The sequence below is a fragment of the Acomys minous genome (assembly GCF_964271855.1).
Source record: "Acomys minous genome assembly, chromosome: 14".
Classification (NCBI taxonomy): domain Eukaryota; kingdom Metazoa; phylum Chordata; class Mammalia; order Rodentia; family Muridae; genus Acomys; species Acomys minous.
In genome coordinates, this window is record NC_140496.1 from 49,595,407 (window position 1) to 49,739,008 (window position 143,602).

The following is a 143,602-nucleotide window of genomic DNA, read 5'->3' on the forward strand; positions in this document are numbered from 1 at the left end:
ATGAGGAACTGGACATTCATTTAGTAACAAAGATACATTAATTTTTAAAATGTACGTGGGGGACTGGAGAGATGGCTCAGTGGTTAAGAGCACTATCTGATCTTCCAGAGGTCCTAAGTTCAATTCCTGGCAACTACATGGTAGCTCACAACCACCTGTAATGTGATCTAATGCCCTCTTCTGGCATGAAAGTGTATATGCAAAAGCAGCACATATACATATATATATATATATAAAAATAAATAAAATCTTTTTTTTTAACGTGCCTAGACTGGGCAGTGTTGGCACATGTCTTCAATCCCTGCCCTCTAATCCTAGCATATGGGAGGCAGAAGCAGGCAGATCTCTTTGAGTTCAAGGTCAGCCTGCCCTCCAATGATAGTTCCAGAACAGCCAAGGCTACCTAGGAGAAACTGTCTCGAAAAAATATATATAAACTTCTCACATATATATGTGTGTATATGTGTGTATGTATGTATGTATGTGTATATGTAATGTATGTAATGTGTATGTATGTAAGTGTATATATATGTAATGTATGTATGTGTATATATATGTATATGTGTGTGTGTATATGAATGCATGTATGTATGCCTGAGACACTCAGGATGGTGAACTATGAAAAGACCAAATCTATAAATCGTGGACATTGAGTAGTTTTCATGGCCAGGCAAGGTGGCATGCACGCCTTTAATCTCAGCTCTCAGGAGGCAGAGGCAGGAGGATCTCTGTGAGTTAAAGGCAAGCCTGGTCTATAAACCGAGTCCAAGATAGCCAGGTCTGTCTCAAAAAACAGTTTCATGTCAAAGGCACAGGAAAATATTTTTCATAAAATTACAGCAAGAAACTACACCACATCTAAGGAAAGATGTTCATACAAGTACTAAAGGCATTAGAATACCAAACTTCCTATGTTATGGTCAAAACACTAAATATAAGCCGGGCGTGGTGGCACACGCCTTTAATTCCAGCATTCAGGAAGCAGAGGCAAGTGAATCACTGTGAGTTCAAGGCCAGCCTGGTCTACAAAGTGAGTCCAGGACAGCCAAGGCTACACAGAGAAACCCTGTCTTGAAAAAAAAAAAAAAAACACTAAATATACCCAAGGGAAATATATCTACAGCTGAAAAAAAAGAAGAAGAAGAAGAAGAAAAGAAAAGAAAAAATTCACATTATAAGGCTGGCTCATTAAATTAGCATATTTCTTAACAAAAGATTAAAAGAGAAAAGTTAGGAATAAAGTTTTCAGTGTCTGAAAGACAATACTCTCCATCTCAGACTACTATTCCCAGTGTGCTAATATGAAGGAAGATGTCCCCACAGGCTCGTGGGAACGGCATGATTTGAAAGGATGAGGATGTATGTGGCCTTGTGGAGGCAGGTGCCATCTGACAGGACGAAGTGTGTCGCTGGGGGTGGGCTCTGAGGTCTCAGAAGCCCAAGTCAGGCCCAGTGGCTCACTCTCTTCCTGCTGCCTTTGGATAAAAATATAGGACTCTCAACTCCTTCTCCAGCACCATGCCTGCCTGTGTGCCACTGTGCTTCCTGCCATGTCAATAATAGACTAAGCCTCTGAACTATAAGCCAGCCCCAATTAAACGGTTTTCTTTATAAGAGTTGCCATGGTCATGGCATCTCCAGCAATAGAAACCCTAAGTAAGACACCCAGCAAACTGCTGCTGCTGAAGAGGGGCAGGGGAGAGACCCAACTTCCCCAAGACTGCTAAGCCATGTTAACGGAAGACACTGGGAAGAATTTTTTTGTATTGAGGAAAACAAAGACCCCCCAAGAGGCTATGGGAAAACTGTATGCTGCAGCTGTAGTCAAACAAATAAGATTAGGAAAACACCAGCCAGTTCAAAGTGATAGGACCAGTGTGTCTTCTCAATAATTCTGAATAGTAAGGCTCCCAATTCCCCCATCAACACACAGGTGAGCAGTCTGTCTCCAAGAAATGTGCCTCCACTATAAACAGATGGTACCATGGGGTGAAAGGAAAGAAAAGGCATTCCAAACAAGCAGGACTGGAAGCAAGCCAAGTGCCATTGTTCTGATGCCTGATAGAACCAGACAGTCAAAAGGCGTAAGGCATAAGGCATTAAACTGTAGACTTCTATGCACCCAGCTGACATGTGCACCCACTCCACAAACAAACATTGCAAAGGGTAAAGTCAAGAATTAGGTGATACAAAGAAGGCAGAGCGGATAAAACACTTGCCATGCAGGGAGCAGGACTGAAGCACGGAAGCCGAGTACTGACATCAAGCCAGTCAGATGTGCTGCTTGCCTGTAATCCCAGCACTCTGGAGGCAGAGTCAGGATCCCCAACACACATTGGCTAGACAGATTAGACGTAACTGGTGCTCTCTGGATTCAACAAAAGAACAAACCTCAGTAAGTGAAGAGTGAGGGATTGAAAAAGACCAGTATCAATTTCAGGGTCCAGCATGCATGTGTATGTATGTGAGCGCACGCTAGCACATACATACCCCTGACACACAAACCACATGGAAATAAACATTTTAAGTCAAATAAATAAAAAGTCACAAATTAACCCCAACACATAGTGGGTGACTTCACTATCCATTCTCACCAACAGACAGGCCATCTTGGCAAATATAAACACTTGCGCTAAATGACATCAAACATCAATAGACCTCCCAGAAACCTACAAGAACAGTCCATCAAAACACTTCAGAATAGACATTCTCAGAAACCTGTAGAACTGACTCTAAAACAGGCCATAATAGGTCATATAATAGCACAGAAAACCTTGACAAACATAGGGAAATTTAAATAACTTATTTTATTTTGATCACAATGCTAAAAGCTGAAAATCAACAGCAAGGGCAGACTACAGAGCATCCATACTTGTGGGAATTCAGCAACATACCACTAATAACACACAGTCAGTGAAGAAATCAAGAAGACAACAAAAGATTGGTAAAATCAAAGCAAACGAAGACAGAACATACTAATACCAATGAGACATAACAAAAGCCATTTCTTTTTGGGGGGCGGTTGGTTTTTCAAGACAGGGTTTCTCTGTGTAGCCCTGGTGGGCCTGGAATTCACTCTGTAGACTAAGACGGCTTCGGGCTCATAGAGATCTGCCTGCCTCTGTCTCCCGAGTGTTGGGATTAAAGGTATGTGCCACCACTGCCCAGCTAACAAAAGCATTTGTAAGAGTAAAGTTGTTGCTAAACATGCCCGTATTAAAAACAACAGAGGATCTCAAATAAATAACAGTACACCCTAAGTCTTGAAGGAATAAGAACAAACCAAACCCAAAAGTAGTGGTTGGAAAGAAGTAACTTAATGAAATAGGACGACTCAGTGACGCTGAGATGGCTCTCTGCGAGGATGAACAAGAGATGGGGCGCAGCATGCCCACAGCACTGAGCTTGGTCCCTAGCAGCGCATAAAGCAGGTATGGTGGAACACACCTGTACCCTCAGCATTTAGGAAATAGATAGGAGATGCAGAAAGGAAAGGTCACCTTCAGATACACAGCTAATTTGAGACTAGCCTGGGGTATATAGGTCCCTGTCCAAAGAAAAGAAAAAATGAAGGAAGGAGGGAACAAAGAAAGAAAGAAAGGAAAGGAGAGAGAGGAGAAAAGAGAGGAAAGAGGAGAGGAGAGAAGGGAGAGGAAAGCAGGACAGAAAGAGAGCGGAGACAGAGAGGAACAGGATCAAAACACTCAGCAAAAATCAAAAGCAGGGGAAGCAGTTCGAGATGCAGACACAGACGAGGAGTCCCTGAGGAGCCCTCGGGCTGCTCAGAAAGTAACACCAGCAATTAAAGATGGGATCCCATGGAGTCACAGAGCTTTGCAACAGAGCACTCAAATCAAAACTTAGAGAAATTCTGCGTTAGCATTTTTAAGTGTTTGTTTGCCACCAGCGTTTAATCTTCTTGCCCAAGTAGAGAAGGGAAAAATGCCTATGGCGGACATTTCTTCCGAAGCCCTTTGCTCTTTAATATCTAACAGAAGCAAGGCCTGGCTCACAGCCACTGCTGTCAGTCTGCACTGGAAGCCTAGATGTTGCCCCACTGTAAGATAAGATCTCTAAGCCTTAACTGACACGGCAAGAAGGCAGACATCTTTTAAATCCCTATGAAGTCCAACAAAATGGCTTCTTAATCTGAAGAAACCAAAGACGTATCCTTTTCCAGAGGGCAAAGCCTACACTTTAGAATAACGATCCACTTTAAGCCCTTTACCGAGTGCTTTATTAAGGCCACCCTTAGACATGCTGGACCATTCGAGGAGCTTGTACATCCATTTCATGACTGGAGTCTCACTGCTTCACTGTGATACTGACGTTGCTTTTGTGATGCTCAACACTGAGAACAAGTTCCTCCCCCGCTTGCACTTGGATGGGATTATCCAGAACCACCGCAGCTTGCTTCCAGTGGGAGGCTTCGCCTGAGGTGTCCAGCCTGACATCATCATCAAGGCACAAATGAAACCAAAACGGAACAGCAGTTACTCGTCCAGACCTACAAGCACGGACCTGCAGAAAGTGAATTTTGAACATTTCATCGAGGAAAGTAAGTCTTCTCTTTTGAATCAATTTGAACACAGGAACTAGAAATACATTTAACCATGCATTCAAATTTAGTAACTAGTTGTAGACTCTAATGTTTATCTAACCTATTTTTGTATGTTGTCTAGAAATTCAGATTTAAATCCTCAAAGGAAATGACAGACCGTGTAAGTATAGTGCCCGTCATTTCAGCTCCATGTTTTGCATGGGAAGAGTGACCCCCCTGTAGCTGTCCTTACTTTTACTTCTCTCCTGGAAGTGTTCAAATATGGAGTCATCAGGTCTAATCTAAGGAGCTCCACTGGCTGGCTTAAAGGGGTACATGGCAACGAAGATAAATCCAAACACACACGAATAGGCACCTGAAAAAAGAGGGAACATTCGCTTTTATTGTTTTCACAGTGAGGGTTCCCTCTGTACTCGACTTATAATTAGCTCCTTATGACAAAACTTTTTATCGTTTACTTTATGCATCAACCTAAGGCATGAAGCTTCATGGCCAGGTTTTCAGGAGGAATGAATGAGCTAACTTTGCTGTGGTCGTGACCAGGTTTTCAGGAGGAATGAACTAGCTCGTGCACTGGGTTCTTACCTACAGGCCTTTCTCTTGGATGAAAACACATCAACTTTTAAGTGGCCGAACAATTCCAAAACCATTTGTACCTAGAATGTGTGAGCTAGCAAGCAGACAGTCTAACAGTAAGTACTACTGTGCTTCATCAGAGGCACCAAACTCAGCCGGACACGGTGGCACACACTCTCATTTAAAATAAAACGACAGGGCTGCTTAGAAGATGCTCTCCTTCTGGGTTCAATCTTCATGGTGAGACTGGACACAGACAGGGCCAGCTTTCCTAGGTATTCACTCCCTCTTCCTCACTGTGCCATCTGCTCCTGTTTACGCTGGTAACTGAGAACCCTCCATTGCCACTTCTCAATGCCTGGGACAGGAATCCTCTTACAGACAGATCTACAGATCTACTCACACCTTACAGACTGTTCCCACTTTTGTTTCTCAGCCAAACCTCCTGGCCTGGCCTGTCACCATCAATCTAGAGCTCATAGCCTTTCAAGTTCTCTGAACTCAGGTCTCAAGCCATTTTCTGCACACCCCTACCGTTCCGTCTGCCTGTGGTTTTAAATGCTGTCTACATGATACTGACTGCCCAATTCACATGCTCAGCCTAGAGCTTCGAGCCTTATCCAGCTGCTCAACAACCCCTCCTGACACCTACACAGCACAGCTGAGCACACCAACAAATGATAAGTGTCCTTCCTGGTCCTCTCTTACATTCTACATCCAATCTATAAAACTCCGCCTTATAAACCTGACTGTAGAGCGGGGATGCTGGAGTTGAAGGTCTTGCCCCTTTCTGCCACGGCACAGCTGGTTGACTAAGAAGTCTATAGTCCCTGTGGAGGCCCTGAGCCTGAAGACGAGCAAGGAGAGGTGCTGGACAGGGACTCTTTGGACTCAGAAGATGAGAAGATGGCTGGTGAAGGGCCTTCTCCCGTTTAATCTTGCACTCGAAAGCAGAGACGATGGACATTCGGCTTTTTCTTTCTTTTTTTTTTTTTTTCCAGAGCTGAGGACCGAACCCAGGGCCTTGCGCACCACTGAGCTAAATCCCCAACCCCATACGGCTTTTTCAAGGAGCTGACAATAACTGATGTGCCCATGGGCTCCCACCATTTTTGTTGTTGTTGCTGTTCCTTGGTGACCTGAATCAGTCTACCAACCCCCCTCGTAGTCAGAGACTACAGGTTCCTACTCATAGCAGGCCAATCGGTGCTGCCCACTGCCATCTCTGTTAAGAGCATTAATTTCCGCAAACTTCGCTGTTGGGCTCACACAGTTTTAAGTGGTCTTCTCATTGGCTATAAAAGTGTTTTGCATGGATGTGTATTCTCTCTTGGGACCTCCCTGCCTGGCTGTCTATGTCAATGGCCAGAGTTAACCTAATGTCCGGGTTGGCTGCCAACCTGCTGAAGGCTGACCACGCTGGCCATGCTCCTACTCCCTGTCCATAGAGAGACCCTGCTCCCATCATGCACCCTTGGTTTATACTGGGATACCTGTTTCACACAGAGATGGCAACAACGTACATGGAGACAGCAATTCTGGTTCAAGCCTCCTGTGAGGGAGATATTCCTGACCCAATCAAAGGTGGCATGCTGCATACATGGGGCAGTAGGCCTGTCGTTTAAGGAAGCATGACTCACTCTCCCTGGAGGGAGTGTAGCATAGGGAAGGATTTCAGGCTGCCTGTTTACTTGACTTGCAGCACCCATGGGGGCTCAGGCTTCCTTCTAGCCATGCCTGCACTGGGGTTAACTGGTACTGGGAAAGGCACCGTAGTCTGACTGCCTGGACCTGCAGCCATAGCTCCATGAAGTTCTGCATGTGCATACTCTGGCACACATGTACACACAAGTTACACAAGTATAAACATGGAGATCAGAGGTAGATAGTGGGTGTCTTCTTCAATTGCTCTTAGAGGTAGAAATTTTCTGCCATGGTGGACTGTGTTCCTCAAACTTTAAGATTCCTTTTTCAGGTATTTTGTTGTAGCAACTAGTAACTAATACATACACCTAACTTGGGAATGTCTCTAATTCTAGACCTGGGAAGATGGAAACAGGGGGATCAGGAGGTCAAGGTTCTCCCTGGCTACATACTGAAGCCCTCTGGGCTACATCAGACCCTATCTCCAAACAAACAGTTTGTGTAGTAGGTGTTCAATAAACACTTGTTAAATGATTTTTAATGAACTATATTCTTTTAACAACTTCTGCTTTTGTTTCATTGGTTCACACACTTATCAAGTAGTTTACCATTGTAAGAGAGGAGACAATACCTAAGGCAAAGAATAAAAAGACTATAAAATATAAAACTGCCAAGAAAGGTTACGGGGTCTCTTTAGATAAGCAGCCATCAACTAAAGTGAGAGCACGGCATTAAGGGTCATCTGTAGGGTGTTACATAGAAACACAGAGGGTGGGGCTTAGCCAGGACAGGATCACCCAAGAACAACGGGGGACGGAGGGTAATCCTTCAATTATATGAAAACAGACAGACTATAAGGCTCTACGCTGTTAAGGACAGAGTGGCCATGAAACAGGCAGTACAGTGAAAGGGCAGCATGGCCCGGGGAGACTCTGCTCACACTGAAGAACTGCCGGAGCCAGGACCAAGTGGGAATGAAAGAGCAAGACAGGCAGGGGATGGAGAGACACCCAGCAGCCAAGAGTGCTCGCTGCTCTGCCAGAGGCCTGGGCTCAGTTCCCAGCACCCATGCAGGGTCACAACCACCTGCCACTCTAGCTCCACACCTGATATCCTCTTCTAGACTCTGTGAGCAACGCACACACAAAACACACATGCATAAACCAAACTAAGTCATTCTCTTAAAAGTTACACTAGAAGCCGGGCAGTGGTGGCGCACGCCTTTAATCCCAGCACTCAGGAGGCAGAGGCAGGCGGATCGCTGTGAGTTCGAGGCCAGCCTGGTCTACAAAGCGAGTCTAGGACAGCCAAGGATACACAGAGACACCCTGTCTCGAAAAACAAAACAAAACAAAAAAAATTACACTGGAAAGATAGCTGGTGGCCTTTTGGAAACATGAACAGACACAGCTTAAGCATCTCAATCTTGTGATAAATATGCTCTCTTTATTAAGTCTTCACAAGAGAGATATTCAGCTAACTAAAACCCTGGTTAGCCAACCGCCTCCAAAAGCAGTTAATCAATTTATTCCTCAGTTGGCTCTGTCACAGAACTCCTACCAGCATCCTAAGAGCTTACTAATTATACCTTCAGGCATCATTTCAACTGCTACTCAGTATCCCGCTTTTCAGAATTCTGCTTTGGCTTGTATGGTCGTATCCGCTCCACCCCATCTTCAGCCACACGTGGCTTCCCTGGCACTCTGTCTAAACACACGTTAAACTCACGCACGGGTGTGCTCGTCGTTCCTAGCACCTGGGACATTTCCACTCTCTCTCTAAATCCTAACTCCTTGTTTCTTAACCTGAAACCCGCCTCCCTGTCTTGAGCTCCACATGTCCCTGCTGCCTACAGACAGACGGCCTAGACCTGGGCTTCAGCTGCCCAGGCCAATCCTTAGTCACCTGAGGTCTCACTACAGAACCGCAAGCTTAGGACACAGGCTTCTGGGGGCTTCTTTGTTACACAAGTACAGCCCTTTCTCAAAGTCTAAGAGCTCCGGTTTTATTTTCAATCTGGAACAGGGATTCAGAGGAAAGTCTATAAACTTTAGTCTGCATTCGTGACAAAGTCCTTGGTTATTCTAACCCTCAGGTTGATTTTCATCTGTGATGTGGTCCTTTACTCCAGGAGACCGGCTGCCTTTCTAACCCAGCTAAAACCAATCACTAAGTAAAACCTCAAGGACGGAGGGAGACAGCGACATCTTGGCTGACCAGCTCTCTGACACTTACCTGAAACTGGTTAATAAAAGGTGCTATGTTTAACCCAAGAGTGTGTTCTGTTCCTTGGACAGCACTCTCTTCTACCAGTGTCTGGGACTCCAGCAGCATCCCAAACATCAGCACGTACTGGGGGAAGATCTTGCCTCCAGACTGCAGTAAACACCTGAAGAAGGGCAAATGTCTTTAAAAGCCTTTTAATTCCCTGTTTTATAGCTATAAATAAGCAAGCATCATGAATTAGTGAAGTGTAAATGATATGTAGTCATTATTGGCTAATAGCTCAAATTTTAAATCACAAGAAATAGTTGCCTAAGAAGTCAAATTTGGACTGTTAACTCAGGAGCCAGACTAAGGTAAATTTTTAGTTATAGGCTGCAATCATTAACAGTGAACCCTCCCTACATGAAGATCCAAATATTCCAAAATCCAGTACTTTTTGAACAGTTATACAATACATGGAAAATTCTATATATGACTTCATGAATAGGTTTCCATAAAAATATGAATGCACTAAAAATCCTGTACAGCTACTTTAAGACTGTGTAAGATGCATATGAAATAGTAATAAACCTCATGTGTAGACAAGCTTCCTCCACCAGTGATCATCATGTGTAAGGAGCTGCAACACTGATGGTCCTAAGCAGTTCAGGCAAGGTGAAAGTTGGACGGCTAACAGGATAGACTTACACCATCACCACTATGAATGGTTTAGTATATGAGGGTGCAAAGCATTTGGTCAGTTCTCTGAACTATTCTGTAACTTCTCTGGAAGTCTGAAATGATTCACTATGAAGGATTAAACCTTCCAAATGCAAATATATACGCAAACTGAAATATTCTAGGAAGCAAAGCAAGACAAAGGTTAACAAAACCCTTTCTCGTGCAACTGCACATTCATCTTCATTCTCCCCTGAGTCCCACAAAATGGTATTAACAACTCTGCATATGGTTATTAGAAAGTATCTTAAGTAGGCTGTACCTAGAAAGAGAATTATGAGCAGAAATTAAGTGCCTGGTGGGACGCTGGCATTCCATGCATGTGGGTACCAGGTGTTCCTGTACCAAGAATTCGGAGGCTTAAGTTAAGGGCACTAAAACTACCATGGGTATTGTTTTTCATACCTGAGCCATAAAAGGAAGCAGAAATTGTTATATAACGTTTATTCTCCTAGTTATAATTGTTGTCTCAGGCTTACTGCCTCTGTCTGCTAACCACGGCCTAGAGCTGGAAGCGTCTCACCTCCACACAATCCTATCTAGGTCTAGAATGTTTTCATCCTCTGAGACTTAGTGCTGAATAAGCTCACCCTTTCTAGTTCTTTCTGAACTCTGGCTGGCTGGCTCAACTCAGCTGTTCTGGCTCAAACTCCTCTCACAGCTGACTGATTCAACCTAGCTTCTCTGTTTCTCACTGAATTGCTCTGCTTGGCCTCAAACTAACTCTAGCAATCTTTTTCTAATCTTCTGGCTTCTTCTCATTCTCTGGCTCATTCTGTCTTCACCTGTGTCTTCAACCTCTCTCTGTAAAACTCCCCCGGTAAAAACCACCACTGAATTCCACAAACTGAACTGCCACAAACTCCACTGCACTGCTTCTCAATTGACTGACGCAACCGAACAACCTGAACAGCACTGACTAGAACTCAGATCTGCATGCCTCTCTCTCTTGAGTTCTGGGATTAAAGGTGCGTTCCACCATGCCTGGACCTAAGTTTTTCTCTAGCCAAAACTTGCTCTATACCAGGCTGGCCTTGAACTCAGAGATCTGCTTGCCTCTGTCTCCAGGGATTAAAGGCGTGTCTTTATTCCAGCCAGATCACACAGACCTACAAAGTCTTTGGATGTGATCTCTTGCCAGAGCAGTCATGTTTACAATTTAAATCGCTCTACAAGAAACAGAAGAGTAAGGTTTCTAAGACCAAGTGAAACCATTCCTTATCTGTCACATTTTCAAACATCAAACCTTGTTCTTACTGAGTTTTTTGGAATATCTTTTAATTAAACTTCCAGAGCAGGGACTACAGAAAGGTGGGCAATGTACCATCTCGAGCATCTCTCACAGTAAATTTTATACCCAAGTTAAAGACATAAGGATCTACTTTTTAAAAACTGCAGACTAGCCATCTGACCAGTCTGTACATATCTGAAAGATTATATGCGTGTTTAAATTTTTCCTATGTAACTTCCCTAAACAGATTGTTAAGACTTAGGGGCCGTGAAGACAAGTGAGTGGATAAAGTCCTTGCAGTCCAAATGGAGGTGCAGAGCTTAGTGTGCAGCACACAGGTACAGCAGCAGCCTGCCTGCAGAGCTGGCACTCACGGAGGGGCAGGGGCGCAGCGCTCAAGCCAAGCTCAAGAGCTAGATTAACCAGATGAGCACACTTTGTGTTTATCTACAGAGCCTTCACAGCAGAGGAAGGTGCAAATGAGGAAGACACTCAGCACGTGCTATTAGAAACAGAATAGCAAGGACGAGTGATGGAAGCACCCATTCCCAGGTGGAACCACGTACACAGGGCTGACTCCAGGCTTAATCGTTGAGTAGAGAGGACGTAGCCTGGTTCAGGGTCATGACTTACCCTTACACTGTGTACACTGACACCCTTACAGAGTGTAGTCTGGCACTCTACATCTAGGAGGCATCTGGGACCTGCTGGCCCTATGCTCATCCTACACTCTTCTGGACAACTTGTTTGAGTTCGAGGGAGAGTCTGTAGTCACCCTCAGTTACTCACCTCTTAAAGAGGCATGGCTCTCAACAAAGCCCTTCCTATTAGCTTGTGAGCTATTATGAAATTGCCCTTGTTAATTTACTTGTTAAATTTCTGCCAATTTGCCTTTTTTTTTTTTTTAATTTTCCAAATTTGGAAGGTCAAAAAAAGTTCTAAGAATGGTAACAATGCACTCTGGGCTGGAGAGATGGCTCAGAGGTTAAGAGCACTGGCTCTTCTTCCAAAGATCCTGAGTTCAATTCCCAGCAACCACATGGTGGCTCACAACCATCTATAATGAGATCTGGTGCCCTCTTCTGGCCTGCAGGCACACAAGCAGGCAGAATACTGTATAATACATAAATTAATTAATTAAAAAAAAAAAACAAACAGTGCACTCTAACTTGGGTTTTGACTGTTATGAAACGGGCCATTTAGCAGGCACTGACATCATACTAGGTTTCTCTTTGTAGTGTGTGGATAGCAGAGCAGCTCACCACCGCCGAACTTGACTTTTACCTTAAGAAGCGCTTTCCCTTATTTATTAAAACTTCTCACACCAAACTGGAAAGAGGATTTCTCCCAAACACAGCCAACTAATTAGTTCTCCAAATCAGCAGAGTACCTTATGATTCCAGTCACTTCTAACACGATGTACCCATGTCACACAGTTAAAGACTTCAGTGCCGTGTGAGTGGCCCACTTCAGATGCCGCCACTAAAGCCCAGGTGTCTGGAACAGTGCAACCGTCACTAATACACATGCGGTATTCGCACAACTCCCTCTCTGAGGGAAGTTTCTGATAATCTGCTAAGGTGGCTCACAGAACTAAGGAAAACACATTACCTCTATGTACTGGCTCACTACAAAGGCCAGCACGCAGAAATGGGATGCTGGAGACAGAGCTCAGCTGTTAGGAACATTTGCTGCTCTTGCAGAGGACCCGAATTCAATTCCCAGCACCCACATGGTGGTTCACAACCATCTGTAACTCCAGCTCCAGGGGACCCCATGTCCTCTTCTGATCTCTCCAAGCATTAGGCATGCATGTGGTCCACATACAAACCCAAGACATTTAAAATACATAAATCGGGGGCTAGAGAGATGGCTCAGCGGTTAAGAGCACTGACTGCTCTTCCAAAGGACATGAGTTCAATTCCCAGCAACCACATGGTGGCTCACAACCATCTATAATGTGATCTGGTGCGAATTGTATACATAATAAATAAATAAACCTTTAAAATAAATAAATAAATAAATAAATAAATAAATAAAATAAAATACATAAATCTAAAAAAAATTTTTAAAGACAAACTCACTCACTCAGAAACGGCCAAACAGAAGACACATAGGGCGATCATGACTTATACTAACATTGTGTTTGATCTGTATCTTGGCTTTCTGCTGTTTTGTTGGTTTTAGCACAAAACTCTTAAAAGAGGAGGCTTCTCAGAGTCAAGGAAATGCTAAGAATATCTTCTGTATATCAAGGCCATTCCAGGGGCTAGGGACTACCAGAGGCTCAGGTTTGTTCTCCAGAAAGAAGAAGTGACTAGGGGGTTGGGCCTTTGTCCTCTTCCCCTGCCTGGTCTCAACGCCAGGTTAAATTATCACTAACACCCAGTGCTGCCCATACAGAATGAAGCCATGCCACTCCAAAGGGACAGAGTTGAGGGCTCCTGTGCAGCTCAGCGTGTCCGGGCAGACACCGACACTCTGCACACTCCCACGCAGCACTCCTTCGGCTCCTCGTCGGCACCCTCTATAGGTTCATCTACGCCAGGCACTTTCCTAGGTCCTGTGAGCTGCTATACAAACCCAACCAAATCTGAAGGGGTTTTACAAACTGAAGGGAACCTTCAACTTGTACTGGTGGTTTAGAAGTAGAGACGACACCCTACACTGTGCACCTGACTTTTGACGTCCGTGACGCCCTCTAGGTTCGGCCTGTACCTTGCAGAACCACACTGAATTTAAGAACTGGCTGCTGTGTGGGGTAAATCCCTGTAGAGCTGTCACCAGGAATACTGTGGCAAACGGTGGATCAGAGGAAGAAACAGCTCTTTCTGAGAGGACACTCAGAGCTCCTTGCAGTCTTGAGGCACGTTACTCTCCCACGGTTTGACGTGCTCGCCCGCTCTGGAAAGCTTGTGAACTTCTCATTCACAGCTTTTGTGAAGATTCATTTACTTATTGGTGATTAACTGAGTTTTAGTAGAGGAAAGGTCTAAGTTGTCAACCAGGCTATCCTGGCAACCTCCAGCCTCTACCCCAAACCTGCCTAGATGCCATCATCAGAATAAACTCTGCTGTCAGGTACGGTTAGATAGTAAGATATCAGCTCACCCCTATTGTGCACAAAAATTAAAAACAAAACAGCAACAACAACAAACCCTGGTGAAGTTTATGTTTTTTGTTTTACCTGGATATTGCCGCTTTTTCCATTATTTCCTGCTGAATGAGTCCAGACGGCTCAATGACATCTAATATAATTATGCTCCACAATTTGTCTGATTTGGGCCTTTGCAACACAGCAGCTTCATCCTCTATGTGTCTCAGCCAAAACTCAAGTGTGTCCTTAGGGAAGTGATTGGCTTCAGATATGAGGTCCAAAGTGAGACAATGCTGGTCTTTCTCCACAGAACTGTAGGGCTTAACCTGACCGAGTGTTCCAGCAAGGATGGGCAAAAGAGAGAAGCCTTCAGACACGTCCAACACGTAGAAGGGGTCAGAGGTGCTCGGCACACTGTCACTCTGTCCACTCCCAGAGTTCATCTCAATATCCTGACAGTGAGTATCCACGGGCTGGCACGGCTGCTCTGGAGCCAGTGAAGACAACACCTTCCTCATCGCCGTCTTGAAGCCCTCGTGATATGGGATGTTGTTAAGCAAAGCAATCTCTGTGGGCTCTAACACACAGGCCTGCTCCAGAGCGTCTGGTCTACTGGTCTGAAGGTTAGCCACAGGGCGCTGCAGAGCTCCGCCTCATTTCCTAGAGAGAACAGGTCTTTACTCTTGGTAAAACTCTTCATAACTTCCATTTCATGCTCCAGACGCAAGATGCTGATACTCTGGATTCTTAGGTAACAATCTTGACAAGATGCTTCCATTGTCACACTGTCCCCAGGCTTTATCCAGTAGTCTTTATTAGTAGAAAAGGACTGAGAGAAAAAGAAAAAAATATATATGTATATATAACTGATTGTCTTAGTCAAAAGCAAGCTGGGGAGGAAAGGGTTTATTTGGTTTACACTTTCACATCATAGTCCATCATTAAAGGAAGTGAGGGCAGGAACCTGAAGCAGGAGCTATGGACGGGTGCTGCTTACTGGCTGGCTCCTCCTGGCTTCCTCAAGCAACCTTGGAGACTGGGTTTCCTTGTGTAGGCCTGGCTATCCTGAACTAGCTCTGTAGACCCGCCTGTCTCTGCCTCCCAACCGTGCACCACCACCAGCCAGCTTAACTACTTTCTTGCAGAACCCAGAACCACCAGCCCAAGGGATGGCACCACCCACAGTAGGCTGGGCCCTCCCCCATCAATTACTAATTATGAAAATGCTCTACGGGCTGGCCCACAGCCCCATCTTATGGAGGCAGTTTCTAATTAAGAAGTTTCCTTTCAGATGACTTTAGCTTCTGTCAAGCTGACACAAAACTAGCCGGCACAACTGATCCCTAGTCAATTTAAGCTGAGTCCCGGTCCACTCCACAGCTGCTGCTGGTCTTGGCAGTTATTCCCACGGTACTGGCATCTCCAGAACGCTGAGGTCTCTTGCTGCAACTGGGCTGCACTGCTGATTCTCCTTCCTCTACCCCGCAAGTGTTGGAATTACAGACATACCACAAAACTTCATGTTGACTTTGTTTTTATTACAATCAGTAGATATGCTGCCAAACTAAGGAAGATGTGGGGATAAAAAGAGCCTTTGTCTAGATGCAAAGGCAGATGAAATTCAGGGAGCAAGCCTCATTGTAGCTTAAACAGACACTCTTTTCTCTGAAGGTAATTTCCAAAAGAACAAAAGCACAACACAATAGTATCTAATATTCCTTAAGCATATGGAAACCTGCTTGTTTAGGGACATCACAGGTTCAGGGAAGCGTATGCCCTGCAGCAAGGACTATACTGTGCTCCTCTCCAGAGTCCCTGTGTGTAATTGTCATATTCCTATTGGTTCTAGGACCAGATAAAAATACAATCTATACCTAAGTGTGGTGGTACATGGCTGTACTACCAAACAGTGGGAAGCTGAGGCAGGCAGATCGCTTGAGGCCACAAAGTTTGCTTCATAACCCTAACTGAGCTCAGTCCCTAGAAACCAAGTAAAGAAAATAAGGGATAGTTGTCCCCCGACCACACGCATGCCACGGGATGTACGTTCCTCCAAGAAACATCTCACACATCACACAAGACAGGCACACACAAAGGAAATAGATGTCTGTGTAGTCCCTGATCTGATCTGCCGAGGCCTGTACGCTGACCTGAAGCTCTGGCCCTGTTGTGACTGACTCTGCTGGCCTTGCTGTAAGGTCTCAGAGCTCTTACTGGGCCATGCCTGAGAACAGGCTGATGCAGTGTACCCTTACAGTCTTGTAGGAATGAGAAGATACACAGGGAAAAAAGCTTCGCTCTCAGCAAGCCACGTTTGAAAATCTTTGTTCATCATTTTTGTTTTCTTATACTGATTTAATGTCTCTGAAGCGTTCTCAGGGAGACCATTTTAAATGCACACAGTGGCAGCAAGCAAGCGCATCTACCCACTGCGCCATCTCTCCAGCCCTGCTACACACGTTCTTATGACCTGGGCTCTACAGCGTCATCAGGGTCCCTATGGCTAAGTACTCATGCATTTAATACTTTTCTAACCCCTTTTTAAAAAAAGCAGCAGTGCTCACTTCAGAAGGAGTTGTACTAAAATTAGAACAATAGGGCTGGAGAGATGGCTCAGCGGTTATGAGCACTGACTGTTCTTCCAGAGGTCCTGAGTTCAATTCCCAGCAACCACATGGTGGCTCACAACCATCTGTAATGTGATCTGATGTGCACAGTATACATAATAAATAAACAAAAAATACTTTAAAAAAATAAAATAAAATAAAATTAGAACAATAGTGAGAGGATTAGCATTGCTTCTGAGCAAGTGAAGTGTTTCATTTTTACATTGTTTAAAAAGATTTATTTATTTATTTAATGTATATGAGTGTCTATGTGTATGCATGTTTACTCGATGCCAGAAGAGGGCATCAGATGCCAGTATAGAGGGTTGAGCCACCATGTGGTTGCTGAGAATTGAATTCAAGATCTTTGGAAGAGCAGCCAGTGCTCTTAACCACTGAGGTATCTCTCTAGCCCATCATTTTTACTTTTTTTTAAAAGCAGCATTTCTTTTGTCTACTGATAACTAATAATTGAAACTATCAAATGAGTAATGAGAGTTGTAACTGAGAAGCATGGAGTAATTTAATTCACTATGTAACCTTGGTTGGCCCCCAAACTGCTTTCAGAGTGCTGGGATTAAAGGTATGTGACACTGTAGGCAGTTTTTGTTTCTAATAAATACTTTAATGTACACTTGTGACAATTCATACACACAAACACCACATCTTTATCATATGTGTACTCTCAATCTCACCCCCAGGAACTTTTAAGTCCTCTCTCTCACTTTCCAGAGGAATGATTTTATCTCTCTTATTATTTTTTGAGACTGGGTCTCAATATGTAGGCCTGGTCTGTCTAGCTTTTGCTATATAAACCAGGCTGTCTTTGAATTCCCAGAGATTAGCCTACCTCCTGATGCCTTGACAGTGCTGTGCTTAGCTGCACGCAACACCACAGCTGGCTTTAATCTCTCTTCCAAACTATACGTTCGCTATTTAAATTTACTTTTGAACAAAGAAAATTGTAATTCTGAAATATTTAAGTAATACCTCTTTTGCTAAAAACTTCATCTCCAAAGTAATTGCTTTTTCTTTTTGGCCACTAACATTTACTTGATAAAAGCAACTAACTTTGATTTGGTGTTGAAGTTTGATTTAAATGTTTTAGAGATTTATTTATTTATGCATTTTTAAATGTACCGATGTTTTGTCGGCATACGTTTGCACTTTAGGAGATGCCATTGGACCCCTGGGGCTATGGGTATAGCGGTGCTGAGCTGCAGTGTGTGCAGAGAATTGAGCCTGGTCCTCTGGAAGAGCAGATGTTTCCTGAGGAGACAACGCTCACCTGCAAGGGCCTGCACTGGGTAAACAGCCTGCTCCCAGCACGTCTCCTCAGCGGGGCCTGTGCACAGACTATGCTCGTCATCAAGCTGGAGAACAAACCAAACCACAATGGCATCCAGCACGCCTTCCTTAACAGCGGGGACAGCAAGAGGCTGCGGCTTTCTAGTTGCAAGACTTTTCAACTCCTGAAAAGAAATGTAAAAAGGATGAGAAAACCGAGGTTAGGAAACTAGTAAGGAGCCAAAACAATTTAAATAATAAAAAAGAATGAGAAGGCTTTATACACTGACTGTGCAGCCCGCTCGGTGTCACACAGCTCCTCTCTGCAGCTCACAGTCCTTTCCTGCACAGCTGGGGAATCACAGAATACCATGTGTACTAAACAGACAGGAGACACATCCACACGCTACTGATAAGAAAAAACCACCAGTGACACAGTGGTAGATGACAAATGCATGCAGCAAAGCAACATCGTTGTTTTATTCTGGAAACTACACATGTGTACATGCATGCTTACAGAAAGAAAAGCAAGCCCGGAATGACACACTTAAAACAAGAGATGCAGGGGAAGGAGGCAACGTTTTAAAAGGTGACACTGGGGCGTCTTCTGTCTGTTCTGTAACTCCTTAAAAGTGTTAAACAGGTAGACATTATTTTTTTAAACTAAAAGCTTTTATACGGTGTATGTGGATTAAGGAAAATTTCAAATGAAAACTATTAAAATAAAAACCAGCTGTGATAAAGTACTTAACAGCCGCACTCCCATTACTCCTGGAACACTTTGTCTACCCGGCATCCACAAAAAAGTGAACTTAAAACAGCTACAGACCACGCCAAGAGAAGGCCAGTGAAAGGCGAAGCATCTGACGCTAAGAGCGCACGCATCACCTTCCTTCTGCCATCACAGGGAGTGCTCACAACAGCACACAGGACAGCATTCACTCCCAACAAACCCAGGGAGCTTTCCCCTGATATGGAAAAAGAATACTTTCAAAGAAATTCTAACTTGCTGCTTATCATTCTTCATAAGTAGAGCCTCATGTACATTAAAAAAGAAAGCCAGGCATGGTGGTGCACACCTTTAACCCCAGCACTCGGGAGGCAGAGGCAGGTGGATTTTGGAGTTGGAGGCCAGCCTGGTCTACAGAGCGAGTTCAAAGATACACAGAGAAACTCTTACCGGTGAGTATTGGGGGGTGGGGGGAGAGACGGGATGGGGTGGTTAAAATTAAACTTCTTGTTTTTACCTGAAGACTGTTGAAATCAACTTTTATAATCTGGAAGCAGTCTGTCAAAGGCAGATATCCTCCAGGAATCCGACTCATCTTTTCAGTGGTGTATGGTTCAACTGTTTCTTCAGTATCTACCAAAGAATAGGCTGGGCTCTGAAATTTCACATTTGTTGGCAAATGGATACCAGCAATGTCCTTAGCACCCACCCTAGTAAGAGTTCAAAGAAAAGGTAAGGTATAACACAGATTTTGTAAATTATCAAATATCATCTAATACTCAAGAAAATATAAACATAAAGATGAAATAAAATCCCATGGCCATAGATTTCTTAATTATATCCATAATCACATGAAGAAAAAAATTAAAATAAGTCTATATTCAAATTAACAAGTTTGAGCCAGGTGCAGTGGCACATGACTGTTATCCCAGCACTCAGGGAGGCAGAGGCAGGCAGATCTCTGAGTTCAGGGCCAGCCTGGTCTCTAAAGCAAATACAGTACAGCCAAGGCTACCCAAAGAAACCCTGTCTCAAAAAAAAAAAAAAAAAAATTAACAACTCTGTGGTTAAGCATGCTTGCTGTTGTTGCAGAGGCCTTGAGTTCAGTTGTTCCAACACATGTCAGCCATCTCACAACCACATACAACTCCAGCTACAGGGGATGCAACACCCTCCTAGGGACTCCACAGATACCACATACACATGGCACACATTTACACAAACACACATGCAGAAATAAACATTTGAAAAGTACACAAAGAGGGCTGGAGAGATGGCTCAGAGGTTAAGAGCACTCACTGCCTGCTCTTCCAAAGGTCCTGAGTTCAATTCCCAGCAACCACATGGTGGCTCCCAGCCATCTATAGTAAGATCTGGTGCCCTCTTCTGGCATGCAGGCAGAACATGGTATACTTAATAAATAAATAAATCTTTTTAAAAAAAAAGATATACAAGGAAAATATTTAGAACATGTAGTCAACAAATGATTCATATTCAAAATGTACTTTTGGATTCCAGCAAGTTAACAGAAGACAAACAAGACAGAGAAGACACCTAGCTGCTTCGCCACAGGGATAGCCAAGTAAAATATGAATGTGAGCGATCATAAAGCAGTGAGGTGAAAACAGGACAGTCAACAGCAAGGGTTGGAGAGAATCCTGTCCCACACGACTGTATTTATTGGTATTCTTTAACCAATTAAAATACCACAGAGACATTTATATACGTAGAGCTGAGAGCCAACCAGTGCGGTCTCATTCACCAACTAGGCACCTGAGGCCCATGTGTCTGGCGGGTAGCCTGAGCCTACCCTGCGCCTACCAGCATCTAAACACTTTTACTATCACCCGGTCACATGAAACAAAAAGATAAATGAACAATTCACAGCAAAGACAAGAAGTAGGTATTTACCGGTGGTTAGTTCATTTTATTTTTTTCTTTTATTCATCAATACTTGCAACACTATTTTTATGTTGTCTCTATACAGGAAGGAGAGTTCTCTGAATGATTTAAAATTGCATCTGCCCAATCACTGCATTAATGAAGTTAACAAGAAAAACAATACTAAGTTGGGCGTGGTGGCGCACGCCTTTAATCCCAGCACTCCAGAGGTAGAGACAGGCAGATCACTGTGAGTTTGAGGCCAGCCTGGTCTACAAAGCAAGTCCAGGAGAGCCAAGGTTAACACAGAGAAACCCTGTCTCAAAAAACAAAAAGAAAAACAAACAACAACAACAACAAAAAACAATACTAAAATTTATCTTCACATTGGAAATCCTTTTTTTTTTTTTAATTTATTTATTATGTACAGAGTGTTCTGGACACCAGAAGAGGGGCATCACATCTCATTACAGGTGGTCATGAGCCACCATGTGGTTACTGGGAATTGCACTCAGGACCTTTGGAAGAGCAGCCAGTGCTCTTAATCTCCGAGCCCTCTCTCCAGCCCCACATTGGAAATCCTTACTTGAACTTCAATTAAAATCAATCTGAACTTAAATTTTTTCTGCACAACTTCTCACACAAGTTGTATGAAAATAAAGCTGGCTTTGGGGCCGGGCGTGGTGGCGCACGCCTTTAATCCCAGCACTCGGGAGGCAGAGGCAGGCGGATCGCTGTGAGTTCGAGGCCAGCCTGGTCTACAAAGTGAGTCCAGGACAGCCAAGGCTACACAGAGAGACTCTGTCTCGAAAAACCAAAAAAAAGAAAATAAAGCTGGCTTTGATCCTAGAGTTCTACTTAAAATAAATAAGACTAAGCATTACAAGCATGCACTAAGCTGTGAAATAGTGTTCTTATTTTGGGGGTCTCGGGGTGGGAGGGATTTTCGAGACAGAGTTTTTCTGTGTAGCCCTGGCTGTCCTGGAACCTGCTCTGTAAACCATGCCTCAAACGCAAGAGATCTGGCTGCCTCTGCCCCGCCTCCCCACCCAGTGTGTCACCACCGCCTGGCTTAGTGTCTCTCTAACCACTTACTTACCTGTGATGTCTTCGTATCTCTGCACACTCTACTGCCATCCCAAATATAACAGCACTTGCTGGTATAACTTTCCCATACTTTCCACAATTTCCATTTTCTCCTTTGGTCTGAAAATATAATAAAGTCACATCACTACATGTACAAATAAGTATGTGCATAAGTGTGTTTATATACAGGCTAAAAAGTTTTTCCTTTAAAAAGTATTTTCACTGGTATGTGTGCGTCTGTGTGTGTGTGTGTGTGTGTGTGTGTGTGTGTGTGTCTAGGACAACCAAGGCTACACAGAGAAACCCTGTCATGAAAAACAAAAAACACGAACCAACCAAATAAATATAAATGTAATTTAATGTTTAGAATACAAGCACAAAAAGAAAAGAAAGGAGTATAAAGCTAGTTCAATTTAAAATATGATTTAATAAAAAACAAAAAGCAAAACAAAAAGGAAAGTACTGAAGAGATGGATCAGAGGTTAAGAGGACTGGCTACTCTTGCAAAGGACCCAGGTTCGACTCCCAGCACCCACAAGCAGCTCATAACCCTCTCTAACTCCAGTCCCACAGGGTGAGATGCCTTCTTCCGACTTCCACAAGCCCTGCACACATGTGAGTCTCACACACACATCCCCAACAGGCAACCACACACATGCATGCAGGCAAAACTCTCAAATACATAAAACAAAAGTAAAGATAATTAAATGTTTTTTGTTGTTGTTGTTATTTTGTTTTGTTTTGTTTTTTTAGTTTTATTTTATGTGCATTGGTATGTAGGTATCAGATCCCCTGGAGCTGGAGTTAGAGACAGCTGTGAGCTGCCATGTGTGTGCTAGGGATTGAACTCAGGTCCTTTGGAAGAGCAGACAGTGCTCTTAACCACTGAGCCATCTCTCCAGCCCCCAAAATAATTAAATCTTTAAAAACAGAAAGAAAATAAAACCAGGCATGAAATGTAGCTCCGCAGTAGTGCACTGGCCATGTGTAAGGCACCAAGGTCATCTCTAGAACTGGAAAAAAGTCAACTTGAAAAATAAACGACTCTTCTATGTCCCATACATATCATCTTCTGTAATCACTGGATTTTACCACAGTGCATTAACACATACAGTAAATTAACTACAATATACACACGGCTACAGGAGAGCTCAGTGTGCTGTCTAGGAGCCTGAGTTCAGTGAGTACCTGAAAACTCCACTGAACTAACATTACTACCCTTTTCCTAGAGATTTGCCAAAATTCCACGCATTGACTGCTGGGAGATTCAAAGCACATCCCTCTTCCACAACTATAGTCAAGAATTTAGTCAGCACTTCCACACATAAGCTCATCCAGAGTCCCTCCTTCCTGTAGTGGTGCATGCAGTGCTGCCAAGTGCTTTCCCTTGTGAACTGGACTGGTGTGTGCAGTGCACATCGTGTTACACTGCTGTCAAGTGCTTTCTCTTATCTTTCGCACCTTGCACACACTCTCGGGACTCAGTGAGCCCCTTGGAATAATGACTACATGCTCGAGTTTAAGTGCTTGCAGGCTGCTTACCTTTGGCTGAAGAAGTAAATTCTCCCACGCATGAATTAAACTCTCCACAATTCCTTCTCCAAATACACCTGCATCGACAGTTTCTGTTACAACTAGGGACACTCTATAGAATGATGTTTTAAGGATACATGTAAGTAAACTGACATACTGTTTATACAAACTGTCAAAGCTCAGACAAAAGGGCAAATATGTTATAGAAAACCTCTACCTAAAATGTTCTAATACATTTCAGTATCTTTCCCGCCTCTCTTGATCATGAACTCTTTTTCCTTGCTCTGGGCAGAGAAGGGTTACTTTCCCAGGCTCTGTTCACTGCCTAAGTCCTTAAGGGTAAGTCGTGCCCACATTAAACACTGAGCATCTAACTCTCACTCTATAAAATGTTTCTCTCCCAGCCTGGAATGGTGGTTTCTATCTCTAGACCCAGAACCTGGGACCTGAAAGCACACTGACCAGGCAGAAGTTAAAAGTCATCTTTGACTACATAGTGGGTTTGAAGCATGAACCCCTGCATTAAAAAGCAAAAACCAGGGACTGGAGAGATGGCTCAGTAGTTAGAGCACTGGCTGCTCTTCCAAAGGACCCGGGCTCATATCCCAGCACCCACATACCAGCTCACAACTGTCTGTAACTCCAGCTCTAGGGGATCTGACACCCTCACATATATGCACATATGCAAGCAGGCAGAGCACCAATGTACATAACATTTTTTAATTTTTAAAAGTTTCTTCTTTAAAAAAAAAAAAAAAAAAAAAAAGCAGAACCCAACCAGGGAAGGAATACAGCCACAGATTCTCCACCATCAATGATCCTTATTTCTTTTTGTTGTTTTGTTCACTGTTTTCCAGACAGGGCCTCTCTGGTAATCCTGGATCTAGCCACCACCCGGCATGAACTTCCTTTTCAGGTGTCTTTAAGAACAAATTGTTTGTTTTGTGTATGAATATGTGTGTGCACTATTTGTGTGCGTACAGGCGTGCCACAGTGCACATGTGGGTGTCAGACACTACTCTCCCTCTACCTTGTGGTTGCAGGGACTGAACTCAGGTCATCAGGCTTGGCAAATGTCTTTACCCACTGGCCACGCTGCCAGGCCAGTTTTAAATCTGACCAGAACCTTCCCTCTCAAAAGTTCTCTTAGTACCTTCTGTGACACTGCACGTACCCGCGTCTCTCTTACCACTTGTCAGGTCTTTGCAAACACCTCCTCCAGAGCACTGCTTTCATTCATTCATCCTGCCTAGACAACTCAAAGACACTCCCTTTGCTCCTTCTCTGAATTCTTTTCACTTTCACTGTCAGCACCGTTCACTTTGTAGTCTAAAGATAGACCAAAATTTCATAAATATTCCTTATGCCCCTCTCCAGACTTGTAAGTATCTGAAGGGTAGGATGACTTGCGTGTCCTCCATAGTGCCCTGACCCAATTATATCTATGCACAGAAAACATTCAGCATTTATGGCCACACGCCCTTAGAATATTTCAAATTGTCTAGTCTCACAACTTAGTCCAGAAATCTGCTTATGGTCAAAGTGAATGAATAATAGTCTAAGTAGAAACACTTATTTCAGCTTGCTTCAAGAGCAGTCTATGAGAAAATTACAAATTAAAGTAACCTCTGAGCCGGGCGTGGTGGTGCACGCCTTTAATCCCAGCACTCGGGAGGCAGAGGCAGATGGACTGCTGTGAGTTCGAGGCCAGCCTGGTCTACAAAGCGAGTCCAGGACAGCCAAGGCTACACAGAAAGACCCTGTCTTGAAAAACCAAAAAAATAAAAAGTAACCTCTAATTCGTGCTACTCCAAATCATATGCTGAAGCCCTAACCCTAACAGCACTGTATTTGGAGACAGAGCTCTTAGGAGGCCGTTAGTTCAATAAGGTCACCAACATGAAGTCCTAATCCAACAGAGGCAAAGTCACATGAGGACAAAAAGAGCAGGTAGCCAACTGCAGCCAGGAGAATGCCTGCCTGAAAATGATGTGCCTGTAGTTTAAATTCTGTGACCTTTAATATTTTGTTATTATAACATGTAAACTAAGGCAACTTTGTTTTTTTATAAAATGAGTACACACCTGCATAAGGATCTGATAAACCTCCTCACCAACAAAGACCACTGAAGGGTAAATACCATGCACTCATTATTAAAACTGGAAGATCTAAAAATCAGAGTTCAAATAATAACAGAACACCAAAAAAGTTCTTCACGTATGAACTACACTTAAGTGAGACAGAAGACAGACGGCATCGGCAGCTATACAAGTATTACATTAGGAAAGGGAAAGTGGGGTTGGAGAGATGGCTCAGAGGTTAAGAGCATTGTCTGCTCTTCCAAAGGTCCTGAGTTCAATTCCCAGCAACCACATGGTGGCCCACAGCCATCTATAATGAGATCTGGTGCCTACTTCTGGTGTGCAGGCATACATTTGGGCAGAATACTGTATACATAATAAATAAATCTTTAATTTTAAAAAGGGGAAAGTGCTTGAAAAGATAGGCAGACACTTTCTAAATGCCTTCTTGTTCTGAGAACCCACTGCTCTCCTGCCCACAGTGAGACTGCAGATACAAACATGGCTTCTATAAAGGTGCTTTCATTGTTTTCAGGACACAGGACAAAGCACTCTGTCAACTGGCACTTCCAAATGTTCATTTTAATCAAGGACACCAATGAAAACATGATGTCTGCTGAGGGTGAATGGCTCACATTGTAAGCACAGTTATTTAACACTGTTGACCTACAGGAAGTCAGTCTACTTTTATGGACAAGACGTCTGAGTTTAGCCAGGTGTGTTGGCGCATACCTTTAGTCCCACCCAGTACTTGGGAGGCAGAGGCAAGAGGATCTCTGAGTTCCTGGCCAGCCTGGTCTACAGAATGAGCTCTGGAACAGCCAGGGCTACACAGAGAACCCTATCTCACAGTGACATGCTAAAGAACGGTTTGTTACTATCAATTTTTCTTGAGTTCTTTATTACTGTTTAAAAAGCACATGTGACTATAAAGACCTGCATTTTTCTTAAGCTAGGTGATAGCCACATCTCCACAAAACAAGGATATTGTTAGTGCTGTTGTTAACACAAGAAGCTGGAAAGGTATATTAATGGTTTTGGTGAATTATAAACATACCTTTCAGGAATGTGTTTTGGAATTTCTATATCGAGTGACTTCATGTGTAGGAGCTTTATCCCAGTCTCCATCTTGTTTGCAGCCACTACATCACACGCAAGTTCATACATGGTCTTGGATAATTCACAGGCATATACTGAGTGTGCACCAGCTTTTTTAGCAAACATGCTGTAAAAGAAGAAAAATCCATTATATCTTTTTCCAATTTTAATAAAATTATGATGCTTCAAACATTTTTCCATTCTTTAATATAACCATCATTTGTTCTGCATTAAAAAAGCTTGAGGCTAGCGAGTTGGCTCAATGGGTAAGCATTTGCTATGCAAGTCTGACGCTCACAGTCCAATCCCTGCAGCCCACAGTGGGAGGAGAAAACTGATTCCTGAAAACTAGTTAACTTCTGACTTCGCATACTGTGGTGAGCAAGCAGGCTTGCAGGTGATATATGTACACGCACACACAGAGTAATAATAATAATCTAATTAAAAGGTAAGATAAGGCCAAGTATGGTGGTTATGTGCCTTTAATCCCACCACTTGGGAGGCAGAAGCATATCTTGGGAGAATATCTCTGTGATACCCAGGCCAGCCTAGTCTATACAGCAAGCTCCAAGGACTACACTGAGAAACTCTGTCTCAAAATAATAATAATAACAATAGCAATAAATAAAAAGAATGAACTAATATACTTGTTTAAAAACAAATCATTTGCCAGGCGTGGTGGTGCACGCCTTTAATGTCAGCACTATAGGAGGCAGAGGCAGGCAGATCTCTGTGAGTTCAAGGCCAGCCTGGTCTACATAGTGAGTCCAGGACAGCCAAGGCTACACAGAGAAACCCTGTCTCGAAAAACCAAAACCAAAACAAAACAAATCACTTGCCAAGCATGGTGGAGCACACCTTTAATCCCAGCACTGGGGAGGCAGAGGCAGGTGGATCGCTGTGAGTTCGTTCAAAGGCAGCCTGATCTACAAAGTGAGTCCAGGACAGCCAAGGTTATATGGAGAAACCTTGTCTTGAAAAAAACAAAACAAAATCTAAAATTTATTATGCAGAATTTCAGTAATCCCAAGTTGCTCTTAGTTTTCTTGAATTTTTTTTTTTTTTTGGTTTGAACTTTTGATTAGTAAAATCATAGAAAAAAAGTATAAAATTAACAGTTCTATCAATAACACTAACAATATCATGAGAAACAACTACTATTTTTACAAACCAATGTTAGAATTTGTTTGTTTGTTTGTTTTTCCAGACAGGGTCTCTCTGTGTAGCCTTGGCTGGCCTCAAACTCACAGCGATCCACCTGCCTCTGCCTCCCGAGTGCTGGGATTAAAGGCGTGCGCCACCATGCCCAGCTCAATGTCAGAATTTTGGTATCTAACAAACCTGTTTAATTCATGTAAATATAATAAAAGTAATAATTACAACAAACCTCAGTATTCCAGTTCCTGTGCCAATATCCAAAACACTTGTGGACCCCGAGCCCACCGCCTTCTGGATCGCTGCATTGTAAATCCTATTCCTCCTGGTGTCGTTAAGCATGACGAAGTGCCAACGTTCCACCAACCAGTTTGCAACGCGATAAAAGTTCTCCTTGGCGTCACTGAAATCAGGGTTTAGCTTCACCGCTCTATGAAAATACCCAGCTGCCTCATCTCGAAAGCCCATTCTAGATGAGGAAGAGACAGAGTACGTTCACCTCCGTGTGACCAACGGCGGCGGCGCCCCTGTTGGTGCACTAACCCAGCCTGAGCATCCTCACCGCTGCCCCCGAGCCCACAGCACTCCACCTCCTCTGCAGGTCATGAGCACGGCACTCTCCTGACTTCTTTTCTGAGTTTCTGCCTGTGCATCTCAGATGTCTTAGGGCACCCCTAGGTGGAGTGGAGGCGTCCAAGGCATTGACTTGTACTGAGCTGAATATGAGCAGATTAAAAAAATAAGACAAAGAAGAAATACTACAAGTCATCTGAGCGCTGCTTCTCAGAAGTGATGAAGAACTCCCTGTCACGGTTTAAGAGTTAATCGTAGGCTGACTGCACTGCCCACGACCAGAGTGCATCTCACACACCACCAGACTCAGCAGCTTCCAAACTGGTCTGGACTTTGCTCAGCCTACTTACCCACTCCCTGACCAGAGACATAGATTTCTACAAATATCAAGTTCCATACACAGCTGTTGTCATAAACCAGCAATTTACGGGCCACACAGTCAATACAGCAGAACAAATGGAATTCTTCTCCCTCTCACTTTAGGCACCATCCATTCTAAAGAAACTTAATCAGACGATTCATTCTGAACGTGGTTACGACAAATGAACCATCTAACAAAAGGGCAGTGCGATGTTAAATTGTAAGTGCTCGTGTTTTAGTTTAAAATGAAAACATTAAGGTCAGTATATGTTATTTCTTTGTTACCCTGAAGGCAGAGATATCTTGTTTATACGCTGGAACTGCCCAGGACACATGATAGTAGAAAATACATGGTGTTAATGTAAACAAGCCTCACCATGCTAAACCAAAGTGTGTAAGGAGGACGATGGCTGCTCAGTTCCTTTACCTTGTCACAACTCTACACTGTACACACTCCTTCCCCAGAGCCATGGCCCTGCCCGGTCCTGAGTCAAGTAAGGGCCCTTGGGAGTAGGAGACAAACTACTAGGTTGATTATCAACAGCCAATAGACTCCAGATACATTTAAGAGAAATTCTGTGGTCACTTACACTTTGTGGTTCATTACTAATAACATTAATGATTTGAGAGAAAACAACAACGCATGAGAACAGCTAGAAGGAATATATAAAATGAGATTCATTTATTAAATTCCTTAAAGTTGAAAGTACAACTTGCCAATCTGGCAGAACAATGCTCTTTCCCCATTACTTTAAAACTTTCTAACTCAAAAGCAATGCTGGCCTTTGGCTGTGGTTCCTGTAATTCCTTGGCAATGCTTATGGCTTGTGATGGTGTGCATAAGAGCTCACGTGGCAAGCCTGACTGGGATCCCTTGAGACGCCTGCTGACACGTGGGTACTCACACTGGGAAGGGTTTTGCCTGCCTTAACTGACGATGAGTGCTTCCACGCGCCTCAGTGTTTGTATAAGCAATGTGATTGCGCTGGACAGGACTTTTATTCTAGAGTCTAGAATTTGGGTATGCATCATATGGAGGTGGTACCTGAGTATACCGCCTCCAATAAAAACACTGTGTACTAGGCCTCAGAGGAGCTTTCCAGATTATAAACATATGACGCAGAGTAAAGGTGGAAATGTGCACTGTGACATCAGAGAGGACCTTGAGGACTGCTCTTGGATTCTCTCCAACGTTGCCAGTGTTCTCTTTCCTTTTGCTGGTTTTGCGTTCCAATCAAACTAAGACAATCCGTTAATGACTTACTACCAACCTCACCCATTTTTGTCTGCTGTGCAAAAAACTTACACGGCCTTCTAACAGTTTCCTACAGTTGCTAAGAAGACACTGCAGGAGGGAAATTTTGCCTTCTAGTGCCACTATAGTCATGGTTTCTCGAGAATCACACGCCCTGTGTTCACGGAAGGCAACAGTGTTCCAGCGCATGGCACCAGAGCATGCAGTGATGGGCAGCTACTCTAGAACTCTAGCCTAGTGGAGAGCTCCTTAACAGTATGCTCCAAAGTTTATACTTCCCCATTAAGCTTTCTCTGGCACCCCAAAAGGAAAAATTCTAGCATTTTCCAAAGAAGAGATTCACCAGCTTTCTGGCATCCTATGAACCACAGCTATGCCTTTTCAAACAAGGACTGGATCTGAGCCCAGTAAGGAAAACTCTCCCTTGAATACGTCCTCAGCACTAGGGGTGTGACTCATATAATATACTATAAAATTGCCATGGACCAGCAAGACGGCTCAGCAGGCAAGGGTTCTTGTCACTAAGCCTGAAAACCTCAGTTCAATCCCCAAGACCTAGCTCATGGAAGGAGAAAACCAACTCTCTCTGACATCCACAGGCACATCTTGGCACATGAACCCGCAACACAGGTATCCATACACACGTACCCACATGTGCACATAAAAAATAAACCTGATTTTTAAATTGCCAGATTACATACCATATTCACATATCATTCCCATATTCTTTTTGAGTCTCACTCACGTTGCTTATATTACATTTCCCTATTCAAAGGACTGTACACACAGGCAGAGTCGGGCAGAGATGTAATCTCCAGCTGAAATATCACCTAAGCCCACAGGTTAAAGACCAGACTGAGCTGGTGGTAAGCCTCCATCTCAAAACCAAACAAAGTAAGTTACTGTATAACTTACACTCGCTTTGGACTGGTAAAAAAAAAAAAAAAAAAAAACCAAGCCTCATTGTAGTGAGGTCACTACAAACCTGAAGAGATGCTATCCCATGCTATTGCAAATCACTTCATCATCAGGAAACAGCTCCAAGGCCTGCTCATAGCAGCCAAGTAAGTCTTGTACTCTACTGAGTGCATCAAGCTCTTCAGCCCACTTGAAAAGTGTATACTGAAAAGTTTCCTTCACAAACAAGAAAAAAAAAATTACAAATTAGTAAACAAGAAAGAATTCATAACTCTAGCTGAAGATTCCAACAAATGGAACTATAAATGGAACGATGACCTTAAATTGCTAATTTTTAGTAAGTACAGTTTGCCAAATGTGGTGGTTTGAGTAAGGACAGCCCCACGGGCTCACACGTGTGAGTGATGGTGATACAGCTGTCTCTAAGTCACTGCTGTTCCTGTAAGTAACCCCAATAAAACTCACTGGTTCACCAAGTTGGACTTTGGTGGGATCCATATTTTGGTCTGTCATGGGGTCGCTATCTAGAGTGAGTATGTATGTGTTGCGTCCCCCAAGTTTGGTAAAAAAAAAAAACATATCCTAACTGCACTATCTTTAAATCAACACCTCCTGACAATCCATACTGTTACGGCTTAACCTGACCGTTACAGTCACTTGGTACAATGCACCAACTTCCTCCTCACTGCCAACCTAGCCCGTCTCATTTCCCTCTAACGGTTTGCCACGACACTGAACTATGGAAAGAAGGCAGGCTCACACATTCCAGCTTCAAGTCAACGAACTTTACACACAAGAGTCAACACCTGGAACTGAATTATAACAGTTTATTAGAAAGATAAGGATAACGAAGGAGATTCTTTTCTTACATGGTAGATAGTCTAGATACCTAGGTCTTACACGAACAGCTCAACAGTTCTTCCATAGGTTAGTAGAATGGGGAGCTAGGAACACTGGTCAGTAGCTGAGCACTTTCCTGGGATGCCTAAGGCCCTCAGTTTCGACTCCGGTAACAAGAAAAATGAGTAAATAATACAACAGCTAAGGGGCTGAGGAGATGGCTCAGCAGGTAAGAGCAGTGCTTGCTGCCCTTGCAGAGGACCCAGGTTCAGTTCCCAGCACTCAGCTGCTTACAACTGCCTATAATTCTAGTCCCAGGAAATCGAGCCGGGCGGTAGTGGCGCACGCCTTTAATCCCAGCACTCGGGAGGCAGAGGCAGGTGGATCACTGTGAGTTCGAGGCCAGCCTGGTCTACAAAGTGAGTCCAGGACAGCCAAGGCTACACAGAGAAACCCTGTCTCAAAAAAAAAAAAAAAAAAAAAAAAAAAGGAAGAAATCGAATGCCCTCTTTTGGTCTTAGATACACGCACACATGTGGAATGTGTGTATATATACATACACACACACGTACACACATATATTATACACACACATATACATACACACATACATATACATGCAAATATGCTTACATATTAAATTTATTGATTTATTTTTAGTTTTTCAAAACAAAGTTTCTCTGTGTAGCCTCGCTATCCTGGAACTCACTCTGTAGACCAGGTTGGCCTCAAACTCAGAGGCCTGCCTCTGCCTCCCGAGTGCTGGGATTGAAGGCATGTGCCACTACTGCCTGGCTATGTACTAAATTTAAAATTTTTTAAATGCAAGTTTAGTGACTCAGTGTGACTGAAGTGTGGGTGTAGGTAGCAAAGAGAATATCAAGAAAGCAAACAGAAGCTTGAGGCTTTTGCAAAGAAATATGAATTTGGTTTCCTATAAAAGGAAACCAGAAGCCAGGCGTGGTGACGCACACTTTTAATCCCAGCACTCGGGAGGCAGAGGCAGGTGGATCGCTTCGAGTTCGAGGCCAGCCTGGTCTACAAAGTGAGTCTAGGACAGCCAAGGCTACACAGAGAAACCCTGTCTGGAGAAAAACAAACAAACAAACCAGTTACTAAGTCCTACTGAATGCTGGTTATTACGTTTGTTTGTTTGTTTGTTTGTTTGTTTAAAAATAAGACAAGGGCTCACACAACCCAGGCTAACCTCAAACTCATTGTGTAGCTGAACTTCTGAGCCCCCCTGCCTCTACCTCGCACATGCTGGGATTACAGCTTATCCTTGCCACACTAGGTTTAGCCCTTGTGCACAATTCTACCAACTGAGCTACATCTCTGGCCATACACCTAAGTTTTACGTAATTATTTTTTCTGTGTTGGGACTGGAACCCAGAGCCTCACATCCAGGGCCATTCTAAGGCAGGCTGTTGTCCAGGTCTATCCTCCAAGCCAAACAACTGCCACTTTGGGGGGGGGGGGCGGAGATAACTGTGCCACCTGCAAAAGATCACACCAGATGGACCTGTTGACCTTTTCAATCCCTCCCAGAACGGCAGGCTGGGTCACATGACACTCTCCTGCTGTTCCATACCACCTGTTTTTGTTTTTTAAAGATTTACTTACTTGTTTATTTATTTATTTATTACGTATACATTGCTCTGCCTGCTTGTACCCCTGAAGGCAAGAAGAGGGGACCAGATCACATTCTAGATGGTTGTGAGCCACCATGTGGTTGCTGGGAATTGAACTCAAGACCTCTGGAAGAGCAGTCAGTGCTCTTAACCACTGAGCCATCCCTCCAGCCCCCTCCATACCACCTGTTCTGAGCAATACTATCCTAACTGCACGGCTTAGGGTACAGTCTAGAGCAGTGGTTCTCAACCTTCCTAATGCTGTGACTCTTTAATACAGTTCTTCATGCTGTGGGGACCCCAACCACAAATTATATCCATCGCTACTTCATAATGATAATTTTACTACTGTTTCAATTGTAATGAAATACCTGATATGCAACCCTGTGACCAGGTCCTGACATTTCTACGAGTTACAAAAGCCTAATGCTACTGACATCTAGTGGGCAGAGGACAGACCAAGGAAGACAGTATACCTTCTGCACACGATAACGCAAAACCTCCAGCGCAGGGCTAATTTAAATTAGATACTGAAGGAGAGAAAGAATTACCCTGCCTCGTTCGCACTTAAGGGGCCTTTGAAATCTTAAGTGAGGCAGAAATTTTGAAAGAGGTGTGTGACAACTCTTGACTTTTGTTACTAAAACATCGCTGTATTGAGAGGGGCTGCAGAGAGCCTCAGTCTATCTCTGTCTCTCTCTGTCTCTGTCTCTCTGTTTCTCTCTCTCTCTCTCTCTCTCTCTCTCTCTCTCTCTCTCTCTCTCTCTCTCTCTCACACACACACACACACACACACACACACACACACACACACACACACCCCACCCTGTTGTCGCTGTCAAGATCGCAGGGTTTGGCAGCCACCGGGAAGGAAGGCCTCACCTTCACGTCGTCTTTGAGCTCTGGTGCCAGGCTGAGCACTAGGAGGTAGTGGGCATAAGCAGTGCCGAAGTCCTGGGCGCCCAAACAGTGCTCAGCGCTCTGCAAGGATCGCGCCACCAGCCGGTCCCGGCCGGCCGCACCTGCGCCACCACCCCCTGCTCCCCGGCGGGACCTGGGCCTCGAGTTCGGCATGGCTGAGTCTCCGCTCGGAAGCCCACGAGGAAGACGCCCTTGTCCGGAAAAGAGTCTCCAAGCCCAGGACCCAAGGAAGCAAGAGAACACACAGAGGTTGGAGGAGATCACCTCCACAGAGTGGGGAGCTCCGCCTTCTCAGCAGCGGACGGAGCTGCGCGCGCACCGGCGGCGGCGCGCTGTGATGACGTCACCCGGCGAGCCGCGCGCGCTCTCGGGGAAAGCGCCGGCACTGCTAACGCCGAGGAGTACATGGGATGTAAGCCCCTTCTGCTCCGCTGTCACGTTGCTTTGACCGGCCAGGTTTCCCACCTTGTACAGTGTGCCGCTGCGAGTCTCAAGACTCTGCTCGCGTCAGGCGTGCGCGATGCTCCAGGCCTCTGGATCTCAGCGCACCACTCGTACTTGTGCAAAACGAAGTAAAAAACTCATTAAATTTGGCCATGGTGTAGTCTCTTAGCGTCAAGTATTCTCACAAGACCCAATGAGGCGGAACTTTGGATCACGCTCCATAAACGCGATCTCTCTGAGAACTACTTCAAGGTTGCACAAGTCACTGGGATGGGTACAGCGGAATCCGAATTTCCTAATCCCTGTTACATTAGTCAAGTGTTTCTCCTGCTCTTTAGTTTTGCTTGTGTGCTTTCCAAGCTATTCATATCCTCCTTATTTGGTGCTTTCTGAACTAAGCAATGTAGAATTTAACTATACAGCATTTCTCTAATAAGATGGAAAAACACAGAGAAAGCCTCTACACCTAATGGGACTGAGTAGAACATAAAGACCAGTAGACTTGGGGTAAGGGTTTTATTGTTCCAGCCCATGCTTTTCCTCTTTATCTAGCAATTCTCCCATAAGACATTGAGACAGACCCAAATGAAAGCATCAGACAAACTCCATTTTTAAAACGAAACTCCATTTTGTGTTAAACTTAGCCAAGGGCTGAACCCAGATTCCAGAAAAACCACAAAGTAGTCTAGACAGAAAAAAGTTCCCTAGCAACACAATCAGCTCACCTTGGGAAAGTCCAAATATACTCTCTGCTGGTCAAACTGACCAGCAAGTGGTCTGGCACATAGCAACAACCAATTAGGAGAAGCCAGGCCAAAGTTCCTAATGCCCCTGTGACTACTTCAACCAATCTTTTCTATAGGCCAACTTGCTCCTACAACTATTACCCAACCATGAAATGCCAAGGCTCTAACTCTTTCTGCCCAAGTGCCATCCAATCATATACTGTAAAACCCATTTCTGTGTCTAAAACCTATAAAAACCCCTCTCAACTGAGAGTTGAGGCTGCTTCCCTGCATCTGCTGTGTCAGTGCATTGGTGGGTGGCCCGGGGATTCGAACCTGCATTAAAGACTTCTTTGCCACTACATTTGGACTCAGCTCTTGGGTGGTCTGTTCGGGGAGTCTCAAATTTTGGGCATAACACCAATAATGTTCTCTTCCTGTCATAAGTCATGAGGTTGTTCTAACTATGCAATGAGATAGTTATAAAAACATTTTTACTTATACCTAGTTAATGCAATTCATTGTTACCATTATCTAGAATCATTTTGAAATTATCTGAAATTTTCAAAAAGTTATTACACCTGTAAACATTCAACCAAATATTTATGAAATTATTTGCATGATGGAAAAGCCAGAGGTGACAGACTGAAGCTGAGGAGGAGGGGGGGGCATCTCAGTCCTGCTTCCCAGGGACATCTGGGGCCATGCTGCCAGTGTTAATTTTCAACTTAACAATCCAGAATCACCTGGGAGACTGACTGGCCTTTGGTCATGTCTGCGGGTGGTTATCTCCAGCTGCGGTGGGTAACGCCGTTCTCCAGCTGAGCCCCTGGACTGTGTAACTGGAGAAAGGAAATGAGCCACAGTGTGTGTTCATCAGTCCCTGCCTCCTGACCGGGACAATGGAAGGACCAGCTACTGCATGCTGCTGCCGCCCGGCTTCCCTGCAGTCTTTCTCCCTTACATTGCTTTTGGCAGAGTCTTTGTTTTGTTTTGTTTTGTTTTGTTTTTTTAAGATTTATTTATTTTATTTATTGCATATGAGTGCTTTTTATCTGCCAAAGAGGGTATCAGATTACATTATAGATGGTTGTGAGCCACCATGTGGTTGCTGGAAACTGAACTCAGGACCTCTGGAAGAGCAGGCGGCGCTCTTGACCACTGAGCCATCTCTCCAGCCCCTTGGCAGAGTCTTTTATCACAGCAATGGGAAAAGAAACTGAGACAGCGAGCGGTGTTTGTTTGAACATTTGGTCCCTAGCCAGTGGTGCTGTTTGGGAAGATGGCGAAGCTTCCGGAGAGCAACTGGGCCACTGAGGTCCGGCCTTGGGGTTTCACAGGCTAGCCCCACTTGCCCTTCTTCTTGGCAATTCATGGAGATCACACCTGCCTCCCTGGCTATAAAAGATCGTGTTCCCTAAAACCGTATGCAGAAACGAACCCCTGCTCCCATAAGGTGCTTATGGTCAGGTGTTTCCATGACAACAAGACAAGTAAGTGATACAGGGAAGATCCGTCATTCTATTAGCACATGAGTCTCTGCTTACCTGAATTGCTTGACTTTGCAAACTATCTTGTCTTGTGGGCATGCTCTCCCCTTCCATGGGCAAGGTTTCTTAACATTTGTTTTTGTATCTGCTGGGTTCCAATGGCATGATCCAAGTACCTAAAACAACTACAGTACATGAATGGTACTCAGAGAGGACACGTTTCCATGACAGAAACAGGGAAAGAACAATTTAATTTTCTGCAGGAAATGTTCCACTGCCACTTTTTCTCAGCCGTAGAATTTATTCCATATGTCCCACAAAGTACACTGGTTACTTTTTTTTATTTTTTATCATCATCAATGTTGGCTAAGAGTGGGAGGAGCAGGACTGGAAAGAGACAGCTCAGTGGCTTAGAGAGTGTACTCCTCTTTCAGTGGACAAGGTCAGTTTCCAAAATCCATATCGGATGGTTTACAAACTCCTCTGAGTCTGGCTCTAGGGATGTGCTGGTTTAACTAGGAATGGCTCCATTGACTCATGTGTTTGATGCTTGGCACTACTAGGAGGTGTGGCCTTGTTGGAGGAAGTGTGTCACTGTGGGCTTTGAGGTCTCTTAAGCTGAAGCTTTGCTCAGTGTGGCAGTGTCCGAGAATCCAGATGCAGAACTCTCAGCCCCTCCTCCAGCACCATGTCTGCCTGCTGCTGCCACGCTTCCCACCATGAGGATAATCAACTAAACTGTATGCCAGCCCCAATTAAATGTTTTCCTTGTAAGAGTTTCCATGGGCATGGTGTCTCTACACAGCAATAAAACCCTAAAGAAGACAGAAGATCTGGGGCTCTGTCTCCATGAACAGACATCCACATAGCTAAAAGTAACAAAACTAAATCTTTTAAAAGAGAAACATGGAGCTGGGCAGTGGTGGTGCACGTCTTTAATCCCAGCACTCAGGAGGCAGAGGCAAGTGGATCTCTGAGTTTCAGGTCAGCCTGGTCTACAAAGCAAGTCTTGGACAGCCAAGGCTACACAGAGAAACCCTATCTCAAAAACAAAACAAACAAAAATCCAAAACAAAACAGAGAGAGAGACAGAGACAGAGAGAGAGACAGAGACAGAGACAGAGTCAGAGACAGAGACACAGAGACAGAGACAGAGACAGAGACGGAGACGGAGAAGAGAGTAGGCAGACAGTACAGAAGGACAGAAAAAAATTAAAGAAGCCAGGTTTGGTTCTTTTGGGGGGCACTGGTTTTTCGAGACAGGGTTTCTCTGTGTAGCCTTGGCTTTCCTGGACTCACTTTGTAGACCAGGCTGGCCTCAAACTCACAGCAATCTGTCTGCCTCTGCCTCAAACTCACAGAGATCTGCCTGCCTCTGCCTCCTGAGTGCTGGGATTAAAGACAAGCACCACCGCTGGCCAGGTTTGGTCCTTTTTCTCATCACCTTTCAAATAAAGTTGTCAACAAAAAGGAAAATGATAGCCTTCCTGTTGCTTCTAAACTACTCAGATAACATGGGCTACCAGTTCTCACTACAGTAAGATATAAGTAAAATAAGTGTACCACAGATCATTTGTGCATCTTTATATAATACAGTTTGCAGGTACTATCTGAGGTCTTTTGCCAAAATAGGACTAACAAGGTAGAATGAATGCCTGGTCATCTAAGAAACCACAATGGAGCTGAGCATGGTGGTGTGCTCAGGATGTGAAGGAAAACAGGCCTCTGGGATCCAGGCCAGCCTGGTCTGCAGAGAAAGTTCCAGGACAACCAAGGCTACACAGAGAAACCCTGTCTCAAAAGAAAAGAAACCCTCCCCCCAAAAAAAAGAAAAAAAGAAAAGAAACCCAAATAAAAAAATAAATTTGACTACTCTATTGTGCATTTATTCCGTTCTGTCTTGTTTTGTTTTGTTTTAGACGTTTTCTCTGGGTAGCCTTGGCTGTCCTAGAACTCACTTTGTAGACCAGGCTGGCCTCAAATTCACTGAGATACACCTGTCTCTGTCTGTGCTGGGATTAAAGGCGTGCGCCACCACACCTGGCTGCAAGGTAACTTTTAATGTAGTTGTACTATTCTGCTGCAGATTTGAAGTGCAATTATGAGTGCTTCCTTAGTATACATAAGTCCCCAGGTTCAATCCCCAGTGACACCAATATATACATACCATATGTGTAATGTGTATGTATATGTGCATGTGTATATGTATATTATGTTATAATATATACCATATGTATGTATTATAATATAAAATGTATATATTATATGTATTATTAGTTGTTGTATATAATACAATATTACACATTATATATCATCATATATAACACAACATTGTTTACATAATATATACATATTATGTATATATGCCTTTCACTGCTTCTAAGAACTCTTTAATTGTATGTTCTTTTTCACTCTTTTAGGGTCTAGAACAAAAGCCTCCACTGCTGACACTAAGGCTGGATTAATGTGGTTGTCTTTCACCATATTCTGGTCAGTTTTTCAATGAACCACACAAGGTAAACAAAGAAATTAAGCCAGCTGAGTAGTTCTTTTTTACAAAATATTTATTAATTAATTTATTTATTTATTTATTATGTATACAGTGCTCTGCCTGCATGTACACCTGCATGCCAGAAGAGGGCATCAGATCACATTGTAGATGGTTGTGTGGGGCAGTGGTGGCACACGCCTTTGATCCCAGCACTCAGGAAGCAGAGGGAGGTGGATTGCTGTGAGTTTGAGGGCAGCCTGGTCTACAAAGTGAGTCCAGGACAGCCAAGGCTACACAGAGAAACCCTGTGTCAAAAAAACCAAAATAAATAAATACATTATAGATGGTTATGAGGCACCACGTGGGTGCTAGGAATTGAACTCAGGTCCTCTTGAAGAGCAGTCAGTCCTCTTAACCGCTGAGCCATTTCTCCTGCTCCCAGCTGAAAAGTTCAAAGTCAATGTTGGAATGTGGATAGGGAAGGCGAGACAGACGTACCTATGTTCAGACAGACATTTCAAATGGGAAAGAGAGCTGTCATCAGAACTGGACTAGAAGCTAACCAGCTTTGTTCTGATAAAGAGTTTGTCTATTTTCTTATTTGTCTCCTGGGGTGTAGTAGCTTGGATGAGATGTCCCCTGTAATCCTGGACAGTTAAATGCCGCGTCTCCAGTGGGTGGCGCTGTTTGCAGAGGCTTAGGAAGTGTGGCCTTGCTCCAAGAGTACACTACAGGAGGTGAGCGCTGAGAGCTTAAAATTTACGTTAATTCAAGATTGTTCTCTCTGTTTCCTGCTTAACTTCCTACGCAAGTCACCATGCCTGTTGCCAGCTGCCTCCGTTTCATCACCACAGACTTTTTTTTTTTAATGTTCATTGGTGTTTGACTGCATGCATGTCTGTGTGAGGATGTCATGTCCCCTGGAACTGGAGTCACATACATGTGTGAGCTGCCATGTGGGTGCTGGCTATTGAACCCAGATCCTCTGGAAGAGCAGCCAGTGCTCTCAACCGCTGAGCCATCTCTCCAGTCTCTCATCATCATGGACTTTACTCCTCTGAAACAGTAAACCCAAATAAACTTTCTTCTCCAAATCCCCTTGCTCATGGTGTTTTATAAAAGCAATTTAAAAATGAACTAATACATGAGGCATGGGCAGCAGAGCGAAGTGGCACACACCTGTAATCCCAGCACTCAGGAGGCAAAAGCAGGTGGATCACTGTGAGTTCAGGGCCAGCCTGGTGAGTCCAAGACACCCAAGGCTACACAGAGAAACCCTGTCTAGAAAAAACAAAAATAAAAAAATAAGTAAATTCATTGTGTCAGTATGCCTGCTTATTTTGAGACGGGATCTCATGTGTTCCTGGCTGACTTAAAATGTACTGTGATCTTGAGCTTCGGGTCCCTCTGCATCTACCTCCCGAGTGCTGAGTCCCTCCATAGGCTTCTAACCAGTGCAGGGGAGTCAAAGGCAGGGTTCTGTGTGTACTCTACCAGTGGAGCTGCATTATCATCATTTTGTTGTTATTGTTGTTGTTTTGGTTTCCTTATGGCAGGGTTTCTCTGTGTAGCCCTTGCTGTCCTAGACTCACTTTCTAGATCAGGCTGGCCTCGAACTCACAGTGATCCACCTGCCTCTGCCTCCCGAGTGCTGGGATTAAAGGCATGTGCCACCACGTCTGGGGCTTCTGGTACTCTTGTACCATTGGCACTTTGTATAGAAGTGTTCTGCAAACTGTAGGATAATTACCATCCCTGTACTCCACCCGCACCAAATCCTTGACACTATGACTCCTGAAAAGAACCCGAACATCTCTCAGTGCCCACCAGAGGGCGCTCATTGCTGTGTCGTACATATTTGCTAAGAGGCACACTTTCTGATACGTGGTAGGACTTACTACAGAGATCAGGGTTTGAGAATCTGTGGTTAAACTCCCTTATCACATATGGGATCAAGAGCATTATTGCTTCTGGGTGAGGGTGCAAGCCAAGAACAGACAACTGCATTGCTCAGAGAAATGTTACACTTAGAGCTAGCAAAATGGCTCAGTGGACAAAGGCTGATGACTGGATTTCAATACTTGGGACCCACAGAGTGAAAGGAGAGAAAGAACTCCTGTACTTTGTTTCTGACCCCCACGCTTGTACATTGACATAGTCTACCCCACAAGTAAAGAAATGAATAAATAAGTGTTTAAAAATGTTAATAGCCAGGTGCGGTGGCTCATGTCTATAATCCCAGAACTCTGGGAGGCAGAAGCAGGCTATCTCTGTGAGTTTGAGGTTAGCCCAGTCTACAAAGTGATTCCAAGACAGCCAAGGCTACACAGAGAAACCCTGTCTCAAAAACCAAAACCTACCAAATGAATATGTTAAGCCTGGCAGTAGTGGGATACACCTTTAATCCCAGCACTTGGGAGACAGAGGCAGGCTGATCTTTGTGAGTTCAAGGCCAGCCTGGTCAACAAAGCAAGTTCCAGGACAGCCAGGGCTACACAGAGAAACCCTGTCTTGAAAATTAACAACAGCCAGGTGTGGTGGCACACACATTTAATCCCAGCACTCAGGAGGCAGAGGCAGGAGCATCACTGTGAGTTCGAGATCAGCCTGGTCTACAAAGAGAGTCTAGGAGAGCTAGGGCTGCACAGAGAAACCCTGTCTTGAAAACAAAACAAAACAAAACAAAAACAAAAACAAAAAAAAGAAAGAAAGAAAAAGAGAATTAACAACAAAAATTAAACTCAAAGATGCAACTGAAAGCTTTTTTTTTTAAAAAAAAAAATAAGGACCGCATTTGTTTTTATTTTGTTTTGAAAGAGGTAATGGAGAGGGTCTTGTTTTGTGCAGGCTGGCAGTTAGAGCATTCATGGTTATCAAAAAAGGAAATAAAGGTCCAACCTGCTGCAAAGAGGAAGAAGAGAATCCAAGGTCACGTGCTTAGAATTTAGGGGCCCAAGAAAGGGTGGTACCCCTGCCTACTGTCCAGTCAACTGAAAGGACAGCAGGTTCCACCGGAGACAACTGAGGAAAGTGACTAGGACAATCTCCTGCCCTGCCGGACGTTTCATTCCAAGGTTTCCTGGATCTGACCAAGTGACACCAAAGTAATGGAAAGACAGGCAGCAGATGGGAGGGGCCAAAGACCAGAAGAGACCAGCAGACCGAGGCAGCCCTGGGGAGCAGGGACAGGGGCTGACCTCCAAAGTCCGAAGGGAGGTGCCCGCCAATCCACTGTTTCCTACAGTGACAATAAACCAGCAGCCGTCCCTCCTTGGTTGAGCCCATGACATTTTCAGGAGGTGCCCAGCGGCTCTCTGTAGGCTGTTCGGCATGTACAGAGTTAATTATTTGAGTAGTTTGGAGGTCCATGTGTTGACAAACAAGTGCCCATTGTTTGGGTTTTGTTTGTTTGTTTGTGGGCAGGGTCTCTCTATAGACCTGGCTGTCCTGAAACTTCTTGGAGACCAGGTCGGCCTTGAACTGAAAGACTCCCCCTCCCTCTCCCTCCCGTCCCCTCCTTTCCCCTCCCTCCCCCTGCCCCCTCTATGTGGGTGGGTGTGTGCTCCAATGAGAAGGAGAGCTCTGTAGTGTATGTTAAGAAAGGAGCTCCAGGGGCTGGAGAGATGGCTCAGCGGTTAAGAGCACTGATTGCTCTTCCAGAGGTCATGAGTTCAATTCCCAGAAACCACATGGTGGCTCACAACCATCTATGATGTGATCTGATACTCTTCTGGCCTGCAAGTGTACATGCAGGCAGAGCTCTGTATACATAATAATAAATAAATAATTTAAAAAAAAAAAAAAGAAAGAAAGAAAGAAAGAAGCTCCAGGTCCTGGTGCACACCTTTAATCCCAGCACTTGGGAGGCAGAGGCAGGCAGATCGGATCACTGTGAGTCCGAGGCCAGCCCGGTCTACAAAGCGAGTTCAGGACAACCAAGGCCACACAGAGAAAAGGCCCTGTTTGGAAAAATGGGGGGTGGAGGTGGGGGAGAAGTTCCACCTTAGCCTTGACAGAATATTTAGTAACAAATGATTTTCTTTTTATTTGTACTCTTATTCATATAGGTGTTTGTTTGAATTTAGATGTCATTAACAGTCAGGTTTTTAATGTGATAAATATGCACATCTTTGGAGATCAACTAAATTCTGGTAAGAATCTTTTTTTTTTTTTTTTTTTTTTTTTTTTTACGAGAGTGATTAGGTTGGGGGAGGAGGCGTGGCTATGTGGTCCAGGTGGTCTTAATCTCCTAAATTTTAGATATTCATTTTTTAGGTTGGTTATTTCCACTTTCCTCTTCTGTTCCACCCTGGTCTTGTTCTGAAAGAACACCAAAGCAGCTGAAAAACTCGAGAGCACCAGGACATGGCACACACAGGAGAATCTTGAGCTGTCTGGTGTCTGGTCTTTTTTCAGTTAATTCTGTTGAATTTACAAACAGGCAATGTGGCTGCATTCTAACACACTTCTACCTTCGCAACCGAAGTCCTATAAATGTCAGGCTCCTGTTATCAATGTGTGGGTATTTCACCTCCTTGCCTTATGTCAAATCTAAGTGGATGGATGAAACACAGTCTTGGGCTGCAGATGAGGATGATCTGGTTTGTTGTGTTCCTGAACCCTTCGGCTGTTCACATTGGTCACTAGATTTGGGCAAAAACAAACAAACGCACAAACAAAACAAAAACAAAACACGAGACCGACAGCCCTGTTTGCCAGGTGGTTTGAGCAGCTTTGCAGTTCGTTCCCCTCGTTGGTAGCTTTGTATTCTGCTTGTTTAACTTCTTTAGAAAACATGAGCTGGTAGTTCAGGAAATGTCTGTGCTTTCAGGAACAAAGAAGACAGTAGGGCATTGGCTGCAAACGCCTTTAATCCCAGCGCTTGGGAGGCAGGGGCAGGCAGGGGCAGGCAGGGGCAGGCAGGGGCAGGCAGATTGCTGTGAGTTCAAGGCCAGGAAAACCAGGGCTGCACAGAGAAACCCTGTCTCGAAAAACCCAAAAATAAGTAAATGGATAGATAGATAGATACATACATACATACATACATACATAAAAACAATAACAACAAAAACCAAAGAAGATTTTTTCCACTCAGATTGCTTTTTAAGAGAGGTTGAGATAGGTGTCTTCCCAAGTTTCTTAGCCTCAAGCAATCCTCTTGCTCCAGCCCCCGAAGTAACTAGGGGGACAAGCATACCCCCCATTCTAGCTTCTTCTCTCTCCTCCTCCTCCTTCTTCTTCTGGGCTGGTGGGGGTTTTGAGACAGGCTTTCTCTGTGTTAGCCTTGGCTGTCCTCAAACTCACTTTGTAGACAAGGCTGGCCTCGAACTCACAGATCCTCCTCCCTCTGCCTCCCAACTGCTGGGATTAAAGGTGTGCGCCACCACTGCCTGGCTGTGACAAGCCCTTTCTATCTTGCTCTTGCAAGCATGTTAGAACTGATAAGAAGCTCCTGGGAAACTCCAAAATACGGCTCAGCCCAGCCTCCTGACCTGGCAAAGACTAAAGGACCTAAACCCCTGACAGCACATGAGGAATCTTCTTCCTATTTGCAAAGTATGATGTGTAAGAATGATCGTCAAGCAGGTGTCAAGCAGGTGTGGTGGCGCACACCTTTAATCCCAGCACTTGGAGGCAGAGGCAGGGGGATCACTGTGAGTTCAAGGCCAGCCTGGTCTACAAAGTGAGCCTAGGACAGCCAGGGCTACACAGAGAAACCCTGTCTTGAAAAACCAACCAATCAAACAAACAAACAAAGCAATCTAGCTATAACATAATTTTTTAGTTTCCTACTGTTACACATTTAGACTATTTCCAATTTTTGTTTGTTTTGAATTTTAAGTGATTTATTTTATTGTCATCATCGTCATTATCATTATCATCATCATTGAGACAAGGGCCCTGACTGGCCTGGAACTGCTATGTCAAGAGCAGGTTAGGGCTAGAGAGATGGCTCAGTGGTTAAGAGCACTTGATTGCTCTTCCAGAGGTCCTGAGTTCAATTCCCAGCAAGCACATGGTGGCTCATAACCATCTGCAATAGGATCTGATCAACTTTTCTGGTGTTCATGAAGACAGACAGAGTACTCATACATAAAATGCATGAATAAATAAATCTTTTTTTTTTTTTAAAGAGTACAGCCAAGTACAGAGATAACAGAGAGTGTAAGTGGAGTGTAGCCACGTGTGGAGATCACAGAGCATAAACTATGACACCATTAAGTCACAGTAAAATACAAGGTTAGCTTTGACCCTCTGGCAGGTCTGTTAGTATCAGTTATGAATAACTCTTTCTAGGAAGCAGAGTTGAAAAATGTTGAACTTAACTTCACCTTATGAACAAAGATGGGTAGAAAATGGCTTCAGCTGTGTAACAAAGAGCAGGCCTCAACACTGGCGAACCAGCTGGGCATGGTGGCTCACACCTTTAATCCCAACACTCGGGAGGCAGAGGCAGGCGGATTGCTGTGAGTTCGAGGCCAGCCTGGTCTACACAGAGAAACCCTGTCTCAGGGGAAAAAAAAAACAAAACAACAACAATAACAACAAAAAACACTGGTGAACCACCTGATGTGGGTGCTGGCAATCAACTTAGGTCCTGTGTGAGAGCAGCAATTGCTCATAATTGCTGGCCCATCTCTCCAGCCCCTTGTTTTGGAATCTTTGAGACGGGGTTTCCTGTAGCTCAGGCTGGCCTGACCTTGCTATATAGGTGAGGTTGGCATTAAAATCCTGACCCTACATCTACCCCTGGAGTGCTGGGATTGGAGGCATGTGACACTGTGTGTGGCCTTCATGCTGTTCTTGGAAGCGTGCGGTGTTCTCATTGGTTCTTGGAAGGGTGGACATACAGAGGTGAGTCACTCATTCTTGGTTATGTTTCCGGTCATCCCTGTCCACGAACTCTGTTCACTGTCCACCTGTCTCAAATGCTACTGGACAAGTTGGAAATTCAGACTAGGGGCCTAGCCAACTCATCCAAGCTTATTTTATTTATGTTTATATGTATGAGTGTTTGCCTACATATATGTCTGTTACACCAACACATGTATGCAGTGCCCCTTGGGGTTCAGAGGAGGGAGTTGGATGCCCTGGGTCAGGAGTTACAGGAGGCTGTGAGCCACCACGTGGGCCCTGAGGCTCAAACTTTGTTCCTCTGGAAGAGCAGCCAGTGTTTTTTAACTGCTAAGCCATCTCTCCAGCCCCCAAATCTTTTGGTTATGACCATTATGGTGACATTTCGTTTAAAAATGAAAACTCTACAGGGGAATGATAAAAAAAATACTAGGAATGTCCCCCTGGATGGGGAGGCCTGGTGGCACTCAGAAGAAGAATAGCAGGCTGCCAAGAAGAGACTTGACACCCTATGAGCATATTCAGGGGGAGGAGGTCCCCTCAGTCACAGTCATAGGGGAGGGGAATGAGAGGAAAATGGGAGGGAGGGAGAAATGGGAGGATACAAGGGATGGGATAACCATTGAGATGTAATATGAATAAATTAATAAAATTTATGTTAAAAAACAAAAAAGAATACTAGGAATAAAGCAGCCGAACTCTAGGCAGAAGGGAAGGACGATCTGGCTGCTTAGAGTGAGTGATCATGGTGAGTGACAGCTGGGTCCTGGTTTCTGTGTCATACCCATAGGTCCCGAGGGGCTCCTCTCACAATACAGATAGAATATCGCTCCGTTTTGCTATGTTTATAGCAAGATAACCAATTGAAAATGCCTTAAGTTTTCCCTGAAGTATACTATTTCCCTAAAGTATATCTATTGATATACTTCAGTTGCAAGGTAAAAGCCACAGATTTTGAGGCCAGGCATGGGGTGCACGCCTTTAATCTCAGCACTCAGGAGGCAGTGACAGGTGGATCTCTGTCACAAAACAAAAAACAAACAAAGACATAGATTCTGGTCACTAAAGCAGAAAGACCGTTTTTATTCAGTTTGTGAGGGGCTAAGGAAGCTTTTGGAGCGGAGCCTGCCTGGAGGAGGCAGCCCGGGAAGAAGCAGGTCTTTCTTTTTCTTGTCTTTTCTTTTCTTTCTTCTTTTTTTAAAATTAATTTATTTTTATTTTATGTGCATTGTATGTCTACAGGTGTCAGATTTTGGAGTTACAGACAGTTGTGAGCTGCCATGTGGGTGCTGGAAATTGAACCAGGGTCCTCTGGAAGAACAGTCAGTGCTCCCAACCACTCCAGCCCATCTTATCTTTCTTTTTTTTTTTTTTTTTTTTTTTTTTTTGGTTTTTCGAGACAGGGTGTCTCTGTGTAGCCTTGACTATCCTGGACTCGCTTTGTAGACCACGCTAGCCTCGATCTCACAGTGATCCACCTGTCTCTGCCTCCCGAGTGCTGGGATTGAAGGCGTTTGCCACCACCGCCCGGCTAGGGCTTTCTTTTTCAACACGCTTGGCTGGAGTACACGAACTTTGCCTCTCTGCCAGGCTTGTATTAGGTTCAGAAGTCAAAGTCTTGGGAATGCAGGGCTGGTTCGCTCAGGTTAGGTCACACTCCCAGAGCCTGGCTGTGGCACAACTCAGAGCAAGACTCACAGCAAAAGAGTCTCCAGAGAGCTATTTAGATCTCCAGCTGGAGGCGGGCACGGTGTCTGAGAAAATAGATACCGGGTGGAAACCAGGTTGCTGTTGGGAAGTGGAAATGCGTGGAGCGCACAGCAAATGCCAGCATCCCCCGCTGAGAGCAAGGAGTGGGAATTCCATTGGATCCTTGTGAGTGTTGGTGGGTGCAGGTTGGTTTAGGGCTTTTCAAATGTTAGGTGGTGGCAGCCACCTCCTTCTGTCTTTCCTCCCTTTTCTGCCTCCTCTTCCCTCATGTGTTTCTCCTCTTAAGTATACACACTAAAAACACTGTTCCACTAGACAAAGTGCAGATCTGAAGTTAATCCTCTTCGCGTGACCGAAGGCCGAGAGTACAAGTGCTTATTCTTTTTCTGTTTTCTGTTTCCCGGAAGTGCCAAGTGGCTCTCAGAACATGCCTTCAATTGCTGGAGGTTGACTTCCAGGGTGTGGTAATTTGCCCATTTGAAGGTCTCGCTACGGAAACCTCTCTAGGTCATACCAGGGGCACTTTGGTGCTGGGGAACGCATTCTTTGCAGACGCCTTCTTTTTCCTTTCTGACGAGCATATGCATATAACCTTAGTTATATGCCCATTGTTAGAAATCCCTGCTGTTAGTAATATCTGGACAAACAAACTCCAAGGTCACCTCTTAGGCTAGTTCATTCCTGTGTCACAGGAAAGAGGGCAGCATTTGCCTGGGGCAGGGGGGTGTCTGTGGGCATCGGAGGAATGATTGCTGATTTATTGTTCAGACAGTTTTATGACCTGCCTAGCGAGTGCCCTCTCCTACCTTCCTAGTCTTTCTCAAAGCCCGGCATGGGTGGAGGAGCCATACCTATTCTAATGACAGGGGCCTCCGCCTGGGGAGGGAAGGTGCTAGTGTGTGCGCCTTGACCTACATCTCCTTCTGCCAGGTTCTTGTATATTCAAATTTGAACAGGTCAGGAGTACCAGATTTTTTTTTTCAGAGGATATGAATTTAAGTGTGGGTGGGGTGAGAAAGTCTGGCTCCCTTCACCCAGCTCGTTTCTCCACCCCACCCATCAGCTTCCTTAGGAGCGGTCACTTTTTAAGCCAGGCTGCCAGGCTACCAGGCTGGTAGAGCAAGCAGCAGTGTGCTGTTTACCCATGGGGCAGCTTGTTCCTCCTGGTTCAAGTGTACCAGATGGTACTTCCAACCAGCTAGGGACTTTGTGGTGCTATGGTGCTTTGCCTGCTTCATGTCCTTAGTATGTGCTGGCTTCATTGTTTTCAGGGTCCCAAGCTCTCTGAAGCTGTGATGTCTGGGAGTTGTGGAAAAAGCACTCTAGATTGCTAGAAACAATCAGGGCAGCTTGAAACCCACGCTCCACTTCTTCTGGAAAGCAACAAGCCTGATGCAAAGCACATGGGCTGTGCTGCCCCCTTGTGCCACTCGCTCTTGAGTCCCTCCTCAGCCTACAGTGCTCCAGCCACAAGGCCCTTTCCAAAGCTGACTCCTCCGTGTGAGTGTTTGTCTCCACGTAACATCTGCAATTCGGCCGCTAACTGCAATCCTACAGGCCTCCTGAGGCTGACCGATCTGTCACATAATCACTGATGTCTCTGCATAGCACAAAGTCCCCTCCGTAGCACCATATTCAGTCTCTCAGCTCTACTCGGAGTTTCACTTAACATTTGCTCAGTTTATTTATTTATTTATTTTTTAAAAAAATTTTTAATTCGAGACAGGGTTTCTCTGTGTAGCCCTGATTGTCCCGGGACTTGCTCTGGAGACCAGGCTGGCGTCAAACTCAGGAGATCTGCCTGCCTCTGCCTCCTGAGTTCCGGGATCAAAGCGTATGCCACCACCATCTGGCTTTCACTTACACTTATACTCGAGGTTGCTTGACTGCTCTTTTTTGTATGTTGAAGGTTATTGGCCCATGAAGGTGGGAGCCATGCTTGCTTGGCTCACTGTTGCCATTGAGAACTCACACAGTGTCTCTCAAGTCCTAGGTCGTCAGGCACTTCTGGCAGCAAGAACAGCAGCGCTGCATGTTTCATGGTGCCGCCTCTGCAATCCTGGAGGTCCAGAGACTGGGGAACAGTGCCTTGAAATAACACTTAGCCCAGCATTATGCTTTCAGCACAGTCTTTCTCAAGCTGAGGTCACAAACTCTAATTAGTATTTGGTGAAGAAATACAGATGTAATGAGGATTGCTAACAGTAGTTATGTGTAGGGAGGAGAGGTGGGGGGCGGTCCCTCAATCTCCCCTCACTATACTTTTCTTTATGTTTATAAGATAAACGTAACAAAGTGTACCACCTCTAATGATTTGTAGGTATGCAGTTCAGCGCAGTTAAGTATATTTACATCCTGTGCAAGCATCACCTTTTTATTGAATGGTGATAATAATTCAGTGCTGCACACGTTGGGGGGGGTTAACCTGTCCTCTGGCCACATAATGGCTCCAGAGTGTCGGCTGTCAACACTGTCTCAGGGCCTGAGGTTTTCAGTGCTGCGCTCCACTGATTTACCCAGAAGCCACTTTGGCATTTTCTTCATTGCTGTTGTCCGTCTTGTGAGAAGCCGCCTCAGGTAGATTGACCGATACCCAGCAATCACACCTTCATCTCTTCCTGCTCTATCGCTTCTTTTTGGCATGGTTGTCGCTTAAGTACGTCACTCAAAAAAAGTGTCAGCCTGTGTTAGAGACTGTTGTTTTTATTCAATATTTATCTTCCCTTACCTTTCTGTGGCCATCTAACTGATAAAGCCACATTTTTTTCCCCATTGCAGCAAAATATGTTGTCTATATGACTAAGTTCTGGCCAAAGACATAAAAAGGAAAAACCTTTTTTATGATATGCACAGGAATGCTGAGAAGCTGGCCCAGGGTGGCTGGGCTGAGGTCCTTTGGTCTTTTCACCTTTTTCCCTCCGGAGGCTCTTTGGGAGCCATGTTACACTGTAAGGTCGTATAAGGTGGAACAACACTTCCCAAGGCATCATGGCATCCTGTTAAGGCTGTTGTCTTCTGGACTAGAGAGGGAAGGATAGGGGGACCTTTCCCGGCTGCCTTACAGAGAAATTCTTTTGGCTAAAACCATTCTTCATTTGGATTTTCTGCTAGTTTATCTGAGTCTAGTTCCGACTCCCAGCCTGAAACCCTGTGTGCAGTCCAGGAGCACTTGCATTTGGCTTTACGGTGGCGGCAGTTCTGGGCCTCAACCTGGGATACGCAGTCTGTACTGGAATCAGCACAGAGGTAAGGGCTCCGTCCTAGTTAACCTCTCTCACCCCGGCTGGAACCTGAGCAGGTTGAGTCTGTAACTAACCAGGCACCCAGCAAAGCCTAGCAACTCTGTTCTAGATCGTGTCATTGTCCTCACATGCTGCAATCTTCTCAGATGCCTCTGAGTCACAGTCATGTTCTGACGCTGGCCCTGTCCTCTCCAGGTACCACCGCTCTCACTGGCACACTGCTTTCAGTAAGTAACATTTCCATCCACCTATCCTGACAATTTTGCCGGGAACTTGGGTTTTTTTTTTTTTAAAGATTTATTTATTGTATATGAGTGCTTTATCTGCAGAAGAGGGCATCAGATAACATTATAGATGGTTGTGAGCCACCATGTGGTTGCTGGGAACTGAACTCAGGACCTTTGGAAGAGCAGGCAGTGCCCTTAACCACTGAGCCATTTCTCCAGCCCAGAGCTTGGGTTCTTTTTTGACACTTTCCTCACTTCCAATGTCCAGACAATTCTCAAGTCCCAGAAACTCCCTGTAAGACCTAGCTGTGTCTTCAGTGTCACCTTGGAGAGCTCGGTTATGCCATTTCTTTTCTAATGGCTTTCCTACAGGACTCTCCTCCTCCACACAGCTAAGAGAGACATCTCAATCAAGCCAGACCATACTCCTACCACGCCTTTACGGCTTGTACTAGCGTGGAGATGAGACCGCCAATGCTAACACAGCCTAGGAGGCTCTTTATATCTGGGCCCTGTCCACACTTCTCCACAACTGTGAATGCACTCCCTGTCTCTGGGGGTTTTTTCTGTTCTGGGCATGCCATATGAATGGATGATATCACATGTGGCCTTTGTCACTGCCCTCTTGGCATCATGAGTTCAGAGTTCATTGTTCTGCAGGGCATGTTGTCCTGCCTTCTTTCTCATGGTAGCTTAATTTGCACTGTGCTTACTTTCTCAACTACGGGTGGTTATTGGGTTGACTCATTTTAGGGTGTTATAGAGAATGCTGCTATGAACATTCATGCACAAGCATGCTGTGGGTGCATGTTTTTATTCTTTATTTACCTTCTCTTGGAAGTATCTATGTCCAACATATAATATATATGTATAAATATATAAATATACATATATATTTATATATTTATGTTGGATTCTTTGTGGAAGCCTCCACAACCTCTCTTTTGGAGGGTATTCTCAGTTTATTTTTAAAAAAGTATTTCTCGTGTCTCTGTGTGTGTGTGTGTGTGTGTGTGTGTGTGTGTGTGAGAATGCGTGCGTGTGTATACGAGTGCATATAGGCATGCGTGTGAATGAAGGTCAGAGGACAACTTTCCGGAGTGGTTTTTCTTTCCACTCCCATGGGTCCTGGGCATTGAACTCAGGTCATCTGGCTTGGAGGCAGGCATTATTTCTACTGAGCAATCTACCTGGCTGTCTTGGTCATGGTTCTACTGCTGTGACACCCATTTGATCGGGGGGCGGGTGGGGTGGGGGGGTGGGTGGGGTGGGGGTGGGTGGGGGTGGGGGTGTTTACAGTTTCAGAGGGTCAGTCCAGGTCCATGTCAGAGGGTTATCATGGTGGCAGGCAAGCATGGTGCCAGAGCAGTAGATGGACAGCTCACATCTTACTTCACAAGCATGGGGCAGAAAAAGAGAGACTGGGACAGGTTTGGAATTTTGAAACCTCAAAGCCCACCTCCTGCCGTAAGCCACGCCTCCTAATCCCTCCCAAACAGTTCCACACTGGAAATCAAGCATTCAACTGTATGAGCCTCTGGGGGGGGGGGGTCATTCTCATTCAAGGCAATTCACTGCCCTTGCTTCGCTTGTGAGGCAGGATCTTGCTATGAAGCCCTGCCTGGCCTCTCACCAGGCTGTCCAGGTTGGCCTTAAACACTCAATCCTCTTGCCTCAGCTTATGGGATTCTGGGATTATGGAGGCTCAGGCACTATGTCTGGCTGTGGTGCTACAGTGTTTGGCTTTAATTCAATCTCCAGTTTTTCCTCCCCTTTGCCTTTCTCTCCCTCCAGTGTAGACTCCCTTGCTGAGTAGGGAGTTCAGTAGGAAGTGAACCTTTCAAAGTGCCTAGAAGTTATTTGGAAAGGCTTTTGAACCCAGAGGATGGATACTGAAACAATGTTTACCTCTGGGTTAGGCACGCAAATGGTGCCATTTCTAACAGGAGCACTTACAGATTTAGTTAGCTGTTCCCAGGGGGTTAGCTTACAGCTTTCAGGCCAAACAGTCTCTTAATTACTGCACTCAGTCTGAACGTTTTAAAGAATCACTTTTAAGTTTCCCGGTGGTACTACAACCATCATTAAGCCTTTACATGTAAACATGTGTTGTGAGTTTGCATGCCATGTGTGCACATTGTAATTGCTTTATAAACTGTTGGTTGATGAAAGTGTCTCCCAAGTGTATGATCTGCTGTACACATGGGGGAGATACTGAGTTCTGCTTTAGAACGCATGGAATAGGAAAGGATTTCTGTGGGCGCCCGGACACGAATTCACACTTGTCTTTGCCGCCTCCCTCCCATCAGGTGAAAAAAAAACCACTTAAAGTCTGGCATCTACTTAAGGCGGCGGCCTATTTTTAGAATAAAGGTCGCCTCCTCTACCCGTGTAAATTTAATCTGCGGAACAGGACAGAAACAGGGTCAACGCGCTTTAGCTACACGCTCCCTTGCCCTAAGTCATTCGGCACAGAGAGGATGAACAATGTTCTAGAAGCTGCCAAGATAACACCGAGGTGGAGATGTTGAGCGCTCGGGCGCAGGCGGCGGGTGGGATGAGGAGAGCGAGCGCCCGGCGTGCGAGCCCTTGCACCGCGAGGCGCCCTCCCTGGGTACACAGATAAGTGAGTCAATCATTTCCGCCCGCCCGCCCGCCAGTCCGTCCTGACTTAAGTCGTCTGACCGCGGGGACCGAGGCCTGCTATTAAGACTCCTTCCCGTTCGGTCCAGAGCCCACTTCGAGGATCCGCTTGAGTCACCTGGATCGGGCGAGCCGAGACCAGGGAGGCGCAGGCGCCCGAGGGTGGAGGGCACCGACTACGTTCTCCACGGCGGCCGCCTCGGAAGGAAGAGGAGGGGCAACAGCGCGTGGAGAAGAGAAGGAAGAGGCGTCCGGGGAAGGGCAGGGAGGAGAGCCGAAGGCGCTGGGGAGGGAGAGCAGGGGCGTGGGGGCGGGGGCGGGGCGGGCGCGCCCGGGGCGGGGCGGGGCGGCGGGCTCTGCAGCTGCTGGGGGCTGCCGGGATTGGGGATCCGCGCCGCGGTGCAGTCGCCTGGCTCGCTGGGCTCGGCGGGACATGAGCGAACTGCTGTCGCCGCGCGCTCAGCCCAGCTAGCCGCCCGCCCGCCCGCCCGCCTCCTCGGAGCCCCGCACCTTGCCGCCGCCTCGGAGCCCAAGCTCGGCCTGCGCCCGTGCGCTCCGCCGCAGTCATGGGGCTGCAGCCCCTGGAGTTCAGCGACTGCTACCTCGACCGCCCGTGGTTCCGGGAGAGGATCCGCGCGCACGAAGCGGAGCTCGAGAGGACCAACAAGTTCATCAAAGAGCTCATCAAGGACGGCAAGAACCTTATCGCTGCCACCAAAAGTAAGCGGGGCCCTCTCGCGTTCGGGCTGCGGCGTGGCGGGGGAGGCGGGGAGGAGCGTCTTCCCGGCCCGTGTGGGATGGCTCTGTGCCCCTAGACCGGAGTAATTGGAGATTCCTTAGGGGGAGAAGCTCCAGGACATTCCTCTCCTTAGGCGCTTCGGGCGCGTCCTCCTTCCCGCCCCGGCCCCTCGGTGGCGCGGGAGCCAGGAGCGGTGCGTGGGAGCTGCCCCGGGGCTCCCGCCTGGCCGGGCGGAGCACGCCTAGGCGCCGGCAGGACCCAGAGGAGACTCGGCCGGAGTCAGGCTTTAGTGCGCCCTAACGTTGCCCCCAGCCTCCGGCAAATCCGAGACATCAATCAGCTAAGACAGTTTTGTCTTGTAACCTTTCCAAGGAACTTTCTAGGAGATTCTTGGGAGACCCTGCTTGTAACTGAGTTCTTCAAAAGTTCCTGAAGTTACACTTAACTCTTAGATATCCCTTTTCTACCCCGTGCGACTGTCCCGACCTGAGTCCCTCATGTGCTAAACCAGAAAGTCTACTTGGCTTTGTGCTGCCTTGTGCACATTCCTTCTGTACTGTGCTGAAGCGAGTTCAAAGATTGGGGATTGAAAGGGTCAGTGGGCAGACCGCCCCCTGCTTCTAGCCGGCAGTGCCTGTGAGTAAGTAGGAAATTCCACTCTCTTCAGGCTTGATGCCTTCCACCACAGTCCAGTATTCAAACAGACAAGCAAGCAAGCAAGCAAACAAACAAACAATCCAACAACCCAACAAGCCACCTCTGAAGACAGCAACAGAAAGAGCAGTGTTTTGGAGTCCTAATGAGTCTAGGAGTAGAGGCCGGTGCAGAAACAGTTGTAATGCTCCACAGACGGGGAGAAATTAGTTTTCCAGGGCCAGGCACTGGCATCCAGGCCACGCTGGAACCCCAAGTCCCTTTCTTGAGTCACTGTGAGCACCCTGTTTCCCCTTAAAACACCTGAGCGGGCAGGAGCCAAGCCCCAGGGGTACTACTCCCCAGCCCCTCGGGTAGATGGTGCTTAGGTTTCCTGGTTCAGTAGTCGCCGCCATCCTCGGGAATTTATTCCGTGTGCTTGTAGACACGTACACTCTCACCACACCGTTTTTGCATCTAGGAAGATGAAAACGTACTGAGGCTTCCTTCCATCCACCCGGTCAAGTGCCTGGCCCAGTTAATATGCACTTAATGAATGAGTTGAAATGTTTTTTAATGGGAAGAATTTAGTGGAGCCATCCCTGTAATTTGGGAAGCAAGTCACTCAACTTCCCTGGACCTTCTCCAAGGCACCTTTGGGTCTGTGACCTCTTAGTGTTGCGGAGCTGGCTTGGGAAGCCCTTTGGGATGAATGGGTCATGTGCCGGGTGGCCGTGCAGGCCTTTGCCTTTGAGTTTTTCCGTGCTAGGCGGGACACGGGAGGAAAGTCTGTAAACAGGGAGCAATGACCACAGACAGTGAGAGGGGTGGGGAACACCAATGGCCTGTGACGTCTTCGTGTTCCGGTTTCTGTGGCCCACTGTTAAGTAGCATCACTACATGGGGACATACGTGTACCTTTTCAAAAAGGTGTTTGTGTGCTCCTGTACCATTGTGCACGTGTGAGGTCAGAGGTCAGAGGTTAGGTCTGTGGAGCTGAATCTCCCTTTCTGTGTTTATGTGGGCTCTGGGGTTCAGGGTTTGGTCATCTCTATCCAGCTTGGTTTGTTGGCTAGTAGGGACACGAGGAGAGGGGCAGATGGCAGAGTCAGTTTGGCCATGGGTAGGAAGCTATTTCTGTGACTGTAAGCTGCTCCGCTGGCAGGAAGCATGCCTCATGTTCCTGAGGCAGCCAGTGTGTGTGTGTGTGTGTGTGTGTGTGTGTGTGTGTGTGTGTGTGTGTATGTGTGTGTGTATGTGTATTAGCTTGCCTCCTCAGAAGGGAGACCCTCTGGAAATTGTGGCTTGCTGTCTTAATCCTTGTGCTTGGGGTCAAAGGTGAGAAACAAAATGGATGATCATTGTCTTTAAGAGGGCAGCTAGACAGTAGTGTCTTTTTATCCTCATCCATAACCTTAGGTTCTTTCCCACAATAAAAGCTTTAGAGGATGCTCTTTTTGGCAAGTTGGAAGGACCCTGGCCTTTTCCCACTTGGCCCATGAAAGTGGTCCTCTCGTTCTTAGCAGAGATTAAGAGGGCAGAGCATAAGTAAGGACACCTGGTTTGGGCTTCTCTCTATGGGGTCTGGCTGGGTTGGGTGGGTCATGCAGCTCTTGCCCCGCCTCCCGCACTGCACCACTTGGCAGCATCAGTCAAGTTCCCTAGCATTTGGAAACATGCCGATGAGGTCAGGTAACCAGTTGTCTTTCCGTAACTTTGGATTCTAGGGATGCAAGGAAGACTATTAAGGGGAAGGAAGGGTCTGCAGAGCAGTCATTGAGCTGGTCAAGACTGCCAGTTTGCCTCAGTTTCTTTCTGTTCTATATATCGGTTTGCAGAACAAGGCCTTTTGTGCTTTTCTTTGGAATTTGTGTTTAAATGATTTCTGTTCTTCATTGTCTTGCAAGAAGACATCTTGTCTTGACTTTTGAGTATCTCGAACCATTTTTTCAAGATTCATTTGTTTATTTATTAATTATGTATACAGTGTACCTTAGGTCATATTATAGATGGTTGTGAACCATAATGTAGTTGCTGGGAATTGAACTCGGAACCTCTGGAAGAGCAGACAGTGCTCTTAACCACTGAGCCATCTCTCCAGCCCCTCGAACCATTTTTGAATCCTTCTATAAATGTTCCAGGAAGTTGGAGGCCCAAAGGCTTCTTGGTGAGTTCTCTTCCATGGCTGCAACAGGAAGTAATACTGTAGTTTAATGCTGTGTGGGCACCCCAGAGAAGTCCTGGCCTTGCTTGTACTTTCTGCAGCGAATTCACTCCAGTCTGAGGGACATTTTTGCATTATTTGTACTCTGCTGAGTTATTCAAATAAAGGATACGAAATAAGACAAGTGGCAGTGCCCTGCTGCCATCCTAGTGGTCTGGAGGCTGATGCAGGAGGATTGCAAATTTGAGCTCACTTTGGGTTACAAAGTGAGACCCTATCTTAAAAAGCTAAACCGTGGAAGGCCTGGAGAGCTGGGTCAGCAGGTAAGAGCAGCACACACTGCCCTTCCAGAGGACCAGACTTCAGTTCCTAGCACCTCTATCAGATGGCTCGCAAGCACCTGTAACTCCAGCTCCTAGGGGATCTGACACCTCTGGCCTCTGTGGCACCTGGATTTGCCTGCACGTACATTCCCCCTCCCCCCAGACACATACGCATAAGTTAAAAAAAAAAAGAAGCTGAAGGGAGTAAAAAGAATAAGTGGCAGTAAATACCCTGACGTTTGTTCCCAGAACAAGTTTGTGGCAGGGCACAGCAGGGGAAAGACTGCTAGAAGTGTTAGAACTCATCGGTGTTTTATATAAGGAAGAGAACCATGTCGGATTGGAAACAGCTGAGAAGAAACCGAAACATCTGCAGTGGGGGAAGAATGAGGTGGCCAGTTTGACTGACAGGAATGAGAAGGTCAGCGTCTGATTGCAGATCAAGGTGGGGATGGGAGTGCTCCCCCCGGAAAGCCAAGGTGGGGATGGGAGTGCTCCCCTGGAAAGCCACAGATGGGGATGGGAGTGCTCCCCCCCCCCCCCGTAAGCCACAGGCGAGGATGGGAGTGCTCCCCTGGAAAGCCACAGGTGGGGATAAGAGTGCTCCCCTGGAAAGCCATAGGTGGGGATGGGAGTGCTCCCCCCGGAAAGCCACAGGTGGGGATGGGAGTGCTCCCCTGGAAAGCCACAGGTGGGGATGGGAGTGCTCCTCCCAGAAAGCCACAGGTGGGGATGGGAGTGCTCCCCCCGGAAAGCCACAGGCCTTTGACAGAAGCGCTGCATAAGGGGAGAGATGGTTAGAGTAGGGGCATGTGGTGTGTGTGTGTGTGTGTGTGTGTGTGTGTGTGTGTGTGGTGGGGGAGAGACTTGGACACAGCATGGGGGGTGGGCTGGAGGAGCTCCAGAGAGTCAGTGACTTATGTGGGAGATCAGGAGATCATCCACTCACTTCAATGGACTCTTTGTTCCAATGGCTTTTTAGTTCTTGCTTTTGTCATTCCTCCCCTCGTGTAGCGTGACCAGTGTCCTCTTTCAGAGCACTGTAAAGGACCGTGAGCTTTCCAGGCAGTGCCTGGTTTTAGGTGCTTGTAACACTTACGTTCCTGTGTGTTTAATGGAGAGTGCCTGGCCTGTAGGGAGAACAGCATCAGCCAGCAGCCCCAAGGCATTGGTGAGGTGCTCCGCAGCAAGCTCGGATGGTCTGGTTCAGTGTGAGCTGCCCACCCCCACTGTGTACAACGGGTCTGCCTGGGCTGGCATCTTTCTTTCTGTGTGCTGGGTTGGGGAAATCTCTTATGTTGCCCGTACATGTTATGCTGAGATTTGAGAGATTGGAAAGACAGTCAGCTCTCTGTGTGCACGTGAGTGTCAGTGGATCGCAGGAGGCTGACTGAAGTGGCGTGGAAGGTGCTGGAGCCCATGAGGTGCTTGTGCAGAGGCTCCCACTGACCCAGGAGACACTTTCCCCTCCACTGGTCCCGATTTTGTCCAGGTGACTCAGACATAGGAACTTAGGGGATGGTTTTGGTTGATGTCACTTGCTTCTGGCTCAGTCCCGGCCCTAGGACATAGGCAGGAGAGGCCGGGCTTGTGGAAACCGAGAGCAGGCTGAGGAGCGCCATCCATTCTCTTGGTCTGGCAAGTTGTCTTATTGTTGAGCATTCCAAGGGCTGGGGATGTAGTTTAGTCCGTAGAGTGAGGTTTTGTCCCCAACACCAGTGAGTCAAGCTTAGTGGCATAGGCCGTAATCCCAGCACTTAAAAGATATAGGTAGGTGGATCAAAAGTTCCTGGTCATTCCCTGCTACACAGCAGGTTTTAGGCCAATGTGAGACACATAAAAGGGTGGGGATTCCAATTCTGGTGCAGGTGACTGACAGGAAGCCTGCTCGGGTGGGGGTGGCGGGTAGGAGGTTGCCTTTTGTCAAGAGGACCAAAAAGCCACTTTGGACCATGAGTGGAACCCATCTGAGAGTACTGAACTAATTACATCTGCGTTCATGGTGCAGTCAGTGTGGGCCATGGATTGTTTTAGGCCTGAGGCCACATCTGAATATTTGTTAAATCCTAGTAGGACAGTTTGTGTTGGTGTTCTCCTGTTTGTTTTGTCGGGATTGGTTTTGTAGATTTGTGCTAATGCGGCTACTAAGTGGAAATGAGAGCAGTATAGAAGTAAAGTATTTGAAAAGCTCATAAAATTACAAGTTATGCCAGGCGTCGTTATGCACGCCTTTAATCCCAGCCCTCGGGAGGCAGAGGCAAGTGGATCACTGTGAGTTGGAGGCTAGGCTGGTCTACAAAGCCAGTCCAGGATAGCCGAGGCTACACAGAGAAACCCTTGTCTCGAAAAAGAAAAGAAAGAAAGAAAAGAAAAAAAAGTTTAACTTTTCCCTGAATAGAAAAATGTTCATGCATGGTTTTTGTCCTGAAGGAAGAACTCACCAAGGACCCCCCCACCCCACCCCCATTTCGCACTGTGGTCAGGGCCTCGCCTGGGATAAGCCTTCAGCTTGCCCTGCCCTTGGAGTCTATTTCAGCAGCCTGGTCCATTGTAGGAAAGTAGGGTGGCTGGGAAAATAATTAGGATGGGGTTTGAGCTGGGAGAAGGGCAGACTGGCTAGGAAGGCTGTTCTCATCACAGGTGGTCTTTGATTCCTTTTAGAGTGGGTCCACCAGTGGCAGGGCGTTGCTCCCTGGGAGTGTGGGCTGTTCGGTGAGCTGATGTCCTTGTGCTTTTGTGAACCGGCCACTCATCAGTCCCATTCCCAGGGGCTTCTTTACCTTTGCTTGTTTATTTGAGACGCAGTCAAGGTGAGCAGCCTGGCTGGCCTCTAGGCTATGACCTTTCCCCCAGCCTTGTGAGTGCTGGCTCCTCACAGGCTTTCCTCTGATGACCATGGCAGGGAGGGAGGGAGGGAGGGAGGACCTTGCTTTGCTTTTTGGTGTTTATTCTTTTTTTTTTTCTTTATTTTATTTTTTTAAATTTATGTGTGCTGGTGTGAGGGTATCAGATCTTGGAGTTACAGACAGTTGTGAGCTGCCATGTGGGTGCTGGGAATTGAACCCGGGTCCTTTAGAAGAGCAGGCAATGCTCTTAACAACTGACCCATCTCTCCAGCCCCCTTGGTGTTTATTCTTTAAAGCAGCTGTTGAGCCAGGTGTTGGTGCTGCTGTGCTTTTCTTCCCAGCGCTCAGGAGGCAAGATTCACTCAGGTGACCCTTGAGTTTGAGGCCAGCCTGGCCTTCTTAGAGAGTTCCAGGACAGCTGGGGTTACCCTGTCTCAAAACAAAACAAAAGTAACCAGAACCGGCTGAAAGAATCAAACACAGACAGTGTGGCCTGTCAGTCCCGGTCCAAATGAAGCCACCTGGTAACAGCGGGCCCGGGTCCAGCTCAGTATAGTTGTGAACGTGTTTCATTAGGTTACTACAGGGGCTGGATTGACACATGCAGAAGTGTTCAGAATAAACTCGAAGATAAAAACCAGGTTATATCATCTATAGGGCCTTTTTCTTCGGGTAAAGAGGAGCACTTAGCTAACTTTTTGGTACTCACTACTCCTAAACAATGTGTTTGCCCAAATCACTGTTACTGCTTAGCAAGAACATAGAACTGTCAGACTCTGGAAGGAACCACATTCTGACAATGCTGGAACGTTCTAGAAATAAAATAAGTAAAGCTCACTGATGCCTTGTGGGAACCCGATTCACAGTGATGTGAGTGTCAAGTCGGAGATGTCACAAAGGCTGTGGTTAGACCCCGAATGGACCGTGCCCAGCCGAGGTGCCAGCAGCCAGATAGGGCTGTCCCCAGCTGCTGAAGGTTGAGATGGTGACACCAGTGACCAGAACATTAGATACTTCACATCACTGGGCTGTGCTTGGGGACATTAAGTCATTCTCTCTCATGCTGGAAGACCATAGCCCATTAGTGGCAGTATTTGTCTTTGCTAAAGGAATTTCACAGAGGAGAGAGAGCTGGAGACTTCTGGGAGAGAGCTTGTCCTGGGAGCTGTTGGGCAAGCCTGGCCTGCACCAGGTGTGTGCTCTTACTGTAAATCAAGGTTTGAATGAGTGCGGATGTGACCTTGTATAGATTCATCAACTTTACATCTGACCACACTTTAAGGTAACAGTGTCTTTTGTCATGTCCGAAGTCTCTTGTTAGAAATTTAAATGTGAAGACTGTGTCTTCTGGCATTCAGTGTCCTTCAACTTCGCCTTTGATTTTCTAAAAGCTTTTTTTTGTTGTTGTTTTTTAAAGGAAAATTGCTAAGTTGGCTTTTGTTTCAATTTTGGAGGAGGAGTGTTGAACTGCCCGGATTATTCTGAGTAAAAGTGTCTTGAATGTCTTACTTGATTCCTTTACAAATGAAACCTCGGGGACAAGGTTTATTTTTATTTATTTATTTATTTTTAAAGATTTATTTATTATGTATACAGATCTCATTATAGATGGTTGTGAGCCAACATATGGTTGCTGGGATTTGAACTCATGACCTTTGGAAGAGCAGTCAGTGCTCCTAACCTCTGAGCCATCTCTCCAGTCCCGACAAGGTTTATTTAAATGTACACTTAAAAAACTTTTCCTTGGGCTCAGTAGAACACATGTGACTTTTTGCAGAGGACGCAGGCTAGGTTCCCAGCGCCCACATGGTGGCTCACAACCATCTGAAACCTCAGTTCCAAGGGATCTAACATCGTCTTTTGATCTATGTGCACACCAGGCATGCACACGGCACACATATACACACAAAGACACACTCATACATTAAAACAAAAGAAAATCTAAAAAATCCAAACATTTCTTATTTAAATGTGCATGGTAATAGCTAATGGTTACTTATTGACTATCTGCTGTACTTGATGCTAACTCGTGACTATTATATATTAACACTTGTGCTGTGTTGTCATGACTTAGAGGCTAGGAAACAGTTTAGAGAGGTTTAGCTGCATATCCAAATGACAGTTGCGTGGAGGTGGGATGTAGCCGTGGCTTTGTCTGATTTCCCCAGCCCAGACCACAATTAACAAGGCATCCCAAAATAAGGGGATGTAACTCGTGTGTAACTGTGGTCTTTAGCAGGGAATGTTACAGTGATAAACCCTGGTTATCTGAAAGTGCACATTTAATAATCTATAGAATATCCTTATTAGCTCAGTACAGTGACGATGTAAATTTCAAATTGTGACCATTGTGGTCATTGTTGTAAATAAAATTGACAGTTTATAAGTGTAGATATTCAGAAATTATTTTGGTTCAAGATCCATTGCAAAGCACAGACTTCCACTCAAAATTCTTTTTTCTTCTCTTTCTTTATTTGCATCTTTTCCCTTTTTGTTCCTTCCTCTTTTTTTTATTTTTTATTTTTTATTTTTTTTTTTGAGACAGGAATATCTTCTTTTTAGACAGAATTTCTATTATCTAGCCTTGGCTGTGCTGGAGCTCATTCTGTAGACCAGGCTGACCTCGAATCCACAGAGATCTGCTTGCCTCTGTCTTCCAAGTGCTGGGACTAAAGCCTTGCACAACCATAGCCAGATCCTCCTGTTTCTTATTTTACCTTTTAGTTGAGAAAATTTTAACACTTTTTTTTTTTTTTAACTTCAAAATTTCAAAATAGACCCAAGGACATGGCTTTTTGGCAAAGTGCTACCTGGTGTGCGTGAGGTCCAGGGTTTAATCCCCAGCACTGGAAATAAAAGTTCAAAATGTTCCCGAAGTATAAAAAGACAAAGAACTTTATAATTGCCACCATATATTTGTCTTCCAGCTTCAAAAATAAATAAATAAACAGACGAATATATAAATAGGGGTTGGGGATTTAGCTCAGTGGTAGAGCATTTGACTAGCAAGCTCAAGGCCCTGGGTTTGGTCCTCGGCTCTGGGAAAAAAAAAAGATAAAATAAATAAATACCAGCTGGTATTTATCTCCCTGAAAAGCAGAAACTAGCCAGGCGTGGTGGTGCATGCCTTTAATCCCAGCACTTGGGAGGCAGAGGCAGTTGGATCGCTGTGAGTTTGAGGCTAGCCTGGTCTACAAAGCAGTCCAGGATGGCCAAGATAACGTAGAGAAACCCCAGACGGGGACTCTCCATGCAGCTGTGGATGGCCTGAAGCGTTCTTTGTAGAGGAAGTTGTCCTTGAACTCACAGAGGTCCTCCTGCCTCTGCCTCCTGATCAAAGGTCGACACACTATGCTGGCCGCTAGACCTTTAGTAGTTTAATACCGCAATTCCGTCATACTTGCGTGATGGTCTTATACATAGATTCCATTTGGGAGATTTAGCTTACTGATAGTTTTGTTGTATTTTTGAACAATGAACAACATTCATACAGTTTTACTGTTTTTGCATCCTGTATCTGCTTTATATTTATGTATCCCAGCCCCAGGCCTTTACCTGTAGAGAACGTTCATTACAAAAGCCTTAGTGTGAGAAATTGCAAACACTACCTTTGCAAATGATCTGTAACTAATGAATCCATGGAGTTCTTAAGACTTTTGAGGCGGTCAGGCTCAGACCCTGGGCCTGTGTGTGTGCGCAGGGCTAGTGCTGTACTACTTAGGCACAGCTCTAGGACTAAATTGTGTTTTCCATATTTTGAGTTATTAGCCCAGTGCTATAAGCAGAGAAAACCAGTGTACATTTCATGACTTAAGAAATGACTGACTGGTCTGAACCAACAATAAAAAACCTTGAGAACTTTTTTTAAAAATTGAACTTGGACTTTGAGCATTAGAATGTAAAGGCAAAATGATAGTTGTGTTTCTTTTTTTTTCTATATTTATTTATTTACTTATTATGTATACAGTGCTCTGCCTCCATGTACACCTGCAGGCCAGAAGAGATCATCAGATCACATTATAGATGCTTGTGAGCCACCATGTGGGTGCTGGGAATTGAACTCAGGACCTCTGGAAGAGCAGTCAGTGCCCTTAACCTCTGAGCCATCTCTCCAGCCCCTGTTAGTTGTGTTTCTAAACACCTTGTACATGAAAAACTTTAGCTTAGGTGGAAGGCGTGTGAGGGTGAGTCGCTCAGGTGGGAGGTGCGTGAGTGGGAGGCGAGTACAAACAGAAGCCAAGTAGAGAGCCAGGAAGATGACGGAGACAGGAGAAGGAAAAGGAGCCCCTCACCTGGAGCCCAGCTCAAGTCTCTTGCCTGCAGCAAAGCAAGAATTGCACGTAGCACAAGATAGAGGGTCTGTCTCCCTTCTTAGCTGTGAACCTGGAGCCCCTGTACGGCCTCAGTGCCTCCTGCGTCACGACATACCTAGTTTATCTCACTTATATATAATTTATCTTAAGGGAAAAAAAAAAAAAGAAGGGAGAAAGGGTTCCTCTGCACCTTTTTGAGATGTAACCTGAGAGTCACCAGAGTGGCACACGTAAATGGCTAGTATTGAGAGAGTTAATAAATTGCTTATCCGTGCCTCCTCCCCCTCGTTTTCTGTTCCCCACCTTTCTGCAGTCTCGTTTTCTGCAGTTCTCTTGGAGAAGCCCACACCCTTGCCAACCTTCTGTCCCCGAGTCACGTCTTAAGGCTTGGCGGGCGGCACATTACAGTAGTTCTACTGAGTCCCGCCTCTGCTTCGTAACCTCTCCACGGGCCTGCAATTTTTTTCCATGTTGAAGTCATGAGTCAGGGTCACTGCATGACTAGAGACGACCCTCAGGCTGCTGGAAATGGCTGCCGGGAGCCGCATCCCCTCACGGCTGATAGACCCATGTCCTACTCAGCTTGGTATTCCAAATGTGGAAACATAGTTCCTCGACTGGCCACAAGACTGCTTCTGCATCAGCGCCCTTGTTCCTGAACAACCAGACAGAAACTTCCGGATGCTCACCTTCTGAGAAACAACCGGACAGAAACTTCGGATGCTCACCTTCCGAGGCAGGAGCCACGCCCATCTCAGCTGCCTCTGACCTAGCTAGGTTGGCCTCCCCGGTCCAACTAGAATTTCTTCCCTGTTTCCTGAGGAAGATAACTAATCCTGAGCCACTCGGTATTTCATCTCGGAGTGTGGTTCCTCCTCACTCACTGATTTGCTCACCCACAGGCACCTCTGCCCTTGGGTGCTGAAGCAATGCTGTCTGGGAGCAAGTGGTGTTGAGGTGGGTAGCTGGAGGAACTTGATTAGCTGGGGCGGTGTCCCCTCAGGCCTGCATGCAGGGTGTGTAATGGTTTCTAGACAATTGAGTGCTTTTTACTCAGGCTGTGAAGTTGGCGTCATCACATAGCAGCTGGTACTTAACTTAAGCCCTCAGCACCTAAGGTTTTTTTATTAGTCAGAACTCTCATTGGTTGGTCATTCATTCATTCATTCATTGATTCGCTGGCACTCACTGTGTGGGTCAGGCTGGCCTCATCGGTCCCCCTGCCTAAGCCCCCTCACTACCTTGGCTGCAGGGGGCCCTTCTGAGCCTGGTGAGTGGTAGTATTTAGCGCTCACATCAAACATTTAAAAAAAAAAACTTTGGGTAACTGTTTATAATCATTATTAAGAGAACTCGGTCTAGCCAAGTGTGGTGGTGTAAGCCTTTATTTAATTCCAGGACTTGGGTGGCAGAGGCGGGAGGATCACTTCGATGAAGAGGCTGGTCTGGTCTACACTGTGAGTTCCAGGCCAGCCAGAGATGCATAGTGAGACCCCAGCTCAACAACAACAAACTGTCCTAAATTACCAACAAAGATGATGACATGGTCATGGGCTTGTTTTTTCTTTTAAGCTGACAACGTTTTGAAGTGTAGAGCTGAATACAGGCCTCTCATTGATTAAATAGGAAAGCCCAGCTGAAGGGATTTCTGCCTAGTCACAGGTGAAGGTCACACACTGAACCCCCTGTATAGCGCCAGCGCCTTCTGGTTTTCAGATTATATGGTCGCTGCAGCCTGTCTAGCAGCCACTGTACAATCTCGTTCTATCAAAGGGAGGAGAAGAAAAAAAAACCAAAACCAAAAAAGAACTTGGAGTGGGGCATGGTGGCGCACGCCTTTAATCCCAGCACTCGGGAGGCAGAGGCAGGCGGATTGCTGTAAGTTCGAGGCCAGCCTGGTCTACAAAGTGAATCCAGGATAGTCAAGGCTACACAGAGAAACCCTGTCTCGAAAAACCAAAAAAAACAAAAACAAAAACAAAAAACCAACCCCCCCCAAAAAAAAAAAAAAAAGGAAAAAAAGAACTTGCAAGATTTGAGGATAAAGCCTAAAGTGCCTGGGAATGGAGTACCATGGGCATGTTAATATAATTATTTGAGAATCTGACCGATAGTACTTTTGTCACTGTGACAGATGGCTTTGCTGTGTTTTGTGACATTCAGGTCAAAGGCAGCAGAGGTATTAAGTCACAAGTCACAGTGACAGAAGCCAGCTTTGCTCGCTGTGTGGCCTCAGGCAAGTTGCCTGGTCTTCCTCTTCTGTAGTATACGGACGGTAGGTAAAGTGAACGGATTCGATCCGTGCAGCGTTTTAGTCTTCTTTTTTAACTTTTGGGAAAAGTAGTGAACTTGGTATGTGTTGCCAGTATAAAAAAGTTTAAGGGTCGGGCGTGGTGGCGCACGCCTTAATCCCAGCACTTGGGAGGCAGAGGCAGGCAGATCGCTGTGAGTTCGAGGCCAGCTTGGTCTACAAAGCGAGACCAGGACAGCTAAGGCTACACAGAGAAACCCTGTCTCAAAAACCCAAAAAAGTTTAAAAGCGGGCTAGAGAGATGGCTCAGAGGTTAAGAGCACTGCCTGTTCTTCCAAAGGTCCTGAGTTCAATTCCCAGCAACCACATGGTGACTCACAGCTATCTATAATGAGATCTGGTGCTCTCTTCTGGTGTGCAGGGGTACGTGCAAGCAAAAAAACTGTAAACTTAATAAATAAATAAATCTTTTTTAAAAAGTTTAAAAGCTCGTTTATCCTATGTATTTGTGTCGATAGGGGAGAGGTGTCACCTGGCGTTGCTGAGGCCTGCTGGTGCCACCTCCTTGCTAGAGGAGACTTTACACACAAGGTAGAGTTCCAGTGATGCTTACTGAAATTATCTAAAAGGTCACTTCATTTATGTTGAAGTATAGAATGCTCTGCCGTAGTTAACAGGACTGATTGGTTCCAGGGCATGAAAGGAGACAGCAGAGACACAGAGCTTCCTAACCAGAATCTGGATCCTGAAATATTTAGAGTGCTGACAAGGTTCCAAGTGGAAAATTCTACATTATGAAACTTTTTTTTCTGCATAAAATTATTTAAAATTGTCTTCTGCACACATGCATAGGTTTTTTGTTTTTGTTTTTTTAAATATGGAACTAATGAATTTGGTGTATTTTTTTTAAAGATTTATTTATTTATTATGTATACAATGCACATCAGATCACATTATAGATGGTTGTGAGCCACCATGTGGTTGCTGGGAATTGAACTCATGACCTGTGGAAGAGCAGTCAGTGCTCTTAACCTCTGAGCCATCTCTCCAGCCCCGAATTTGGTGTTTTGAGTTGGGTCTCAACCCAAATCTAAAAATCCTGAAACATTTTTGGTCCTATTTATTTATTTATTTATTTATTATTTAGAGACACAGTTTCTCTGTCCTGGAACTTTCTTTGTAGACCAAGCGTTTTGAACAGGGCCACCCACTCATTCTGCAGTAACTCAGAAGACCAGAGGAGGGCTAGGGGGTTCTGCTGAGTGGGGAAGAGGAATTCTTCAGGTAAAGGGCGAGTGTGGCTGCCTGTTCCTGAGTGGCTGTGGGAGCGAGGCTGCAGACAGGTCAGGGCGTCTGTGAGGGCATGTGGGGTAGGTGAAGGCAGAGGGAAGTTTTGAGCAGGGCACTGACAACGTATGCATTCAGTCCTCTGTCTGTGAGACCAAGGATGGAGTTTGGCTGGAGGTCAAACCTGGGACAGGATTAGTGGCAGGAGGAGTGCCCCAGTTTAGGGGTTGGTGACTGGGTGTGGGGATCCAGGCGAGGTGAGGTCTTTGGTTCCGGGCTGTGGGCGGCGAGTTCTGGCTGCTGGCAGAGGAACAGTCTTGGCAGGAAGGATGGTGGGTTTTAGTTGTTTTGTGTTGAGATGGTTGTGTGTTTCGGGGAGAGAGAGCAGAGCTAATGAGTCTAGAGATACTAGAGTTGGAGACAGGAAATGATGCTGGGAGCCTACCGCGGAATCTGGGAGAACGACAGTATTGGTTCAGGGCAGACCCTGAGGCCCCTGCCTTGAGTGTTGTAGCTATTTTATCATCGCCGTGAAAAAAAACTCTGACAAAAGCAACTTACAGGAGAAAGGGTTTATTTTGGGTCACAGTTCCAGAGGGACCCAGTCCGTCAGGGTCAGGAAGACATGGCAGCAGGCAGTAGGGAGCAGGAGGCTGGCCGGCCATGTTACATCTATACTTAGGGACAGAGTGAAGAAGAAGTGCGACAGGCTGTAAAGTCTCAAGGGCCATCCCAGTGGCTTTGTTCAGCAAGGCCCTTTTATTTATTTATTTATTTATTTATTTATTTACTTATTTACTTATTTATTTTTATTTTTATTTTTTTAGCAAGGCCCTTTTATTTATTTATTTATTTATATTTTTATTTTTTTAGCAAGGCCCTTTTAAAGGTACCTCAGCCTTGGCAAATGGTGTCAGTAGTTTGGGACCAAGTGTTCAGACATATGACCCTGTGGAGGACATCATGCATTTAAACTACATTATCGTAGGAGGAAGTTTAGGAAGGGCAATAGAGGGGTCACACTTAGAGACAATGGGGTGAAGAGTAAATGAATAGGAATGAGGAAGCAGATGAATTTGGAGAGAGTCACAGACGCCAGGCGAGAACAGCCAAGGCCGGACTTCAGAGTTCAGGTGTCATTTCACTAGTAAGATGGGGACTTTTGGGGAGTCTAGGTGAGCCTAGGTGCCTGAGCAGGAGTGGAGAGCAGGATTCTTGGAGACAAGGACATCAGGTATCCTGACATACTGCTCTTTGCCACACCCCCTCAAGGCAAAGTCTCTCCTTGAGATAACAGTGCTCTTCCTGTCTCTGCTCCCCGTAGTCCCCATGACAGGCATGTGGTGCCACATCTGGCTTTTTACAAGGGTATGGGGGATTCGAACTCAGGTCCCCATGTTCTCACAGACAGCCTTCTACCCACCGAGCAAGTCGTTACGTCATCTCTCCATCCCCCGAAGGCAACTTATAACGAGGAAAGGTTTGTTAAGGCTTATGGTTTCAGTCCATAGCCACTAGCCCTGAGGTAGGAGTGTGAGGGGGAGGAGCCTTCCTCCTTTTCTCCTGAGGTCATGCTGCCGTCTTTTGAGAATCCTTTCATCAGCTTTCGTGTTGAGTGTGCTGCGTGGCATCTGAAGTGAGGACTGGGGAGAACGGAGAGCCCGAATAGCTGTTATGTAAACTCTGGGCTCCTTTAAGGTTGCCACTTGTCGTCATGGCTGTCTAAAGGGCTTGTATGGCTACGCAGCTTAGCCACACGTGAAGAGACCGGATGTACCCTGTAGCCACAGTTAACAGGGCTTTGTTTGCTATAACACTGTTGAGTGCCTTTTTGGCAAGTGCCTACCTGCTTTATCCCGACCCTTGTAAAACCAAAAAGGATCTAAAGAAATGCTTTGGTGTCTAGAAAACAGAGGCGAGCTTGCGAAAGAATTTTGAATTGTTGTGGTTTGAAATTTAAGTTCCAAACCTTAAGACTGAGTGTCATTTTGAGTGGAAACACCTAAGTTTAATACACGAAGTGAGGACAGAGTGGGGAGTTGGTACCACAGTGGAAGGCAGCGCAAGCGTCGCTGTGCATGCGACAGTGCAGGAGGGTCGGTGACAGTGAAAGGCGCTGTGCATGCGACAGTGCAGGAGGGTCGGTGGCAGTGAAAGGCGCTGTGCGTGCGACAGTGCAGGAGGGTCGGTGACAGTGAAAGGCGCTGTGCATGCGACAGTGCAGGAGGGTCGGTGACAGTGAAAGGCGCTGTGCATGCGACAGTGCAGGAGGGTCGGTGACAGTGAAAGGCGCTGTGCATGCAACAGTGCAGGAGGGTCGGTGAGAGTGAAAGGCGCGGGTCGGCTTGGCCAGCTTGTGGCCTCTGTTTGATAAGTATGCTCGGACTTTTCAAGTTTATATTAGAAAGAAAAGTTAGAATAACATGGAACCCATGGGTGCTATCGACGGCCTTCACTGGAAGGCTGCTCGTCTAGCGTTCACTGTGTCCAGCACTTCATGAAAAATAGGATGTGTTGGCATTCCAGAGCTGAGGTTGCGGGGGCGGCGGTCAGAAGTTCAAGGTCAGCCTTGTCTGTGTAGTACATTTGAGACCAGGCTGGGCTGCTTTTAAAGTCAAGACAGGATTCCTCAATGTAGCCTTGGCTGTCCTGAACTTGCTTTGTCGAACAGGCTGGCCTTGAACTCAGAGATCCACCTGCCTCTGCCTCTCTGAATGCTGGGATTACAGGCATGTGTCACTGCACCTGGCTCATAAATCATTGTTTATACAGGTATAGAATAAAAATAAGCAATACTGTGTAGTGTATGTGTACGCAGAATTTTGCCCCAAATAGCTGCTTTCTAGTTCATTCATTCTCGGAATAAGAGTTTTAAAAAGTTAGCCAGTGATGGAAGCAGTGAGGAGTTGGGATGTTTTGTTTTTTTTTTTGGTTTTTCGAGACAGGGTTTCTCTGTGTAGCCTTGACTGTCCTGGACTCACTTTGTAGACCAGGCTGGCCTCGAACTCACAGCGATCCGCCTGCCTCTGCCTCCCGAGTGCTGGGATTAAAGGCGTGCGCCACCACGCCCGGCGAGTTGGGATGTTTTAGGGTAAGTATTATTCCTAATATTTTTGGCTTTCCTGCTCTTGGCTGGATCCCCTCTCTTTGGCATGCTGAGCTCATCCTCATCCTCTTTCCTGCCCAGTGAGGCTGACTTTGGCCCACAGCAGCAGGTTCCCTCATCCTCCGGCTTCTGCAGGGCAGGAGTGGGTGGGAAAGGGGGGAGAATTAACTGTCTCCACTCCCCCTGGAGGGCGCGTCCACGTACAGCTCTGTGCTGACGGTCTTGCCCACAGCCTGTCTAACTCCACAGTCTAGAGACTCATTGCAGAATTATCCCAAACGGCTTCTGTGCTCCTCATTGACACCTGCTGTAAGTGGTCCCTCTCTTGAACTCTTCCTTGACGCACTTGACTTAATTTATCATGTGTTTTTAGCGGAAACCCTGGCTAGATTAGTCAGAAATCATGCTTGATGCTGTGTGGCAACCAGTGTTCACTCAAAAACTGTTGTTTGGCAGTAACAAAAAAGTGTGACTGTTTGTCTTTACCCTGCAGATACCCTGAGAAGCCTGAGAGGACTGTGCCTCTGGTGTCTCTAGACTCTTCTTTAAGGCTATGTGGCCTCAGTTTTATTAATGAGGAATGGAGAGAAAGCAAGCAACTCTGACAGATTGGCTCAAGTTGGCCCTGTATCCTCCAACTGTAGTGTGGAGGGGGAGGGGGGATTGGAGAGGGAGTCGGAGAGAGATGCAAGTAAGTCTGGTTTTCTTTCTTTCTTTCTTTCTTTCTTTCTTTCTTTCTTTCTTTCTTTCTTTCTTTCTTTCTTCCTCCGAGACAGGGTTTCTCTGTGTAGCCCTAGCTGTCCTAGAACTCTCTTTGCAGACCAGGTTGGCCTTGAACTCACACAGATCCGACTGCCTCTACCTCCTGAGTACTGGAATTAAAGGTGTGTGCCACCACGCCTGTCTGTAGTCTGGTTTTCGAGTTTAATATTTTAGCTCACGCCAGGCGGTGGTGGCGCATGCCTTTAATCCCAGCACTCGGGAGGCACAGGCAGGTGGATCGCTGTGAGTTCAAGGCCAGCCTGGTCTACACAGTGGGTTCTGGGACAGCCGGAGCTGTTACACAGAGAAACCCTGTCTCCAAAAACAAAAACAAAACAAAATATTTTAGCTCACAAATTACAAGATGGATTGGACAGACCCATAAAACTTAGGGCCTCTGGCATTCCTATCAAAACAACCTCACCAGGATGCACAGGGCGCAGAGAACAGTTGGTGTCGTGGCCGAGAAGCAAAAGACAAAGAGGAAGGGGACGCTTGAGAGCACGCCCCAGAGACCCGAGGACCAGCCGCCATTCCCAGTGGAACCATCCTAGAGGCCAAGGCCTTCAACACACAGGCCTTCGGGGTGCGTTCACCACTCAGCTATCCTGGCTTACACACAGGGCCAAGTCCGCCCCAGACTAATGGAGTCCTTTGACTATTTTCCGTGCTGAACTTGGGTCATTTTGTATCAGGTCTGTTGCCTTTGTGCCACTGTAACCACTTTCCCTCTTTCAGTAGCAGCTACAACCACAAGAAGTGGCCCCGAAAGCAGCACAGAAGCAGTAACACTTCTTTTACGAATGCTTTTCTCTGGCACCACTTAGGGAAATAAAGCTTAGAGGGGAGTTGGATGCCTCTCTAAGCAACACGTGAAAAATCCACTCCCACGCCCCTCCCTTCTAAGTCTCTTGAGTTCTTTGCTCTAGAGCTCCCAGTAACCACACAGCAGCTCACCACCATTCATAACTGCAGTTCCAGGGACTCCGATACCCATGGGCAGCAGGCACAGGCAGGATGCACAACAGTCATGCAGACAACACACCCCCACACATAAGAAATAAAATCAAATAACTCCTCCCCTCTACGTTACGTGAAGGAAATGTCAGGTCTTGACTTTCCATGCGGAGACACCTGCTCCAGTTAGCGTGGCTTGCTGGAGTCAGGGAAGAGGGTACTGGGAGGGTCAATTGGTTATTGTCACATGGCTGTGACCACGAAGCCTGCTGGAACTGAGGTCAGGAGGAAAGGCTTACTTTGGTTCATGAGGGTTTCTCTCCATCCGGGTACAGAAGGCATGGTAGGATAGTTTAGTTTTTGGCATCAGAAATGTGTGGTGGGAACCCCAAAATGCAGGCAGAAGTCAGCATTGGGTAAAACCTTCAAAGACCCTCCCTGTGACCTGCTTTTACCGGGGAGACTCTACTTCCTACAGGCTCCACGAGTTCCCAACAAATACCGCCACCAGCCAGGAGCCAAACACCCAAAACTGACATCAGACTCAAAGCAGGACAGAGGCTTACACCTGCAATGGAATACTTTAGCCTGAGGTAACACCTGCCATTTGCACTAGATCCAGTGGCCTGAACCACACAGCACAGCACAGTCCCTTCGGGAAAGAACCGCATATTCTGGGAAACCGCACCTGGGGTGATTGGATGTACAGGAGCACAAGGAGTGGCGCTACTAGGAGGTGTGGCCTTGTTGGAGTAGGTGTGGCCTTGTTGGAGGAAGTGTGTCACTAGGGGGTGGGTATCAGAAGCTCAAGCCAGTTTTCTCCTCACTGCCTGCCCTCACAGGTAGAACTCTCAGCTCCCTCTCAGGCACCACGTCTGCCTGCACGCTACAATACTTCCTGTTATGACAATTATGGACTAAACCTCTGAAACTGTGAACCAGCCCTCAATTAAATGTTTTCTTTTATAAGAGTTGCCCGTGAGAGCTAGACATGGTGGTACACACCTTTAATCTCAGCACTTGGGAAGGCAGAGGCAGGCGGATCGCTGTGAGTTTGGGGCCAGCCTGGTCTACAAAACGAGTCCAGGACAGTCGGGGCTACACAGAGAAATCCTGTCTCAAAAAAAAAAAAAAAAGTTGCCATGGTTATGGTGTTTCCTCGCAGCACCTATGAAAGGTGGAGCTGCGCAGTGACAAAGGGCCACAGTATCACAGATACTCACGGACCCTGTCGGGGAGCACAGAGTTCCTGGGGCATGCCACCTGGAGGATTGGAACAGCCACGGTTTATGCTCTTCGGCTGTTTCTTTTTCTCTCTTCCAGCTTGTATGTAATGTCAGCCTGCAGTGACTGACATTTTAAGTCAGTCTGTATCAGTTCCCAACAAGTCACAAGTTTATTCATTTGCTTGCGCGTTGTTATATGCTACTTTTTGGGTCTGCCAGGGTTGCCCTATAATGAAATGTTGGTGAGTGTGCCCAGTTGTATGGTTTAGTTACCATAAAAGCACTGTTTATAATGGGCAGTTCAGGATGCCTAATCACTTATTGTCCCCAAGTCTGATGTTTCCCTTCTCTCGGGACCCAGCAGCGAAGTTAAGGACAGCTTTTCAAATAAGAATAGTGACAATGTGGCCTTCTTCCAAGCCTGCTCCCAAAGCCAGCAGTGCTTTCTCTGTGGTTTGGCAGTCTACAAGCAGCACTTATGCAGCATGCACACCCACTGAACTTACGTGGGCTGGGTCAGACACTACAGTGTCTCTTTGCGTCAGGGCTCATTGAAAGCAGGCCTGTCATGTGGCTTTATAGCTCAGTGCAAAGCACCCAAGCTGATGAGAACGTGGTCTCTGTTCTGAAGCCCGCCACCTGCTATATCTCTTTATGGTAGATTGTGGGAGGTGCTGCTACTTGCCTTTCTCCATAGAAAGGATTTCCCAGGGTTCCCCAGACTCCTGGACTACTGGAAACATCCGAGAGGTCGGGCCCTGGGCTTTTATAGCATTTATTTCCTATCATCTTTAAGTGTTGTTATTATTGCTATTCTAATTATGGTCATATGTGCACATGAGTTGCCCACAGAGTCCAGAAGAGAGAGTTAGTTCCTCTGTCCCTGCAATTATTAAGCTGGGGACTGAACTCTGGCCTCTGCAAGAGCATGCACTCTTAAGCACTGAGTCAGTCACCTGTCACGTGCCAGGCCCATCAGTCTTTTACTGTTTGAACAGCACATTCTAAGCAGATGCAGGTGTCACCCTCCCTGCTGGCAAGGCTTTACAGCAGCAGCAATTACTACAACACAAACATTTTGGGGCTTTCTGAACTGAACTGCTGGAGGTGTGATCTACACACACTGCTTGGATTAGCAGTATCAGCAGAGCGGAACATTCTGCCGCACAACAAGAATTGTATAGTTGGACCCAGGTACAGTTCCCAGCACCCACACAGCAGCCCACAACTGTCCGTAACTCCAGTTCCAGACTGGGTCTGACACCTCTCACAGACATAAATGTAGACAAAACATCAATTCACATGAAATCAAAATAAATACAAATTAAAAAAAAAAAAAAAAAAGAATGGCCTGGTGGGTTTTGTGGCCTTTTGGCTCCCACAGGTGGCTGGGGTCAGGCCCTTGCATCTCATTGTGCTTTTTGGGGTCCAGGCTGCTGGTCCACTAGGTGTCAGGAACTCTTCTTCTGGCTTTCTGGACTCCAGCAATGAGAAGAAGCCCAAAGAGTCTACACCAAGAATCCTCACCAACACATGGAGACTTCCTGATGTTCAAGCTTGCTGTAGGCTGCACCTCTGGAGACTCGCAGGTCATTGCCGCATGGTGCACTTGAATCCCCATGGGATTTGCCTTTATTTGCCTGTCCTTTCCAGTCTCACAGTTCATCTGTCTGGGCAGAGTGAGAGCCCTGCAGAGTACACAGAGTACACAGTTCCTTAATGCTCTTGTCTGTGTAGCTGCCACCAAACACAGAGGAAGAAGCCTTTCTCCACAGGCCCGTATTGGCTAGCTCAATCCATCCATCCGTCGTATGGAAGGATTTTTAAAGGCCCCGGGACATGGCGTTCCTTTCAGAGTACCCGTCCCTCCCTTCATTACTGAAATCTCTTGGGTGACACAAGACACTCTGTTGCTTTTCTTGTGAGGAAACTGGAGAACCTGAGAATCATCAACTGGATGACTCTGGTAACACATCTTTGCGAATAAGAGTAAGGGCGATTGAAATATTCATGTAAATGTTGATCTCAGTGGTTTAAATGAGGATCTTATAAAGTGAACCCATTGATCCCTCCCTCCTCCCCCCACCTGATCCCTCCTGCTCTCATCCCCACCCCCATCCATTCTATTTCCCCTTCACAGTGATTCTCATGTGGCCTTCCTTGTTACTTAGCTTCTTCGGGTCTATGGATTATAGCATGGTTGTCCTGTACTTCATGGCTAATAGCCACTTAGAAGTGAGCATATATCAAGCGTGTCTTTCTGGGTCTGGGATATTTCATTCAGGATGATCTTTTCTAGTTCCACCTATTTGCTGACCAATTTCATAATGTCCTTGTTTTTAACAGCTGGGTTCTATTCCATTGTGTAAATGTACCACAGCTTCTTTATCCATTCTTGGGTTGAGGGACGTGTAGGAACCTACCTTTGACACTGCCTGGAGGGCCAAGAACCAGAGGCTAGATAGCCCAGAGACCTAGGATAGCACCAAATACAACTGGGGGAGGGGGAAGGGAAGGAAAAGACAAGATAAGAAAGACATTTCTTTGCTGAGGATATTGAGGGGGAAATGAGAATTTCTCCATTAGGAACTTGCTAAGCAGAGGCAAAGATGTAGCTACCCAGGAGAGAGTTAGAAGAGTTCACGGAAAGCAGAAGAGAACAAAGGCAAGGCCAGGACCTCCAGCCTCTGTGGACCTAGTGACACAAGTGAGGTCTTCATCTTCATCCTTTGGCTTTCCAGACCCTTGTTCTCTCTCTGGATTCACTGCAGAGCCCTTTAAACTCAGTGGATCTTGCTTTTAAACCATCAACTGTGGGGTACACAGCTTTAATGCTAGCACTGGGGAGGCAGAGACAGGTGGATGCCTGTGAGTTCCAATCGGATCTTGACAGGGAGACTCTGTCAAGAAAGAAAAGGAAGCAAGGAAGAAAGGAAGAAAGGAATTGAAGGAGGGAAGGAAGGAAGGGAAGGGAATGAAGGAGGGAAAGGGAGGAAGGGAAGGAGGGAAGATAGGACAGAAGGAAGGAAGGAAAGAAGGAAGGCAGGGAGGAAAGGAGGGAAGAAAGGAAGTGAAGGAATGAAGGAAAGGAGGAAAGGAAGAAAGGAAAGAATGAAGGAGGGAAAGAAGGAAGGGAAGAAGGGAAGGAAGAAAGGAGAGAAGTAGGACATCTTCAAAATAAAGCAGCATCTTTATGAGTGAACAAGTTTAAATGAAAAACTCACTGTTTCTAATTTCTCTGTGTAGAAGTTTCATCAGAAATGAATTCCAGCTCACAAACATGTGCAGTCATGTCTGCATTTGACTTGTCTTTTCATTGCCTTCATAATACTATTTTTTGTTGTTTCTTTTGGTTTTATTTTTTTTTAAGACAGGGGTCTCTCTGTGTAGCCTTGGCTGTTCTGGACTTGCTTTCTAGACCAGGTTGACCTTGAACTCACAGAGATCCACCTGCCTCTGCCTCCTGAGTGCTGAGAATACAGGCACGCACCACCACTGCCCAGCTAATAGTGGTTCTTAATGGTTCAAGGATTTTAGTTTTTTCTGGGGGAACTCACAGTATAAGAAACACAAACAAACATTCAGGTTAATGGCAATAGCGAAACATAAAGGATGGTGCTACTAGAGTACCAAAATAGATTTCAGAAATTAAGTCAAGACTGGTTTCCTATGAGAAAGAATAGGGAAGACAGCTGTAGGCAACAATAAGAGCGTGGCTGGACACGCAGAAACAAGCCATGCTAGACAGCCTGTTTAAAAAGACTGTCGTTGGCCAAGAAATAGTGATATAGTGATATCTAGTTGTAAAGCAGGAGTTTTCTCTTGTTCTCGGAACTTTAACAGTATGCCAGGATACGCATATGCCAGGATAGTGATCAGGAATTTCCCTAAGACCAATTATCTTAATTTAAAGTTGGCGTAGACCAAACAAAAGTCCTACAACCTCTTTAAGGAAAGTTGCAAAACGGAGATCAGGACAGCATGGGGCAAAGACTGCAGACATCAGAGTCCACGCTCGGGGTTACAGAGGAAAACGATATATGATTCGTCTGATCTCGGTGAGACTCTGGCCCATGCCTTGGCCCACCTGCCTTATAGGCAGAATTCCCCTGGTTGAAGGTGATGGCAAATATTTCAACAACCAAGCAGAGTCCATGGTCAGAGAAAACAATTGTGTTGCTTAGTAGGCCAATATTTGAGTGAATTAATCACTTGAAGTTTTTCTCATCTGTGAAATTTTTCTCATCTGTTGAGTTTTCAGTACTTTTAAGTGTTACTTCAGAAAATCACAAGATAGCCCCTGTTCGTGTGTTTAATCGGGACACAGATGTTTGCTTGCTCCCTTGATTTAGAAACACTTTAAGGTTCCATTTGCCACTTGTTTGATCTGTAAACCTTTACAGCTAAAAGCATTCCGAGTCAGAAAGCTGGCCTTTTGAAACTTAAATCATTAAGGCTTTTTCCCCCAAATGTGAACATTTCATATTGTCACTTTCAAATAAGCTATTTTTAGAATGATTCTTCTGCCGGGTCCAGAAATTATGCAAAGAAATCCCTCCGTAAGGCCCTAAACTCTAGCAACTGACTGACATCTAATCGGAGGTTTCCTGTTCTATCTTTTTCCAGCCGGCTTCCAATTCCAGCCATAAAGACAAGTAAGGAGCATTCTAAGAAAAAGGCTGTTTTGAGTTCCGCTCCACATCGATTGCCCCTCACTAAGACTTTAGGTAGAATGTAGCAGGTGTTTTTGAAACGTGCCCAGTTCCTCCAACTTCCAGAACCCTTCTCCGAGACGCTAAGACTAGGTAAGTTAGCGCGGCCAGCAATCCTGAAGTCTCCATTTCCCTCGCCACGCCCCCTGAGTAACCTAGGTTACAGACACACCCATCCTCCGTAGCTGACCAATCACAAAGGTGAGCATTGCCGGACAAGGTTTGCCCAGCGTGAACCTCGCTGCAAATCATTCGCTTCCTGGACCTGAACGGAAACGGAAGTGACCTCCTATATTTTGAAGATGAGTTCCTCTAGAGAGGAAGATTCGAATGAGTGAGTGAGGAAGTGCGGGACCGGGTCTTCCGGGGGGCGGAGACTCGCCTGCCAGAGCAGGAGGGAGGGAACCGGCCGGCTACGCGCCGCAGGTCAGAATCCCCGGGTCACCCCGCTGTCCTCGGAAGCATGGTGCAGCCGAGACTCTGGGTGACCCCCAGGTGAGGCGGCGACTCCGCCACGGCAGCACCGAGTGCACGCGGGTTGGCCGGCGAGGATGCAGCCCGCACCTGCGAGCATCCCGAGCGGCCACCGCTGCGGCAGCCGGCAGCACAGTGCGACCCAAGGACGGGGCGCCAGCGGCTGGTAAATTTTTCTTTATAGTGAGTCAGCACAAGAAACAACCGAAGAACCGAACCAGCAAAGATCTTGGTTTAGTTCGTTTACTCAGCTGTTGAAAGCTGGTTTGTTTATGAAAAAGCCTTGCGCATGCAACCGGAACAGCTGGAGGAGATGGATCCGACCCCTGTTCGTACTTATTTACGGAGTTTCCATCTTGATAGCCATTCCTGTATGTGTTTGGGAACGAAAGAAATTCAAGGTAAGAGGGTCCAGCACCTCTCCTCTTTCTTAACGCTGCTTGACAGAGTCCCTTTGTCCGCCTTCTTGGTGGTCTGCGAAACATTTCGTCTTTGGTCTGATTTTATTCTGCCGCTACAAGTGGAGTTACCTCCTGGTGGAGAAAATAGTTAAGGCAGCTGCTCAGGATGGACTGAAAGAACTTTATTCTTGAAATAGTAGCTGCTGTGCAGACATTGGGGCTTGACCAGATCAAATAAACTACCTTGGAAGTTACGTTCTGGGTTTTATAAGCTTTTAGCCCGCCTCCTGTAACTAAAGGATTCCTGTTCATTTGACTTTGTTAATTGTTTTTACGTTTGAGGTTACATCTTTTTCTTTGTTTCTTTCTTTAATGAGATAAAGTCTCTAATGTAGATGCTTTGTAACCTAGAATGGTCCTCCTCCGTCTACATTCCGAGCGCTGGGATTATAGATGTAGCCATCATTCTGTTTGTTTAGTGCTGGAGTTGAACCCGGGGCTTTGTGCATTTGAGGCAGGCAAGCATTCTACCAACTGAGCTACATTTCCAGACCTGAAGTTACTCCCTAATCGAAGCACACGTTTTTACAAAGTCCCTCCGGTCTGTCGCTTGTCTTTCTCTCAGTCTCTCTCCCTCTCTCTCCTCCCTTCCCCTCTCACCCCCCCCATCTCTCCCTGTCTCTGTCTCTCTCTCTCTCCTTCCTTTTCTCCCTCCCTCCTTCATTTCTTTCTTTCTTTCTTTCTTTCTTTCTTGTAACTCACTCTGTAGACCAGGCTGACCTCCACTCACAGCAATCTGCCTGCCTCTGCTTCCCTGAGTGCTGCCTTAATGCACAGCCAGTTGTATTTCTTTCCTTACTTAAAAAAAAAAAAAAGTATTCGTTGCTGTGTTCATGGGATGGCCCAGTTGTGGAGGGACAATTTAGGGGAGTTGCTTCTGTGTTCCCAGGATGAGGAGTGCGGAGGATGGAGCTCAAGTCGCCAGTGTTGGAGGCGAGCACCTTACCTGCTGAACCCTCTCTGGCCCACTTTCTACTGTTTGTTGACGTCATGTGACAGTAGTGAAGTATTACAAACTGAATAACTACCATAAATCTACAATCTATGCATAAAGTGAATTTGGATTTATCAATTAATAATAACCAGAAATACTTTTATTGAGAAACACTTTATCTCAGAAGAGTTATGACCATGCCGATGGCCCCCTTTTTGATTGTGGAAAATATTTTAAACAATGTGTCAGACATTTGTAGGATCCTTTTAATCACTAAATTTTTTGTTGGCTTTTTTAATAATTATAGGTTTTTAGGTTATTTGAAATTTGTCCACCCAAACTTGGGTATAGCAATCTTAACATAAATATAATGTCCTCACTTAGTGTTCCTTAGGATATAGTATAGAAAGGTAAATGAAATGTGTATCATTTCTGCTTAAGAATTCCCTTAATTGTGAGCTTCAACTGTAGTTTTAAAAAACCATTTCTAATCTTCAGTGTGAACTGCTAACATCCTAAGCCCCTCACTTTCTGATAAGGATATTTAATGGGGCGTGCAAATAAACCAAAGTAATGCATTTGCCAAGTCTAGACCTCAGAACAACTTAAACTGCAGAGACAGGTATGAGAGTATTGCTTAATGTACTTTCTCTGCCATAAGAAAATGCCACGCTTTAGCTGAAGAAAGGGTTCAGTGGTAAAGCAGTACGCACGCAAGCCTGACCACCTGAGTTCCATCTCTGACCCTCGTGAGTGGTGTCTAGGCAAGATGGAAGGCAGGAACAGAACTGTCTGCACGCTAGCCGGCCAGCTGGCCTGCTGTGTGACATGTAACAGCGGAAGCTGCAGAGACCGTGCCTCACAAGATGGAAGGAGAACAGACTCCATGCATGCGCACCTGGGCTCACACGCATAGAAGAACACATTTAAGTATACATAAAATAAACTGAGGGCCTTCAACAAGACTTTTTTTTTTTTTCACAGTGTTGAAAACTATTTTGGAGTCAAATATCATGGGGGGGGGGACCAGCGGGGTGGCAGTCTAGGGAAGGTCCTCTCACGTTGCAGGAGGCCATGCTCTTGAGCCCTCAGATGGCTGACAGACAATTCTGAGATCACCAGGGCTGTGAGATTATGACCTCATTTCACCTACGTCATTTCCCATCAGCCTTTTCTCCAAATATGGCCATTTGCATTAGGGGTTAAGTTTCAGCAAATGAGGAGAGAACAACCTAGTAACTAGTGGTCAAACTTCAGACAGGCTCCACAGTTAAAAGAATGCTTGAAGCCAGGTGTGTTGTCGCACACCTGTAATTTCAGCTCTTGGGTAGCAGAGGCCGGCAGATCTCTGAATTCAAGGCTATCCTGTCTAGGACGGCCAAGGCTACACAGAGAAACCCTGTCTCAAAAAAGCTTTAAAAAAAAAAAAACCCAACCAACCAAACAAAAACAAAAAGAACTTGAGACTAAGGATACAATAGCAAAAGACCCAGCACCTGTATTTCACAGGGATTTACAAAGAGGGCAGATAATGACCTCCCTGGAAAGAGGGTTTCAGGGGAAACATTTTGAAGAGTGTTCACTGTTGCCACCTGGTCAGTCACTTTTCACAAGTAGGAAGGTCATTGGGGAGCTTAGTGAGCGCACTGGAGGGGGACAGAATTGTTTAAGTAGGAGTGTGTGGGGGAAACATAGGCTCAGGAGAATAGATGAGGGTTTTTTGGTTTTGGTTTGGTTTGGTTTTTCGAGACAGGGTCTCTCTGTGTAGTTTTGACTGTCCTGGACTCACTCTGTAGACCAGGCTGGCCTCGAACTCACAGAGATCTGCCTGACTCCACCTACCAAGTGCTGGGATTAAAGGCGTGCGCCACCACTACCCGGCTGAATAGATGAGTTTTGAAGATTTTGACTCTGAAGGAGGCTGGGAAGTGATAGCACATAGGTAGAGAGGACTGGGAGACAAGGAAAGATTTTGATCTTATGTCATTTCCTATTAAGGTTAGAGGCATTAACTAGAGCACATTCCTAAAATGGCTTTATTTTTTTTAATGTAACTATAATTTTACTTAATTCTTTAGAAAGGCATAATAGAGCAAAGTCCCTCTTCATACAGATGAGGGGACATTGAAGCAGAGAGACAAGTGGCCATGGGGATATGACTACAGGAGTGAGTCATTTTTCTGGTCACTTTATGAACGACTGAAATGAAACTCCCCCACAGCACCATGTGAGGATACATGGCCTTCATGAGTTGTCAGCACTAGGCCCCCACTTCACAAGAATCAGAGAGAGAAAGAAGTAACAGGCTAGGAATGGGTGAAGGCACTACGGAAATGTCTCGGGTTTTGTTTCGTTTTTGGTTTGTTTGTTTGTTTGGTTTTGGTTTTTCGAGACAGGGTTTCTCTGTGTAGCCTTGGCTGTCCTGGACTTTGTAGACCAGGCTGGCCTTGAACTCAACGATCCGCCTGCCTCTGCCTACCAAGTGCTGGGATTAAAGGCGTGCGCCACCACCGCCCGGCTCTTGTTTCATTTTTGAAGAGGGTTCATTCTTTTGTGAGGCAGGGTCTCATATATGTAGCCCGGGCTGTCCTGGAACTCATCGTAATCCACCTGCCTCTGCCTCCAAGAAATCTAGTACCCACTTCTAACCTCACACCCACACATGCACATATCCACACACAGACACATACAAAAAAAAATTTTTTTTTGAGACTTGGCTGTCCTGGACTCACTTTGTAGGCCAAGCTGGCCTCGAACTCACAATGATCCACCTGCCTCTCTCTTCAGAGTCCTAGGATTACAGGTGTGTGCCACCATGCTCGACGACATAATTTTTAAGTAAATATTTTTTTAAATTGTTACTAATTATTTGGAAAATACCAAGCAGTGCTAATAATCAAATGAAAATAAAACAAATGTTGATTTTTATAGTCATAACATGAGAGTCTAAGCTCACACGTTCTTTTCTCTTCTAAGGTTGGGATCCACACCAAAGCTTGGTTTATTGCTGGAATATTCCTGCTGATGACCATACCTGTGTCCGTGTGGGGGATTCTCCAACATCTAGTGCATTATACACAGTCTAAACTTCAAAAGCCCATCATAAGGTCACATCCTCACACATCTCTATTACTAGTATTGACTGACTTAACTCATAAACATCACATTAAATGGTTTTTATGTTTTACTCTCCATAGGATTCTTTGGATGGTTCCGATATACAGTTTGGATAGTGTAAGTATATTTTGTTGTATTCTGTTAAGGATTCTTTTATGACACTTAACTATGTTTACTAGAGAATGCTTAATAAGGTAAAGAGCACACAGTATTGACAAGGAGAGATTAATAGGAAAAATGTTTCACCTTTTTTTTTTTTTAAACAGGGTTTCTCTGTTGTAGCCCTGGCTGTCCTGCTGTAACTCACTCTGTAGACCAGGCTGGCCTTGAACTCAGACATCCACCTGCTTCTGCCTCCCAGTGCTGGGATTAAAGATGTACACTTCCATGCCCCCTACTGAAGACTTCTTTTTTCCTTTTTGGGTTTTGTTTTGTTTTGTTTTGTTAAAATAGAGTCTATGTAACCCTGGCTGTTCTTGAATTTACCATGTGGACCAGATTAGTATCCAGCTCACAGAGTTCCATCTGAGGACAGGGATTAAAGGCATGCACCACCACCACACCTGGTTTTTTTGGTTTTTCGAGACATGGTTTCTCTGTGTAGCCTTGGCTGTCCTGGACTTACTTTGTGGACCAGGCTGGCCTCGAACTCACAGAGATCCGCCTGCCTCTGCCACCCAGTGCAGGGATTAAAGGCGTGCACCACCACGCCCGGCTAGACATTTTCTTTGTCTAATTATCACAGTAGTTGTATTCTCTGTGGAAAGTGTCCGTCTGTGCATCCACCCTACTTTCCTGCATTTCTTCTTTTTCTTTCTTTCTTTCTTTCTTTCTTTTTTTTTTTTTTGTACTTGATAACTAAAATGTGTGATAGTGAGCAATCTGCATCCTTATCAAAATCTGCGCCCATGGGTTCAGCCAAGCCTGGAGCAGATCTATTTTAAACAAGCCCAGACCCCAGGTTTGCACTCTGGATATCCCATCAGGTGTCATAAGCCGTCTGGAGATGACTAAGTCTAGGAGAGCTGCACTTGGGTCGTGTGTTGCACCTGGTCTGTGCTGATGCTGCCCCTTCTGTATAAGGGACCTGGTGGCAGCAGTCTGTGCCTGGGGTGGCCCATCCCTTAGGGATGAGGGTAACTTACAGTATTACAGTCTTTAACGGGTGAAAAGCCACTAATCTGAGAATGTAAGCAGCCAAGCAAGGAGAGTAACTACACACTAAAAATGTTCCAAATATCTGCATTTGTCATTACAGTCATATTTTGTCTTAACAACATTAAAAAACAAGTATAGTGGTACACATGCCTTTAATCCTAGCACCTAGGAGACAGAGGCAGGAGGCTCTCTATGAGTTCTGGGTCAACCTGTTCTACATAGTGAATTCCAGGATAGCCAGAACTACATAATGAGACCCTGTCTCAAAAAATACAAAATATCCAGGCTTTAGTGGCCTTTAATTCCAGCAGAGACCAGCCTGGTCTACAAAGCAAGTTCTGGACAGCCAAGGCTACACAGAGAAACTGTGTTAGGAAATAAAACGTCTTCAGTAACATTTTTTTCTGATCATATTTTTTTCTTAATTTCAAATTATATTTGAGAACTCACTAACTTTCTTTTTTATGTTCATCACTTCCCCAAACACTTGCCCTTCTGTTTACCTGTATCAGAGAAGTTCGTTGCATTTTAAAGCATGCTTTGCAGAGCCTAGGATGTAGCTCAGTGGTGGACTTGCACTGTTTAATCCTCAGCAGTCCCTGCCTCCCTCCCCGTAAATCCACTCGGGGTACTTCAGAGAGTTTGCTGCAAGTCTGTGACGGGTTCCCCAGGTTCTGTGTTATTGTCCTGTGAATCTGAGCAGTAATTCATGTTCCTCAGGCTACAACTCTTCTTTAATGTCTGTGCTTTTCCATAGTGGATAGCTTTGAACTATCCCCAAATTGCCATCTACGTGGACACCTGCAGGGAGTGCTACGAAGCGTATGTCATCTATAACTTTATGATCTTCCTTACCAACTATCTCACCATCCGATTCCCAAACTTGATGCTGTACCTAGAAGCTAAAGACCAGCAGAACCACCTCACTACACTCTGCTGCTGCCCGCCATGGGCAATGGGGGAGTAAGTAAATCGGGTTTTCATGTGTCTGTTTGGGTTTTACAGAAGCAGAATTATTCAGTTTGGGCCAGCTCTCTGCAAGACAGTTCTGTAAACAGAAACAGTAAGTAGACTTTAGCATGGAGTACAGTTTGAAAGACAACAAAATACATTTTTGTTTGTTTTTGTTTTTGAAGACAAGGTTCTCTGTGTAGCCCTGGCTGTCCTGGAATCGCTCTGTAGACCTGGCTGTCCTTGAACTCACAGAGAGAGATTCACCTGCCTCTGCCTCCCCAAGTCTGGGATTGCATTCATGTGTTACCATGCTCAGCTAACAAAATACATATTTTGTTTTGTTCTTTGTTTTCGAGACAGGGTGTCTCTAGCCTTGGTTGTCCTGCATTCTGTACACCAGGCTGGCCTCACCTTGATAAACTTTTTATTGGGTGAGCAATGTAAAAGTGAAATAAAAACAAAAAAAAACCCACAACATCTATATCTTAAAAATGTATTGCCTTTAATCCTAGCACTCTGGAGGCAGAGGCAGGGGGATCCCTGTGAGTTCCAGGCCAGCCTGGTCTATAAAGTGAGTCTAGAACAGCAAGGGATACACAGAGAAACCCTGTCTCGAAAAACAAAAACAAAAAGCAAAGACCCAGGTTGATTTCCTAGCCATTCCAGCCATCCAAAACCCCAGTTCCAGGGGATCCAACAGGCACATGTGTGGTGCACACACATATATGCAGGCAAAACATTCATACACATAAAGGAAAATAAATGAGCCCTTTTTAAGTGGGATTTTTTATTGGGTGAGGTGGTAACACGCCTGTGGTCCCAGCACTCAGGCAGGGGCAAGTGGATCTCTGAGTTCAAGGCCACCCTGGTCTACAAAGCAAGTCCAGGACAGCCAAGGCTGCAAAGAGAAACCCTGTCTCAAAAAAAATAAATAAGTAAAAATAAAAAGTAGGATTTGTTTGTTTGTTTTGCTTTTTCTCCCCCTTTTCATTTTGGTTTTTCAAGACAGTGTAGCTTTGGCTGTCCTGGAACTCACTCTGTAGACCAGGCTGGCTTCAGACTCACAGAGATCCACGTTGCCTCTGTTTTCTGAGTCTTTTTTATATATATATACATTTATTTTATTACACATATATAAAACAAACTACATACAGCACAGAGAACCATGTGACAATCATGAGAATAATGAGTTCTATACATGTTACATTCATAGTGAATTGGCCATCTGCATTCATCTAGTTTGAAGTAAATGTAAAAAAAAAAAAAAAGTCTTTAAAGAGTTAAGATTGCATATTTTACCCAAAGAACTTTAGTTACTTTTCTCACTACTGTGATAAAATAACTGACAAAAGCAACTTAAGAAACAAAGGGTTTATTTGGCTCACAGACTCATTTCACTTGGTCCTGTCGATTTGAGGTGAGCATGGCAGGAAGCCCCAGTTCCCAATACTGTTCTGTGCTGTGCTTCAGTGGAGCTGGGCAGGGGTGTCTTTCAGAGATAAAGTTACTAAATAACTTCAGGGGCTGGAGAGAGGGCTCAGAGCACTGTCTGTTCCGAAAAGGTCCTGAGGTCAATTCCTAGCAACCACATGGTGGCTCACAACCATCTATACTGAGATCGGGTGCCCTCTTCTGGCCTGCAGGTGTATATGCAGGCAGAGCACTGTCTAAGTAATACATAAATAAGTCTTTAAATAATTTCAAAGTGGGCTTTAGATTTCCTTGCTGCCATCCACACTCTTATCCGCCTGTCATTTAGGACAAAATTGGCTGAATGAATATAGTTGTCATCTGACCGAGTCATTTCCATTTGGAGGCTTTGAGATGTTTTGATGCCACTGAATAGCTAAGATGGTCTCTTTCTTTTGCAGAATGCTGCTCTTTAGATGCAAACTAGGAGTGTTACAGTATACTGTGGTCAGACCAGTCACCACTGTTACTGCTTTGTAAGTATGACTCTCCTTTATTTTTTTTATTGTTTCAAATCTTCATGCTACATGCCTGGGAATGTAGCTCAGTTTGGTAACTGCTTTGTATGAACAAAGCCCCGTGTTTAATCCCCAGCCCCTCAGAAGGCAAGTGTAGTCGTTCATGAGAAATAATCCAAGCACTTGCAAGGTAGAGGCAGGAGAATTGAGAATTTAAGGCCACCTGGGGCCCTGTCTTTAAAGATCTGTGTTCTTACATGGGAAAGCAAGTAGGAAAAGGGTATTGATTAATAGCGTAAGTCTAGCCTGCTACAAAACCACATATATAAAAGCTGGGTTCCGTAACAACAAACAGTGCAAGGCATTGCCACAAGATTCACATCCTTTTGAGAGCAGACATGAGAAAAATCATCAGAGGAAAACACTTTAGTTGGGTTAATCACACAGAGTGTGTGTGTGTGTGTGTGTGTGTGTGTGTGTGTGTGTGTGTGTGTGTGTGTGTGTGTTGTTAATTTAAGAGTTTATTAATACTGTTTTAAACTGGTGCAGGTCTTTAATCCCAGCACTGAGGAGGCAGAGCCAAGTAGATCTCGTTCAAGGCCTGCCTGGTTTACATAGAGAGACTACATCTCTCTCACACACACACAAACTGTGATGCCAAAATATTAAAGTTTCAATAAAAATTCCAAAATGTGAGTTTCTGCAGACCACAGCGTAGAATCAAGCCATGTAACAATACTTCTTATCCTGCCTGTGCCAGAAATACTTATAGAAGTATGTTTTATTGCTTTGCTGCTTAGAAACTAGGTGAGCATATAACTTAATACTTGTATTAGAATTTACTCGGGGGATCTGAATCTTCAAATATTTACCGCTAAGTTAATTTAGAGGGAAAGTGAGCTGTAGTCATGTTTATCAACCAAGCTTTCTAAAATGAGGAAAGTCATGATTGTTCTGTGGTTTAATGGTTGTTTATAATTTAAGTTAAAAGTAATGATCATACCATGTATTTCTAGAAAGATGTGACTCGTGTCAGCTTTTCCACCATCTGTGACCAAAGGCAAGTGGTCGTCCTTAGGCTTTCTGAGATAAACTGGTTATAGATTTTAAGTTTTACTACCGCTGTGCCCTAAGTGTGTATTCAGGGCTGGAAGGTGTTTGGTGATTGAGAGCGCTTGGTGCTTTTGCAGAGATGTGGTTCCTAGAACCACCATTGCTGCTCACAACAATCTGTTAATTCCAGTTCCAATTCCAGAGTATCCAGTGTCCCCCTCTGGCCTCCAGGGACACTGAATGCACATCACGCCAGGCGTACATGCAAGCAAAACACTCATACGTAAAAAAAATAAATCTCTAAAGGATATATATTAAGATACAGGTCTCCTTGGTTCGTCATAAAGTTGCCTGACTTTTGTCACTTTTCAGGGTATGTGAGCTCGTTGGAGTATATGATGAGGGAAACTTTAGCTTCTCCAATGCTTGGACCTACCTGGTTATAATAAATAATTTGTCACAACTGGTGAGTAAATACTCTTTTGTTTGTTTGTTTTGTTTTTTGAGACAGGGTTTCTCTGTGTAGCCCTGGCTGTCCTGGACTCACTTTATAGACCACGCTCAGAGAGATCTGCCAGCCTCTGCCTCCCGAGTGCTGGAAGTGAAGTGTGTGTATGTGCCACCACACCCTGCAATAATGATCTTAATTGTACTGAATTAGTTTCTGTTACTAAATATTATCAGGCACTATTTCTTAAGAACAAATATTACCTTTTAATTTGTACATGGAATCTGAGGCAGCTTTAATGTATAGTTTTATACAATATAAACATATAGTAGTATGTTTATGAATGATTTAGTGACTTACACACAGACCTGTTGTTTGCTGTCGTTTCTGCATGGCTGTGAGTATATGCATTGTGTACCTCCTAAATAAACAAAAGGTACAGAGACTTACTCCGTAAGAAGAAAAGGTCTAATTGGCATATTGATAGGATAGAGTTTCTAAGTAAAGGAAGAATTTTCTGGTTGTGGCACACACTTTTAATCCCAGCACTTGGGAGGCAAAGGCATGAAGATCTGCGTTTGAGGCCAGTCTTGTCTACAGAGCAAGTTCCAAGACAGCCAAGGTTACATAGTGAGACTCTGTCTTGCAAAAAACAATTAATTGTTTGTTTTTCAAGACAGGGTTTCTCTGTGTAGCCTTGGCTGTCCTGAGCTCACTTTGCAGACCAGGCTGGCCTCGAACTCGCAGCGATCCACCTGCCTCTGCCTCTTGAGTGCTGGGATTAAAGGCTTGCACCACCTGGCATTAGTTAAATAAATTAAATAAACTGTGTGGTATAAATGTTACGCAAGAGACTAGCTTATAAAAGTAGTAGTGATTTGTCTTTAAAAGCATAATAGATGTGTTTGCTTTTATTTGACTGAAGGAAACCTTTTGTCCCATTCATATCATTTGTATATTGCTTTAGTTCCAGTAAGTGAACATGTAGAAACATATTTAGGGGAAACATTACATATCTCCCTTGCGAAATTCCACTTCTGTGCATCTGCAGCAAAACACTAAAAGCCTGTTGTTAATCTAAACCACTGGCCGAGTAGCACTCAGCTGTGCCTGGAGCGCCACTGTAGAGCAGGCTCTGGTTTCGGCTTCAAGAGTTCTGCTACTGTCTTCTACTGCAGAATGTTAACTGTTGCTTTTGTTTCCAGTTTGCCATGTACTGCCTTCTGCTGTTTTATCAAGTGCTAAAAGAAGAGCTCAGCCCTATAGAACCTGTGGGCAAATTTCTCTGTGTGAAACTTGTTGTTTTCGTTTCCTTTTGGTAAGTATTGCTTTCTCTTACGAGAATATTTCAATATTAAATGCTAATTAAACTGTTGGTTAAGAGAGTTTGAGAGGCACGACTACCAGTTCAAGGCCAGCCTGAGCTATGAAGCTACAAACTACAAGTGTTAATATAGGAGGAGAACTAAAATGCTATTACTCACACTTTTAAAAGCTAGCCCTATGTCAGGGTAGTGGTGGCACACACCTTTAATCCCAGCACACAGGAGGCAGAGGCAGGTGGATCTCTGAGTTCAAGGCCAGCCTGGTCTGCATAGGTTCCAGAACAACAGAAGCTACACAGAAACCCTGTCTTAAAAAACAAAATCAACAAAAGCTAGTCCTTAGGGCTAGAGAAATAGCGTTTCAGAGACTTTGCTACATATCCAGAGGTCCACAGCACCCGGATCACATCCAAGGAATCTGGAACTTTCTCCTAGCCTCTGGGGCACATGCACATATTCAGATTATCAGACACACATACACATAAATAAGAAAATCTTTTTGTCTTCTTTTGTTTTGTTTGTTTGTTTGTTTGTTTCTGAGACAAGGTTTCTCTGTGTAGCCCTGACTATCCTGGACTCACTTTGTAGACCAGGCTAGCCTCAAACTCACAGAGATCTGTCTGCCTCCCCTTCCCTAGTGCTGGGATTACAGGTGTGCGCCATGTCTCTCAGCTAAGGAAAAACTTTTTTTTTTTTTAATTTGTCTTTTGTAAGATTTATAATAACAGGACTGGGAAAGTGATTCGGCAGATAAGAGCTCCTTTTGCAGAGGACCTGGATTTAGTTTCCAGCACCCACAAGGTTGGTGGCTCAGGACCTTGTGTAACTCCAATTCCAGGTGGTTCTAATGCCCCTCTGACATCTGCAAATACTGCACAGGTGTCATAGATGCAGGCAAAGCTCACACACATAAAAATAAATGTTACCATTTAAAAAGATTTACAAAAACAAATATTCTTAGCCATGTGTTGGTGGTACGTACCTGTAGTTGTGGCACTCGGCAAGAGTATCTCAAATTATGAGTGTGAGGACATCCTGGGCTATATAACAAGTTCTAATCTGTGTGATCTTGTATCTGATCAATCAAAGAGAGAGTCAGATGATGGCTGACATTTAAAAGATGAAGATCATTTGAGATAGCCTAAATATCTTGATAGTATCATTAAAATGAAGGTTCTGCTAGTTGTGGTGTTTTTAATTCCAGCACTCCCACGGAGACAGAAGCAGGCAGATCTTTGTGAGTTGAAGGCTAGCATGGTCTATAATAGCAAGTTTGAGGCCAGCCAGAGACCCTACCTCAAAATGAAAACGTTACTTAATATTATGATTCTGCCGTAAATAAAATAGTATCAATTTGGGAGAACATTTAATGATGTGAGGAAATGTTTATCAGTGAGTAAGCACAAGGAGATACAGCCTTGAGGTAGAGTGTGTGTTTGCAGTGTTACAGGCCCTACTGTCTGTCCTCAGTGTCACAAAGCAGAACTAGACATGGCCTTAGGTTAGTGACAGGGTAGGTAACAAGTTAAGTATATTTAGCTTAGCAAAGCAGTCAGGAGAAAAAAGAATTCATGAAACTGCACTGCCAGAAGTTATGTTAGCATCTGGGGGCACACATCATACACAGTCCTCTATAGAAGTAGCTCATATTAGAACAATTTCTGGGACTCAGCAGTATTATAGTTCAGATAATCTGTGCCTGGCAGGATAGCTCAGCAGGGAAAGGCACTTGCCCTGCAACCTAATGAACTGAGTTTGATGCCCAGAGCCCATGTAAAGAAGTAAGGTTTTAAAAGGGGCAGAGGAAAACAATGGCGCCTATGAGGTGGCTCAGTAGGGAAAGATGCCTGCTGTCACCAAGTGTCAACAATTGGAGTTCCATCTCAGAGCCCACATGGTCAATGAAAACTACTGACTCCCACAGGCTGTCCTCTGACCTACACACACACACACACACACACACACACACACACACACACACACACACACACACACAAAGACATGTTACATGTGTGTACGTAAACAGCCGAAAATTAATTTCTTTGAACCTAATTATCTAGACATGGTGGCACACACCCTTAATCTCAGCAGTTGGGAAGTGGAGGCAGTCATATCTCTGAGTTTGAGGCCAGCCTGCTCAGCATAGCAAGTTCTATGAGCAACCAGAGTTATATAGAAAAGCCTTGTCTCAAAATAAGTAAATGAATAAATAAATAATAAAATAAAAATCCTAGTAGTTGATACACGTGTAAACATACTGGAGTATCAGGCCTTTACTGACAAGCTGTTAGAACTTGGAATCTGATTCTTTGTACATGGTTCCAAAGTGGGAGGAAGGGTAAATAAACTAAATAATGAAGTTCCAAGAACATATCATGAAATTCATCTTAAGAAGTTAATAAATTTGTAAGGCAAGGTGAGTATACTTAACATAAGCACAACTGGGAGTATGCCCTGAAGGCAGGATAATGGGGAGCCCTAGGGTGCAGTGAGGCATTAGCTGTTTTAAATCTTTTTTGTATGATATGTGTTTATTGTGTGAACGGCGGCATGTACATGCTGTCTGTGCTTGTGGAGGTCCGAGGACAACTCTGGGGGTCAGTCCTTGCCTTTCATTTGAGACAGGGTTGTAGTGAGAATCCTGGAATTTTGGGTTCCTTTGAAACAGAGAAATATTATAAGAATATGTTCTCGTTTAGCCCCAGGTGTCGGGTATGGGGCTGCTTCTCAGCAGCGGACTCATGTGTCTGGTGCGCTGGCGACAGACTTCACTTTGCCAACTGCAGATAGTGTCTGTGATTGTGTGACCTTTGGAATTCTAGGGGCTTTTCGGAGGATATATAAATGCTGGGGGTGGGGATGGGGGTGCTAGTCGCTGTTGGTGTGAAAAGAAACAAGAAGAAATTAGATATCCTGATGGCAAAGACCAAATTGCCCCAAGGAGCTCAAAGCCCCTAATCAGCAGGCAGTCGTCTAATGATAATGCCGCCCCCTTTCCAGCCCTTGGCTTTATTCACGGGTCTCTTCCTTTCCTCTCCCTCCTCCCTTCTTCCTAGTGTTAGGGGTTGAAAGGGAAGAAGGAAAGGGGTGGAGAAGGGTGGCAGAAAGAAGCAGCCACAAAGTAGCCAAGGCCAGCTACACAGGTCTCCTAAGTGTTCACTCCGCAGACATACATCAGGCTTGCTGGCCTGCGGCCGGCCTGGGAGCCTCTCTGCTACTTCCCAGCTCAACATGAGGAGCACTGGGATTGCAGATGTGTGCTACCACAGCCTTACCTGGGCTCTGACACCTCCCGGCCCCTAGTTGCATATTTTTAGAACAGTTGGTCGTTTCATTATTTAGATTTGACACTGACCTTTTCTTGACATACAGGCAAGAAGTAGTTATTGCTGTGTTGGTTAAAGTTGGCGTTATTTCAGAAAAGCGTACCTGGGACTGGCAAAGCCCAGAAGCTGTGGCCACAGGCCTGCAGGTAAGTAGTGTTGTTTCTGAAACTCAAGGAATTTTACTGTGAAGGCATTTGATGCAGTATTGCCCCTGAGCGGGCCAACGTGCAAACAATGGGGGCAGGAAACTGAGAGAAATGAGCTATAGGTACTGACTGGTAATTATTCTGTTCCTGGTTCACTTATAACTGCATGTTACCTTGCAGCTGTTGGGTAACAGATTGAAAAATACTTGAGCGGGGCTGGAGAGGTGGCTCAGAGGTTAAGAGCACTGCATGCTCTTCCAGAGGTCCTGAATTCATTTCCCAGCAACTACATGGTGGCTCACAGCCATCTGTAATGAGATATGATGCCCTCTTCTGGTGCGCAGGTGTACATGCAGGCAGAGCACTGTATACTTAAATAAATCTTTTTTAAAAACAGAAGAAAAAATACTTGACTGAGAAAATGCAAGAGATATAAATCTTGGCTTGTCATACTTTGAAGAAATGAAAAAATGTTTGAAAAATGAATATAATCTGAAACTTTTAAAAGAAATTTATACCCTAAATAACATTGAAGAAGTTTGTAGTTTGGAAAACTAGATTTAATCCCAAAGATGCCTGGTGTGCTGGTTACTGTTTGCAGGACTTTATAATCTGCGTAGAAATGTTCTTAGCAGCCATCGCCCATCACTACTCGTTTTCTTATAAACCGTATGTGCACGAAGCAGAGGAGGGCTCCTGCTTCGACTCCTTACTCCCTATGTGGGATGAGTCGGATATCAGAGATGACATCTCTGAACAAGTGAGACGTGTGGGTAAGTAACAGCAATTCAACTTGTTAGTGTGAGGCGGGGGCGCGGCAGGCATGAGCCTTAAGCAGGGCTCCTCAGGAGCTGTTCAGCTTGGATTTTAGAACAGGGTCTGGCTGGCCAGGGAGCCTCAGGGACCCTCCTGTCTGACCACACCACAAAGCCAGGCCAAGCTTCTTACTTGTGCTGAGGAGGAAACTCAGGTGCTTCGTGTTTGTGTGGCAAGCTCTTTACAGACTGCAGTGTTACCCCTGCCCAAATATGCAGGTTTTGTACGTCTCCTGCTGTGGCCGTTCAGTAGTTAAAGTAATAGTATCATTGTGCAGGCTCTTCAAACTTGGGGAAGACAAAGGGGAAAGGGGGAGCTTTTTAAAGAACCATATGTTTAGAATAGAAAAAATAACTTTTGGCTAATAAAATTATATTGTCTTAAAGGGAGGACAATGCGAGGTTATCCAAAAAAAAAGTTTTTTCCTGGCGACCCGGATGATACAGAGCATTCAAGTCTTCTTTCTTCTTCTCCGCAAGATAGAGTTTCTAGTAGTTCAAGAGCATCCTCGCCAGTGGGCCAGTACCAAGGCTTCGGACATACAATTACATCACCACGTCCACTTTCTATAGACCGCCTATATGAAGATTTCATGAGTGATATCCAAGAAAAGAACAGAAAGGCTCTTGCAGCAGGCATCAGGATTAACATGCCTGAAGAGGACCAGATGACTTCCGGCTCAGACTCTGACACACAGATCATACTTGTTCCAACCAAGCCAAGTCACCACATTATCCTAGGCATGTTAGAAGATCTGTTGGTACCTTCTGAATCATCCACAGACCCTTAAACCTGCCACAATACATTTTTCAAAATACAGGCAAAACCAGTATAACTACTATATATAATATACAACTATAACACTAATACATACAGGTTTTACTAATACATATATGTTTTCTATATCACAACATTTAAATTTCTTAGCTTTAGCTTTCTTAAACTTTTAAGAATATCATATATTCAAATAGTAGGTAACAACTTTAGCAAAATTCTCTTGAATTTCTCAAAAGTACAGACTTAAAAAAACAAACAAACAAAAAAAGAAAGAAAAAAAAAAAAAAAAGAAAATCAGTGCTTCTTGCCACTGCATGAATGCAATGCTCTGGACTGAAAATGTAAATATAAAATTCAGATGAATTGAATTTAATGTAATCCTAACCATGTGCCATTTAAGTTTATGTAATTATACTTTCAAAAATCTAAAACTCTTAACGTGTCTTGCTCTTTTGTTTTCTCCCATCACCACCCCCCACCCCCTGCCAAGACAGGGTTTGTAGCTCTGGTTGTCCTGGACCCACTTTGTACACCAGGTTGGCCCCAAACTCAGAGATCCACCTGCCTCTGCCTCCGCCATGCTGGGACTAAAGGTGTGCACCACCATCATCTAGCTGTGTCTTACTCTGGTGTGTGTGTGTGTCTTATTCCTTAAACAAACTAAATCTTAATACTTTAACAAAAATAGCTTGATTAGAAATCCAACAAAAATTTTAAAAAGATTTGAACTAGACTTAGTGGTGTATACTACCTTTATACCCAGCACTCAGGATGTAGAGGCAGGCAGATCTCAATGTGTTTCAGGAAACCTGGTCTAGGCAAAAAACAGAATCAGGAAACACTGATCAAAAAAACAGAAAATGAAAATAAATGAAAGGATGTCCTGTGAATCAGAATAAATCATTTTATTAGAATGTTCAGACTACTCATATGAATATATAGACATCAGAATCCTAGTGGCATTATTTAGATAAAGGACAATCCTAAATTCATATAGAAATATAAAAGAATGGCCAAATCACTTCTGAGGAAATGCTGGACCACTGCCTCATTTGAAATACAAGCTGGGTGCAATCCCAGCTTATGAGGCACAGGCACAAGAGTCATTTGAGCCCAAAAGTTTGAGATCAGCCTAAGCAACAGAGAACCCTCTGCCTTAAGAAAAAACTGATTACAATATGGCAGGCTGGAAAGTCAGCTCAGCATTTAAGAACACTAGCTGCTCTTCAAGAGGACCCAGAATTGATTCCCAGCACATGATAGTTCACAACCCTCTGTAACTCCAGGTCTGGGAAATGTCCTCTTTCGACCTTAGGCACCAGGAATGCACACTGGTGCACAGACATACACATAGGCAAATCACCCAACCAAATAATAAAAACTGAATATTTTAAGGGAAAAAAGTGTGGTGCTAACAAAAATAAAGGTACAGAATGGGAAGTTCAGAATCGTTGACCAGAGCACCAAGTGGGCATACTAATGCAACTAATAAACTTCCATTGCAAATAGGGCTCAAACAAATTTGAAGTCCCCAAGACTTTCCTGGATGAGTGACATTCTGGTTGGCAAGTTGAGACATGAATGCTGGGCAAGGCATCCCAGGAGAGTCGAGCAAACCAATGAGAACAGGATAAGTGCACCACAAAGACATGTCCCCAGCAAAGTCCCCTATCCCTGAACCCAGTTGGTGGAAAATGTAACTAACCTGGCACAGATGACTGTGGCTTTTGTGCCGTCTGTGCTTAAAGGCTCTACAGCAGTCTGGCTTGGGGTCACAGCTTGGCTACTGAGTCTGTTCTGCATGTGATCCACTAGTGGCTTGATTACAATAAACTTTTATTTTCTGCATTGATTTGGTGTTTGAGTTGTGTTGGATCCAAGCGGACCCCAGAACACTAAGAAAAAGCAGCTTGCAACAAGAGAATTATCCCAGGAAATCTGAATTCCACATACCAAAACATGGAACTTGACCCCTATTTTACACCAGACACCAAAATCAACTCACTGCGCAAGAGACACAAATGGGAAATCGAGAAGAGAAGCCCTTGGACCACTGGCCTTGGCAGTGACTTTCAGACTATCACACAACCAGAAGGCACCATGCAAGCTTCCAAAGTCCTACACAGTTAGGACAGAACTACATCACTAGCTAGCGTGCCAGGATAGCCCAAAGGGTGCAATGGTGGCATGCACACCTTGGCGGTAACCAACAGCTCTCTAATTAGACTTAAGACCTGCTCAACAAGAGGAAAACCTGCCTTGGACTGGAAACCTAACTAACTGCTTAGTGCTCGGGATTCTTGGAGGAGAATCTACACTAATTTACTAAGCCATCATATTCCCTAAAAAAAAAATATATATATATATATTATATATATATATATAAAAACTTTCTCTTTACACCCATAGATCAGGGTCCTTTTTACCTCTCAAGGAAACTTCTCTCCAATTGACAGAGACAATTACAGAAAACCATAACCAATCAAAATGCAGAGCTGTAGAGCCCAGTCCCAAAGGATATATCTACAAAACACCTAAGGCTCAGGGAACATAGTAGAATTGTGAAGCAGAGACTGTAGGAAGCAGAGGACCTGGGAGTTCGCTGTGCGATTGTGTCTCCTAATAAGTAATGTCAAGTCTCATCAGCTTGACTGCCCGAACATGAATTGAGCAACAACAGACAAAACTGGACAAGGAAAAGCCCATAAGGCCTCAACCCTACACAAAGAACTAACTACAAGCAGCGGAGGCAAGCTGGGACTGGGGCTGGTCTAACCGCAATAAGCATGCTGCACACTGGATAGACAAGAACAGGGTCAATATTGGCAACCAGGTTCCCGAAGGCTTGACCAGAGCATCTGTAACCCAGCCTGCAAAAGGGACGCCCAGAAGCAAGAGCAGCACTCCAAACAAGATCCCCGCGGGTGGGGGTGGGGGTGGAGGGCAACACGCAGGCCTGTGGCCAACAGCTAGGACTTAGCAGTGAAAGGACGCAGGAGCGCAGCAGGCTTCTGCAAACAGGACAGAAATGCCTAGACGAGACTGGATCCAGCCAACGGGACAGATGGCGTTCATCCATCCTCTGCCCCCATCGCGCACCGCACCATTTATCACTTCCTGCCAACTCTGCTGTTGTTCTGCATCTACTCCTTCCCCCTTCCTATGTATTTTCCCTTCTCACAGCACGGCCTGAGCAGGTTTGTGGGGCCTCTGTGTCGGCCTCCTAAGAGCTGGGGTTGTCCTGTTACCTCATACAAACCTTGTCATCTCCCCCTTCTTGTTCTCATCACCCTCTCCCCTACCTCTACTGACCCAAATCTCAACACTACTCTTGCTCTTTTCCGCCCGCTTCATACTGATGGTAGCAAATATCCGTGCCGCTCTACTTCATAAAATGGCGTTTAAGGGATGGTTGGTTCTTATTTGGCTGTTACAGTATTTTCACAGTTGGCCTACCCCTTGATAGCCATTACTGTAGACACTATTGTCAGAGGACTACTCTGGGGAGCAGGCCAGCAACAGCAATCTAGCAGAAAAAGATAGCACCTAGCTTTTGTTCGTTTGTTTGTTTTTGAGACAGGCTTTCTCTGTGTAGCCTTGGCTATCCTGAAACTCACTCTATACACCAGGCTGGCCTCAAACTGCCTGCCTGTGCCTCCTGAGTGCTGGGAGTAAATGTGTGAATCACCACACCCAGATAAAGACATAATTTTTAAAAAATTAAGCTTATTTTTATGACGGTACATATGACTGTGCACCACCTGTGTGCCTGGTGCTTGAGGTCCGATGAGGGGGTCAGATCCCCTGGAACCTAGAGTTACAGATGGTTGTGAGGCACGTGTGGGTGCTGGGAACCAAACTCAGGTCTTCTACAAGAACAGCACATGTTACTGCAAAGCTGTCTCTCCAGTCGTACTTTTTATTTTATGTATATGGACATTTCACCTGCATGTAAATCTAAGCACATGCACGTGCCTGGTGCCCACAGAAGCCAGAAGATGACATCAGATCCTCGGGAACTGGAATTTCAGACTGTTGTGAGCTGCATGTAGGTTCTAGGCTTGGAACCAAAGTCCTCTGCAAGAACCCCAGTGCTGTTAACTGCTGGACCATGTCTCCAGCGCAAAGGCAATACCAAAAAAGGAAAAGATCAGCCAACCACCTAACAACAGTGGTTTAGGTTCAGGCAAAAGCACAGGAAACTGGAATACAAGGCAATAAAGCTATGTAAAAACTACCAAACCTACAGTAACTGCACCTAGTGAGAGCACATTAACTGAAACCTCAAAGAACTCAAATGAATAATTACAAATACATTATCAAAAAACAAAACAAAACGGAAGACACAAATTCCTGAATTCCGAGAAAACAGTGAGTGAAAGAAGGTCAGTATAAGCTATGAAAATGGAACCTAGTAAACAGAAACAGTGAAAAAACCCAAACAACAGAAATGAAAATGTCAGTAACTGAAATAAAGAGACTTGTGGAAAGAGCAATACAAAGGGCCATGCAGTGGTAACAATATCAGGTCCTGAGGACAATGAGGAACTGGACATTCATTTAGTAACAAAGATACATTAATTTTTAAAATGTACGTGGGGGACTGGAGAGATGGCTCAGTGGTTAAGAGCACTATCTGATCTTCCAGAGGTCCTAAGTTCAATTCCTGGCAACTACATGGTAGCTCACAACCACCTGTAATGTGATCTAATGCCCTCTTCTGGCATGAAAGTGTATATGCAAAAGCAGCACATATACATATATATATATATATAAAAATAAATAAAATCTTTTTTTTTAACGTGCCTAGACTGGGCAGTGTTGGCACATGTCTTCAATCCCTGCCCTCTAATCCTAGCATATGGGAGGCAGAAGCAGGCAGATCTCTTTGAGTTCAAGGTCAGCCTGCCCTCCAATGATAGTTCCAGAACAGCCAAGGCTACCTAGGAGAAACTGTCTCGAAAAAATATATATAAACTTCTCACATATATATGTGTGTATATGTGTGTATGTATGTATGTATGTGTATATGTAATGTATGTAATGTGTATGTATGTAAGTGTATATATATGTAATGTATGTATGTGTATATATATGTATATGTGTGTGTGTATATGAATGCATGTATGTATGCCTGAGACACTCAGGATGGTGAACTATGAAAAGACCAAATCTATAAATCGTGGACATTGAGTAGTTTTCATGGCCAGGCAAGGTGGCATGCACGCCTTTAATCTCAGCTCTCAGGAGGCAGAGGCAGGAGGATCTCTGTGAGTTAAAGGCAAGCCTGGTCTATAAACCGAGTCCAAGATAGCCAGGTCTGTCTCAAAAAACAGTTTCATGTCAAAGGCACAGGAAAATATTTTTCATAAAATTACAGCAAGAAACTACACCACATCTAAGGAAAGATGTTCATACAAGTACTAAAGGCATTAGAATACCAAACTTCCTATGTTATGGTCAAAACACTAAATATAAGCCGGGCGTGGTGGCACACGCCTTTAATTCCAGCATTCAGGAAGCAGAGGCAAGTGAATCACTGTGAGTTCAAGGCCAGCCTGGTCTACAAAGTGAGTCCAGGACAGCCAAGGCTACACAGAGAAACCCTGTCTTGAAAAAAAAAAAAAAAACACTAAATATACCCAAGGGAAATATATCTACAGCTGAAAAAAAAGAAGAAGAAGAAGAAGAAAAGAAAAGAAAAAATTCACATTATAAGGCTGGCTCATTAAATTAGCATATTTCTTAACAAAAGATTAAAAGAGAAAAGTTAGGAATAAAGTTTTCAGTGTCTGAAAGACAATACTCTCCATCTCAGACTACTATTCCCAGTGTGCTAATATGAAGGAAGATGTCCCCACAGGCTCGTGGGAACGGCATGATTTGAAAGGATGAGGATGTATGTGGCCTTGTGGAGGCAGGTGCCATCTGACAGGACGAAGTGTGTCGCTGGGGGTGGGCTCTGAGGTCTCAGAAGCCCAAGTCAGGCCCAGTGGCTCACTCTCTTCCTGCTGCCTTTGGATAAAAATATAGGACTCTCAACTCCTTCTCCAGCACCATGCCTGCCTGTGTGCCACTGTGCTTCCTGCCATGTCAATAATAGACTAAGCCTCTGAACTATAAGCCAGCCCCAATTAAACGGTTTTCTTTATAAGAGTTGCCATGGTCATGGCATCTCCAGCAATAGAAACCCTAAGTAAGACACCCAGCAAACTGCTGCTGCTGAAGAGGGGCAGGGGAGAGACCCAACTTCCCCAAGACTGCTAAGCCATGTTAACGGAAGACACTGGGAAGAATTTTTTTGTATTGAGGAAAACAAAGACCCCCCAAGAGGCTATGGGAAAACTGTATGCTGCAGCTGTAGTCAAACAAATAAGATTAGGAAAACACCAGCCAGTTCAAAGTGATAGGACCAGTGTGTCTTCTCAATAATTCTGAATAGTAAGGCTCCCAATTCCCCCATCAACACACAGGTGAGCAGTCTGTCTCCAAGAAATGTGCCTCCACTATAAACAGATGGTACCATGGGGTGAAAGGAAAGAAAAGGCATTCCAAACAAGCAGGACTGGAAGCAAGCCAAGTGCCATTGTTCTGATGCCTGATAGAACCAGACAGTCAAAAGGCGTAAGGCATAAGGCATTAAACTGTAGACTTCTATGCACCCAGCTGACATGTGCACCCACTCCACAAACAAACATTGCAAAGGGTAAAGTCAAGAATTAGGTGATACAAAGAAGGCAGAGCGGATAAAACACTTGCCATGCAGGGAGCAGGACTGAAGCACGGAAGCCGAGTACTGACATCAAGCCAGTCAGATGTGCTGCTTGCCTGTAATCCCAGCACTCTGGAGGCAGAGTCAGGATCCCCAACACACATTGGCTAGACAGATTAGACGTAACTGGTGCTCTCTGGATTCAACAAAAGAACAAACCTCAGTAAGTGAAGAGTGAGGGATTGAAAAAGACCAGTATCAATTTCAGGGTCCAGCATGCATGTGTATGTATGTGAGCGCACGCTAGCACATACATACCCCTGACACACAAACCACATGGAAATAAACATTTTAAGTCAAATAAATAAAAAGTCACAAATTAACCCCAACACATAGTGGGTGACTTCACTATCCATTCTCACCAACAGACAGGCCATCTTGGCAAATATAAACACTTGCGCTAAATGACATCAAACATCAATAGACCTCCCAGAAACCTACAAGAACAGTCCATCAAAACACTTCAGAATAGACATTCTCAGAAACCTGTAGAACTGACTCTAAAACAGGCCATAATAGGTCATATAATAGCACAGAAAACCTTGACAAACATAGGGAAATTTAAATAACTTATTTTATTTTGATCACAATGCTAAAAGCTGAAAATCAACAGCAAGGGCAGACTACAGAGCATCCATACTTGTGGGAATTCAGCAACATACCACTAATAACACACAGTCAGTGAAGAAATCAAGAAGACAACAAAAGATTGGTAAAATCAAAGCAAACGAAGACAGAACATACTAATACCAATGAGACATAACAAAAGCCATTTCTTTTTGGGGGGCGGTTGGTTTTTCAAGACAGGGTTTCTCTGTGTAGCCCTGGTGGGCCTGGAATTCACTCTGTAGACTAAGACGGCTTCGGGCTCATAGAGATCTGCCTGCCTCTGTCTCCCGAGTGTTGGGATTAAAGGTATGTGCCACCACTGCCCAGCTAACAAAAGCATTTGTAAGAGTAAAGTTGTTGCTAAACATGCCCGTATTAAAAACAACAGAGGATCTCAAATAAATAACAGTACACCCTAAGTCTTGAAGGAATAAGAACAAACCAAACCCAAAAGTAGTGGTTGGAAAGAAGTAACTTAATGAAATAGGACGACTCAGTGACGCTGAGATGGCTCTCTGCGAGGATGAACAAGAGATGGGGCGCAGCATGCCCACAGCACTGAGCTTGGTCCCTAGCAGCGCATAAAGCAGGTATGGTGGAACACACCTGTACCCTCAGCATTTAGGAAATAGATAGGAGATGCAGAAAGGAAAGGTCACCTTCAGATACACAGCTAATTTGAGACTAGCCTGGGGTATATAGGTCCCTGTCCAAAGAAAAGAAAAAATGAAGGAAGGAGGGAACAAAGAAAGAAAGAAAGGAAAGGAGAGAGAGGAGAAAAGAGAGGAAAGAGGAGAGGAGAGAAGGGAGAGGAAAGCAGGACAGAAAGAGAGCGGAGACAGAGAGGAACAGGATCAAAACACTCAGCAAAAATCAAAAGCAGGGGAAGCAGTTCGAGATGCAGACACAGACGAGGAGTCCCTGAGGAGCCCTCGGGCTGCTCAGAAAGTAACACCAGCAATTAAAGATGGGATCCCATGGAGTCACAGAGCTTTGCAACAGAGCACTCAAATCAAAACTTAGAGAAATTCTGCGTTAGCATTTTTAAGTGTTTGTTTGCCACCAGCGTTTAATCTTCTTGCCCAAGTAGAGAAGGGAAAAATGCCTATGGCGGACATTTCTTCCGAAGCCCTTTGCTCTTTAATATCTAACAGAAGCAAGGCCTGGCTCACAGCCACTGCTGTCAGTCTGCACTGGAAGCCTAGATGTTGCCCCACTGTAAGATAAGATCTCTAAGCCTTAACTGACACGGCAAGAAGGCAGACATCTTTTAAATCCCTATGAAGTCCAACAAAATGGCTTCTTAATCTGAAGAAACCAAAGACGTATCCTTTTCCAGAGGGCAAAGCCTACACTTTAGAATAACGATCCACTTTAAGCCCTTTACCGAGTGCTTTATTAAGGCCACCCTTAGACATGCTGGACCATTCGAGGAGCTTGTACATCCATTTCATGACTGGAGTCTCACTGCTTCACTGTGATACTGACGTTGCTTTTGTGATGCTCAACACTGAGAACAAGTTCCTCCCCCGCTTGCACTTGGATGGGATTATCCAGAACCACCGCAGCTTGCTTCCAGTGGGAGGCTTCGCCTGAGGTGTCCAGCCTGACATCATCATCAAGGCACAAATGAAACCAAAACGGAACAGCAGTTACTCGTCCAGACCTACAAGCACGGACCTGCAGAAAGTGAATTTTGAACATTTCATCGAGGAAAGTAAGTCTTCTCTTTTGAATCAATTTGAACACAGGAACTAGAAATACATTTAACCATGCATTCAAATTTAGTAACTAGTTGTAGACTCTAATGTTTATCTAACCTATTTTTGTATGTTGTCTAGAAATTCAGATTTAAATCCTCAAAGGAAATGACAGACCGTGTAAGTATAGTGCCCGTCATTTCAGCTCCATGTTTTGCATGGGAAGAGTGACCCCCCTGTAGCTGTCCTTACTTTTACTTCTCTCCTGGAAGTGTTCAAATATGGAGTCATCAGGTCTAATCTAAGGAGCTCCACTGGCTGGCTTAAAGGGGTACATGGCAACGAAGATAAATCCAAACACACACGAATAGGCACCTGAAAAAAGAGGGAACATTCGCTTTTATTGTTTTCACAGTGAGGGTTCCCTCTGTACTCGACTTATAATTAGCTCCTTATGACAAAACTTTTTATCGTTTACTTTATGCATCAACCTAAGGCATGAAGCTTCATGGCCAGGTTTTCAGGAGGAATGAATGAGCTAACTTTGCTGTGGTCGTGACCAGGTTTTCAGGAGGAATGAACTAGCTCGTGCACTGGGTTCTTACCTACAGGCCTTTCTCTTGGATGAAAACACATCAACTTTTAAGTGGCCGAACAATTCCAAAACCATTTGTACCTAGAATGTGTGAGCTAGCAAGCAGACAGTCTAACAGTAAGTACTACTGTGCTTCATCAGAGGCACCAAACTCAGCCGGACACGGTGGCACACACTCTCATTTAAAATAAAACGACAGGGCTGCTTAGAAGATGCTCTCCTTCTGGGTTCAATCTTCATGGTGAGACTGGACACAGACAGGGCCAGCTTTCCTAGGTATTCACTCCCTCTTCCTCACTGTGCCATCTGCTCCTGTTTACGCTGGTAACTGAGAACCCTCCATTGCCACTTCTCAATGCCTGGGACAGGAATCCTCTTACAGACAGATCTACAGATCTACTCACACCTTACAGACTGTTCCCACTTTTGTTTCTCAGCCAAACCTCCTGGCCTGGCCTGTCACCATCAATCTAGAGCTCATAGCCTTTCAAGTTCTCTGAACTCAGGTCTCAAGCCATTTTCTGCACACCCCTACCGTTCCGTCTGCCTGTGGTTTTAAATGCTGTCTACATGATACTGACTGCCCAATTCACATGCTCAGCCTAGAGCTTCGAGCCTTATCCAGCTGCTCAACAACCCCTCCTGACACCTACACAGCACAGCTGAGCACACCAACAAATGATAAGTGTCCTTCCTGGTCCTCTCTTACATTCTACATCCAATCTATAAAACTCCGCCTTATAAACCTGACTGTAGAGCGGGGATGCTGGAGTTGAAGGTCTTGCCCCTTTCTGCCACGGCACAGCTGGTTGACTAAGAAGTCTATAGTCCCTGTGGAGGCCCTGAGCCTGAAGACGAGCAAGGAGAGGTGCTGGACAGGGACTCTTTGGACTCAGAAGATGAGAAGATGGCTGGTGAAGGGCCTTCTCCCGTTTAATCTTGCACTCGAAAGCAGAGACGATGGACATTCGGCTTTTTCTTTCTTTTTTTTTTTTTTTCCAGAGCTGAGGACCGAACCCAGGGCCTTGCGCACCACTGAGCTAAATCCCCAACCCCATACGGCTTTTTCAAGGAGCTGACAATAACTGATGTGCCCATGGGCTCCCACCATTTTTGTTGTTGTTGCTGTTCCTTGGTGACCTGAATCAGTCTACCAACCCCCCTCGTAGTCAGAGACTACAGGTTCCTACTCATAGCAGGCCAATCGGTGCTGCCCACTGCCATCTCTGTTAAGAGCATTAATTTCCGCAAACTTCGCTGTTGGGCTCACACAGTTTTAAGTGGTCTTCTCATTGGCTATAAAAGTGTTTTGCATGGATGTGTATTCTCTCTTGGGACCTCCCTGCCTGGCTGTCTATGTCAATGGCCAGAGTTAACCTAATGTCCGGGTTGGCTGCCAACCTGCTGAAGGCTGACCACGCTGGCCATGCTCCTACTCCCTGTCCATAGAGAGACCCTGCTCCCATCATGCACCCTTGGTTTATACTGGGATACCTGTTTCACACAGAGATGGCAACAACGTACATGGAGACAGCAATTCTGGTTCAAGCCTCCTGTGAGGGAGATATTCCTGACCCAATCAAAGGTGGCATGCTGCATACATGGGGCAGTAGGCCTGTCGTTTAAGGAAGCATGACTCACTCTCCCTGGAGGGAGTGTAGCATAGGGAAGGATTTCAGGCTGCCTGTTTACTTGACTTGCAGCACCCATGGGGGCTCAGGCTTCCTTCTAGCCATGCCTGCACTGGGGTTAACTGGTACTGGGAAAGGCACCGTAGTCTGACTGCCTGGACCTGCAGCCATAGCTCCATGAAGTTCTGCATGTGCATACTCTGGCACACATGTACACACAAGTTACACAAGTATAAACATGGAGATCAGAGGTAGATAGTGGGTGTCTTCTTCAATTGCTCTTAGAGGTAGAAATTTTCTGCCATGGTGGACTGTGTTCCTCAAACTTTAAGATTCCTTTTTCAGGTATTTTGTTGTAGCAACTAGTAACTAATACATACACCTAACTTGGGAATGTCTCTAATTCTAGACCTGGGAAGATGGAAACAGGGGGATCAGGAGGTCAAGGTTCTCCCTGGCTACATACTGAAGCCCTCTGGGCTACATCAGACCCTATCTCCAAACAAACAGTTTGTGTAGTAGGTGTTCAATAAACACTTGTTAAATGATTTTTAATGAACTATATTCTTTTAACAACTTCTGCTTTTGTTTCATTGGTTCACACACTTATCAAGTAGTTTACCATTGTAAGAGAGGAGACAATACCTAAGGCAAAGAATAAAAAGACTATAAAATATAAAACTGCCAAGAAAGGTTACGGGGTCTCTTTAGATAAGCAGCCATCAACTAAAGTGAGAGCACGGCATTAAGGGTCATCTGTAGGGTGTTACATAGAAACACAGAGGGTGGGGCTTAGCCAGGACAGGATCACCCAAGAACAACGGGGGACGGAGGGTAATCCTTCAATTATATGAAAACAGACAGACTATAAGGCTCTACGCTGTTAAGGACAGAGTGGCCATGAAACAGGCAGTACAGTGAAAGGGCAGCATGGCCCGGGGAGACTCTGCTCACACTGAAGAACTGCCGGAGCCAGGACCAAGTGGGAATGAAAGAGCAAGACAGGCAGGGGATGGAGAGACACCCAGCAGCCAAGAGTGCTCGCTGCTCTGCCAGAGGCCTGGGCTCAGTTCCCAGCACCCATGCAGGGTCACAACCACCTGCCACTCTAGCTCCACACCTGATATCCTCTTCTAGACTCTGTGAGCAACGCACACACAAAACACACATGCATAAACCAAACTAAGTCATTCTCTTAAAAGTTACACTAGAAGCCGGGCAGTGGTGGCGCACGCCTTTAATCCCAGCACTCAGGAGGCAGAGGCAGGCGGATCGCTGTGAGTTCGAGGCCAGCCTGGTCTACAAAGCGAGTCTAGGACAGCCAAGGATACACAGAGACACCCTGTCTCGAAAAACAAAACAAAACAAAAAAAATTACACTGGAAAGATAGCTGGTGGCCTTTTGGAAACATGAACAGACACAGCTTAAGCATCTCAATCTTGTGATAAATATGCTCTCTTTATTAAGTCTTCACAAGAGAGATATTCAGCTAACTAAAACCCTGGTTAGCCAACCGCCTCCAAAAGCAGTTAATCAATTTATTCCTCAGTTGGCTCTGTCACAGAACTCCTACCAGCATCCTAAGAGCTTACTAATTATACCTTCAGGCATCATTTCAACTGCTACTCAGTATCCCGCTTTTCAGAATTCTGCTTTGGCTTGTATGGTCGTATCCGCTCCACCCCATCTTCAGCCACACGTGGCTTCCCTGGCACTCTGTCTAAACACACGTTAAACTCACGCACGGGTGTGCTCGTCGTTCCTAGCACCTGGGACATTTCCACTCTCTCTCTAAATCCTAACTCCTTGTTTCTTAACCTGAAACCCGCCTCCCTGTCTTGAGCTCCACATGTCCCTGCTGCCTACAGACAGACGGCCTAGACCTGGGCTTCAGCTGCCCAGGCCAATCCTTAGTCACCTGAGGTCTCACTACAGAACCGCAAGCTTAGGACACAGGCTTCTGGGGGCTTCTTTGTTACACAAGTACAGCCCTTTCTCAAAGTCTAAGAGCTCCGGTTTTATTTTCAATCTGGAACAGGGATTCAGAGGAAAGTCTATAAACTTTAGTCTGCATTCGTGACAAAGTCCTTGGTTATTCTAACCCTCAGGTTGATTTTCATCTGTGATGTGGTCCTTTACTCCAGGAGACCGGCTGCCTTTCTAACCCAGCTAAAACCAATCACTAAGTAAAACCTCAAGGACGGAGGGAGACAGCGACATCTTGGCTGACCAGCTCTCTGACACTTACCTGAAACTGGTTAATAAAAGGTGCTATGTTTAACCCAAGAGTGTGTTCTGTTCCTTGGACAGCACTCTCTTCTACCAGTGTCTGGGACTCCAGCAGCATCCCAAACATCAGCACGTACTGGGGGAAGATCTTGCCTCCAGACTGCAGTAAACACCTGAAGAAGGGCAAATGTCTTTAAAAGCCTTTTAATTCCCTGTTTTATAGCTATAAATAAGCAAGCATCATGAATTAGTGAAGTGTAAATGATATGTAGTCATTATTGGCTAATAGCTCAAATTTTAAATCACAAGAAATAGTTGCCTAAGAAGTCAAATTTGGACTGTTAACTCAGGAGCCAGACTAAGGTAAATTTTTAGTTATAGGCTGCAATCATTAACAGTGAACCCTCCCTACATGAAGATCCAAATATTCCAAAATCCAGTACTTTTTGAACAGTTATACAATACATGGAAAATTCTATATATGACTTCATGAATAGGTTTCCATAAAAATATGAATGCACTAAAAATCCTGTACAGCTACTTTAAGACTGTGTAAGATGCATATGAAATAGTAATAAACCTCATGTGTAGACAAGCTTCCTCCACCAGTGATCATCATGTGTAAGGAGCTGCAACACTGATGGTCCTAAGCAGTTCAGGCAAGGTGAAAGTTGGACGGCTAACAGGATAGACTTACACCATCACCACTATGAATGGTTTAGTATATGAGGGTGCAAAGCATTTGGTCAGTTCTCTGAACTATTCTGTAACTTCTCTGGAAGTCTGAAATGATTCACTATGAAGGATTAAACCTTCCAAATGCAAATATATACGCAAACTGAAATATTCTAGGAAGCAAAGCAAGACAAAGGTTAACAAAACCCTTTCTCGTGCAACTGCACATTCATCTTCATTCTCCCCTGAGTCCCACAAAATGGTATTAACAACTCTGCATATGGTTATTAGAAAGTATCTTAAGTAGGCTGTACCTAGAAAGAGAATTATGAGCAGAAATTAAGTGCCTGGTGGGACGCTGGCATTCCATGCATGTGGGTACCAGGTGTTCCTGTACCAAGAATTCGGAGGCTTAAGTTAAGGGCACTAAAACTACCATGGGTATTGTTTTTCATACCTGAGCCATAAAAGGAAGCAGAAATTGTTATATAACGTTTATTCTCCTAGTTATAATTGTTGTCTCAGGCTTACTGCCTCTGTCTGCTAACCACGGCCTAGAGCTGGAAGCGTCTCACCTCCACACAATCCTATCTAGGTCTAGAATGTTTTCATCCTCTGAGACTTAGTGCTGAATAAGCTCACCCTTTCTAGTTCTTTCTGAACTCTGGCTGGCTGGCTCAACTCAGCTGTTCTGGCTCAAACTCCTCTCACAGCTGACTGATTCAACCTAGCTTCTCTGTTTCTCACTGAATTGCTCTGCTTGGCCTCAAACTAACTCTAGCAATCTTTTTCTAATCTTCTGGCTTCTTCTCATTCTCTGGCTCATTCTGTCTTCACCTGTGTCTTCAACCTCTCTCTGTAAAACTCCCCCGGTAAAAACCACCACTGAATTCCACAAACTGAACTGCCACAAACTCCACTGCACTGCTTCTCAATTGACTGACGCAACCGAACAACCTGAACAGCACTGACTAGAACTCAGATCTGCATGCCTCTCTCTCTTGAGTTCTGGGATTAAAGGTGCGTTCCACCATGCCTGGACCTAAGTTTTTCTCTAGCCAAAACTTGCTCTATACCAGGCTGGCCTTGAACTCAGAGATCTGCTTGCCTCTGTCTCCAGGGATTAAAGGCGTGTCTTTATTCCAGCCAGATCACACAGACCTACAAAGTCTTTGGATGTGATCTCTTGCCAGAGCAGTCATGTTTACAATTTAAATCGCTCTACAAGAAACAGAAGAGTAAGGTTTCTAAGACCAAGTGAAACCATTCCTTATCTGTCACATTTTCAAACATCAAACCTTGTTCTTACTGAGTTTTTTGGAATATCTTTTAATTAAACTTCCAGAGCAGGGACTACAGAAAGGTGGGCAATGTACCATCTCGAGCATCTCTCACAGTAAATTTTATACCCAAGTTAAAGACATAAGGATCTACTTTTTAAAAACTGCAGACTAGCCATCTGACCAGTCTGTACATATCTGAAAGATTATATGCGTGTTTAAATTTTTCCTATGTAACTTCCCTAAACAGATTGTTAAGACTTAGGGGCCGTGAAGACAAGTGAGTGGATAAAGTCCTTGCAGTCCAAATGGAGGTGCAGAGCTTAGTGTGCAGCACACAGGTACAGCAGCAGCCTGCCTGCAGAGCTGGCACTCACGGAGGGGCAGGGGCGCAGCGCTCAAGCCAAGCTCAAGAGCTAGATTAACCAGATGAGCACACTTTGTGTTTATCTACAGAGCCTTCACAGCAGAGGAAGGTGCAAATGAGGAAGACACTCAGCACGTGCTATTAGAAACAGAATAGCAAGGACGAGTGATGGAAGCACCCATTCCCAGGTGGAACCACGTACACAGGGCTGACTCCAGGCTTAATCGTTGAGTAGAGAGGACGTAGCCTGGTTCAGGGTCATGACTTACCCTTACACTGTGTACACTGACACCCTTACAGAGTGTAGTCTGGCACTCTACATCTAGGAGGCATCTGGGACCTGCTGGCCCTATGCTCATCCTACACTCTTCTGGACAACTTGTTTGAGTTCGAGGGAGAGTCTGTAGTCACCCTCAGTTACTCACCTCTTAAAGAGGCATGGCTCTCAACAAAGCCCTTCCTATTAGCTTGTGAGCTATTATGAAATTGCCCTTGTTAATTTACTTGTTAAATTTCTGCCAATTTGCCTTTTTTTTTTTTTTAATTTTCCAAATTTGGAAGGTCAAAAAAAGTTCTAAGAATGGTAACAATGCACTCTGGGCTGGAGAGATGGCTCAGAGGTTAAGAGCACTGGCTCTTCTTCCAAAGATCCTGAGTTCAATTCCCAGCAACCACATGGTGGCTCACAACCATCTATAATGAGATCTGGTGCCCTCTTCTGGCCTGCAGGCACACAAGCAGGCAGAATACTGTATAATACATAAATTAATTAATTAAAAAAAAAAAACAAACAGTGCACTCTAACTTGGGTTTTGACTGTTATGAAACGGGCCATTTAGCAGGCACTGACATCATACTAGGTTTCTCTTTGTAGTGTGTGGATAGCAGAGCAGCTCACCACCGCCGAACTTGACTTTTACCTTAAGAAGCGCTTTCCCTTATTTATTAAAACTTCTCACACCAAACTGGAAAGAGGATTTCTCCCAAACACAGCCAACTAATTAGTTCTCCAAATCAGCAGAGTACCTTATGATTCCAGTCACTTCTAACACGATGTACCCATGTCACACAGTTAAAGACTTCAGTGCCGTGTGAGTGGCCCACTTCAGATGCCGCCACTAAAGCCCAGGTGTCTGGAACAGTGCAACCGTCACTAATACACATGCGGTATTCGCACAACTCCCTCTCTGAGGGAAGTTTCTGATAATCTGCTAAGGTGGCTCACAGAACTAAGGAAAACACATTACCTCTATGTACTGGCTCACTACAAAGGCCAGCACGCAGAAATGGGATGCTGGAGACAGAGCTCAGCTGTTAGGAACATTTGCTGCTCTTGCAGAGGACCCGAATTCAATTCCCAGCACCCACATGGTGGTTCACAACCATCTGTAACTCCAGCTCCAGGGGACCCCATGTCCTCTTCTGATCTCTCCAAGCATTAGGCATGCATGTGGTCCACATACAAACCCAAGACATTTAAAATACATAAATCGGGGGCTAGAGAGATGGCTCAGCGGTTAAGAGCACTGACTGCTCTTCCAAAGGACATGAGTTCAATTCCCAGCAACCACATGGTGGCTCACAACCATCTATAATGTGATCTGGTGCGAATTGTATACATAATAAATAAATAAACCTTTAAAATAAATAAATAAATAAATAAATAAATAAATAAAATAAAATACATAAATCTAAAAAAAATTTTTAAAGACAAACTCACTCACTCAGAAACGGCCAAACAGAAGACACATAGGGCGATCATGACTTATACTAACATTGTGTTTGATCTGTATCTTGGCTTTCTGCTGTTTTGTTGGTTTTAGCACAAAACTCTTAAAAGAGGAGGCTTCTCAGAGTCAAGGAAATGCTAAGAATATCTTCTGTATATCAAGGCCATTCCAGGGGCTAGGGACTACCAGAGGCTCAGGTTTGTTCTCCAGAAAGAAGAAGTGACTAGGGGGTTGGGCCTTTGTCCTCTTCCCCTGCCTGGTCTCAACGCCAGGTTAAATTATCACTAACACCCAGTGCTGCCCATACAGAATGAAGCCATGCCACTCCAAAGGGACAGAGTTGAGGGCTCCTGTGCAGCTCAGCGTGTCCGGGCAGACACCGACACTCTGCACACTCCCACGCAGCACTCCTTCGGCTCCTCGTCGGCACCCTCTATAGGTTCATCTACGCCAGGCACTTTCCTAGGTCCTGTGAGCTGCTATACAAACCCAACCAAATCTGAAGGGGTTTTACAAACTGAAGGGAACCTTCAACTTGTACTGGTGGTTTAGAAGTAGAGACGACACCCTACACTGTGCACCTGACTTTTGACGTCCGTGACGCCCTCTAGGTTCGGCCTGTACCTTGCAGAACCACACTGAATTTAAGAACTGGCTGCTGTGTGGGGTAAATCCCTGTAGAGCTGTCACCAGGAATACTGTGGCAAACGGTGGATCAGAGGAAGAAACAGCTCTTTCTGAGAGGACACTCAGAGCTCCTTGCAGTCTTGAGGCACGTTACTCTCCCACGGTTTGACGTGCTCGCCCGCTCTGGAAAGCTTGTGAACTTCTCATTCACAGCTTTTGTGAAGATTCATTTACTTATTGGTGATTAACTGAGTTTTAGTAGAGGAAAGGTCTAAGTTGTCAACCAGGCTATCCTGGCAACCTCCAGCCTCTACCCCAAACCTGCCTAGATGCCATCATCAGAATAAACTCTGCTGTCAGGTACGGTTAGATAGTAAGATATCAGCTCACCCCTATTGTGCACAAAAATTAAAAACAAAACAGCAACAACAACAAACCCTGGTGAAGTTTATGTTTTTTGTTTTACCTGGATATTGCCGCTTTTTCCATTATTTCCTGCTGAATGAGTCCAGACGGCTCAATGACATCTAATATAATTATGCTCCACAATTTGTCTGATTTGGGCCTTTGCAACACAGCAGCTTCATCCTCTATGTGTCTCAGCCAAAACTCAAGTGTGTCCTTAGGGAAGTGATTGGCTTCAGATATGAGGTCCAAAGTGAGACAATGCTGGTCTTTCTCCACAGAACTGTAGGGCTTAACCTGACCGAGTGTTCCAGCAAGGATGGGCAAAAGAGAGAAGCCTTCAGACACGTCCAACACGTAGAAGGGGTCAGAGGTGCTCGGCACACTGTCACTCTGTCCACTCCCAGAGTTCATCTCAATATCCTGACAGTGAGTATCCACGGGCTGGCACGGCTGCTCTGGAGCCAGTGAAGACAACACCTTCCTCATCGCCGTCTTGAAGCCCTCGTGATATGGGATGTTGTTAAGCAAAGCAATCTCTGTGGGCTCTAACACACAGGCCTGCTCCAGAGCGTCTGGTCTACTGGTCTGAAGGTTAGCCACAGGGCGCTGCAGAGCTCCGCCTCATTTCCTAGAGAGAACAGGTCTTTACTCTTGGTAAAACTCTTCATAACTTCCATTTCATGCTCCAGACGCAAGATGCTGATACTCTGGATTCTTAGGTAACAATCTTGACAAGATGCTTCCATTGTCACACTGTCCCCAGGCTTTATCCAGTAGTCTTTATTAGTAGAAAAGGACTGAGAGAAAAAGAAAAAAATATATATGTATATATAACTGATTGTCTTAGTCAAAAGCAAGCTGGGGAGGAAAGGGTTTATTTGGTTTACACTTTCACATCATAGTCCATCATTAAAGGAAGTGAGGGCAGGAACCTGAAGCAGGAGCTATGGACGGGTGCTGCTTACTGGCTGGCTCCTCCTGGCTTCCTCAAGCAACCTTGGAGACTGGGTTTCCTTGTGTAGGCCTGGCTATCCTGAACTAGCTCTGTAGACCCGCCTGTCTCTGCCTCCCAACCGTGCACCACCACCAGCCAGCTTAACTACTTTCTTGCAGAACCCAGAACCACCAGCCCAAGGGATGGCACCACCCACAGTAGGCTGGGCCCTCCCCCATCAATTACTAATTATGAAAATGCTCTACGGGCTGGCCCACAGCCCCATCTTATGGAGGCAGTTTCTAATTAAGAAGTTTCCTTTCAGATGACTTTAGCTTCTGTCAAGCTGACACAAAACTAGCCGGCACAACTGATCCCTAGTCAATTTAAGCTGAGTCCCGGTCCACTCCACAGCTGCTGCTGGTCTTGGCAGTTATTCCCACGGTACTGGCATCTCCAGAACGCTGAGGTCTCTTGCTGCAACTGGGCTGCACTGCTGATTCTCCTTCCTCTACCCCGCAAGTGTTGGAATTACAGACATACCACAAAACTTCATGTTGACTTTGTTTTTATTACAATCAGTAGATATGCTGCCAAACTAAGGAAGATGTGGGGATAAAAAGAGCCTTTGTCTAGATGCAAAGGCAGATGAAATTCAGGGAGCAAGCCTCATTGTAGCTTAAACAGACACTCTTTTCTCTGAAGGTAATTTCCAAAAGAACAAAAGCACAACACAATAGTATCTAATATTCCTTAAGCATATGGAAACCTGCTTGTTTAGGGACATCACAGGTTCAGGGAAGCGTATGCCCTGCAGCAAGGACTATACTGTGCTCCTCTCCAGAGTCCCTGTGTGTAATTGTCATATTCCTATTGGTTCTAGGACCAGATAAAAATACAATCTATACCTAAGTGTGGTGGTACATGGCTGTACTACCAAACAGTGGGAAGCTGAGGCAGGCAGATCGCTTGAGGCCACAAAGTTTGCTTCATAACCCTAACTGAGCTCAGTCCCTAGAAACCAAGTAAAGAAAATAAGGGATAGTTGTCCCCCGACCACACGCATGCCACGGGATGTACGTTCCTCCAAGAAACATCTCACACATCACACAAGACAGGCACACACAAAGGAAATAGATGTCTGTGTAGTCCCTGATCTGATCTGCCGAGGCCTGTACGCTGACCTGAAGCTCTGGCCCTGTTGTGACTGACTCTGCTGGCCTTGCTGTAAGGTCTCAGAGCTCTTACTGGGCCATGCCTGAGAACAGGCTGATGCAGTGTACCCTTACAGTCTTGTAGGAATGAGAAGATACACAGGGAAAAAAGCTTCGCTCTCAGCAAGCCACGTTTGAAAATCTTTGTTCATCATTTTTGTTTTCTTATACTGATTTAATGTCTCTGAAGCGTTCTCAGGGAGACCATTTTAAATGCACACAGTGGCAGCAAGCAAGCGCATCTACCCACTGCGCCATCTCTCCAGCCCTGCTACACACGTTCTTATGACCTGGGCTCTACAGCGTCATCAGGGTCCCTATGGCTAAGTACTCATGCATTTAATACTTTTCTAACCCCTTTTTAAAAAAAGCAGCAGTGCTCACTTCAGAAGGAGTTGTACTAAAATTAGAACAATAGGGCTGGAGAGATGGCTCAGCGGTTATGAGCACTGACTGTTCTTCCAGAGGTCCTGAGTTCAATTCCCAGCAACCACATGGTGGCTCACAACCATCTGTAATGTGATCTGATGTGCACAGTATACATAATAAATAAACAAAAAATACTTTAAAAAAATAAAATAAAATAAAATTAGAACAATAGTGAGAGGATTAGCATTGCTTCTGAGCAAGTGAAGTGTTTCATTTTTACATTGTTTAAAAAGATTTATTTATTTATTTAATGTATATGAGTGTCTATGTGTATGCATGTTTACTCGATGCCAGAAGAGGGCATCAGATGCCAGTATAGAGGGTTGAGCCACCATGTGGTTGCTGAGAATTGAATTCAAGATCTTTGGAAGAGCAGCCAGTGCTCTTAACCACTGAGGTATCTCTCTAGCCCATCATTTTTACTTTTTTTTAAAAGCAGCATTTCTTTTGTCTACTGATAACTAATAATTGAAACTATCAAATGAGTAATGAGAGTTGTAACTGAGAAGCATGGAGTAATTTAATTCACTATGTAACCTTGGTTGGCCCCCAAACTGCTTTCAGAGTGCTGGGATTAAAGGTATGTGACACTGTAGGCAGTTTTTGTTTCTAATAAATACTTTAATGTACACTTGTGACAATTCATACACACAAACACCACATCTTTATCATATGTGTACTCTCAATCTCACCCCCAGGAACTTTTAAGTCCTCTCTCTCACTTTCCAGAGGAATGATTTTATCTCTCTTATTATTTTTTGAGACTGGGTCTCAATATGTAGGCCTGGTCTGTCTAGCTTTTGCTATATAAACCAGGCTGTCTTTGAATTCCCAGAGATTAGCCTACCTCCTGATGCCTTGACAGTGCTGTGCTTAGCTGCACGCAACACCACAGCTGGCTTTAATCTCTCTTCCAAACTATACGTTCGCTATTTAAATTTACTTTTGAACAAAGAAAATTGTAATTCTGAAATATTTAAGTAATACCTCTTTTGCTAAAAACTTCATCTCCAAAGTAATTGCTTTTTCTTTTTGGCCACTAACATTTACTTGATAAAAGCAACTAACTTTGATTTGGTGTTGAAGTTTGATTTAAATGTTTTAGAGATTTATTTATTTATGCATTTTTAAATGTACCGATGTTTTGTCGGCATACGTTTGCACTTTAGGAGATGCCATTGGACCCCTGGGGCTATGGGTATAGCGGTGCTGAGCTGCAGTGTGTGCAGAGAATTGAGCCTGGTCCTCTGGAAGAGCAGATGTTTCCTGAGGAGACAACGCTCACCTGCAAGGGCCTGCACTGGGTAAACAGCCTGCTCCCAGCACGTCTCCTCAGCGGGGCCTGTGCACAGACTATGCTCGTCATCAAGCTGGAGAACAAACCAAACCACAATGGCATCCAGCACGCCTTCCTTAACAGCGGGGACAGCAAGAGGCTGCGGCTTTCTAGTTGCAAGACTTTTCAACTCCTGAAAAGAAATGTAAAAAGGATGAGAAAACCGAGGTTAGGAAACTAGTAAGGAGCCAAAACAATTTAAATAATAAAAAAGAATGAGAAGGCTTTATACACTGACTGTGCAGCCCGCTCGGTGTCACACAGCTCCTCTCTGCAGCTCACAGTCCTTTCCTGCACAGCTGGGGAATCACAGAATACCATGTGTACTAAACAGACAGGAGACACATCCACACGCTACTGATAAGAAAAAACCACCAGTGACACAGTGGTAGATGACAAATGCATGCAGCAAAGCAACATCGTTGTTTTATTCTGGAAACTACACATGTGTACATGCATGCTTACAGAAAGAAAAGCAAGCCCGGAATGACACACTTAAAACAAGAGATGCAGGGGAAGGAGGCAACGTTTTAAAAGGTGACACTGGGGCGTCTTCTGTCTGTTCTGTAACTCCTTAAAAGTGTTAAACAGGTAGACATTATTTTTTTAAACTAAAAGCTTTTATACGGTGTATGTGGATTAAGGAAAATTTCAAATGAAAACTATTAAAATAAAAACCAGCTGTGATAAAGTACTTAACAGCCGCACTCCCATTACTCCTGGAACACTTTGTCTACCCGGCATCCACAAAAAAGTGAACTTAAAACAGCTACAGACCACGCCAAGAGAAGGCCAGTGAAAGGCGAAGCATCTGACGCTAAGAGCGCACGCATCACCTTCCTTCTGCCATCACAGGGAGTGCTCACAACAGCACACAGGACAGCATTCACTCCCAACAAACCCAGGGAGCTTTCCCCTGATATGGAAAAAGAATACTTTCAAAGAAATTCTAACTTGCTGCTTATCATTCTTCATAAGTAGAGCCTCATGTACATTAAAAAAGAAAGCCAGGCATGGTGGTGCACACCTTTAACCCCAGCACTCGGGAGGCAGAGGCAGGTGGATTTTGGAGTTGGAGGCCAGCCTGGTCTACAGAGCGAGTTCAAAGATACACAGAGAAACTCTTACCGGTGAGTATTGGGGGGTGGGGGGAGAGACGGGATGGGGTGGTTAAAATTAAACTTCTTGTTTTTACCTGAAGACTGTTGAAATCAACTTTTATAATCTGGAAGCAGTCTGTCAAAGGCAGATATCCTCCAGGAATCCGACTCATCTTTTCAGTGGTGTATGGTTCAACTGTTTCTTCAGTATCTACCAAAGAATAGGCTGGGCTCTGAAATTTCACATTTGTTGGCAAATGGATACCAGCAATGTCCTTAGCACCCACCCTAGTAAGAGTTCAAAGAAAAGGTAAGGTATAACACAGATTTTGTAAATTATCAAATATCATCTAATACTCAAGAAAATATAAACATAAAGATGAAATAAAATCCCATGGCCATAGATTTCTTAATTATATCCATAATCACATGAAGAAAAAAATTAAAATAAGTCTATATTCAAATTAACAAGTTTGAGCCAGGTGCAGTGGCACATGACTGTTATCCCAGCACTCAGGGAGGCAGAGGCAGGCAGATCTCTGAGTTCAGGGCCAGCCTGGTCTCTAAAGCAAATACAGTACAGCCAAGGCTACCCAAAGAAACCCTGTCTCAAAAAAAAAAAAAAAAAAAATTAACAACTCTGTGGTTAAGCATGCTTGCTGTTGTTGCAGAGGCCTTGAGTTCAGTTGTTCCAACACATGTCAGCCATCTCACAACCACATACAACTCCAGCTACAGGGGATGCAACACCCTCCTAGGGACTCCACAGATACCACATACACATGGCACACATTTACACAAACACACATGCAGAAATAAACATTTGAAAAGTACACAAAGAGGGCTGGAGAGATGGCTCAGAGGTTAAGAGCACTCACTGCCTGCTCTTCCAAAGGTCCTGAGTTCAATTCCCAGCAACCACATGGTGGCTCCCAGCCATCTATAGTAAGATCTGGTGCCCTCTTCTGGCATGCAGGCAGAACATGGTATACTTAATAAATAAATAAATCTTTTTAAAAAAAAAGATATACAAGGAAAATATTTAGAACATGTAGTCAACAAATGATTCATATTCAAAATGTACTTTTGGATTCCAGCAAGTTAACAGAAGACAAACAAGACAGAGAAGACACCTAGCTGCTTCGCCACAGGGATAGCCAAGTAAAATATGAATGTGAGCGATCATAAAGCAGTGAGGTGAAAACAGGACAGTCAACAGCAAGGGTTGGAGAGAATCCTGTCCCACACGACTGTATTTATTGGTATTCTTTAACCAATTAAAATACCACAGAGACATTTATATACGTAGAGCTGAGAGCCAACCAGTGCGGTCTCATTCACCAACTAGGCACCTGAGGCCCATGTGTCTGGCGGGTAGCCTGAGCCTACCCTGCGCCTACCAGCATCTAAACACTTTTACTATCACCCGGTCACATGAAACAAAAAGATAAATGAACAATTCACAGCAAAGACAAGAAGTAGGTATTTACCGGTGGTTAGTTCATTTTATTTTTTTCTTTTATTCATCAATACTTGCAACACTATTTTTATGTTGTCTCTATACAGGAAGGAGAGTTCTCTGAATGATTTAAAATTGCATCTGCCCAATCACTGCATTAATGAAGTTAACAAGAAAAACAATACTAAGTTGGGCGTGGTGGCGCACGCCTTTAATCCCAGCACTCCAGAGGTAGAGACAGGCAGATCACTGTGAGTTTGAGGCCAGCCTGGTCTACAAAGCAAGTCCAGGAGAGCCAAGGTTAACACAGAGAAACCCTGTCTCAAAAAACAAAAAGAAAAACAAACAACAACAACAACAAAAAACAATACTAAAATTTATCTTCACATTGGAAATCCTTTTTTTTTTTTTTAATTTATTTATTATGTACAGAGTGTTCTGGACACCAGAAGAGGGGCATCACATCTCATTACAGGTGGTCATGAGCCACCATGTGGTTACTGGGAATTGCACTCAGGACCTTTGGAAGAGCAGCCAGTGCTCTTAATCTCCGAGCCCTCTCTCCAGCCCCACATTGGAAATCCTTACTTGAACTTCAATTAAAATCAATCTGAACTTAAATTTTTTCTGCACAACTTCTCACACAAGTTGTATGAAAATAAAGCTGGCTTTGGGGCCGGGCGTGGTGGCGCACGCCTTTAATCCCAGCACTCGGGAGGCAGAGGCAGGCGGATCGCTGTGAGTTCGAGGCCAGCCTGGTCTACAAAGTGAGTCCAGGACAGCCAAGGCTACACAGAGAGACTCTGTCTCGAAAAACCAAAAAAAAGAAAATAAAGCTGGCTTTGATCCTAGAGTTCTACTTAAAATAAATAAGACTAAGCATTACAAGCATGCACTAAGCTGTGAAATAGTGTTCTTATTTTGGGGGTCTCGGGGTGGGAGGGATTTTCGAGACAGAGTTTTTCTGTGTAGCCCTGGCTGTCCTGGAACCTGCTCTGTAAACCATGCCTCAAACGCAAGAGATCTGGCTGCCTCTGCCCCGCCTCCCCACCCAGTGTGTCACCACCGCCTGGCTTAGTGTCTCTCTAACCACTTACTTACCTGTGATGTCTTCGTATCTCTGCACACTCTACTGCCATCCCAAATATAACAGCACTTGCTGGTATAACTTTCCCATACTTTCCACAATTTCCATTTTCTCCTTTGGTCTGAAAATATAATAAAGTCACATCACTACATGTACAAATAAGTATGTGCATAAGTGTGTTTATATACAGGCTAAAAAGTTTTTCCTTTAAAAAGTATTTTCACTGGTATGTGTGCGTCTGTGTGTGTGTGTGTGTGTGTGTGTGTGTGTGTGTCTAGGACAACCAAGGCTACACAGAGAAACCCTGTCATGAAAAACAAAAAACACGAACCAACCAAATAAATATAAATGTAATTTAATGTTTAGAATACAAGCACAAAAAGAAAAGAAAGGAGTATAAAGCTAGTTCAATTTAAAATATGATTTAATAAAAAACAAAAAGCAAAACAAAAAGGAAAGTACTGAAGAGATGGATCAGAGGTTAAGAGGACTGGCTACTCTTGCAAAGGACCCAGGTTCGACTCCCAGCACCCACAAGCAGCTCATAACCCTCTCTAACTCCAGTCCCACAGGGTGAGATGCCTTCTTCCGACTTCCACAAGCCCTGCACACATGTGAGTCTCACACACACATCCCCAACAGGCAACCACACACATGCATGCAGGCAAAACTCTCAAATACATAAAACAAAAGTAAAGATAATTAAATGTTTTTTGTTGTTGTTGTTATTTTGTTTTGTTTTGTTTTTTTAGTTTTATTTTATGTGCATTGGTATGTAGGTATCAGATCCCCTGGAGCTGGAGTTAGAGACAGCTGTGAGCTGCCATGTGTGTGCTAGGGATTGAACTCAGGTCCTTTGGAAGAGCAGACAGTGCTCTTAACCACTGAGCCATCTCTCCAGCCCCCAAAATAATTAAATCTTTAAAAACAGAAAGAAAATAAAACCAGGCATGAAATGTAGCTCCGCAGTAGTGCACTGGCCATGTGTAAGGCACCAAGGTCATCTCTAGAACTGGAAAAAAGTCAACTTGAAAAATAAACGACTCTTCTATGTCCCATACATATCATCTTCTGTAATCACTGGATTTTACCACAGTGCATTAACACATACAGTAAATTAACTACAATATACACACGGCTACAGGAGAGCTCAGTGTGCTGTCTAGGAGCCTGAGTTCAGTGAGTACCTGAAAACTCCACTGAACTAACATTACTACCCTTTTCCTAGAGATTTGCCAAAATTCCACGCATTGACTGCTGGGAGATTCAAAGCACATCCCTCTTCTACAACTATAGTCAAGAATTTAGTCAGCACTTCCACACATAAGCTCATCCAGAGTCCCTCCTTCCTGTAGTGGTGCATGCAGTGCTGCCAAGTGCTTTCCCTTGTGAACTGGACTGGTGTGTGCAGTGCACATCGTGTTACACTGCTGTCAAGTGCTTTCTCTTATCTTTCGCACCTTGCACACACTCTCGGGACTCAGTGAGCCCCTTGGAATAATGACTACATGCTCGAGTTTAAGTGCTTGCAGGCTGCTTACCTTTGGCTGAAGAAGTAAATTCTCCCACGCATGAATTAAACTCTCCACAATTCCTTCTCCAAATACACCTGCATCGACAGTTTCTGTTACAACTAGGGACACTCTATAGAATGATGTTTTAAGGATACATGTAAGTAAACTGACATACTGTTTATACAAACTGTCAAAGCTCAGACAAAAGGGCAAATATGTTATAGAAAACCTCTACCTAAAATGTTCTAATACATTTCAGTATCTTTCCCGCCTCTCTTGATCATGAACTCTTTTTCCTTGCTCTGGGCAGAGAAGGGTTACTTTCCCAGGCTCTGTTCACTGCCTAAGTCCTTAAGGGTAAGTCGTGCCCACATTAAACACTGAGCATCTAACTCTCACTCTATAAAATGTTTCTCTCCCAGCCTGGAATGGTGGTTTCTATCTCTAGACCCAGAACCTGGGACCTGAAAGCACACTGACCAGGCAGAAGTTAAAAGTCATCTTTGACTACATAGTGGGTTTGAAGCATGAACCCCTGCATTAAAAAGCAAAAACCAGGGACTGGAGAGATGGCTCAGTAGTTAGAGCACTGGCTGCTCTTCCAAAGGACCCGGGCTCATATCCCAGCACCCACATACCAGCTCACAACTGTCTGTAACTCCAGCTCTAGGGGATCTGACACCCTCACATATATGCACATATGCAAGCAGGCAGAGCACCAATGTACATAACATTTTTTAATTTTTAAAAGTTTCTTCTTTAAAAAAAAAAAAAAAAAAAAAGCAGAACCCAACCAGGGAAGGAATACAGCCACAGATTCTCCACCATCAATGATCCTTATTTCTTTTTGTTGTTTTGTTCATTGTTTTCCAGACAGGGCCTCTCTGGTAGTCCTGGATCTAGCCACCACCCGGCATGAACTTCCTTTTCAGGTGTCTTTAAGAACAAATTGTTTGTTTTGTGTATGAATATGTGTGTGCACTATTTGTGTGCGTACAGGCGTGCCACAGTGCACATGTGGGTGTCAGACACTACTCTCCCTCTACCTTGTGGTTGCAGGGACTGAACTCAGGTCATCAGGCTTGGCAAATGTCTTTACCCACTGGCCACGCTGCCAGGCCAGTTTTAAATCTGACCAGAACCTTCCCTCTCAAAAGTTCTCTTAGTACCTTCTGTGACACTGCACGTACCCGCGTCTCTCTCTTACCACTTGTCAGGTCTTTGCAAACACCTCCTCCAGAGCACTGCTTTCATTCATTCATCCTGCCTAGACAACTCAAAGACACTCCCTTTGCTCCTTCTCTGAATTCTTTTCACTTTCACTGTCAGCACCGTTCACTTTGTAGTCTAAAGATAGACCAAAATTTCATAAATATTCCTTATGCCCCTCTCCAGACTTGTAAGTATCTGAAGGGTAGGATGACTTGCGTGTCCTCCATAGTGCCCTGACCCAATTATATCTATGCACAGAAAACATTCAGCATTTATGGCCACACGCCCTTAGAATATTTCAAATTGTCTAGTCTCACAACTTAGTCCAGAAATCTGCTTATGGTCAAAGTGAATGAATAATAGTCTAAGTAGAAACACTTATTTCAGCTTGCTTCAAGAGCAGTCTATGAGAAAATTACAAATTAAAGTAACCTCTGAGCCGGGCGTGGTGGTGCACGCCTTTAATCCCAGCACTCGGGAGGCAGAGGCAGATGGACTGCTGTGAGTTCGAGGCCAGCCTGGTCTACAAAGCGAGTCCAGGACAGCCAAGGCTACACAGAAAGACCCTGTCTTGAAAAACCAAAAAAATAAAAAGTAACCTCTAATTCGTGCTACTCCAAATCATATGCTGAAGCCCTAACCCTAACAGCACTGTATTTGGAGACAGAGCTCTTAGGAGGCCGTTAGTTCAATAAGGTCACCAACATGAAGTCCTAATCCAACAGAGGCAAAGTCACATGAGGACAAAAAGAGCAGGTAGCCAACTGCAGCCAGGAGAATGCCTGCCTGAAAATGATGTGCCTGTAGTTTAAATTCTGTGACCTTTAATATTTTGTTATTATAACATGTAAACTAAGGCAACTTTGTTTTTTTATAAAATGAGTACACACCTGCATAAGGATCTGATAAACCTCCTCACCAACAAAGACCACTGAAGGGTAAATACCATGCACTCATTATTAAAACTGGAAGATCTAAAAATCAGAGTTCAAATAATAACAGAACACCAAAAAAGTTCTTCACGTATGAACTACACTTAAGTGAGACAGAAGACAGACGGCATCGGCAGCTATACAAGTATTACATTAGGAAAGGGAAAGTGGGGTTGGAGAGATGGCTCAGAGGTTAAGAGCATTGTCTGCTCTTCCAAAGGTCCTGAGTTCAATTCCCAGCAACCACATGGTGGCCCACAGCCATCTATAATGAGATCTGGTGCCTACTTCTGGTGTGCAGGCATACATTTGGGCAGAATACTGTATACATAATAAATAAATCTTTAATTTTAAAAAGGGGAAAGTGCTTGAAAAGATAGGCAGACACTTTCTAAATGCCTTCTTGTTCTGAGAACCCACTGCTCTCCTGCCCACAGTGAGACTGCAGATACAAACATGGCTTCTATAAAGGTGCTTTCATTGTTTTCAGGACACAGGACAAAGCACTCTGTCAACTGGCACTTCCAAATGTTCATTTTAATCAAGGACACCAATGAAAACATGATGTCTGCTGAGGGTGAATGGCTCACATTGTAAGCACAGTTATTTAACACTGTTGACCTACAGGAAGTCAGTCTACTTTTATGGACAAGACGTCTGAGTTTAGCCAGGTGTGTTGGCGCATACCTTTAGTCCCACCCAGTACTTGGGAGGCAGAGGCAAGAGGATCTCTGAGTTCCTGGCCAGCCTGGTCTACAGAATGAGCTCTGGAACAGCCAGGGCTACACAGAGAACCCTATCTCACAGTGACATGCTAAAGAACGGTTTGTTACTATCAATTTTTCTTGAGTTCTTTATTACTGTTTAAAAAGCACATGTGACTATAAAGACCTGCATTTTTCTTAAGCTAGGTGATAGCCACATCTCCACAAAACAAGGATATTGTTAGTGCTGTTGTTAACACAAGAAGCTGGAAAGGTATATTAATGGTTTTGGTGAATTATAAACATACCTTTCAGGAATGTGTTTTGGAATTTCTATATCGAGTGACTTCATGTGTAGGAGCTTTATCCCAGTCTCCATCTTGTTTGCAGCCACTACATCACACGCAAGTTCATACATGGTCTTGGATAATTCACAGGCATATACTGAGTGTGCACCAGCTTTTTTAGCAAACATGCTGTAAAAGAAGAAAAATCCATTATATCTTTTTCCAATTTTAATAAAATTATGATGCTTCAAACATTTTTCCATTCTTTAATATAACCATCATTTGTTCTGCATTAAAAAAGCTTGAGGCTAGCGAGTTGGCTCAATGGGTAAGCATTTGCTATGCAAGTCTGACGCTCACAGTCCAATCCCTGCAGCCCACAGTGGGAGGAGAAAACTGATTCCTGAAAACTAGTTAACTTCTGACTTCGCATACTGTGGTGAGCAAGCAGGCTTGCAGGTGATATATGTACACGCACACACAGAGTAATAATAATAATCTAATTAAAAGGTAAGATAAGGCCAAGTATGGTGGTTATGTGCCTTTAATCCCACCACTTGGGAGGCAGAAGCATATCTTGGGAGAATATCTCTGTGATACCCAGGCCAGCCTAGTCTATACAGCAAGCTCCAAGGACTACACTGAGAAACTCTGTCTCAAAATAATAATAATAACAATAGCAATAAATAAAAAGAATGAACTAATATACTTGTTTAAAAACAAATCATTTGCCAGGCGTGGTGGTGCACGCCTTTAATGTCAGCACTATAGGAGGCAGAGGCAGGCAGATCTCTGTGAGTTCAAGGCCAGCCTGGTCTACATAGTGAGTCCAGGACAGCCAAGGCTACACAGAGAAACCCTGTCTCGAAAAACCAAAACCAAAACAAAACAAATCACTTGCCAAGCATGGTGGAGCACACCTTTAATCCCAGCACTGGGGAGGCAGAGGCAGGTGGATCGCTGTGAGTTCGTTCAAAGGCAGCCTGATCTACAAAGTGAGTCCAGGACAGCCAAGGTTATATGGAGAAACCTTGTCTTGAAAAAAACAAAACAAAATCTAAAATTTATTATGCAGAATTTCAGTAATCCCAAGTTGCTCTTAGTTTTCTTGAATTTTTTTTTTTTTGGTTTGAACTTTTGATTAGTAAAATCATAGAAAAAAAGTATAAAATTAACAGTTCTATCAATAACACTAACAATATCATGAGAAACAACTACTATTTTTACAAACCAATGTTAGAATTTGTTTGTTTGTTTGTTTTTCCAGACAGGGTCTCTCTGTGTAGCCTTGGCTGGCCTCAAACTCACAGCGATCCACCTGCCTCTGCCTCCCGAGTGCTGGGATTAAAGGCGTGCGCCACCATGCCCAGCTCAATGTCAGAATTTTGGTATCTAACAAACCTGTTTAATTCATGTAAATATAATAAAAGTAATAATTACAACAAACCTCAGTATTCCAGTTCCTGTGCCAATATCCAAAACACTTGTGGACCCCGAGCCCACCGCCTTCTGGATCGCTGCATTGTAAATCCTATTCCTCCTGGTGTCGTTAAGCATGACGAAGTGCCAACGTTCCACCAACCAGTTTGCAACGCGATAAAAGTTCTCCTTGGCGTCACTGAAATCAGGGTTTAGCTTCACCGCTCTATGAAAATACCCAGCTGCCTCATCTCGAAAGCCCATTCTAGATGAGGAAGAGACAGAGTACGTTCACCTCCGTGTGACCAACGGCGGCGGCGCCCCTGTTGGTGCACTAACCCAGCCTGAGCATCCTCACCGCTGCCCCCGAGCCCACAGCAGTCCACCTCCTCTGCAGGTCATGAGCACGGCACTCTCCTGACTTCTTTTCTGAGTTTCTGCCTGTGCATCTCAGATGTCTTAGGGCACCCCTAGGTGGAGTGGAGGCGTCCAAGGCATTGACTTGTACTGAGCTGAATATGAGCAGATTAAAAAAATAAGACAAAGAAGAAATACTACAAGTCATCTGAGCGCTGCTTCTCAGAAGTGATGAAGAACTGCCTGTCACGGTTTAAGAGTTAATCGTAGGCTGACTGCACTGCCCACAACCAGAGTGCATCTCACACACCACCAGACTCAGCAGCTTCCAAACTGGTCTGGACTTTGCTCAGCCTACTTACCCACTCCCTGACCAGAGACATAGATTTCTACAAATATCAAGTTCCATACACAGCTGTTGTCATAAACCAGCAATTTACGGGCCACACAGTCAATACAGCAGAACAAATGGAATTCTTCTCCCTCTCACTTTAGGCACCATCCATTCTAAAGAAACTTAATCAGACGATTCATTCTGAACGTGGTTACGACAAATGAACCATCTAACAAAAGGGCAGTGCGATGTTAAATTGTAAGTGCTCGTGTTTTAGTTTAAAATGAAAACATTAAGGTCAGTATATGTTATTTCTTTGTTACCCTGAAGGCAGAGATATCTTGTTTATACGCTGGAACTGCCCAGGACACATGATAGTAGAAAATACATGGTGTTAATGTAAACAAGCCTCACCATGCTAAACCAAAGTGTGTAAGGAGGACGATGGCTGCTCAGTTCCTTTACCTTGTCACAACTCTACACTGTACACACTCCTTCCCCAGAGCCATGGCCCTGCCCGGTCCTGAGTCAAGTAAGGGCCCTTGGGAGTAGGAGACAAACTACTAGGTTGATTATCAACAGCCAATAGACTCCAGATACATTTAAGAGAAATTCTGTGGTCACTTACACTTTGTGGTTCATTACTAATAACATTAATGATTTGAGAGAAAACAACAACGCATGAGAACAGCTAGAAGGAATATATAAAATGAGATTCATTTATTAAATTCCTTAAAGTTGAAAGTACAACTTGCCAATCTGGCAGAACAATGCTCTTTCCCCATTACTTTAAAACTTTCTAACTCAAAAGCAATGCTGGCCTTTGGCTGTGGTTCCTGTAATTCCTTGGCAATGCTTATGGCTTGTGATGGTGTGCATAAGAGCTCACGTGGCAAGCCTGACTGGGATCCCTTGAGACGCCTGCTGACACGTGGGTACTCACACTGGGAAGGGTTTTGCCTGCCTTAACTGACGATGAGTGCTTCCACGCGCCTCAGTGTTTGTATAAGCAATGTGATTGCGCTGGACAGGACTTTTATTCTAGAGTCTAGAATTTGGGTATGCATCATATGGAGGTGGTACCTGAGTATACCGCCTCCAATAAAAACACTGTGTACTAGGCCTCAGAGGAGCTTTCCAGATTATAAACATATGACGCAGAGTAAAGGTGGAAATGTGCACTGTGACATCAGAGAGGACCTTGAGGACTGCTCTTGGATTCTCTCCAACGTTGCCAGTGTTCTCTTTCCTTTTGCTGGTTTTGCGTTCCAATCAAACTAAGACAATCCGTTAATGACTTACTACCAACCTCACCCATTTTTGTCTGCTGTGCAAAAAACTTACACGGCCTTCTAACAGTTTCCTACAGTTGCTAAGAAGACACTGCAGGAGGGAAATTTTGCCTTCTAGTGCCACTATAGTCATGGTTTCTCGAGAATCACACGCCCTGTGTTCACGGAAGGCAACAGTGTTCCAGCGCATGGCACCAGAGCATGCAGTGATGGGCAGCTACTCTAGAACTCTAGCCTAGTGGAGAGCTCCTTAACAGTATGCTCCAAAGTTTATACTTCCCCATTAAGCTTTCTCTGGCACCCCAAAAGGAAAAATTCTAGCATTTTCCAAAGAAGAGATTCACCAGCTTTCTGGCATCCTATGAACCACAGCTATGCCTTTTCAAACAAGGACTGGATCTGAGCCCAGTAAGGAAAACTCTCCCTTGAATACGTCCTCAGCACTAGGGGTGTGACTCATATAATATACTATAAAATTGCCATGGACCAGCAAGACGGCTCAGCAGGCAAGGGTTCTTGTCACTAAGCCTGAAAACCTCAGTTCAATCCCCAAGACCTAGCTCATGGAAGGAGAAAACCAACTCTCTCTGACATCCACAGGCACATCTTGGCACATGAACCCGCAACACAGGTATCCATACACACGTACCCACATGTGCACATAAAAAATAAACCTGATTTTTAAATTGCCAGATTACATACCATATTCACATATCATTCCCATATTCTTTTTGAGTCTCACTCACGTTGCTTATATTACATTTCCCTATTCAAAGGACTGTACACACAGGCAGAGTCGGGCAGAGATGTAATCTCCAGCTGAAATATCACCTAAGCCCACAGGTTAAAGACCAGACTGAGCTGGTGGTAAGCCTCCATCTCAAAACCAAACAAAGTAAGTTACTGTATAACTTACACTCGCTTTGGACTGGTAAAAAAAAAAAAAAAAAAAAAAAAAAAAAACCAAGCCTCATTGTAGTGAGGTCACTACAAACCTGAAGAGATGCTATCCCATGCTATTGCAAATCACTTCATCATCAGGAAACAGCTCCAAGGCCTGCTCATAGCAGCCAAGTAAGTCTTGTACTCTACTGAGTGCATCAAGCTCTTCAGCCCACTTGAAAAGTGTATACTGAAAAGTTTCCTTCACAAACAAGAAAAAAAAAATTACAAATTAGTAAACAAGAAAGAATTCATAACTCTAGCTGAAGATTCCAACAAATGGAACTATAAATGGAACGATGACCTTAAATTGCTAATTTTTAGTAAGTACAGTTTGCCAAATGTGGTGGTTTGAGTAAGGACAGCCCCACGGGCTCACACGTGTGAGTGATGGTGATACAGCTGTCTCTAAGTCACTGCTGTTCCTGTAAGTAACCCCAATAAAACTCACTGGTTCACCAAGTTGGACTTTGGTGGGATCCATATTTTGGTCTGTCATGGGGTCGCTATCTAGAGTGAGTATGTATGTGTTGCGTCCCCCAAGTTTGGTAAAAAAAAAAAACATATCCTAACTGCACTATCTTTAAATCAACACCTCCTGACAATCCATACTGTTACGGCTTAACCTGACCGTTACAGTCACTTGGTACAATGCACCAACTTCCTCCTCACTGCCAACCTAGCCCGTCTCATTTCCCTCTAACGGTTTGCCACGACACTGAACTATGGAAAGAAGGCAGGCTCACACATTCCAGCTTCAAGTCAACGAACTTTACACACAAGAGTCAACACCTGGAACTGAATTATAACAGTTTATTAGAAAGATAAGGATAACGAAGGAGATTCTTTTCTTACATGGTAGATAGTCTAGATACCTAGGTCTTACACGAACAGCTCAACAGTTCTTCCATAGGTTAGTAGAATGGGGAGCTAGGAACACTGGTCAGTAGCTGAGCACTTTCCTGGGATGCCTAAGGCCCTCAGTTTCGACTCCGGTAACAAGAAAAATGAGTAAATAATACAACAGCTAAGGGGCTGAGGAGATGGCTCAGCAGGTAAGAGCAGTGCTTGCTGCCCTTGCAGAGGACCCAGGTTCAGTTCCCAGCACTCAGCTGCTTACAACTGCCTATAATTCTAGTCCCAGGAAATCGAGCCGGGCGGTAGTGGCGCACGCCTTTAATCCCAGCACTCGGGAGGCAGAGGCAGGTGGATCACTGTGAGTTCGAGGCCAGCCTGGTCTACAAAGTGAGTCCAGGACAGCCAAGGCTACACAGAGAAACCCTGTCTCAAAAAAAAAAAAAAAAAAAAAAAAAAGGAAGAAATCGAATGCCCTCTTTTGGTTTTAGATACACGCACACATGTGGAATGTGTGTATATATACATACACACACACGTACACACATATATTATACACACACATATACATACACACATACATATACATGCAAATATGCTTACATATTAAATTTATTGATTTATTTTTGGTTTTTCAAAACAAAGTTTCTCTGTGTAGCCTCGCTATCCTGGAACTCACTCTGTAGACCAGGTTGGCCTCAAACTCAGAGGCCTGCCTCTGCCTCCCGAGTGCTGGGATTGAAGGCATGTGCCACTACTGCCTGGCTATGTACTAAATTTAAAATTTTTTAAATGCAAGTTTAGTGACTCAGTGTGACTGAAGTGTGGGTGTAGGTAGCAAAGAGAATATCAAGAAAGCAAACAGAAGCTTGAGGCTTTTGCAAAGAAATATGAATTTGGTTTCCTATAAAAGGAAACCAGAAGCCAGGCGTGGTGACGCACACTTTTAATCCCAGCACTCGGGAGGCAGAGGCAGGTGGATCGCTTCGAGTTCGAGGCCAGCCTGGTCTACAAAGTGAGTCTAGGACAGCCAAGGCTACACAGAGAAACCCTGTCTGGAGAAAAACAAACAAACAAACCAGTTACTAAGTCCTACTGAATGCTGGTTATTACGTTTGTTTGTTTGTTTGTTTGTTTGTTTGTTTAAAAATAAGACAAGGGCTCACACAACCCAGGCTAACCTCAAACTCATTGTGTAGCTGAACTTCTGAGCCCCCCTGCCTCTACCTCGCACATGCTGGGATTACAGCTTATCCTTGCCACACTAGGTTTAGCCCTTGTGCACAATTCTACCAACTGAGCTACATCTCTGGCCATACACCTAAGTTTTACGTAATTATTTTTTCTGTGTTGGGACTGGAACCCAGAGCCTCACATCCAGGGCCATTCTAAGGCAGGCTGTTGTCCAGGTCTATCCTCCAAGCCAAACAACTGCCACTTTGGGGGGGGGGGGGGCGGAGATAACTGTGCCACCTGCAAAAGATCACACCAGATGGACCTGTTGACCTTTTCAATCCCTCCCAGAACGGCAGGCTGGGTCACATGACACTCTCCTGCTGTTCCATACCACCTGTTTTTGTTTTTTAAAGATTTACTTACTTGTTTATTTATTTATTTATTACGTATACATTGCTCTGCCTGCTTGTACCCCTGAAGGCAAGAAGAGGGGACCAGATCACATTCTAGATGGTTGTGAGCCACCATGTGGTTGCTGGGAATTGAACTCAAGACCTCTGGAAGAGCAGTCAGTGCTCTTAACCACTGAGCCATCCCTCCAGCCCCCTCCATACCACCTGTTCTGAGCAATACTATCCTAACTGCACAGCTTAGGGTACAGTCTAGAGCAGTGGTTCTCAACCTTCCTAATGCTGTGACTCTTTAATACAGTTCTTCATGCTGTGGGGACCCCAACCACAAATTATATCCATCGCTACTTCATAATGATAATTTTACTACTGTTTCAATTGTAATGAAATACCTGATATGCAACCCTGTGACCAGGTCCTGACATTTCTACGAGTTACAAAAGCCTAATGCTACTGACATCTAGTGGGCAGAGGACAGACCAAGGAAGACAGTATACCTTCTGCACACGATAACGCAAAACCTCCAGCGCAGGGCTAATTTAAATTAGATACTGAAGGAGAGAAAGAATTACCCTGCCTCGTTCGCACTTAAGGGGCCTTTGAAATCTTAAGTGAGGCAGAAATTTTGAAAGAGGTGTGTGACAACTCTTGACTTTTGTTACTAAAACATCGCTGTATTGAGAGGGGCTGCAGAGAGCCTCAGTCTATCTCTGTCTCTCTCTGTCTCTGTCTCTCTGTTTCTCTCTCTCTCTCTCTCTCTCTCTCTCTCTCTCTCTCTCTCTCTCTCTCTCTCACACACACACACACACACACACACACACACACAACACACACACCCCACCCTGTTGTCGCTGTCAAGATCGCAGGGTTTGGCAGCCACCGGGAAGGAAGGCCTCACCTTCACGTCGTCTTTGAGCTCTGGCGCCAGGCTGAGCACTAGGAGGTAGTGGGCATAAGCAGTGCCGAAGTCCTGGGCGCCCAAACAGTGCTCAGCGCTCTGCAAGGATCGCGCCACCAGCCGGTCCCGGCCGGCCGCACCTGCGCCACCACCCCCTGCTCCCCGGCGGGACCTGGGCCTCGAGTTCGGCATGGCTGAGTCTCCGCTCGGAAGCCCACGAGGAAGACGCCCTTGTCCGGAAAAGAGTCTCCAAGCCCAGGACCCAAGGAAGCAAGAGAACACACAGAGGTTGGAGGAGATCACCTCCACAGAGTGGGGAGCTCCGCCTTCTCAGCAGCGGACGGAGCTGCGCGCGCACCGGGCGGCGGCGCGCTGTGATGACGTCACCCGGCGAGCCGCGCGCGCTCTCGGGGAAAGCGCCGGCACTGCTAACGCCGAGGAGTACATGGGATGTAAGCCCCTTCTGCTCCGCTGTCACGTTGCTTTGGCCGGCCAGGTTTCCCACCTTGTACAGTGTGCCGCTGCGAGTCTCAAGACTCTGCTCGCGTCAGGCGTGCGCGATGCTCCAGGCCTCTGGATCTCAGCGCACCACTCGTACTTGTGCAAAACGAAGTAAAAAACTCATTAAATTTGGCCATGGTGTAGTCTCTTAGCGTCAAGTATTCTCACAAGACCCAATGAGGCGGAACTTTGGATCACGCTCCATAAACGCGATCTCTCTGAGAACTACTTCAAGGTTGCACAAGTCACTGGGATGGGTACAGCGGAATCCGAATTTCCTAATCCCTGTTACATTAGTCAAGTGTTTCTCCTGCTCTTTAGTTTTGCTTGTGTGCTTTCCAAGCTATTCATATCCTCCTTATTTGGTGCTTTCTGAACTAAGCAATGTAGAATTTAACTATACAGCATTTCTCTAATAAGATGGAAAAACACAGAGAAAGCCTCTACACCTAATGGGACTGAGTAGAACATAAAGACCAGTAGACTTGGGGTAAGGGTTTTATTGTTCCAGCCCATGCTTTTCCTCTTTATCTAGCAATTCTCCCATAAGACATTGAGACAGACCCAAATGAAAGCATCAGACAAACTCCATTTTTAAAACGAAACTCCATTTTGTGTTAAACTTAGCCAAGGGCTGAACCCAGATTCCAGAAAAACCACAAAGTAGTCTTAGACAGAAAAATGTTCCCTAGCAACACAATCAGCTCACCTTGGGAAAGTCCAAATATACTCTCTGCTGGTCAAACTGACCAGCAAGTGGTCTGGCACATAGCAACAACCAATTAGGAGAAGCCAGGCCAAAGTTCCTAATGCCCCTGTGACTACTTCAACCAATCTTTTCTATAGGCCAACTTGCTCCTACAACTATTACCCAACCATGAAATGCCAAGGCTCTAACTCTTTCTGCCCAAGTGCCATCCAATCATATACTGTAAAACCCATTTCTGTGTCTAAAACCTATAAAAACCCCTCTCAACTGAGAGTTGAGGCTGCTTCCCTGCATCTGCTGTGTCAGTGCATTGGTGGGTGGCCCGGGGATTCGAACCTGCATTAAAGACTTCTTTGCCACTACATTTGGACTCAGCTCTTGGGTGGTCTGTTCGGGGAGTCTCAAATTTTGGGCATAACACCAATAATGTTCTCTTCCTGTCATAAGTCATGAGGTTGTTCTAACTATGCAATGAGATAGTTATAAAAACATTTTTACTTATACCTAGTTAATGCAATTCATTGTTACCATTATCTAGAATCATTTTGAAATTATCTGAAATTTTCAAAAAGTTATTACACCTGTAAACATTCAACCAAATATTTATGAAATTATTTGCATGATGGAAAAGCCAGAGGTGACAGACTGAAGCTGAGGAGGAGGGGGGGGCATCTCAGTCCTGCTTCCCAGGGACATCTGGGGCCATGCTGCCAGTGTTAATTTTCAACTTAACAATCCAGAATCACCTGGGAGACTGGCTGGCCTTTGGTCATGTCTGCGGGTGGTTATCTCCAGCTGCGGTGGGTAACGCCGTTCTCCAGCTGAGCCCCTGGACTGTGTAACTGGAGAAAGGAAATGAGCCACAGTGTGTGTTCATCAGTCCCTGCCTCCTGACTGGGACAATGGAAGGACCAGCTACTGCATGCTGCTGCCGCCCGGCTTCCCTGCAGTCTTTCTCCCTTACATTGCTTTTGGCAGAGTCTTTGTTTTGTTTTGTTTTGTTTTGTTTTTTTAAGATTTATTTATTTTATTTATTGCATATGAGTGCTTTTTATCTGCCAAAGAGGGTATCAGATTACATTATAGATGGTTGTGAGCCACCATGTGGTTGCTGGAAACTGAACTCAGGACCTCTGGAAGAGCAGGCGGCGCTCTTGACCACTGAGCCATCTCTCCAGCCCCTTGGCAGAGTCTTTTATCACAGCAATGGGAAAAGAAACTGAGACAGCGAGCGGTGTTTGTTTGAACATTTGGTCCCTAGCCAGTGGTGCTGTTTGGGAAGATGGCGAAGCTTCCGGAGAGCAACTGGGCCACTGAGGTCCGGCCTTGGGGTTTCACAGGCTAGCCCCACTTGCCCTTCTTCTTGGCAATTCATGGAGATCACACCTGCCTCCCTGGCTATAAAAGATCGTGTTCCCTAAAACCGTATGCAGAAACGAACCCCTGCTCCCATAAGGTGCTTATGGTCAGGTGTTTCCATGACAACAAGACAAGTAAGTGATACAGGGAAGATCCGTCATTCTATTAGCACATGAGTCTCTGCTTACCTGAATTGCTTGACTTTGCAAACTATCTTGTCTTGTGGGCATGCTCTCCCCTTCCATGGGCAAGGTTTCTTAACATTTGTTTTTGTATCTGCTGGGTTCCAATGGCATGATCCAAGTACCTAAAACAACTACAGTACATGAATGGTACTCAGAGAGGACACGTTTCCATGACAGAAACAGGGAAAGAACAATTTAATTTTCTGCAGGAAATGTTCCACTGCCACTTTTTCTCAGCCGTAGAATTTATTCCATATGTCCCACAAAGTACACTGGTTACTTTTTTTTTTTTTTATCATCATCAATGTTGGCTAAGAGTGGGAGGAGCAGGACTGGAAAGAGACAGCTCAGTGGCTTAGAGAGTGTACTCCTCTTTCAGTGGACAAGGTCAGTTTCCAAAATCCATATCGGATGGTTTACAAACTCCTCTGAGTCTGGCTCTAGGGATGTGCTGGTTTAACTAGGAATGGCTCCATTGACTCATGTGTTTGATGCTTGGCACTACTAGGAGGTGTGGCCTTGTTGGAGGAAGTGTGTCACTGTGGGCTTCGAGGTCTCTTAAGCTGAAGCTTTGCTCAGTGTGGCAGTGTCCGAGAATCCAGATGCAGAACTCTCAGCCCCTCCTCCAGCACCATGTCTGCCTGCTGCTGCCACGCTTCCCACCATGAGGATAATCAACTAAACTGTATGCCAGCCCCAATTAAATGTTTTCCTTGTAAGAGTTTCCATGGGCATGGTGTCTCTACACAGCAATAAAACCCTAAAGAAGACAGAAGATCTGGGGCTCTGTCTCCATGAACAGACATCCACATAGCTAAAAGTAACAAAACTAAATCTTTTAAAAGAGAAACATGGAGCTGGGCAGTGGTGGTGCACGTCTTTAATCCCAGCACTCAGGAGGCAGAGGCAAGTGGATCTCTGAGTTTCAGGTCAGCCTGGTCTACAAAGCAAGTCTTGGACAGCCAAGGCTACACAGAGAAACCCTATCTCAAAAACAAAACAAACAAAAATCCAAAACAAAACAGAGAGAGAGAGAGACAGAGACAGAGAGAGAGACAGAGACAGAGACAGAGTCAGAGACAGAGACACAGAGACAGAGACAGAGACAGAGAAACCCTCCCCCCAAAAAAAAGAAAAAAAGAAAAGAAACCCAAATAAAAAAATAAATTTGACTACTCTATTGTGCATTTATTCCGTTCTGTCTTGTTTTGTTTTTGTTTTAGACGTTTTCTCTGGGTAGCCTTGGCTGTCCTAGAACTCACTTTGTAGACCAGGCTGGCCTCAAATTCACTGAGATACACCTGTCTCTGTCTGTGCTGGGATTAAAGGCGTGCGCCACCACACCTGGCTGCAAGGTAACTTTTAATGTAGTTGTACTATTCTGCTGCAGATTTGAAGTGCAATTATGAGTGCTTCCTTAGTATACATAAGTCCCCAGGTTCAATCCCCAGTGACACCAATATATACATACCATATGTGTAATGTGTATGTATATGTGCATGTGTATATGTATATTATGTTATAATATATACCATATGTATGTATTATAATATAAAATGTATATATTATATGTATTATTAGTTGTTGTATATAATACAATATTACACATTATATATCATCATATATAACACAACATTGTTTACATAATATATACATATTATGTATATATGCCTTTCACTGCTTCTAAGAACTCTTTAATTGTATGTTCTTTTTCACTCTTTTAGGGTCTAGAACAAAAGCCTCCACTGCTGACACTAAGGCTGGATTAATGTGGTTGTCTTTCACCATATTCTGGTCAGTTTTTCAATGAACCACACAAGGTAAACAAAGAAATTAAGCCAGCTGAGTAGTTCTTTTTTACAAAATATTTATTAATTAATTAATTTATTTATTTATTATGTATACAGTGCTCTGCCTGCATGTACACCTGCATGCCAGAAGAGGGCATCAGATCACATTGTAGATGGTTGTGTGGGGCAGTGGTGGCACACGCCTTTGATCCCAGCACTCAGGAAGCAGAGGGAGGTGGATTGCTGTGAGTTTGAGGGCAGCCTGGTCTACAAAGTGAGTCCAGGACAGCCAAGGCTACACAGAGAAACCCTGTGTCAAAAAAACCAAAATAAATAAATACATTATAGATGGTTATGAGGCACCACGTGGGTGCTAGGAATTGAACTCAGGTCCTCTTGAAGAGCAGTCAGTCCTCTTAACCGCTGAGCCATTTCTCCTGCTCCCAGCTGAAAAGTTCAAAGTCAATGTTGGAATGTGGATAGGGAAGGCGAGACAGACGTACGTATGTACAGACAGACATTTCAAATGGGAAAGAGAGCTGTCATCAGAACTGGACTAGAAGCTAACCAGCTTTGTTCTGATAAAGAGTTTCTCTATTTTCTTATTTGTCTCCTGGGGTGTAGTAGCTTGGATGAGATGTCCCCTGTAATCCTGGACAGTTAAATGCCGCATCTCCAGTGGGTGGCGCTGTTTGCAGAGGCTTAGGAAGTGTGGCCTTGCTCCAAGAGTACACTACAGGAGGTGAGCGCTGAGAGCTTAAAATTTACGTTAATTCAAGATTGTTCTCTCTGTTTCCTGCTTAGCTTCCTACGCAAGTCACCATGCCTGTTGCCAGCTGCCTCCGTTTCATCACCACAGACTTTTTTTTTTAATGTTCATTGGTGTTTGACTGCATGCATGTCTGTGTGAGGATGTCATGTCCCCTGGAACTGGAGTCACATACATGTGTGAGCTGCCATGTGGGTGCTGGCTATTGAACCCAGATCCTCTGGAAGAGCAGCCAGTGCTCTCAACCGCTGAGCCATCTCTCCAGTCTCTCATCATCATGGACTTTACTCCTCTGAAACAGTAAACCCAAATAAACTTTCTTCTCCAAATCCCCTTGCTCATGGTGTTTTATAAAAGCAATTTAAAAATGAACTAATACATGAGGCATGGGCAGCAGAGCGAAGTGGCACACACCTGTAATCCCAGCACTCAGGAGGCAAAAGCAGGTGGATCACTGTGAGTTCAGGGCCAGCCTGGTGAGTCCAAGACACCCAAGGCTACACAGAGAAACCCTGTCTAGAAAAAACAAAAATAAAAAAATAAGTAAATTCATTGTGTCAGTATGCCTGCTTATTTTGAGACGGGATCTCATGTGTTCCTGGCTGACTTAAAATGTACTGTGATCTTGAGCTTCGGGTCCCTCTGCATCTACCTCCCGAGTGCTGAGTCCCTCCATAGGCTTCTAACCAGTGCAGGGGAGTCAAAGGCAGGGTTCTGTGTGTACTCTACCAGTGGAGCTGCATTATCATCATTTTGTTGTTATTGTTGTTGTTTTGGTTTCCTTATGGCAGGGTTTCTCTGTGTAGCCCTGGCTGTCCTAGACTCACTTTCTAGATCAGGCTGGCCTCGAACTCACAGTGATCCACCTGCCTCTGCCTCCCGAGTGCTGGGATTAAAGGCATGTGCCACCACGTCTGGGGCTTCTGGTACTCTTGTACCATTGGCACTTTGTATAGAAGTGTTCTGCAAACTGTAGGATAATTACCATCCCTGTACTCCACCCGCACCAAATCCTTGACACTATGACTCCTGAAAAGAACCCGAACATCTCTCAGTGCCCACCAGAGGGCGCTCATTGCTGTGTCGTACATATTTGCTAAGAGGCACACTTTCTGATACGTGGTAGGACTTACTACAGAGATCAGGGTTTGAGAATCTGTGGTTAAACTCCCTTATCACATATGGGATCAAGAGCATTATTGCTTCTGGGTGAGGGTGCAAGCCAAGAACAGACAACTGCATTGCTCAGAGAAATGTTACACTTAGAGCTAGCAAAATGGCTCAGTGGACAAAGGCTGATGACTGGATTTCAATACTTGGGACCCACAGAGTGAAAGGAGAGAAAGAACTCCTGTACTTTGTTTCTGACCCCCACGCTTGTACATTGACATAGTCTACCCCACAAGTAAAGAAATGAATAAATAAGTGTTTAAAAATGTTAATAGCCAGGTGCGGTGGCTCATGTCTATAATCCCAGAACTCTGGGAGGCAGAAGCAGGCTATCTCTGTGAGTTTGAGGTTAGCCCAGTCTACAAAGTGATTCCAAGACAGCCAAGGCTACACAGAGAAACCCTGTCTCAAAAACCAAAACCTACCAAATGAATATGTTAAGCCTGGCAGTAGTGGGATACACCTTTAATCCCAGCACTTGGGAGACAGAGGCAGGCTGATCTTTGTGAGTTCAAGGCCAGCCTGGTCAACAAAGCAAGTTCCAGGACAGCCAGGGCTACACAGAGAAACCCTGTCTTGAAAATTAACAACAGCCAGGTGTGGTGGCACACACATTTAATCCCAGCACTCAGGAGGCAGAGGCAGGAGCATCACTGTGAGTTCGAGATCAGCCTGGTCTACAAAGAGAGTCTAGGAGAGCTAGGGCTGCACAGAGAAACCCTGTCTTGAAAACAAAACAAAACAAAACAAAAACAAAAACAAAAAAAAGAAAGAAAGAAAAAGAGAATTAACAACAACAAAAATTAAACTCAAAGATGCAACTGAAAGCTTTTTTTTTTAAAAAAAAAAATAAGGACCGCATTTGTTTTTATTTTGTTTTGAAAGAGGTAATGGAGAGGGTCTTGTTTTGTGCAGGCTGGCAGTTAGAGCATTCATGGTTATCAAAAAAGGAAATAAAGGTCCAACCTGCTGCAAAGAGGAAGAAGAGAATCCAAGGTCACGTGCTTAGAATTTAGGGGCCCAAGAAAGGGTGGTACCCCTGCCTACTGTCCAGTCAACTGAAAGGACAGCAGGTTCCACCGGAGACAACTGAGGAAAGTGACTAGGACAATCTCCTGCCCTGCCGGACGTTTCATTCCAAGGTTTCCTGGATCTGACAAAGTGACACCAAAGTAATGGAAAGACAGGCAGCAGATGGGAGGGGCCAAAGACCAGAAGAGACCAGCAGACCGAGGCAGCCCTGGGGAGCAGGGACAGGGGCTGACCTCCAAAGTCCGAAGGGAGGTGCCCGCCAATCCACTGTTTCCTACAGTGACAATAAACCAGCAGCCGTCCCTCCTTGGTTGAGCCCATGACATTTTCAGGAGGTGCCCAGCGGCTCTCTGTAGGCTGTTCGGCATGTACAGAGTTAATTATTTGAGTAGTTTGGAGGTCCATGTGTTGACAAACAAGTGCCCATTGTTTGGGTTTTGTTTGTTTGTTTGTGGGCAGGGTCTCTCTATAGACCTGGCTGTCCTGAAACTTCTTGGAGACCAGGTCGGCCTTGAACTGAAAGACTCCCCCTCCCTCTCCCTCCCGTCCCCTCCTTTCCCCTCCTTCCCCCTGCCCCCTCTATGTGGGTGGGTGTGTGCTCCAATGAGAAGGAGAGCTCTGTAGTGTATGTTAAGAAAGGAGCTCCAGGGGCTGGAGAGATGGCTCAGCGGTTAAGAGCACTGATTGCTCTTCCAGAGGTCATGAGTTCAATTCCCAGAAACCACATGGTGGCTCACAACCATCTATGATGTGATCTGATACTCTTCTGGCCTGCAAGTGTACATGCAGGCAGAGCTCTGTATACATAATAATAAATAAATAATTAAAAAAAAAAAAAAAAAAAAGAAAGAAAGAAAGAAAGAAAGAAGCTCCAGGTCCTGGTGCACACCTTTAATCCCAGCACTTGGGAGGCAGAGGCAGGCAGATCGGATCACTGTGAGTTCGAGGCCAGCCCGGTCTACAAAGCGAGTTCAGGACAACCAAGGCCACACAGAGAAAAGGCCCTGTTTGGAAAAATGGGGGGTGGAGGTGGGGGAGAAGTTCCACCTTAGCCTTGACAGAATATTTAGTAACAAATGATTTTCTTTTTATTTGTACTCTTATTCATATAGGTGTTTGTTTGAATTTAGATGTCATTAACAGTCAGGTTTTTAATGTGATAAATATGCACATCTTTGGAGATCAACTAAATTCTGGTAAGAATCTTTTTTTTTTTTTTTTTTTTTTTTTTTTACGAGAGTGATTAGGTTGGGGGAGGAGGCATGGCTATGTGGTCCAGGTGGTCTTAATCTCCTAAATTTTAGATATTCATTTTTTAGGTTGGTTATTTCCACTTTCCTCTTCTGTTCCACCCTGGTCTTGTTCTGAAAGAACACCAAAGCAGCTGAAAAACTCGAGAGCACCAGGACATGGCACACACAGGAGAATCTTGAGCTGTCTGGTGTCTGGTCTTTTTTCAGTTAATTCTGTTGAATTTACAAACAGGCAATGTGGCTGCATTC

General features: G+C 44.8%; 3 protein-coding genes, 1 long non-coding RNA gene and 2 pseudogenes across 7 annotated transcripts; 2 read left to right on the plus strand and 4 right to left on the minus strand.

Annotated features, from left to right (window-relative positions):
• Nucleotides 1-2,788: 2,788 nt before the first annotated feature.
• Nucleotides 2,789-28,225, minus strand: LOC311582547 (protein arginine N-methyltransferase 9-like; annotated as a pseudogene). The gene is made up of 11 exons (XR_014783558.1): nt 28,072-28,225; nt 27,742-27,978; nt 26,314-26,481; nt 23,185-23,287; nt 21,656-21,762; nt 19,193-19,385; nt 17,947-18,130; nt 14,143-14,862; nt 9,017-9,170; nt 4,794-4,916; nt 2,789-4,521 (listed from the first exon to the last, which is right to left on the minus strand). The product of XR_014783558.1 is annotated as a protein arginine N-methyltransferase 9-like (transcript).
• Nucleotides 28,226-30,688: 2,463 nt separating this feature from the next.
• Nucleotides 30,689-34,315, minus strand: LOC311582558 (protein arginine N-methyltransferase 9-like). The gene is made up of 2 exons (XM_084755730.1): nt 33,969-34,315; nt 30,689-30,831 (listed from the first exon to the last, which is right to left on the minus strand). The coding sequence occupies exons 1-2, from the start codon at nt 34,158-34,160 to the stop codon at nt 30,694-30,696; spliced, it is 330 nt and encodes a 109-aa protein (XP_084611856.1). The 5' UTR covers nt 34,161-34,315; the 3' UTR covers nt 30,689-30,693.
• Nucleotides 34,316-54,095: 19,780 nt separating this feature from the next.
• Nucleotides 54,096-97,922, plus strand: LOC311582551 (transmembrane protein 184C-like). Of its 2 annotated transcripts, none has more exons than XM_084755721.1 (16): nt 54,096-54,554; nt 65,166-65,809; nt 71,990-72,123; nt 72,686-72,844; nt 79,068-79,246; nt 79,339-79,487; nt 79,812-80,028; nt 83,999-84,129; nt 84,220-84,256; nt 86,055-86,260; nt 88,123-88,197; nt 89,605-89,698; nt 90,886-90,998; nt 94,378-94,477; nt 95,113-95,250; nt 95,680-95,887. In XM_084755721.1, exons 6-15 carry the CDS (start codon nt 79,456-79,458, stop codon nt 95,239-95,241), a joined length of 1,134 nt encoding a protein of 377 aa, XP_084611847.1. In that variant the 5' UTR covers nt 54,096-54,554; nt 65,166-65,809; nt 71,990-72,123; nt 72,686-72,844; nt 79,068-79,246; nt 79,339-79,455; the 3' UTR covers nt 95,242-95,250; nt 95,680-95,887. The 2 variants fall into 2 exon arrangements, with proteins under 2 accessions (XP_084611847.1, XP_084611846.1); XM_084755720.1 differs by having other exon boundaries at nt 54,103-54,554; nt 95,079-95,250; nt 95,680-97,922.
• A 5,476-nt stretch (nt 97,923-103,398) lies between these two features.
• On the minus strand, nt 103,399-128,848 carry LOC311582546 (protein arginine N-methyltransferase 9-like; annotated as a pseudogene). The gene is made up of 11 exons (XR_014783560.1): nt 128,680-128,848; nt 128,350-128,586; nt 126,924-127,091; nt 123,795-123,897; nt 122,268-122,374; nt 119,803-119,995; nt 118,557-118,740; nt 114,753-115,472; nt 109,627-109,780; nt 105,404-105,526; nt 103,399-105,131 (listed from the first exon to the last, which is right to left on the minus strand). The product of XR_014783560.1 is annotated as a protein arginine N-methyltransferase 9-like (transcript).
• A 2,451-nt stretch (nt 128,849-131,299) lies between these two features.
• Nucleotides 131,300-135,116, minus strand: LOC311582557 (protein arginine N-methyltransferase 9-like). Its single transcript, XM_084755729.1, has 2 exons — nt 134,586-135,116; nt 131,300-131,448 (listed from the first exon to the last, which is right to left on the minus strand). Exons 1-2 carry the CDS (start codon nt 134,775-134,777, stop codon nt 131,311-131,313), a joined length of 330 nt encoding a protein of 109 aa, XP_084611855.1. The 5' UTR covers nt 134,778-135,116; the 3' UTR covers nt 131,300-131,310.
• Nucleotides 135,117-136,759: 1,643 nt separating this feature from the next.
• LOC311582562 lies at nt 136,760-140,227 on the plus strand. The gene is made up of 3 exons (XR_014774142.1): nt 136,760-137,288; nt 139,064-139,159; nt 139,934-140,227. It is a non-coding gene; the product is annotated as an uncharacterized lncRNA (long non-coding RNA).
• Nucleotides 140,228-143,602: the final 3,375 nt, after the last annotated feature.

Excerpts from the sequence above, each read along its gene's own strand:
- LOC311582558 (XM_084755730.1), bottom strand. The coding sequence starts at position 34,160 with ATGCCGAACTCGAGGCCCAGGTCCCGCCGGGGAGCAGGGGGTGGTGGC. Across the intron at positions 30,832-33,968 it reads AGCTCAAAGACGACGTGAAG|GAAACTTTTCAGTATACACT; the intron begins GTGAGGCCTTCC and ends TTGTTTGTGAAG.
- LOC311582557 (XM_084755729.1), bottom strand. The coding sequence starts at position 134,777 with ATGCCGAACTCGAGGCCCAGGTCCCGCCGGGGAGCAGGGGGTGGTGGC. Across the intron at positions 131,449-134,585 it reads AGCTCAAAGACGACGTGAAG|GAAACTTTTCAGTATACACT; the intron begins GTGAGGCCTTCC and ends TTGTTTGTGAAG.
- LOC311582551 (XM_084755720.1), top strand. The coding sequence starts at position 79,456 with ATGAGTTCCTCTAGAGAGGAAGATTCGAATGA. Across the intron at positions 89,699-90,885 it reads TAAATAATTTGTCACAACTG|TTTGCCATGTACTGCCTTCT; the intron begins GTGAGTAAATAC and ends TTTTGTTTCCAG. Across the intron at positions 90,999-94,377 it reads GTTGTTTTCGTTTCCTTTTG|GCAAGAAGTAGTTATTGCTG; the intron begins GTAAGTATTGCT and ends CTTGACATACAG.